This window comes from Trichosurus vulpecula, chromosome 2, assembly GCF_011100635.1.
Source record: "Trichosurus vulpecula isolate mTriVul1 chromosome 2, mTriVul1.pri, whole genome shotgun sequence".
NCBI classification, from domain to species: Eukaryota; Metazoa; Chordata; class Mammalia; order Diprotodontia; family Phalangeridae; genus Trichosurus; species Trichosurus vulpecula.
Window position 1 is genome coordinate 327,697,626 of NC_050574.1, and position 144,179 is coordinate 327,841,804.

Genomic DNA, 144,179 nt, shown 5'->3' on the forward strand with positions numbered 1-144,179 from the left:
CAAATATATAAATCAGAATATACCAGATAAATACAGAGCAGATGGAAAGTGTCCACATAGGGCAGTATCATAATGGAACATTGAAGTTATTACAATAGTTCAGGTGAGAGGTGATGATGGTCATGAGGTTGGTAGTTATGTGAGCAAAGAATAGAAAACCTGTCTGGGAGAGGTGTTGTACAGAAAGGAATTAAAAGATATGGTAACCACCCTACAAAAAAACAACAACAACAACAAAAGATGTGGTAACTAGTTGGATGTGTAGGGTAAGCAAGAGAGAAGAGTTGTTGTGGATGACTTTGAGGCTGCAAACCTGGGGGAATGGAAGGATGGTAAGTCAGCTCTACAGTAAAAGGGAAGTTGAGAAGAGGGAAGAGTTTTGGGGGCAAAGAACAAGTTTGGTTTTGAACATGTTGAGGTTGAGTTACAAATGGGGGATCCAGTTCAAAATGTCTAACAGATACTTGAGGATTTGGGAGTAAGGCTCAGGAGAGAGGCTAAGACTAGATCAATAAATCTAGGCATGGTTTGCATAGAGATGATAATTGGATGCCATGGAAGTTGATGAAGTGACCAAGTAAGAGCATAGGGAGAAAAGATGCCAACCAATGACAGAACCTTGAGAGCAATCACCACATGGGGGCATGACACAAATAAAGGTCCAGCAAAAGAGACTGAACAGCCAATCATGGGAATCAGAAAAGAACCTAAAGAGAGCAGAATCATGAAAACTCTGAAAAGGGAGCATCCAGAAGGAGAAGAAAAGGTGGTCAATACCAAAAATGGTGCAAGAAAGAGCATGAAGCATAAGGATGAAGAAGAAAGAGGTCATTAGATTTTGCAATTAAGAGGTTATTAGTAACTTTTGTTAAACCTGAAAGTTTGGTTGAAGGAAACAACAGGCTAGGTGATAGAAAAATTCATATTGCTTATTTATTTATTCATTCCCTTTAAACTTAGTGGATACACGCATGCATGGAGGCCAGACTAAGTGTGACTCCCCGAACAAAGAAATGAGTAAGCTTAAATACATTTTTTTTGGTCCCAACACAGCAGCCTGCATTACATCACTTTTATGACCCCCATGTATGTTAATTATGATGCAAGACAAGGATTTTCCTTAATGAAATAGATTGTAAATACAACAAATCAGATCGTTGACAAAGTGTCAATTGAAATTACAACCCAGAATCTCCATGTTTAATTTGCCATTAACATTCCATAACACAGTATATGCCCATAAAATAATAAGATAAGGAAAAGTCACATAATTCAAGATAGTGTCTGGGGTCACGGTTTTCACCTTTAATGACCATGGACAGAGAAAGGAATGCTCCATCTGAGTGTGTTGACATGAGAAGAGACATCTCTGAGCTTACTGAGAGAACAAAGAGACTGTTAGGATCAGGCTTTTCTTCTGGTTAATTAGTTCAGGCCCTGAGTCTTACTGAAATTACAAAAATGATATAAAATGGCAGAAAATGTTCCACACTTCCCATTTCAATTAGTGACATTCAATTAAATGATGAGGTGAGAAGCTAGATTGCACAGAGTTTCAAAGAGAGTAAATGGAGACATGTCAGTCAATAAACGTTTATTGGTTGTTTATTATGTGCCAAACACCATAATAAGCACTGGGGATACAAAGAAAGGCAAAAGACAAGTCACTGCACTTGAGGAGTTCCCAGTCCAAAGGGGTGACTAGATGCAAACAACTATGTACAAATAAGCTATGGACAAGAAAAATTGGAAATAACTAACAGAGAAGAGAAGGAACTAATATGGGGGGGTGGAAAAAGCTTTCTGTAGAAGGTAGAATTTTAGCTGGCACTTGAAAGAAGCCAGGAAAGCCAAGAAGCAGAGATGAGGATAGAGAGAATTATGGGTATTCAGAACAATCAGTAAAAATACACTGAGTCAGGAAGAAGAAGGAGGTCAATGTCATTGCATCTCAGAATACATAGGGGTAGAAGGCATAGGAAGATAGGAAATGTAGAGGTAAGCCAGGTTAGGAAGGGCTTTGAATGCCAAACAAAGGATTTTTTTTATTTGATTCTGGAGGTGATAGGGAGTCATACAGGAGTTTATTGAATCAGGGGAGGGTTGTGTGTATGTACGTGTGTATGCATTTTAGGAGGATCACTTTAACAGTGAGTAGAAGATGGACTGGAATGAGGAGAGGTTTGTGGCAGGCAAACCATCCAGCAGGCTGTAAGTAGACAGTTTTTTCCCTAGGAATTGGTAAGAGTAAGAGAAATAGGATTATAGATAGGATGATAGCTGACTGGTATGGTCAGATCTGGTGAGGGTTTTCTAAAGAAAGAGGAGGCATGGACATGTTTGTAGATAGAGGAGCCAGTAGAGAGAGTAGGAGAGTTTAGTTATTAGAGAGAAAATGGGGATGACAGAGGGCAATCTACTAGTGAATGTGGGAGGTGAGGGTTTCAAGGGTACATATAGTAGAAGGAGAGGTCTTAGCAAGCAGACGTGCCATGTCACAGATGTGCCCATGCGGTAGGCAGGTAGGGGGCATGGTGGATAGAATGCTGGGCCTGAAGTCAGGTAAACTCATCTTCCTGAGTTCAATTCCAGCCTCAGATACTTCCTGGCGGTATGACCCTGGGCAAGTCACTTAATCCTGCTTGCCTCAGTTTGCTCATCTGTCAGATGAGCTGGAGAAGGAAATGGCAAATGGTTCCATTATCTTTGCCAAGAAAACCCCAAATGGGGTCATGGAGAGTCAGACATGACTGAACAAGAGTGCCACATCAGCATCAGAGACTGGAGTGAAGTAGTAGGAAACAGTGGGGGTTGGGGGTGATGTCAGAGGGATATGAGATGAAGAAAAGGGGAGAAGAGAAAACTCTTTCAGAATGGCCTAAATTTTTCCAGCTGAGAATGAAGCTACATTCTGAGGACAGGGGTGTGGGATGGAGAAGGTAGTGTCCAATTGCCACAAGAGGATAGGAAATCAGTTACAAAGAAGAGCAGTAGATTGCCTTGCTTGTAGTGAGTGCCCATTTGAAATTAACTTGAGTATTCACTTATAGTAGACCCAGTCAGCATGATTTCATGATTTCCTCCAATTCCATTCAGCAGCATGTGAGTAGGAATGAAGGTGGCAGAATCTCCTTTGGAGCATGAGTATGGGTTGCTCCACTCATTTGATCTTGACAGTTGTTAGTTCCCAGAGCAGTTTAGTCAATAATCATTTATTAAAATGCCTCCTACATGCCAGGCACTGTGCTAAGCACTAGGGAGACAAAGTAAGGTTCAAGATCTCAAGTAGTCCCTAATCTCAAGAAATTCACAATTTGATAGGGGATACAACATACAGATAATTATGTACAAAACAGGCTATATAGAAAGAAAGGACCACAATTAATGGGGAATGAAGAAAGGCTTCCTGTAGAAGTTGGGATTCTAGCAGGCATTTGAAGGAAACCAGAGAGGCCAGGAAGGAAGTTGAGATGAGGAGGGAGAGAATTCCAGGCATGAGGGACGGCCAGTGAAAATGCATAGATGTGGAAAAGGCAGTGTCTTGTCTGAAGAACAAGGAAGCCAGTGCCACTGAATCTCAGAGTATGCGGAGATGGGACAAAAAAATATGACAAAACTGGAAAGATTGGGGTGGGGGGTGGCAGCAGCAGGCTTTGGGCATTTTAGCTTCAGTAAAATCTGACAGATCGTGGTCTTGTTTCTGCCACTTATAAGACCAACACCAGTGGGAAGCACTAATGATGTGTACCGTTAAGGTCTAGGGGTGCTAGGAACCCCAAAATTCAAGGGCAAAAGACGCAGGTCCTGCCTCAAAAGAATTCAACTCAAGCCTTCTTCCAGTCAGAGACAAGGTTTATTGTTTCGCCAATAGAAGCAGGTGGGACTTTAAGAACCACCAGTGCATTTGGTAAAACAGACTGACTTCTTTTTTGTTTATTTTTTTTTATATTTTTTGGAGTGGGGAAGGCAGGGCAATTGGGGTTAAGTGACTTGCCCAAGGTCACATAGCTAGTGAATATGTCAAGTGTCTGAGGCCGGATTTGAACTCAGGTCCTCCTGACTTCAGGGCCGGTGCTGTACTCACCGCACCACCTAGCTGCCCCCCAAGACTGACTTCTTAGAAGGGAAAAAGATTTTGTGGGAAAATTTGAATGGGATCTAGGAGTGGCCAATATGCTAGGGTGACTGGGAGGTAACAGAGAAGGGGTCTAGATGTAAGTAAGGAGTGGAGGTCTAGGGTGGGGCCAGGTGCAGATGATGAGGAACACAATGAAAGGGCAGTTGAAAGGACTAGGAAGAACCCAGGCCAACACCAGGGACTTGGGCCACATGGGAAAGTCCAGGGCCTTTTAGGGGTCCATCATTAGCTCCCCATCATTGCCAAACCTTGCTTTCATAGGCTGGAGTCCTAGCAACCACCATTCACTACTAGCCCTATAGAGGCAGCCAGGTGGCACAACAGATAGAGTACTGGGCCTGGAGTTAAGAAGACCTGAATTTAAGTCCGGCCTTGAACACTTTCTAACTATGTGACCCTGGACAAGTCACTTAACCTCTGTGTGCCTCAGTTTCCTCACCTGTAAAAGGAGGAAAATAACAGCACTTGCCTCCCAGGGTTGTGGTAAAAATCATATGAGATACTATGTGTAAAGCACCTAAACCATATAAATGCTTATTCCCTTCTTTTCCCTGGTCCTTCAAGCAAGTCACGTAAAGTAATGTGCTTCCTCAGTCTGCTAAATGGCTGGGCCCTCACAGGGTAGTTGTCTGGAAAAGAAGCCTTTTTGTCAAGGTCACAGCTGTCCCTTGGGCTTCCTCTGAGGATGAAATGAGGCTCTTTGAAAATGGTTGGGTTCTAATCCAAATGCTGGTTATCACCCTGAGCAGATCTCTGCTCCTTTTTCTGTTGTTGTCTTTCTCACCCACCCTGTATGTCTACTTATTCCTTACCATTTATTCATATGTTTCCTTCTTCATCTGCAGACTTAGTCCAGTTCCCTCAGAAAAGCCACTGTCACCAGGCCAAGTCAGTGCTCTTACCATGTCCTCCTCACCGGATTTCACCATTGTGGGAAAAAGACCACCTGTCTAGCACTGAGCAGATGTCTCATCTCAACTGCCAGGCTGAAATCACCTCAAGACCAGTGCCCTGCACCTGCTACAGGAATAAGTTAGTGCCCCGCTCATGGCTCCAGCAGCACCTGGCCATAGCTGCACCACACCTGACTTTCCCTGATCCCAGAGCAATGGTTGTGCCATTACCTCACCTTGGGCACCACAATCATCAGGAAGCCACCCCGGCCTTGCCCTTACATCATAGGCATGATGCAAAGGGCAGGGTAACTTCTGTGGCTTTGAAATCGGTCAGCCAATGCCATATTCCTCCACTAAGCTCCAAACACCAGCCTGAGTCCTCTGTAGAGCCAAACTCCTACCAGGCAGGCAAGCCTTCAGGTCCTAACCACCTTCCCAAGATTTTCCCAAAACATGACCACTCAGTAGCTGAGGCTCTGATACACTCCAACCAACAGCCCCAATTTTCATCAGTTGCTGACCACCAGGCTGGTTTTCCCCAATTTCTGAATCAGACAACAATGATTGTAGCTAGACCCAGGACACGCCCTGACTACCAGGCCAAGGACTTGCGATCTATGCCAAGGAGCCCTGGTAAGCAGGTTCAAACTTCACCAAGGCCCTGGAGCCAGGCCAGGATGGCAACTGCTGCTGCAATAGAATTTTTCCACCTACAACATGAGAGCATGGTTACACCAGCAACACCTTGTTTTGAATGCTGGTCTAGGCCTTCAGCAATGAAAACATTGGACTTGGACCACTGGGTCCAGACAAAGGCTTCCAAGATGTCCTATCCTGACCTCCATCTCAAGGAAACAATATCACTATTAAGATGTATTGACCACCACTCCAGGACCCTGGCTAGATATCCAATATCTCTGAATCAGAGGACTAGGACTCCTAACCCCCCAAACTGGGTAAAAGGCACACTTTTACCATCACTAGATCCAAACTACCAGTCTAGGCTAAGGCCTACTCCACAGAGCAGTGGAATATCTGGTCCCTGGAGAAAGGCCACTTCAGTGCCCTTCTCATTACATCATCATACACCTGATGCTCTACCTCAACCTGACCATGATGACCAAGTCAAAGATGTACCAGCGCAACTAGACCAACAGGAAACAGTGCCACCTAAAGCAGATGTAGCCACAGCTCTAAATTGTCATGTTCACTGGACAAAACCCCTGGTCAGCATAGAACACCAAGAGACAATTCCTCTTGGTCCTCACCATCAGGCCACACCTCCTCACCACCATGACCAACAAGCTAAGGATATACCAGACCCAAATACCCAGATTGTGCTCCAAAAAGATCTAGACAAGTGGAAAGCAGGACTAGATCAGGAGGTGACAAATCCAATAATCCTAAAACACCAGGCAATGCTTCCACAGGGCTTACTAGACCTCCAGGATACAACTTCACCTAGTTCTAAAACCCAAACCACACCTCTAGCCATCAATGACCACCAGGCTGATGATACACCAAATTCTAGTGTTCTAGTCAAACTCCAAGGGGAAGAAGACAACTGGGAAATAGAACCAATTGGACAAGATCAACAGACCAGGACTCCAACAAGCCACGGTAATTGTATAGCTCTTCTTCCACTGGATGTAGTACACCACAACATGATTCTACCTACTGTCTCTGACAGCCAGCTCATATCTTCTCCCAATATTGACTTCCAGGCTGAGGATACATCAGGCAAAAATACCCAAAGCATCTGTCCAATTACAGAAGACCACTGGGAAACAAGGCTACCAGAAAGAGACCTCCAGACCATAGTTATCATAGATCGGGATCATAACGTAATTTCTTCACTGGGAAAAGACTGTCAGGACACAGGTCTCCTTGACTCTGACAACCCAGATACAATTCCACCCAGCTATGACTACCAGAGTCAGAATGCACCAGAACTCTTTGACTCAGTCATATACCAACAAAAATTGGAACCCTGGGAAATAATATCACCAGAGCTAGACCACCATGTGACAGCTACTATAAACCAGGATCACTGGGAAACACTCCCAGTGGACACAGAACATCAAGACATAGCCCTCCCTGACCCTGATGACCAGGATACATCTCCATCTAATTATGACTACCAGGATCAGGATGAACCAAACTCCTATGACTCAGTCACAGCCCAAGAAAAACTGGAATCCTCAGAAATAATGTTGTCAGAACTAAGCTACCACATGACAATTTCTGTAAGCCAGGATCACTGGGGAACACTACCACTGGACATAGAGCCTCAGGCCACAGCTCTCCCTTGCCCTGATGACCAAGTCATGCCTCTCTCCAGCTATGACTACCAGAGTCAGGATATAACAGATCCAAATGATCCCATCACATACCAACAAAAACTGGAACCCTGGGAAATATCACCAGAACTAGGCTACCAAATAACAGCTCCCACAAGCCAGGATCAGCGTGCAAAACATTCACTAGGCAAATTAGACCCTGATTATGTAACACCATCAGGTTACAAATACCAGGCTACACATCCACCTACCCCTGTCCAACAACTGGGTATATTAGAGGACACATTAGCTTGGAATGACCAGGTCCCACTCCAAGAAGAGCAAGATCAAAGGGAGGCAAGGCCACTGACACTAAACTACCAGGTCACAACTCCAGGCCAGGATCCCCAGGGAATACTCCCACTGAAGCTAGAACAGCAGGATACAACTCCGTCTGGCCTTGATCCCAGGGCCATGTCTTCACCCAGTCATGACAACCAAACTATGAATGTAATATACTCCCTGGCCCAACCCACAATCCAACCAGAACATGTACATAGGGAAATAACATCACCAGGAGTAGAAAATGGGGAGACAGTTCACACAAGTCAGGATCATCAGGAAATGGTTCCTCTACTGGGCACAGAATACCACAATATCATGCTGTCTCATCCTGACCTCTGGACGATGTTTCCACCCAATCCTAGCAACCAGAATGAGGATACATTAGACTCCAGTGCCCAGGTTACAGTCCAACAAAAACAAAATAATTGGGAAACAATCCCACCAGGACTAGACTACTGGGATGTACCTCCAAATAGCCCTGACTCTGAGGCTGAGGACAAACAGAACCCTACGAATATCCAGTTCACACTTCAAAGAGAACAAGATCACTGGGAAACAGTACAGCATAGTGAAGACTACCCCTGCAAAACTTCATCAGAACCTGAAAATCAAACCTTGACTCTACCATCCCCTGACCACCAAGATGCGGAAAGACCAGACTACAATGTCCAGACTACCATTGCCCTCCAGACAGGAGAGTACTACTGGGAAACAGTGCCATCCAGGGCACATCAACCAGCCATCATAATTCTCCCAGCCCAGGATCATGGTGAAATACATCCACTGAGCTTAGACCACAAGGACATGCCTCTATGTCCACCCAGCCCTGAAGACCTGACCTCTTCTCCACTGACTATTGACTACAAGACTAATAGCATTCCAGACACCAATGCCCAGATAGCAGTTCAACTCCACCTAGCCTCCTGGGAAACAACACCATCAGAAACCATCTACCAACCTGAAATTTCAATGACAACAAATCACGAAGCAATAGCTACACTGGTCATGAAACCTCAGGACACATCTTTCCCTGGACCCCAAAATCAGGCTATGCCTTTTCTTAGCTCTGACCAACACAGCAAAGAGAAACCAGATCTCAATGACCAAGTCACACTTCAATCAGAACAAGATCCCTGGAGAACAATGCTACCCAGAACAGACCACCAGACCACAACTTTCATAGGCCAAGTCTCTGAAACAGCACTCTCACTGGGCTTAGATTGCCATGAAGGAACTGTACCTGATCCTGAGCAGACCACAGTTCTGCCATGCCCTGACCACCAGGCCAAAGACCATATTCCAGATACCAGTACTCAGGACTTGGTTCAAACAGAACCAGACCACTGGGAAGCCATGCCACCAGAACAAGACTCTTGGGTCATCCTTGTGCCCCAAGACTCTCAGGCAATCACTTTCACAGGCCAGGATCATCCAGCTACTCTTCCTCCAGACTTAGACCCCCAAACTCCATTTGAACCTGAAGCTCAGAGCACAACCCCAAGTCCTTCCCGTCAGGTTGAAGATGGGCCAGACTACAATGCCAAGCTCTCATTTCCAACAGAACAAGGACCTTGGCAAATAATGCCAGTACTGGGAACAGATCAGCAGGCCACAACTCTCACAGGCCATGTTGAGGAGACAATATTTCCACCAGAGTTAGACAACCAAGACACAGTTTCACCTGGTCCTAAGCCTATGGCCACACTTCCACCCAACCCTGATCACTGGATCATTCCTCTACTGAACATTGACCATAAGGCCAGGGACATTCCAGACACCAATGCCCGGGGCTCAGTTCAACCAAAACTAGACCACTTGGAAACTATACCACTAGACACAGACCAACAGGTCTCAATACTAAAAGGTCAAGATCATAAGGCAAGATCTCTAATGGGCATTGACCCTAAGGACACAAGTTTCCTTGGCCCCAACTGTTGGATAACACCTCCACTCTACCCTAACCTGAAGTCAGAAGCTGCTCCAGAATCCCAAACTCAGATAATATCTCCATTAAATGTACCTCACTCAGGGAAAATGTCAATGAGACCATACCGTCAAGTCACACCTCCATACTTCCATACTTCTACACTTCCTGATCATCTATCCATTCCTGAATACCAACCTGAGACTAAATCAGATTTTACTACCACCTTTCTGGAAATAGCTCCCGTAAATCTGATGAATAATCAGGAAACCAACCCACCAACTCCAAAATATAGGACTATAATTGGACCTCCATCAGGTCCTAGGAATAAGACTGAAATTCTAACAGGTGGTGGTGACTACAAGCCTGGGGCTGGGCTGACCTCTGACCCTGGAGATGAAGTTGAATCTGAACTCCTATACCATACCCAGCTTGAGCAGAATAGGCAAGTTCCAAGACTTCTAAATTATATCAAACCATACATCATTGAAGGAGGGGAAAGCATCCCTATTATAACTGTTCACGCCATCATCGATTCCATCCCTCAGCAGACAATCAAAAATGACATCTGTAAGCAGATTCTCCTGCGGAGAATAAAGGAATTCTTCACCCGACGTCCTGGTGGACAGATCTCATGTAAATATATGGTCTGTCTAGCCTGTACCTCTTGGATTCCAAATGGCTGTCCTCATATTCACGGAATAATTAAATACCCATGTGGGGCACAATTGGTGGTCACACCAGTTGTATCCAGTTCTGAGAAAGAGATAGCTGTGAAGTTTGTCCTCAAATGTCCCCAGACATTGACATACCCCCTTTCTGATCCCTCAAACACTTTTTTATACAGGTCTTCACACAATCGCCCATCAACATTTTCAGCATCTTCCCATACATTTCCTGTGCCTCCTCAGCCTGAAAAGTCAAAAAGTCTTGGCAATTATTTCCAGCCTCAGGAGAGAGCCAGTAAAACTGAATGCCAACAGTCACTCAAAAAGAGTATCAGGAACAGAGAAGAGGAGGAATCAAGAAGAGGACCCAGGAGATTTTTCGGATCTCTGCTAGAGAGATTTCAAAGGAGACAAAGGAGAAATTAAGTTATTATATTTTTTTAAAGGAACTGATCCTTCATGTGATTTCAAAGCTTGAGTCTTATTTTGCATCTCATTTTTTTATTTTATGTAGAGAGATAGAGGCATATAAGGAAAAGACAAGTCTGGATTTTTTCCCTTTTAAATAGGTTTTTTATTGGAATTTGGGGGGGGTGTCTTTAAAATCACCTAGATTTCTTCCTTCAATTTCTTCCCCTTCCCCTCCTAGCAACCATTCCTTATAAAAAAACATTTTTTAAAAAAAAAAGAGGGAGAAAAATTCAGCAAAGCTAATCAACATATGGAAAAAAAATCATGTTTTATACCTGTGGACCTTCCATTTCTGCAAAGCAGCAGGGAGAGAGGTCTTCTCATATCTCATTCCTGGGGCCAACCTTTTTCTTTATAATATTAACGAAGAGGTTTGGGGTTGAGGGGTGCTCAACACCCCAAAGTACTGACACGCCGGATCCTGCCGAAAGAATTCGACTCCAGGCTTCTCAGCCAAGGGAAAAGACAAAGTTTATTAAGGGTTTGCTATATTGGGTTGTCTTAAGAAGTCCCACCCTTTGTGACACTTGTTTTCACAAGCGGGCCAGATTCAATCTACTGAGCTAGATTAAATCTGAGCGCCTTCATGGAGGCAAGATGGAGATTATATACACAAAGATTGTGGGAGGGATGGAGGGGTGGTCTGGGGTGACTAGGAGAGGGCTTTAGGGAGGGACTTGAGGAGAAATCTAAGGAGGAGCTTGATGGGACTGGGATGAGGTCAGACTCCAGGGTGGGAAATAGCTGAAGGCTACATGGAGATGACCGACCATAGAGGGCTAGAATAACAGAGCTAGGATATAGATATTTTGATCAGGATCAAGGGTGGGAAACAGCTGGACAATTGAGGGCTAGGCTAGGCAGAGACTTGGGCCTGATGATAATGCAAGGCCCATGGCCTTAGAGGAAGGCCAGATCCAGTTGGAAGACTCAAGGAGAGTTCAAGGGGGCTCCCTGAGACTGTACTCCAGGTTCAAGGGGGTTCCCAGAGACTGTACCCTCATCATTCCCCCCTCAAACAAATAGGACTCAAATTCTGTTGGAGTCCAAGGGGATTCCCACAGTGTAAACCCCACATTAAGATAGTTTTAATTGTTTGGTGGTTTTTCTTTTTAATTAGATTGTTTTAATCATTGTGTATATCATTTTCTTGGCTCTGCTTATTTCCATTTTGCATCAGACCAAGTAAACTTTTCCATGCTTCTCAAATTCCATCATGTTTGTCATTTTCTACAGCTGAATATTATTCTCTTACAGTGAATGTCTCCCTTACTTCAAGATTTAGTCAAATGTACCCATATTACCCATAAACCTCTTTATTCTGAGCTACTTCTCCAGGTTTTTAATTCTACACTTCATTATTTCAATGATTCAAAAGCCTTATGATTTCATCAGTGAACACATTATGAAGCTTCAAAAACTTAGTAGATGACCATTGTATGGGACAGAAAATTCGAATAATAGGAGAGACATCTTTAGGAGAAGCAAAGTGAATTTATTTTACAAACCTTGCAAGATTTGGGCATCAGTTCCACCAGTTTCCCGGTGGAGGGAAGCAAAGTACCAAGGAAGTGCCCCACTAGATATACTTTTGATACAAAGATTCCTGCCCACCTCTATCCCTTCTCACCATTGGCTGGAAGGTGGGCTTACAGTCTAGGCACAAAAATATAGAGCCAATCCATACATACTTCCCTTATTTGGCTACTAATGTGGCGATGATATGGGTAAAGAGAAAGAATGAGGAAGGAGAGGGGGACCTTCCTGGAGCAGAGAACAAACAGCTCACAGGTAGTCCATTATCTCCCTATTTGGTAAAATTCTTGTGCTAGCACAGAGAGAGGGAGAAGGGAAGGGGCAGCTGCAGCTTCAGGCCCTGACTTTCCAGAAGTTAGCTAAGTCACTACAAGGTTAAATTCCAAGCCTCTCCTACTCCCTCAGACATTCCCCATTCCAGAAATATGAGAAGAGAGTAGCCCCTATATTCTTACCCTGTGAAGTCTTCACAAATTATCCTTCTCACTCACCATCCATTCTTTCTGCTATTTCTTAAAAATTCTACCCTTTTAATGATGATGAAATCATCTATTAGCAGTCATATAGCATGGTTCATTGCTGGGACTTAAAAGTGGGGCTTCTCAGAAGAATTCAATTAGCTTATCAATGAGGAAAGCAGGAGAACCACATGTTATTTTGGAGGCCAAAAACTACCTCGTTAACTTGGGGTTTACTGGCTAGATTTCTTTCTCAAACACCAAGCCTTAAACCCAATTCACTCTGGATCTCATGAATTGAACAACAATAGGTCCCTGCACAAGCACCACTTAATGGTTATCTTTTGGGTCCTCCTGGCTCATAGTGAATATTCTCTTTTGGCCTGCAACCCTGGGGGTCTTCCCCTCCCAGTTTGATTTTTTTTTTAATTAAAGGAGCCATCCCTTGACTCACTTATTAAAGAGGCCTCTTCACTGAATGGGTGTTGCTTCACTCAAAATGAGAACCTGAAAAGACCTTAGCAAAAAAGAGTAGAGGTCTCCCTCAGCATCCTGGGCCATCTCTAGGCTTCCTGATGAATGTCTGGCCACTAAACCTAGATGGCTCTGATGGAGAAAGTGGGGCTGGTGACTTTGCACAACCCTCCTTCACTTAAATTAAAGTCAATTGCAGGTCATATCATCAACCTGATGTCATGGTCCTCTTTGAGAACAAAGAAAAACCCACAACCACAGTTTCATACAGAAAACTAAATGGAAAAATGGAGACACTGAAGTCTGGGAAGGAGGAAGAAAAGGGTGAGTGGAGACAAAGGCAACAAAGGAAATGAATTAGGGCTGCACTTGTATCATACTTAGGGCCTCTGCTGGCACCTCCAAAATTAAAGCAACATCCACCCATTCCTCATCCTAGGGACAAGAGATATAAAAAAAGGAGAGATCTCACTGGAATTTTTATAGATATGTCTTTCCTCTCTCTCTTCAGAGAATGGAGAAAAATTCAAAGACCCTTAATGAATAGCAACTAGTCTGTTTAAAGGTAGGGCAACTAGATGAGTGTCAGGCCTGGAGTCAGGAAGACTCATCTTCATGAGTTCAAATCTGGCCTCAGACACTTATTAGCTGTGTGACCCTGGGCAAGTCACTTAACCCGGTTTGCCTCAGTTTTCTCATCTGTCAAATGAGCTGGAGAAAAAAATGGCAAACCACCCTAGTATCTTTGCCAAGAAAACCCCAAATGCGGTCACAAAGTCAGAGGCAACTGAACAACAAAACAACCACTTAGAGACAGTAAGAGATTAATCTATACCAGAAGTGTCAAATATAAGAAATGCTCAGAAGCAGATTAAAATGTGATTAGGAAATATTTAACTAATTCATTTTAAAAATATATGGTTTTCTAAGTCAATATGATAGGGTGATGGACCCTGAATTTTCCCATACATTTCAGCAACCCAGTCCCTGGCATCTTGCCAGAGGCATCTGGCCCATCCGTGCCCACTTAGATATTGAATCATTTCACTGTGGCTCTCTGACCCAGCCCAGACCACTTAACTTCTTTCCACTGTCACCTGGACCACCCTAGGATATTTACCACTCTTTAATTCCCTCCAAATCTTCTCACAGTCTTTTTTTGTATATAAGTATCAGTCTTACCCCCATGAAGTGGCAGATTCTCTAGGAATCTAGTCCATTCTATTGGCATTACAATAAACCTCTTTACTTTGAAAGAAGACTTGCATGATTGAATTCTTTCAAGGCAGACTTGCCCTGTACCTTACATTTCAGGGTTCCCAGAGTCCCAAACCACATCCAATATAAGGCCTGAAGGGATCCTTATGTTTAGTGACTCCCATTTCTATTTAAGTTTGATAGCACTGATCTACATAAAACCTTAATTTAAAAAAAAAAAAGCTTAAAACTATGTATTGAAAAATATAAAATGTTCTGAGCCCCCAGTCAATCTGTTGATTGCCAAGCTGGGAGGTGATCTACCATCCAGTTAGTTTTAATCTAATCAATTGTCCTCTGATTTCCCTTCTCATCACAATTTAGCAAAAGCACAAACTCAGGATGCAAGTAAAATTATCTTTTATTTACTAAACGATTGTTTTTGTTTTCCTTTTAAATTAATTTATTTATTTTTAGTGTACAGCATTCAGTTCCACAAGGTTTGGAGTTCCAAATTTTCTCCCCTTCCCTCTCTTCCTCCCTCCCCTCCCCCAAGATGGCATGCAATCTGATACATATACATTCACATTAAACATATTTTCACATTAGTGATGTCATAAAGAAGGATTATAACCAATGAAACGAACCGTGTGAAAGAAGAAACAAAACAAGAAAGAGCAAATAGTTTGCTTCAATCAGAATTCAGACTCTGTAATTCTTTCTCTGGATGTGGATAGCATTTTCCATCATGAGTCTTTTGGAATTGTCTTAGAACCTTGCATTGCTGAGAAGAGCCAAGTCTATCAAAGTTAGTCATCGCACAATGTGTCTATAATTATGTACAATGTTCTTCTAGTTCTGCTCCCCTCCCTCAGCGTCAGTTCATATAAGTCTTTCCAGGTTTTTCTGAAGTCCATCTGCTCATCATTTCTTACAGCACAATAATACAACAATTCATTCAACCATTCCCCAATTGATGGGCATCCCCTCAATTTCTAATTCTTTGCCACCACAAAAAGATCTGTTATAAATATTTTTGTACATGTGAATCCTTTTCCCATTTGTATGATCTCTTTGGGATCCAGCCCTAGAAGTGGTATTGCTGGGTCAAAGGGTATGCACATTTTTATAGCCCTTTGGGTTATAGGCTGAAACTCTTTGCAGTCCCTTGAAAAGATCATCTGGAGCCAATCCAAAATTTGTAACTATACGGTATAAAAAAGTTTCAGCATTTTGAAACAAGAAGTATGATTGTCCTGGTGAACCAAATAACCAGCCTCTAGTACTGTTGAAATGGAAATAAAACAAATACACATTAATAGTACATGCAGTAGATATGGTCCTATACAGAACAATACTTGGGAAGATTCTAAAGTAACAATATGCCTAACAACACACAGGATACATAACATATATACATGTGCATAGACACAGTACATAGCACTCAATCTAAAGCAATAAACATGGCTAACTAACGAGCAAAGCTAACTAGCGGCACCAATCGCACTATCAATAGGCCTATATAAAAATACAACTTAACTAGAAGCAGCAGCATATACACAAAAGAATTAACAGACATTGCTGTAGCATGAACATAACACAAAGCATAACAAAATAAGAACGAGCATACTAAAACTTGGAAGAAACATAGGCAGTTACATGCAAGGCATGTATCCACATGGGAAATCTCTGATATTGCTGTCTACAGGTTTACCTGTAACATTAGAGTTAGGCTAGTCATTAGCCAAGTGACTAATCTAATAGGCTACAATTCTTTTGTCACTAACAGATCTCTCAGCTCCTATACCAGGGCTTGTAATCAATGTGGGCTGACCATCAGGACCATTACAGACTTAGGTGTCTATATCTGGACTTGCAAGCATTCTAAGTTGGCTAGTATTATTTTTGAGCCCTATGGGTTGAATCTGTACCCTATGGGTTTCTGTGGAAGTTTGGGCAGGATGAAAATTATCTTTGGGTTCAATTTGCCTGTTCTATAATAAATAATAAGCATAGTTATAATATATTATAATATATTATATTATATATAATTATAATAATGTTATTATTATAAACCTAGTTTCCTTTACTCAATACACCATGTTCCGTGCCCATATCTCCCTAAAATTCTGGCTCCAAGGTCACCAAGCTCAAACTCCCAGGTCCCATGGGGATTACCTTCCACACCTGAAGCTGAGGATGAACAGCACAAAACAGAAACAAACACCACCAGGCTCATTTCTTAGAGCCAGGGATAAAAGAGAACTAAGCAGGGAAGGATGTTCCTTTCCTTCTAACCAATTCATTTCATGCTATCTACACTGGGCACAGCTGAAAGAGGCAGAAAAGAGAGAGAACAACTCAGTCTCAGCAATTTTAGAGACACATAGACTAGCCCACTCCCATGGAAGGGTAGTCAGTGTGATCTTTCAGTCATTTTTTAGTCATGTCCAACTCTTTGTGACCTCATTTGGGGTTTTTGGCAAAGATACTAGAGTGTTTTGCTATTTCCTTCTCCAGCTCATTTCACAAATGAGGAAACTGAGACAAACAAGGTTAAGTCACTTGCCCAGGGCCATTCAGCTGGAAAGTATCTGAGGCCAGATTTGAACTCAGGAAGATGAGTCTTCCTGACTTCAGGCTCAGAATTCTTTCCACTGCACCACCTAGTTGCCCTTCAGCTACATCAGGCAAACTGAGCATGCTCAAAAGGTTCCTCAAAGGTGCCCCCATTCAGATGCCCTGAACCAGCCTTCAGGCTACACAAATATTACCTATCTCATTTGATCCTCACAATAACCCTGGAAGATGGGTGCTATCTATTATCCCCCATTTTATAGTTGAGGAAATTGAGGCAGGAAGGTTGAGTGACTTGCCCAGGATCACACAGCTGTAAGGGTCTGAGGTCATATTTGAATTCAAGTCTTCCTGACTCCAGGCCCAGGGCTCTATCCATTGTGACACTGGGCTGCCTATTCAGGCCACCAATGGGAAGATGGGAAGTCCAAAATCCTCCACACCCTTTAACACTTGCAAGGTCCTTCTCCAGCCAGAGACCTGGGCCAAAGCTGGAGTTGAGAAGACCTCTCCTTCACAACAAGCCCCCCGCCCCAAGCAGTTTCTTCTCAGAAGTTTTAGCCAAATGTCCAATCTGTTCCAACCTCTCAAATGAATCTAGTTCTAACCAGCTTGGCAAAGTTATAGGTGGCCTCTGAGACACAGCTGAGTTCCCAGACTATTGTGGCATATGGTAGACACAGGCCTTGTAGAACTTCCTCCCACTTAGTCTCATCATCCTGCAAGACCCCATCCACCTTACCATTCCACCTCACCGCTACCCTCTTCCTCTCTGACTGGAAAGTGGGGTCATGACCTCTAAACCTTCATTTAAGAAGAGACTCCACCTCATCTCTCTCCTGGCTACAGCACTTTGGGACTTCTCAAACTGACTTCTCCACCATATCCTACTTGTCAGGTAACTCCACCCCTTTCCCTCCTCCTCCCCTCTTTCAGCTTCCTTTGAGTTGTCTTCATCCCTCTTTAGACTGTAGCTGAAGGGCAGGGACTTTCTTTTCTCATATTTGTATTCCTAGCACTTAAAGGTACAGCACCTGGAATATAGTAGGTGCTTAATAAATGTTTATTGACTATTGGCCTAAAGCCTATAATTGATTGATAGTGCCACAGTCTCACCTAGTAATCCAAGCTAAAATGAGTTGGGGTGGTTTGGACCATACCCTTGGACTGGCAGAGAGAAGAGAGCAGAACCAGGTGAACAATTTATACTAGAACTACAACTCGGACCAATGCGATGACCTGCTATGTTTCCAGAGAACCTATGATGAAATATGTTACCTACTGACAGAAAGATCTGATAGACTCCAGGTGTAGAAAAAGATATATACTTTCAGACATGGCCACTGTGGGAATTCATTTTGCTTGACCATGCTTATTTATTACAAGGTTTGTTTCTTTTTCTTGGTTTCTATTGGGAAGAGGAGAGGGAGGGAGAGATGCATGCCCTCCAAAAGATTCCCTAAAACATTTTTCGAATGCACAGAAGAGAACAAAAGGAAATTTATAAGGATGCTCAGACAAGGAGGACAGTTTTGAAAATAACATGCAGAACTTACTGTTTATGAACTGCTTTTTTTTTTAAAATAAAGTGGTGCACACCAGCACAAAATGGAGGTTTGGAGTTTCGTATAGAATCCTCTTTTTGTGTTCTGCTATCTGTACAAAAGTGTTCTTTTTTGGTGTTTAAGTTCAGATTTTTTTTTAGAAAGGAAATTAAAAAAACAAGGAAAATTTGCATTTGATGTAATTTCAAGGCAAGTGGCTTAAATTCAAAATACTAAGCACAAACACAGGCACACATCACCATCTAAATGTCACTGACTACCCCCAGCCTTCAATGCCACTGGGTCCCTAGAGATGGGTGGGGCAACTCTGATGGAAGGCAAATGAAAGACCACTGGTGCTTTATGATGTCAGGGAGGCCTCTGACCCCCTACCTGTACTCAAGGACCAGAAGCGCAATCCTCCAAGCATCAGAGAATACACATCTAGTATTCCCTGCATCCCAGGACACAGTCCTCTCAGGAAAGGATGCTACTTTTCTGAACAGACTGGATTTTACTTTTTGTTTATTTTACTGGGGATGAACTTAGTGTCTTAGCCTCCTTCCTTTGGGGAAGCTTAGAGCTACCATCCAGAACCTCCAGTTCAAATTGTGCTAGGAGATTCCTGATCTTTGGGACATTGGAAATTCCCTGAGGTTTCCTGCTCTTCTAATAGTTCTGGCTGGTAAGAAATCTTAAAGTAACTATTCCGCGTGTGTTTGAAGTTGCCTTAGTTGGGGAGAGGGTGGGAGGCAAGGATTGCCTATAGAACCAAATTGTAATTTAGATTTTCTTAAGCCTTTTTGCATCCTGCACTCCTTTGGCAGTCGGATGAAGCCAGACTTTGTTAGCCTGTGAATTCTTTTTCAGAGTCATGTTTTTAGATTCATAAAATAAATAGATATATTTCTTGACTTCTCAATGGATGGAGGGAAAAGAGAGAATTTGGAACTGGAAATTTTTTTTAAAAGAACAAAAAAATTTAGACTTCAGAAAAAATTTCATGCATAAGATAAAGTACACAGGATTAGAAAGGAAACCAATTCTATTGAAATACAGAATGAGAGAATTTAAGAGTTCAAATGGACTTTGGTGGATTTCTAGTTCCAAAACACACATGGAAAGAATTCCCACTGGAACATGTCCAACATATAGTATCCAGTCTCCATTTGGAGTTTCATCTTACAGATTAGGAAATCTGAGGTACAGAGAGGGTTAAGTGATTTACCTAAGGTCATATAGCAAGTAGAAAAAAGTCTTAAACTCCAGATCCTCCAACTCCTGCATTAGTCCTCTTTACATTACATTGCTTTCAATAGAAACAACCTAAAAGTATGAGTATTGGTGGGAGGGAAGGGAGAAGGGGTTAGCACAGATCATTTCACTAAATGACAAAAATGTTCAGAAACTAAAGTTAAAAAAAAAGATTGTGTTCTTTATCTCCATTTACATAGTTATGACTGAAAATTGTCTTGTATTCTATGTATTTATGCATGGTTTATTAAGAGACTATAAACCAAAAGTCATAGGATGAAATTCTTGGAGGGCTGAAGATTTCCACAAGTGAGCAATGCTATCTTTCCCTTAAGTCTAAAACCCTAGGTAATATAAGCCAGAGTTTTAATTGATATTTCACCTACTTAAGAGGCTAGATTTCTCAATGTCATGTCAACCTTGTGTTGGAATTCTTTAGGCTATAGATGGTTGGTAGGATGCCTCTGCCAACCCAGGAGAACTCTTTTTATCATTGCCATTTATGGCTGGGGATCATTAAGGTAAATAGCTATTGGGATCTCCAAAGTAGAGTATTGCCTACCTAATATCTCCCAGGCATGTTTATGATTAGCCTGGAAGACTACTTCTCTGTCAGTTTATGATAATCCTAGATATTATCTATTGTTATTCAGGGATGCCAGGATATTACTTTTCTGGGCTTTTTAGAGACAGAGAAAGACAGAAACAGAGACACACAGAGAGACAGAGAGAGAATTTTTGCTATTTGGGACGCTAATTCTCCCCAAATCTTCCAAAGATGGAGATGTGGTTTCTATTTTCTAACCGGGAAGTATGGCTATAAATTCATTTATGTAAAAAACAAGGACTGATGCTTACTTACATGACATTGACTATTCAAAAATAAGAACAAGATTTCTCTTCAAAGGACATTAAAGGGAAATCCGTTGGCAGAAATGAACAAGAAATTCCTTTTTTAATTAAGTTACAAGGCTAATCCATCTTTATTTTGTCAGGAAGAACCAGTAGGAAAAGGGCCATGTCATAGATTCCCTCTTACATAAAATGTTCACCAGGTTGACAGTGGACATTGGTGCTATACTGTGATGTCAGTGATACCTCAGACAACCAGCTGGGTCAAGACCATAGTACTCTTGTTCTAGAAGCATCTGAAGGAGCACATCTAATTTCCTCTGTCTTTCAGAAGGAATTTTTTTTTTGGAAGAGACTAGGTTTTTTTTTCCTTAGTCTTTTTGGTTTTATTTCCTTACAATTACTAATACGTTCGCTTAGCTTTCACAAATTAGGGGGAGCTGAAGAAGGCCCTTTAAATTGGACTATCCCAGTGTCCTGATCTTAGGTCATTTGAAATACTCTGCCTCCTGCTCTTATAGTTCCTACCAGTTAGAGTCACTTTGGGATGGGGCTCCCTGTGCAGAGAGCAATGCAAGGGGGATCAATAGGACAAAAGTCTCTAAGACAAAAAGAAAATGAGGATTTTAGAAGACTGGGTGATCTAGCATAATAAATCTCCACAAAAGTTTTTGATGTGCAGCTCATTTCGAATTGACCATTTTCCATGATCTCAAAATAAAATGTTTTTAATCATCATGGAAAGAATATTAGAAAAATCTTTTGAAGAGGGTAGAGGGGGAAAGCAGACTTGGATTTTGAGACTATAGGATCATTTTGGAAAATCAAAGAATGTGAGAGTTGCTCTTAGGCAGCTGGTGATTCCAGGAGGCTAGGAAAAGAAACTTTTAAGTAAGAAAATGTTCTATGAAATCACAGTGTGATCAAGTGAGCTGTGTAGTGCTGGGGCACCATGCAGAGGACCTGGGGTTCACATCCTGGCTTATACTCTGGGTGAGTCATTTAAACCTCCCTATCCCTCAGCTGCCTCAATGGTCAAATGAAGACTGGGAAGATGACCTTGAAAAGTCTATTTCATTTTATAACATACACTGCCTACTTTTCCCGTCTTCTTATACCTTAGACCAGGGGTGGGGAACCTGTGGCCTTGAGGCCACCTGTAGCCTTCTAGGTCCTCAGGTATGGCTTTTTGAGTGAGTCCAAGTTTTACAGAATAAATCTTTTTGTTAAGGGGATTTGTTGTGTGAAGTTTGGATTCAGTCAAAGGGCTGCACTTGAGGACCTAGAGGGCCACATGTGGCCTCAAGGCGACAGGTTCCCCACCCCTGCCTTAGACCACAACCCTCCCACCATGTCCTCTGCAGTCCAGTGATGCTGACTTCCTTGCTGTGTTCCTCATACAAGACACTCCATCTCCAGATGCTGGACATTTTCACTGGCTGATCCGCATGCCTGGAATGCTCTGCTTCCTGGCTTCTTTCAAGTCTCAACTAAAATCCCACCTTTTCTAGGAGAACTTTTCTGATCCTGCTTAATTCTAGTACCTCAAAATGTGCCAAAAAAAAAAAACAAACAAGACCTGGATATAAATTGTGGTGTGGATTTATTCAAGCATGCGACTGTTCAGAGTAAAGACTCAAATCGAACAGCCCTGAGCAGGGGTAGGATCAGGTTATTTAAAGGGAAAAAACACAAACTGATTTCCGTGGAGATGGGAACACAAACAGTGGGACAAGCTGGGGCAGGATTATTTATGCAGAGATGGGACCACAAACAGTGGGGTCCAAGGAGATGGGAGCACAAACTGTGGGCAAGCTGGGGCAAGATGGAGGGTAAACTGGGGGGGGGGGGGAGGGGATAGGGCACAACATTCACCATTTCTTTTTCAAAGTGTGTCAATCCCTTGACACATTCTCAGGGGATCCATCACAAGAATCAGGGGGACTGGAATTTGCAAACCAGTGATGGAGATCTCTAACCAATAGCAGCTTAACAGAGTTTATGCGGGACTTGAGAAATTGCAGAAAATGATTAATGAGGCAGGGGCCCACAACCAGAGCTGTAATGAGGAGGAGGAGGGGACCAGCCAGGGCCAACATCAGGGTAGTAAGCCAAGGGGATGTATGGAACAGGGACTGATACCAGTTCTCAGAGTTTTCTAACTTCCTCTGTCTACTGGCAATATTTTGGCGTACCAACCTCAGGCTTTCCCACACCACCCCAGAGTCGTTAGCATAGAAACAACAAGCCTTGCAGAAGGCTGTGCATAGGCCACCTTGCTTGAGAAAAAGGTCAAGTCCTCTGCGGTTCTGGAGGACCACCTCTGCCAGAGAGTCCACTTGCTTTTCTAGGACTGAGATGGACTGCTCTATGTGGGAGACATCAATGTTTACCTGTGCACTTAATGCCTTGTAGTTGAGATCCCCTTTGACTAGGGCTGCCATCCCAGTGGCGGCAGAGCCCACAAGTCCCGGGCCCACTAAGATGGGGATGAAGAGTGATATTGCTCGCCTTTGACGGTAACTCGGTTGCCCTTCGGGGAAAAATAGTGTCAGCCTTCCTCACGGGGGGAGGAGGGAGACCCGGGGTATTATGGCCACCAAGATGCACAGGGTGCCCTCCGGGTGTTGTTGATGTCTGAGGAGCACAGTAGCAGAGACACACTGGGTAAGGCCATTGTGACACTCCCACCAGGCTCCTGGAGGGGCCAGGAAGTAGTCTGAGCCAGAGGCCTGAATCTCCTGAGTTTGTTTGCAAATGGAGCCATACTGAGAACTCGATAAAGTGGTGCTAGATGATGTGAGGCAAAGGCCTGTTCCCTGCACATCCCCAAGGGTGAGCCGTGGTTGGTCCCACTCGCAGTTCTCTGTTTTGGAGGTAGGGGTGACAGGGGCATTTAGTGCCACCCCTACATAGTAAGGAGGCTGGGGCTTAACACAGATCCAACAATTTCTGCCCAGCATGTGGTTAGAGTTGTTAGGTGTCTTATGAACAGCTGACAAAAGGGCAAGCAAGGGGACCTGATAGGTGTGGGGTTCTTGAGTAATAGGTATTAGGGCAGGGATGGCTAAGTTCCCTAATGGGGCAGGGATGGCCAGGTCCCCTATTGGGCCAATGGGATGGGGACCTGGTAAAGGCATCTTGGTCACAGTCAAGGCCACTCTCTCTCCCATGTGCGCCAACCCTATGCCATCCCAAGGGATAATGAGTCCCAGTACCCGAGAGACCGGGGCTCCCCAGGCAGGGTCGAAAGGGTCTTGGACTTTAAGATCAAGTTTGGAGTGCCAAGGGTCAGACTTGATTGTACAGATATGGAGTGATGGATTCGAGCCCCCAATACTGCTCGCCAGGATGCCCAGGGAGCCACTAGGGTCAGTAGAGGGGAGGTCGTAGGCCGTGACACAAGGGCAAGCACATGTGGTTGGGCATTCTGAAGTAGAACAGAGCAGGTAGCCTGCGTCTGCTGGTGGGCCCCCAAACAGGCCCAGCTAGGGAAAAAGGGTATTGAGGGGGAGATGTATGTCTCCGGGATTTTGGAAAGTCCAGGATGGTCCATTCCCTGTAGTAATTACCCAAGTAGAGCTTGGCTTGGGGGCATGGGGATTGCGAGGGGCCACGAAAGGGGGTAATAGGAGGATCAAGAAGAGGGTTGGGACAGTCTTAGCCTTTGGGGGTCCTCGAGGGGCTCTGCCTTTCATCGTGTGGATGCAGCTGCCTTCACACAGCTGTGGTAGAGCCAGACAGGAATGGATCAGAGGTTGCACGTTTCCGGATTAGGACAGAGTCCCCAGGCTGGAAGCGGTGGAGGTGGTCAGAAGTCGGAATAGGCAGGGCTTCCCGAACAGATTTATGAAGCTGAGACTGGATATGTTGCAGACCCTGTAGGAACTTAATGAGGGAGGCGTTAGTAAAATCAGCCTGAGTCTTCTCTCTAATGAGAGGGAGAATAGGAGGGGGCTGCCCAAAAAGAATTTCAAAGGGGTCAAACCAAGTTTATTAGGGGTGCATCAGCTGCGGAGTAAGGCCAGAGGGAGCAGAGTGACCCAAGCTCTCCTGGGTTTCCAGGATAAGTTTAGACAGAAACTCTTTAAGGGTGTGGTTTGCTCGTTCAACCTGACCCGACCTCTGGCACCTATAGGCACAATGCAATTTCCATTCTGTCCCTAAAGCTCTGGCAACACTCTGAGAAACTTTGGCAACAAAGCTAGGGCCATTATCTGAGCCAATGCTAAGGGGAAGGCCGAAACAGGGGATCAATTCATTCAAGAGTTTCTTTACAACCACCGGGGCTGTCTCTTTCTTCAACAAAGACCAAGAGACATTTAAAACCCGCTGCTGGTGATTTGACTTCAGTAAAATCTACTTCCCAATGTTTCCCAGGTTGAGTTCCCCACAGCCTTACCCCCAGCAGAGCTGTCTTTGCCTGTTTTGCATTCACTTGGGTGCAGGACACCTATCTGGTGACTGTGCTGGTAAGGATGTTGTCTAGGTGGGGATGTAATATCTGTCCCTGAGTAGCTCCCCAAACTCTAATGACTCCAGGTGTGTGATCTGATGGAGTTTTCCCACCCAATCCCTCCGCAAGACCTCAGGAACAAAAGTCCAACCATCTCCCAAAACCCACTACCCGGACTCCTTCTTCCCGCCGCCCCCTTATTTTTTTTTTTTTTTTTGGCCGCGAAGAAATCATCCGAGGGTGAATAGGAGGGAGGAGAGGTGGCAGAGGGGAGGAGATCTGAAACAGAAAGAAGGGGGACAGCACCCGAGAGGGACACCGCCCAGGTGCAGCATTGGCTGCCTAGTTGCCAGCTGCCTCAGGGGAGTTTCACATGACTATACAAGAGTACCAATTTACCCAATTATTTGACTAAAAATTTTTCCATTTCCCCCCATGAAACCTTCTAGGTCTTTGGGTATCACAACTTGACAATAATAGCATTTTCTGACAAATATCTTTCCTTTTTAAAGCTTTACCAAGACCTCACAATCAAATTTTAATTTTTAAAAGAATGTCCTAAAAGCCAATTATTAAAAAATTAGTCCTACTGACTTTAAAAGCCAGGTTCAGAAGTCAGCTAGTTTCTGACCCCACTGTTCTCTCTCTTTCAGTAAAACTTCTACTTCCAGGCTTTCCCAACTTATTGTACAAATAGGCATCCCAGTACTGCTACTACAAAACCTGGAAGTTTATAATTTCTTAAATTAAATTTCTTTAAAAGACATGGTCATATAAAATAACTTAACAGTTTCCTAATCCTTTCATTATTTTAACAGTACAATTGTCAATCTAACAACACTTAGAGAAATTGCCTCTCTAACAACACAGATGAACTTAACAGTTGTTTACCAAGCAATATAGCAAAATTTTTAGAAATACAACAATACCATAAACAGATGTCATGTATTTAAACTTTTTAAAACCGTAATTAATTAATTACCAATCTGGCTGGATGTATTTCCATCTTCATCTTATCACCATTGACATAAACGTCACATCTGAGAAAATTCACATATGAAGCAATTCTATTTAACTCAAATGTTTGTTTTTGCCAATCAATATACCAAATACTTTTTACAATTATGTGATTCCCATGTTATTTCTAGGAGTGAACCCCTCACTGAACAGTGAATTAACTTTCTTAGGGCCACACAATTCTAATACCCCTGGCCCTTAAAAAAATTATTATCCACAATTTCATATATTTCCTTAATTTTTCAGTTCCCCATTCATGTCCACATTTTGAAAGTTTTACAAACAATTTTGAATCACCTGTTACAACCAGGTCAATTTAAAGTGACATACTGGACCAATATTTGTATTAAATTTAATAGAACTCACTCACAGATCTAGTCCAAAGGGTGGGTGGACATAATCCCTTCCATCTCTCTATAACTTCATCTTTTGGGTTTTTAACTCAGGCTATCAAGCCTTTTAATCTAAGCTGCTTGCTCAAGATTTTAATTTACTAATCTTCCACTTTTATCACAGTCTCTCCTTTCCTTTTCCCATAAACTTTAGTGACAGGCAGTAAAATGAACTCTAATTTATCTTAAGCATTAAATTAGGAATGACATATCTTCACTTTTCACATTTAGTTCAATTCTTTTCTGGTTGGGTCCCATTACACAAAAACTTTTCTCCTTTATGTAGGCAGAAAAAGGGTTAAAATACTTGCCTAGCTGCCTCCCTTTGATCTGAGGGAAAAGTCCCTCCCCCCTCCCCTTCTTTCTTCCTTCTCTCTGTAACCCTCTCTTACCTTGAAACTTTTTTAGTGCAGAGAAGTTCAAAAAGAACTTTTCCCACGTACCTTTAAGTCTTCCTCCTGCTCAGATAACTCTGCCTTTTGAGCAGAGGTTATAATAAGCATCCAAAGGCCCTGAGAACTCTGTCTTAATACTTCTCAGGCTTTCTTTCTCACATACCCTGTTTTCTCCCCATTTGCAACATAAATCAATCCCCCTCAAATGGAACAGCCCCCAGCCGGGGTAGGGTCAGGTTATTTAAAGGGAAAAAACACAAACTGATTTCCGTGGAGATGGGAACACAAACAGTGGGACAAGCTGGGGCAGGATTATTTCCGTGGAGATGGGAACACAAACAGCGGAGTCCATGGAGATGGGAGCACAAACTGTGGGCAAGCTGGGGCAAGATGGAAGGTAAACTGGGGGATGGGGCACAACACTATCTGTTGATTAGCTCCAATTTATCTTGTCTATATCTTGTTTGTATATAGTTGTGTCCACCTCACCTCCCCTGTTAGACAGTGAGATCCCTGAAAGCAGGGATTTTGCCTTTCTTTGTAACGCCAGCTCTTAGCACAGTGCCCTGGCACACAGAAGTTAATTGACAAATGTTAATTGACTGACCAACACTTGGAGTTTCATCCTTTGTGCTTATGACTTCATTCCTAGTAGAATGCCCATGGAAGGATAGTAATTCTATTCTTTCCTTGGTCCTTTATCTCTTTAAATAAATGAATTTCTCAGTTCCTTTCTTTAGGGTAGTTTTTAAGGGCAGCATGGGAGAGAGAAAAGAATTGAGAAGGTGGGAGGTCCATCCTTGAAGCAATGATTAAATGTTTCATCTGTTTTCAATCGTATTGAAATTAATCCTGAGTTAAGGAAAGAACAATTCTACATCTAAAATTAATTACCTGGGATGGAGAAGAGGAATTCATTGGGTTTTAAAGTGCCTCAGACAGGCAAAGTAGGGCGAGTTCATAGGGAAGCCAGTCATTGGATAATGGGTAGGGAAGCTACCCATTGTGGGGGCTGGGGGGTGGGATATGTCAGTGAAACCAGTGTCCTTGGTACTTATTTGTTGAAAAATCATTTTTCTAGGAAATCCTTCAGTACCTGAATGGGAAGAAAACACAGGATATTTCCCAAGGGTGAGAAAACTTCAGTTTTCAGTCATCCCAAATCTACCAGTGGGGACCCCATTACATCACTCCTTCTGAACCATTTGATCCAGATGCTATGTTCCCAGAACCATCATAAAGTAGTGGTGAGAACACCAGTCTAAAAATAAGACCTGAGTTCCTGTTCATGTGCCCTTGGGAGGCACTCATGTGCACTAAATCCCCATGTCCTAAGATAGAGTCCTGGCTATCTACTATTTAATAGCCCTCTACCCATGGGCAAGTCACTTAACCCATCTGTCTTCCTCATCTGACTATACTTGTACTCTCTAACTCACAGAGCTGTTGTCAGGAAAAAAAGACCTCTCTAAAGATATCATAGCACCTACTATTTAAAAATCACCTCATTTGATCCTCATAACAAGCAAAGTAGGTGCTGTTATTATCCTCATTTTACAGTTGAGGAAACTGAGGCAACAGACATTAAGTGATTTGCTCAAAGTTTGTTGTTGTTCATCGTTCAGTCACATCCAACTGTTTGTGACCCTGTATGGGGTTTTTTGGCAAAGATACTGGAGTGTTTGCCATTTCTTTCTCCCATGGAATAAGGCAAACAGAGGTTAAGTGAATTCCCCAGGGTCACACAGCTAGTGAGTGTCTGAGGCCAGATTTGAAGTCAGGTCTTCCTGACTTCACTCCCAGGGCTCTATCCACTGTGCCACCTAGCTTTCACACAATATATATGAAAGCAGGAGGTACTAGTAAGATGACATCTTGCCCATCCAATTAACCATTGCTCCCTTTCCCACACACCTTGTATGTATATGATTTCCTTTCCGTTACTAATACATTCCCTTCATCTGCAGACTTGGTCCAATTCCCTCAGAGTAGCCACTGGAACCAGGCCAAATCAGTGCTGTTGCCATGTCCCCCTCATCGGATTTCACCATTGTGGGAAAAAGACCATCTGTCCCGGACTGAGCAAATGTCCCACTTTGACCACCAGGCCAGAATCACCCCCAGATCCCCACCACATTCTTATTACTATCGGAATGAACTTGGGTCCTCACCATGGCTGAAACATCTGGCCACAGCTGCAGAACTGTCCCAGTCTTTTGCCAGGGCTAAGGCTGCACCTTTACCTTACCTTTATCACCAGGATGTGGCTAAAGTCTCCCCGAGTCCCAAATACCAGAGAGTCACCTCAGCCTTGCCCTTACGTAGTAGGTATGACATCAAGGACAAAGTAACCTTGAAATCCTTCCACCAGGAAGTGACTCCTTCAGTCTCTGACCATCTGCCCAAGATTTTCCCAAGCTATGACCGTCCAACTGAGAATCTATTGTCCCTCAACCAACAACTCCCGTCTCCATCATTCTTTGACAATAAGGCTGAGTTTTCCTCATTCCTGGGCCATGGGTCCATGACTAAAGGAGGAACATATCTTGACTTCCAGGTCAAGGACAAGCCATCTCTTATCTCAGTGAGTTCTGGTAACCAGGCTAAAGTTGCAAGGAGGTCCCAGAGCCAAGTCAGGGCTGCAACTGCTACTACATTAGGAAGTTTTGACCTGAGACATACAGCTACCGCTACCTCATCATCACTTTGTTTTAGCCACTGGTCCAGGGCTACAGAATTGAAAACACCAGGCCTGGACCACTGGGTCCAGGCAAAAGCTTCTAAGATGTCATATCCTGACCTCCGCCTCAGGGAAACAGTATCACTATTAAGATGTGTTGACCACCACTCCAGACCCCTGGCTGCATATTCATTACAGCTGAACCAGAAACCTAGGGCAACCACTGCAAACTCATCCTTCCCCAAACACTGTGCTAAAAGCACAGCTTTACCATCATCAAGTTCAAACTTCCAGGCCAGGACAAGATCTGCCTCATCTCAAGATATTAAACCATGGGACAGGGGATCAGCTAGTCAATGGGTGACAGCTATCTCTGTGCCCTCCTCATTACATCATGAAATGACTGATGTTCCAGCCAAACAGGCCTCAACACAATCCACCCCTAATCATCTAACCATATGTCCACCTAGTCCTGAAGACTACCTGGCCAAGTACATGACAGACCCCAATACTCAGGTCTTGCTCCAAAAAGAAAAAGACCACTGTGAAGTCATGCCACAAGATCTGGACCACCAGTTCACAATGCTAACAGGTCAGGTTCTCTGGGCAACACCCCCACTGGACACAGAATACAATGCCACTGCTCCACCTCACTGTGACAAGAGGACCACAGCTCCATTCAGTCATGGATACCAGGCTGAGAATGAACTGGACTCCAAAGCCCAGGTCACACTTCAACCGGAACTAGATGACTGCGAAACAATATCTCTAGGACCAGATTATGAGGCAACACAGGGCACAGGCCAAGATCAGTGGGCTACACCTTCACAGAGTATAAAAGACCCTCTGAACACAACTCCATCTGGTCCTGAACAACAGACCACACCTCTACCCAGCAAGCACCACCAGGCTGAGGATATATTAGTAGCCTCCAGTGCCCAGGTCATATTCCAGCAAGAACTAGATGAATGGAAAACAAATGGGATGAAAGACCAAAAGTCTTCATCTCCACCCAGCATAGACCACCAGGTCCAAGATCCCCCAGAAGGTCCCAGGGACCAAATCACATTCCAACAAGAATTAGAAAACTGGGAAATACTTTGTACAAAGCAACTAGAGCATAAGTTGAGATTTCTATCTAGTGATGACCATCAGGCTAAGGCTACACTAGAATACCCCAGTGCCCAGGTCATATTCCATCAAGAACTAGAAGAATGGGAAACAATTTGGAAAAGAAGACTAAACCACCAGGCCACGCCTCCACCAAACAATGACCACCAAGCTCAGGATACACCAGAAGATTCCAGCATAGATATCACACTCAAAGAAGAACTATATGATTGGGATACATTTTGGACAACAAGACTAGACCACAAAGCCACACTTCCACCTGGAAATGATCACCAGGCACAGGATATACCAGCAGATCATAGTGTACAGGTCATATTGAGTCAAGAAGTAGATAAAGGGGAAACATTTTGGACACAAGGACTAAACCACCAGTCCACACTGCCACCAAATAATGACCACCAAGCCCAGGATGCCCCGGAAGACTCTAGTGCCCACACCACACTCAAACAAGAACCAGAAAACTTGGGCACATTTTGGACAAAGGGACCAGACCAACAGGCTACACCTTCACCTGGAAATAACCAAGAAGCCCAGAATCTACCATCCTCTAATTCTGAGGCCTCATTGAAACAAAAAATAGATGAATTGGAAACATTTTGGCCAATAGAACTACACAAGCAGAGCACAGTTCTAACTAAACAGGTTTACTTGGCAGCCTCCACATTGGACCTAAAATACCAGGATAGAACTTCACCCGATCCTCACCATGGAGCCACACCTCCACCTGGACATGAGGACCAGGCTTCAGACATATCAGATCTCAGTTCCCAGGCCACACTCCAACAAGAACTATGGAAAAGGGAAACATTTTGGCCAACAGAATTAGACGAACAGGCCACAACTCTAAAAGACAAGGTATATTGGGCAACATCCCAATGGGACATAAAACACCAAAACAGAACTTCAGTTGACCCTCATCATGGGGCCACACCTCCACCCAGCCATGATGACCAGGTTTCAGATATTTCAGACCACAGTGTCCAAACAATACTCCAGCAAGGAAAAGGTAAAAGGGAAATCTTCTGGCCAACAGAACAAGACAAGCAGGCCACAACTGTAGCAAACGAGGTTTACTGGGCAACATCCCCATGGGAAATAAAACACCAAGATAGGATGTCACCTGACTTTCACAATGGGGCTACACCTCCACCCAGCCATGAGGACCAGGATTCAGATGTATCAGACCTTGGTGCCCAGGTCACATTCCAACAAGAACTAGGCAAAAGGGAAACATCTCATCCAACAGAACAAGACAAGCAGACCACAGACAAGACATACTGGGCAACATCCCTATGGGACATAAAACACCAAGACAGAACTTCATCTGATCTTCACCGTGGGGCCACATCTCCACCCAGATATGGTGATAAGGATTCAGATGTATCAGACCTCAGTGCCCAGGCCACACTCCAACAAGAGCTAGGCAAAAGGGAAACATCATGTCCAACAGAACTAGACAAGCAGGCCACAACTCTAAAAGACAAGGTTTACTGGGCAATATCCCCATGGCATATAAAACACCCAGACAGAATCTCACCTGATCTTCATCATGGGACCACACTTCCACCCAGGAATGGTGACAAGGCTTCTGATGTATTAGACCTCAGTACCCAGGCCACACTCCAACAAGAACAAGGTAAAAGGGAAACATTCTGGCCAACAGAATTAGACAAGCAGGCTACGACTCTAACACACAAGGTTTATTGGGCAACGTCACCTTGGGATATAAAACACCAAGACAGAACATCACCTGACCTTCAGCAGGAGGCCACACCTCCACCCAGCCATAATGACCAGGATTCAGATATAACAGACCTCGGTGCTCAGGTCACACTCCAACAAGAAATAGACAAGTGCGAAATATTTTGGCCAATAAAACTGAACAAGCAGGACACAACTCTAATAGACCAGGTTTACTGGGCAACACCCACATTGGATCTAAAACACCAAAACAGAATTTCACCTGACATTCACCATGGGACCACATCTCCACCCAGACATGGTGACAAGGCTTCAGATGTATCAGAACTCAATGCCCAGGCTACGTACCAACAAGAATTAGTTGAAACGGAAACATCTTGTCAAACAGAACTAGATAAGCAGACTACAATTCTAAAAGACAACATTTACTGGGCAACATCCTCATGGGACATAAAACACCAAGACAGACCTTCACTTGACCTTCACCATGAGACTATACCTCCATATAGCCATAGTGACGAGGTTTCAGATGTATCAGAACTCAGTGCCCAGGTCACTCTCCAACAAGAACTAGGTGAAAGGGAAACATCTCATCCAACAGAACTAGACAAGCAGGCCACAACTCTAATGGACAAGGCCTACAGGGTGACATCCCCATGGGACATAAAACACCAAGAGAGAAGTTCACCTGGCCCTCATCATGGGGCCACACTTCCACCCAGACATGGTGACAAGGATTCAGATGTATCAGACCTCAGTGCCCAGGCCACACTCCAACAAGAGCTAGGCAAAAGGGAAACATCTTGTCCAATAGAACTAGACAAGCAGGCCACAACTCTAAAAGACAAGGTTTACTGGGCAACATCCCAACGGGATATAAAACACCCAGACAGAATCTCACCTGATCTTTGTCATGGCACCACACTTCCACCCAGCCATGGTGACAAGGCTTCTGATGTATCAGACCTCAGTGCCCAGGCCACACTCCAACAAGAACCAGGTGAAAGGGAAACATCTCATCCAACAGAACTAGACAAGCAGGCCACAACTCTAACGGACAAGGCCTACAGGGTGACATCCCCATGGGACATAAAACACCAAGAGAGAAGTTCACCTGGCCCTCATCATGGGGCCACACTTCCACCCAGACATGGTGACAAGGATTCAGATGTATCAGACCTCAGTGCCCAGGCCACACTCCAACAAGAGCTAGGCAAAAGGGAAACATCTTGTTCAATAGAACTAGACAAGCAGGCCACAACTCTAAAAGACAAGGTTTGCTGGGCAATATTCCTATGGGACATAAATTGCCAAGGCAAAAATTCACCTGACCTTCACCATGGGGCTGCATTTCCATTCAGCCATGGTGACAAGACTTCAGACCTCAGTACCCTGGCCACACTCCAACAAGAAACAGTTAAAAGGGAAACATTCTGGCCAACAGAACTAGACAAGAAGGTCTTAACTCTAACAGACAAGGCTTACTGGGCAACATCCCCACAGAACATAAAACACCAAGACAGAACTTCACCTGACCATGGGGCCACACCTCCATGCAGACATGAGAACCAGGCTTCAGATGTATCAGAGCTCAGTGCCCAGGCTACACTCCAAGAAGACCTAGGCAAAAGGGAAACATGTAGTCCAAAAGAACTAAACAAGCAGGTCACAACTCTAATAGAAAAGGCTTACTGGGTGGCATTACCATGGGACATAAAACACCAGGACAGAACTTCACCTGACCTGAACCACAAGGCCACACCTCCACTCAGACCTGAGTACCAGGTTTCAGATGTATCAGACCTCAGTGTCTGCACCACACTCCAACAACAACTAGGTGACAGGGAAACATCTTGTCCAAAACTAGATAAGCAAGCCATAGCTCTAACAGACAAGGCTTACTGGGCAGCATCCCCATGGGACATAAAACATCAAGACAGAACTTCACCTGACCCTTATCCTGTGGTCACATATCCATCCAGCCATGAGGACCAGGATTCAGATGTATCAGACCTCAGTACCCAGGCTGCTATTCAACAAGAACTAAATGAATGGGAAACATTTTGGCCAACAGAAGAAGACCAGCAGTCCACAACTCTAACACACAAGGTTTACTGGGCAATGCCCAAATCGGATCTAAAATACCAAGACAGAACTTCACCTGACCTTCACCATGGGGCCACACCTCCACCCAGACCTGAGGACCAGGCTTCAGATTTAACAGACTCCAACGCCCAGGCCATATTCCAACAAGAACTAGGCAAAAGGGAAACATCTTGTCCAAAACTAGATAAGCAGGCCACAACTCTAACAGATGAGGTTTACTGGGCAACATCCCCATGGGACATAAAATATCTAGACAGAACTTCACCTGACCCTCATCCTGTGGTCACATATCCATCCAGCCATGAGGACCAGGATTCAGATGTATCAGATCTCAGTTCCCAGGCCACTATTCAACAAGAACTAGATAAATGGGAAACATTTTGGCCAACAGAAGAAGACCAGCAGGCCACAACTCTAACAGATAAGGCTTATTGGGCAATACCCACATTGAATCTAAAACACCAAGACAGAACTTCACTAGACCTTCACCATGGGGCCACATCTCCACCCAGACATGAGGATCAGGCTTCAGATTTAACAGACCTCAGCACCCAAGCCATACTCCAAAAAAAACTAGATAAAAAAGAAACATCTTGGCCAACAGAACCAGATACAACTCTAATAGACAAGGCCACAACTCTAACAGACAAGGCTTACTGGGCAACACCCACACTGGATCTAAAACACCAAGACAGAACTTCGCCAGACCTTCACCATAGGGCTATACCTCCACCCAGACATGAGGATCAGGCTTCAGATTTAACAGACCTCAGCACCCAAGCCATACTCCAAAAAAAACTAGATAAAAAGGAAACATCTTGGGCAACAGAACCAGACACAACTCTAACAGACAAGGCTTACTGGGCAACACCCACACTAGATCTAAAACACCCTGTCAGAACTCCACCTGACCCTCATCATGAGGCCACACCCCTACCTAGACATGAGGACCAGAATTCAGATGTATCAGACCTCAGTGCCCAGGCTATACTCCAAGAAGACCTAGGCAAAAGGGAAACATATAGTCCAAAAGAACCAAACAAGCAGGTCACAACTCTAATAGAAAAGGCTCACTGGGGAGCATTACCATGGGACATAAAACACCAGGACAGAACTTCACCAGGCCTTCACCATGGGACCACACCACCACCCAGACATGGTGACGAGGCTTCAGATGTATCAGAACTCAGTGCCCAGGCCACATTCCAACAAGAACGAGGTAAAAGGGGAAAATCTCATCCAACAGAACTAGATAAACAGGCCACAATTCTGAATGACAATGTTTATTGGGGAACATCCCCATGGGACATAAAACAGCAAGACAGAACTTCACCTGACCCTCTTCATGAGGCCATACCTCCACCTAGACCTGAAGATCAGGCTTCAAATGTATTAGACCTCAGCACCCAGGCTACACTCCAACAAGAACTAGGAAAAAGGGAAACATTTTGGCCCATAGAAGTAGACCATCAGTCCGCAACTCTGAAAGACAAGATTTACTGGACAACACCCACATTAGATCTAAAACACCAAGAGAGAGCTTTTCCTGATCCTCACCATGGGAACACAACCCCACCCAGCCATGAAGACAATGGTTCAGATGCATCAGACCTCAGTGCTCAGGCCATATTCCAAGAAAAACTAGATGAATGGGAAACATCTTGTCTAACAGAACTAGACAAGCAGGCCACAACTCCAACAGACAAGGCTTACTGGGCAACATCTGCATGGGACATAAAACACCGAGACAGAACTTCACCTGACCTTCACTACAAGGCCACACATCTACCTACCCATGAGGACCAGGATTCATATGTGTCAGACCTCAGTGTCCATGTCACACTCCAACAGGAGCTAGGCAACAAGGAAACATCTGGACAGTGTCTAGAACTAGACAAGCAGGCCACAACTCTAGAAGACAAGGCTTCCAGGGCAACATCCCCATGGGAAATAAAACACCCAGACAGAAATTCACCTGATCTTCACCATGAGGCTACATTTCCACCCACTCATGATGACCAGGCTTCAGATTTGTCAGATCTAAGTGCTCAGGTCACACTCCAACTAGATATAGATGAATGGGAAAAATTTTGGCAAATAGAACTGGGCCAGCAGGGCACAACTCTACCAGCCCCCTGGAACATAAAACACCAAGACAGAACTTCGCCTGATACTGACCACACAGCCCCACCCTCATCCAGCCATAAAAACCAGGATGTGGATATGCCAGAGCCCAATGCCCAGATCATACTCCAACCAAAACTAGACCAGTGGGAACTAATGCCATCAGCACTAGACCAAGAAGGAACAAATCCCACAATTCAGCGCTCCCAGATAGTACCTTCAATGGGCATAATGGAGCCCCAGAATATAGCTCTATCTGATCCTGAGCATCAAACCGTACTTCCATCTAACAATGACCACCAGGTTGGGGATGTACCAAAGCCCAATTCCAAGGTCATACTCCAACAAAGACAAGATAACTGGGATGTACTTTGGACAAGACAAGATCACCAGGACACACCTTCCCTCAACAATGACTACCAGATCCAGGATATTCCAGGCCCTAAAGCTGACATAATTAAAAAAGAACAAGAAGACTGGGATATATTTTGTACAAGAACACTAGAATATCCGGTTATGACTCCAACAAATCAGGATCACTGGACTGCACTTCCTTTACTAGGCATAGAACATCACAACATGATGCAATCTGACCTTGACCACCAGGCCACATGTACAACCAGCCCTGACCATCAAGCTGAAAATATGACAGATCCTAATGCCCAGGACATACTTCAAACAGAAAAAGACCCACAGGAAATAATGCCACAAGAAATAGAACACCAGACCCTAATTCTCGCAGCCTATGACCAGAAAGCAATACTGCCACTGGGCAAAAACCACCAAGACACAACTCTACCTTACCCTAACAACCAAGATTTAGCTCTATCCATCCATGATTCTCAGGATGCTGATGTACCAGGTTTCAATCCTCCAGTCACAATCCACCCAGAAAAAAGACATTGGGAGTTGATGCCCCTTCAAACAGACCACATAGACGTAAAAAGTTTCACAGTCCAGCAACAAGAAGCAACACCGTCTCTGGCTCTAGACCATGAGAACACAACTCCATCTAACTCTATCCATTGGGCCACTTCTTCACTGGTCACTTGACCTGCAGCTAGACCAGCTTTTCTTAGTTGAACTATAAATAGACCCCTTGGAAACAATGCCACCAGCCCACAATCTCAATGACACAAGACTACGAGGCAACAACTATACTGAGCATTGACTCAGAGAACCAAACTTTGCTTAACTCTAACAATCATGATGTAACTCCACACAACTCCAAGAATCCATCAGATCCCAATCCCGAGGTCATACTTCAAAAAGAACAAAACACTGGGAAACGATACCCCTATGAACAGATAATCAGACCATAATTCCTATAGATCAGGTGTCTGAAGCAAGATCTCTCTTCAACTTAGACCCCAAGCACACAGCTCTATTGGACCTGATGACCAGACTCCAACTCCACCATGCCCTGACCACCAGGCTATGGATGCATCAGGCAGTAATACCCAAATCTGGTTTCATACACAAGTCCACTTAAAAGCAAGTCAACCAGGAACAAACTATAAAGCTGTAGCTCTCATCATCCAGGATCATGAAAGAACACATCTAGTGGGTTTAGACAACCAGGACAAAACCCCACCTTGATTTGGCCACCAGGTCACTCCTCCATAGAGTATTGACCACAAGGTGAGTGACATTCCAGCCACCAATGCCCAGGTCTCAGTTAAACCAGAATTAGATCACTGGGAAACTATGCCACTGGCAACAGACCACCAGTCCTTCCCACCAGGATCATGGGGCAACACCTCTAATGGGCATTGACCCTGAGGACACAAATCTCCCTAACTCTAACTGTCACGTCAGGCCGTACCCCCAGCCAAAGGTCAGAAGCTGCTCCAGACCCCCAAACTCAGAACACATCTCTTTCACACTTACCTCACTCAGCAAAAAAGTCACTGAGTACAGATCAAGAGATCATACCCCTGCTCAGTTCTGATCTGCCAGTCACCCTTCTACCCAGCTGTGGAAACCAGGCTGAAAATAAGTCAACCTCCACCACTTCCTTGGACACAGTTTCAACAGATATGAATGATTAGGAAAAACTTCCACCAAGACCAGGATGTAGTACCACACTTTTATAAGTCCTGGCCATCAGCCTGAGGATAAATTGAGCTCTGACCAAAGAGCTGTCAATCAATCTGAACTCCAACATCAGACCCAGATAAACAAACCTACATGAATTCCATGGCATTTAAATTACACCAAAACATACATGACTGAAGGAGGGGCAGAGTGTGCTACAACTGTTCATGCCATCCATCATCAATGCTATCCTTCAAGAGAAAATTAATAACGACATCTCTAAACAGACTCTCCTGCTGAGAATGACAGAAACCTCTGCTCTTCAACCTAGTCATGCACCACATGTGATTGTATGGTCTGTTTAATTTGTGCCTCCTGTATCCCAAATAGTTATTCCCATATTCAGGGAATAAATTATCCCTGCGAGGCACAATTGCTGATCATACTAAAACATCTGCCAGGCTCTGAGGAGGAGGTGGGTGTGACATTTGTCCTCAAGTACTGCAGTCAACACCTTTCTCCTTTTTTTAACCTTCAACCCTCCCGTTGTGGTTTGTCCAGGCCCTTATATCACTCACCAGCCTTTCTAATCCCTTCCCACTCAGACTCTGCACTCCCCATACCTGCAAGGGCAAATTGGCTTCATTTTATACTTAGTAATTATTTCCAGCCATCAAAGAGGGCCACATCTAGAAGTCAACAGCCATCTGCAAGGGAAGTGGCCATGAATAGCAACAGCGACAAAGAAGAGGGGGCAAGGACACATTGGACATTGTTCAGATCCCTGCTAAAAATATTTCAAGGGTGGCCAAGGAGAAATTAAATAAACATCCATTCCTCTTTAAAAAGGAATTAACACCATGTGTATCTTTCAAACTCGGGTCTGATCTTGTGTCCCTCTTGTAATTTTACATAGGTAACCAGGGAGACAAGGAGCCTATCTTTTCATTTCAGTTCATGGGACCCTCAGGAACTCACTTACACATATATGCTGATACGCTCTCCATGTTCCCTCTCGGGCCATATTCAAGTCAAACAGACTATATTCAGACTGAATGGCTCCCTATGCAGCAAGAAAGTTTCATTCTCTGCTTTCCCCCACACTCTACCTTATAGTAATTCAATGAAGGTATCCTTCTCCCTAAAACTTGATAAAATAGCCATTGCCCATAAAGTCGTCTGGTTCAAGTCTCATTCAGAAGTGGATTCCCCTTCAAGTCTCATCTCCACCTAGACTGAGCTGACTTTGCTCCTGTGCTGGTATATTGTGTGTAGAGCAAGGGATGGCAGGACAGATGTCCAGTTCCTGGGCATCTCCATCCACCCTACCCTCCTCTGCTTCAATCTCCGAGGAAAAAAGGTGTCTTCTCTTTGCCAAGACAGAAGCTCTTCAATCCTATCCTCTCTTACATCTTCCAGGAATTTGGCTACTCTGTTGTTCATTCTCTCATTCATCTTCCATCCTTTCCTATGTACTAGATCTTTCTTTATAACCTACAAGCATGCTTAGATTCATCCCCTTTTTAAAAAGAATTTTCACTTGACCCCACCATCTTCTCAAACTATCACTCTACATCTTTCCTTCCTTTCACTGCCCAAGAATCACGTACACACATTATTGTCACTTACCACCGAATCACATACACTCATTATCTTCACTTACCACCGGATCACGTACACTCATTATCTTCGTTTACCACCCACTAATTTCTCAGTCTCTTAGAATCTAGTTATCAATCCCAACACTCATCTGAGCTCATCAACAATCTCTTAATAAGTCTGATGGCTCTTTTTCAGTCATCAAATGTCCTCTTCGAAGGTTTTGTTACTGTCCACCATCTCCTATGAACACTCACTTGTCCCTGACTTCTGTGAAACAGCTCTCCCCTCACGTCTTCTCTTGCCTGACTACACCTTCTGTTTCTTCTGCTAAATTATCATCCATCTCCTGACTCTTTATCTTTGATTGGGAGCCCTATTATATTCTCTCTCTATACTCTTTCTTGGAGCTCAAAGAACAGAAATTTCCCAAATCTATCTAGGCAGTACTAATCTGTCTCCTAAAGTCCAGGCAAACATGATTAGAATCCTGTGAGCTGCCTGCTGGATATTTATTTTCTCTTGGACAGCCTTCAAGTTTCTTAAAATCATCATGTCCAAAATAGGATTCATTATCATATCTCTTAAATCTACCCTCCTCCAAATTTCTCTGTTTCTGTTGAGGGCACTACCGTCCTAACAGTCATCCTTTACTCTTCCCTCTCCCTAACTCCCTTTAGTTAATCAGTGGCCAAATCTTTCTTCTTCCACATCCACAATATCTTTTGCACCTCTCCTCTTCTATGTGCACAGCCATCAACTCCAGTTCAGGCGCTCATCACTTTTTTTTTTCTAGACTACTATAATAACTACCATCTTGGTTTCCCTACTTTAAATTTCTCCCTATCAGTAATCCAACCTCTATTCCACTACCAAAATAATCTTCCCTATCCTGGAATTTCTTGACCAAAAAATTTGTGGTTGCCCATTGCCTAAGAGAAAATACAAATTTATTTCTCACCAGCTGACTGCTTGGTTTTCACTCTACCCTCAGGAAAAACATCACCAGGAAATTCACCATTGTGGAGATTGCTTTAGCTTTCATACTCACACCCATCAGTACCTCTGCCCCTCTGATTGGAGGGCTAAAGGAAGGAGCAAAATATGCCCCTCAAAGCCTCCCTTTAAAATGGATCCAGAAGTTCAGCTAAGTCTTTATTTCCCACCTGTTGACAGCTTGGTTCAACTCTGCTTGGTTTCAACTCAAACTCATGCCCATATACCCTCAGCCCCCCTCCTCCATTTTTAGCTTCCATTTGTGTATTTTCCTCCCCCATTATATTATGAACACTTTGAAAGCAGACTGCCTTTATTTTTCCTTTTTTAGTAGTATTTTTCCAATTATATGTAAAGACAATTTTTAACATTCATTTTTTTTAAATTTTGAGTTCTAATTTTTCTCACCCTCCCTCCACCTTCCCTTTCTTTAAGATGACAAGCAATTTACTATCACTCATGTAAAACATATTTCCATATTAGTCATGTTGTGAAAGAAGAAACAGGCTAAAAGGAAAAAAAAACATTAAAAAAGTGAAAACAGTATGCTTCTTAGGTGGTCATTGCACAATGTTGCTGATACCATGTACAGTGTTCTCCTGATTCTGCTCACTTTACTTTGCATCAGACCATGTAAGTCTTTTTCATTTTTTTTTCTTTTTTGTATTGTCAGCACTTAGAAAATTTCCTGATACATATTAGGCACTTAATAAATGTGTGTCATGTCATATTGTCATACTCCATAGCTTAGTATTTAAGGTCCTATATATACAGTTAGGCTCCCACTTATCTTTCTATCCTCATATCACAAATTTTCCATTCCAGTCAAATTTAATTAACTGTCCCCCAAACTCTATGAGTTTATCCAAATGGTATGTGTGGGGAAGCTTTGATAGATATTTTGGGAGTGTTGCCCATTTATCTCTAAAATAGACTTGATTCCCCACTACAGAAGACCAGGAGAAAAGACCATGATGTTGGTCACTCTTTTCTATTCAGAGAGGGGATACTAGCCTAGATGTGTAAACATCTGCCCCCTCAAATGTGTGAGTCCAGGAAAAAATAATTTATTTAAGTTCAATCTGATTTCCTGGTTACTTTTGTGAAAATTAATTATTGATTCTGTATTTCATATTATATTTTAAAATTGGTTCTATTCTGTAACCTATTGTAATTGGTTCTATTCTGTATTTCTAGTCTGTATTCTATGTAACAAACCTACACCTTTTCTCTGTCTTTGAATGTAGAAACTCATGAGTTTAAATGTTCAGTCTCACTCTCTCAAGATATATGCAAAGATTTAAGTTTTCCCACAACCATTGCTAATTAAAGGAAAACTCTGAGCTATGTTTAGAGATTCAATGCCCTCATAAAATATTTTATCTCTTAGGGAATTATCTCAGCACCCCCTGCAAATTACTTTGTGCCAAGAAAATTAGTTACCCCTCATAACTTCAGTTCCTGAGAATCCCCATAACTGTTTGCTGTCCTTGAGATTATATAAACTGACCTGACCCCATCTTAAGCCCGATTAAAAGATGGTCTTATCTCATTCCCAGGTACCAGTGAATCTACTTCCCTGATCCACAATCAACGGTTCAGGATGCAGCTGGATCTCATAAATCCATAGAGCAATTCCTCTAAGACAGAGAGGGGTTGTCTGGGTCCCACGTGTGTGTAATTGCCCTTCTTTTAACGATCCCTTACTTCTGTGATGCTGCCAAACCCATAACCAATTGTGTGATTTCTATTCTGTTCTTTGTCCTGTGCTTATAAAAATAAATTGCATCTTCAATTCTTGGTCTTTTGGCTCACTGAGGCAGTCACTAGACCCATTCTATTTTCAGATTTGTTCCGTGTTAATAAAATGTTATATTGTTCAGAGACTACATGCCTCAGTTTACCTTTATTGAATTTCACTGCGACATTATTCTTCAAAAAGAAAGGCATGTCTCAAGCTTATATTTGAAGGCTTGATCCCTTCTGACTAAATGCTAGTTATATGCAACAGACTGACTATTGCAGTATGAGAATAGTGAGTAAACTAATTTATCCAAGCAGATAGTGAGCAAAAATCATAGAAGCTATATGGATTGGAATAGACCAGCTAATATACAAAGTTAATAATCTCTCCCACTGGAAAGGAGTTATCTCAATTCATCCAAGAGACTCTGATCTTACCCAAAGGGAAATTCTTCGAAGTCTCTAGGGAACCAAGCTAGAAATCAGAGATATGCCAAGTTAGGTCCTGGCTGTCACCTACATGGTTGCCTTCCAGAGTCCACTCTCTTTACCTCTGGATTTCTCCTCAAATAGAGTCTGGAGCCATGCATATTCTCTCTGGAATAAGGAAGCACATTTCTCTTCTCTCAGGCTCCTGTACCAACTTAGCCCCACACATAGGCATGCACCATCATCATCATTCTACCAACAAAGAAAGTTTTATACAAATGCTCTACACTTGAAGCCAAGGTTGCATCTATACTCCATTGTCACCTCTGTGCATTTTCCCAAGCACTCCCTATGGCTGGAATATATTCCCTTCTAATCTCTACCACTCAGAATCCTTGTCTTTTGCCAAAGCTTAATCCTGGTACCACTTCCTTGTTGAAGGCTCCCCTCCCTTCCTCCTCACCTATACTTGTTAATCCTTTCTCAGTCCTTACTTTTTCTTATACTAGACTTACTTGTATGTCTTATCCAACTATTAGAATCCAGTGAGTGCAGGGATCATTTCATTTATGTCATTCCACATAGAATATACTTAATAAATGTTTATTTAATTGAACCTTAGAAAGAGACTCAATAAAATGATGAATTCTCTAAGCAATAGAATAGTTCAGATGGAAGAGAAAATATCAAAGAGAACAGAATATTTCATTAAACAAGTATCACTTTTTCACTCAGAGCTCATATTTCTCAGAGTTGTCTCTTCTTTTGACTCACTGGCCCTCTCCCTGCTAGGTTCCATGTGTTCTATCAGGTACACGGTTCTGTTGTAAGAGGCTGTAGTAGCAATTTAGATTTGAAGATTTTTCCCACCCATTAATAGGCCTGCTTACATCACAGGAAGCCTAAGGTACATGTGGTAGGAGGAGCTTCCTGACAGGAAAAGGAAGTTATGTCACAGGAAATGCAGAGAGGGAGAGAAAGAGAGAGAGAGAGAGATGTTATGCCTGCTAATGGCTGCTAATGGCTGCCCTTGTGAATGTTAGAACTGAACAGGCTGACTTAGCTTTACTGTGAGTTTGTTTTGGGAAAGAACCCAGCAGGGGGTTGGAGACGTTTTGGGATGGCAAGGCTCCAGGCTGTTATGTGGTGTTTTAAGTTCCTTGCTGTTATGATGAAATGGACTGACTAGATAAATGGCTTATGGAATATGATTCTCTGGTATCTGAATAAATGGTTTACTTCTTTTACCTTCTACATGGAGAGCCTTGTATACTTTGCAATACAGAGCTACATAGGTATTTTGACAATTATCATCTATATTGTTATTACTGCCTTACTGTTACATCATTTGGCAACGAGAAGGATGGGATCACAAGGTATAAGATCTTCATTTAGAGGGAGAAGGGCTTTAGAAGAAGAAATGTTTGTCCCAGGATGGGAGGATGTAACTTATTGCTCCCTTGCAAGGGAATGGCCTAAGGGCACTGGTCTCTGTGAGAATTGGAAGCAGAAGCTACAGAGAGGAGGACTGAGAGATTTGGAGCAATGCCTCAGAGAGGTTATTGTTAAGCCAGGAATGGGGATCCCAAGAGCGATCTCTAGACGAGGCTGGATTTTACTCACAGCCTATTGTATTGTATGTGAAAGCAGAGACAGACTCGAGAGGAATCAGACAGTTGCTGAAAGGTCTGATAATTCAAGTCAAAGTGTTTCTGCTATACCACAGCAAGATGGAGAAACTCAGGTGGTAGAACAGCAGGAAGCTAACAGCCTTGTTGTAAATTCAGCTAGAAGGCAGAGGGAGGTCAAGAGTGCACCTCAGTTCAGCCGAAGTCGAACCTAGCGGTCAGTCTGGTTACCGTGGTAACAGGGACAGAGACTCTAGACAGGAGGATACACTATCAGAACCATAGGCATGAGGCAATACTTTGTCGCGTGGTACTTCTCACAGAGAGAGTGAGACAGTATCACACCAGACTTCTCAAAGAGAAGTATGCCCATAAAGCACAGGAGGCAGATAACAGAAGGTGATAATACTCAGTCTAGGTTGGTTTTAGAGGATTTTACACATCAGGAAATCACAGATATTTTGAGTAGGTTCACCCAGACAGTGGGAGAATCGTTAATATCTTGGATGGTGAGAATCAGTGATGAAGAGGCCGCAGGAGTGTTGGTAGACTCTGTGTATTGTATGAGATTCCTAAGTATTAGTCAGAATTCTTTTGTACAGCAAGCTTTTAGGGAGTGTCATTTGCAAAGAGGTAACCAAACAACCAATTTGTTGGCTTTGGCTGCAACAGGCTGTAAAGAGGAATATCCTGCTGATACTATGTGGTCTACTGCAGATAGACCCTGGTATTCAATTAGGGACTGTACAAGAAAGTTAAAGGAGGAGGTAATGAAGACTGCTATTATGTTGAGGAATGATGAAGTTTATCATGAAACTCCCTTGGGAGTCTCTCATAGGAATTTGATAGTTAAGATGGCACCCCCCACTTATAAACATGTGATTCTGACTCTGTCAATTGCATAAGTAGGGAACCCTCTTTCAGAGATGCTGGATAAGATTTCACAATGACTTTAAGTGACTTAGGAGACTGGGAAATTAATAAACTTCCTCAGGAGAGAAGGGTACATAGCCAACAAATTCATCATGGAATGACAAGGAAAAAGATGTCTACTGCTCTATTGAAAGCAAGGGTAGATTTTAGAAGAATAGATGGTATTCCAGCTAATGAGCTATACAAAATGTACCAAGATAAGGAGCTTAATAGCAAACAGAATAGAGAAGTAAGAAGTGCCCCTACAAATCCTACAGATATTGAACCCTTGTATCCAAGTGAGTCACACCTTCAAGGAGACTAGGGAATAGGCCGAGTCCCAGCTCAGATTAAAGAAACACAGAGACAGGATTACAGACCCCATATTAATCTGACTATATATTGGAAAAATGGATCAAATACTGTAATTAGGGCACCGATAGACACTGGGGCAGAGGCCAGCTTGATTTATGGAAACCCTGACAAATTTAAGCATGGAACTCCTATTACCATCAAAGGATTAAGAGGGGCTGAAATATCAGCCAAACAAGTTAAACTGATGATGAAAATTGGACAATTGCCTAAGAAAGAAAATACTTTGGTCATTATACCCATTCCTGAATACATCATTGGAATAGATATATTGAAAGGCATGACTCTGAATTTACCTGAAGGGAGATATCAACTTGCAGTAAGGAAGATAGGAATTAATATAGTTTTAGTGGAAAAAGTAAAGATGGACCCAACAACTTTACCTGAACCTTCTAAAATAATTACTTTGAAGCAGTATCATGTGCCAGGTGGGCAAAATGAAATTGCCAATACTATAAAGGAATATGTTGAAGCAGGAGTGTTAGTCCCTACAACCACTCAATCCTGTATGGCTAGTACAAAAGTCAGATGGAACTTGGAGAATGACAGTGGATTATAGACAATTGAATAAAGTGACTCCACCCTTGTATGCCATTGTTCCAGATACTGTTACCTTAATAGAAAGGATCCAGAAATATGATGGGACTTGGTACACAGTTATTGATTTGGCGAATGCTTTCTTTACAATCCCGATAGACTAAAAACAATGGGACAAGTTTGCTTTCACGTGGCAGGGCCGACAATATATTTTTACCCGATTGCCACAAGGAGATTTGCATAGCCCAACTATTTGTCATAGGATTGTGGCTGAACATTTGGATAAATTGAAGTTAGCTGGTATACAGCTTACCCACTATGTAGACGATATTTTGATACAGGGAGAAAATGTAGAAGAAGTGGTGAAGACTTTTAATTGAGCATATAAAAAGCAAAGGATGCGAAATTAATCCTGCAAAGATCCAAGGACCAGCTCAAACTGTAAAGTTTTTGGGTATACAATGGAATAAAGGACTGCAAGAAATTCTCCCACAAGCTCAACAGAAGATTCAAGACTTTCCTATTCCCACCAATAAGAAAGAGGCACAAAATTTCATAGCACTGTTTGGATATTGGAGGAATCACATTCCACATCTTGGACAAATTTTGAAACCCTTAGATAAAGTTACCAGGAAAAAATATGAATTTGACTGGAGACTTGAACAGAGTAAAGCTTTTGAAGAAGCTAAAGCTGCTATACAACTGGTTCTGGATTTATGGCCTATGCAAAGTGGACCAGTGGAATTACAGTTAACTGTACAAGGTGACTATGTGAATTGGAGTTTATGGCAGAAACAACAAAGCTGAAATGTGCCCTTAGGATTTTGGTCAAGGAAACTACCTTCATCTGGATTACAATATGTACCTTTTGAAAAGTAGTTGTTAGCTGCATTTTGGGCTTTGGCAGAGACTGAACAACTGACTCTGGGACATGAAGTGATACTGAGGCCTGGAACCCTGATTATGACTTGAGTAATGAGTACCCCAGCATCTCACAGAATTGGACATGCACAAGAGGCTAGCATAATTAAATGGAAATGGTATATTCAGAATAGATCAAAAACAGGAAAAAGTGGAGTTTCTGCTCTACATGAATCTATTGATGGAAATGATAAACCCTCTGAACCAAGGTGACAGTTGGTACAATCCTTGGTAAAATGGAAAGACGGATATAATGGACGAACTGAAGAACAGAAGAAACATGCATGGTGTACTAATGGGACAGCAAAATATTTGGGCCATAAAAGACATTGGAAAGTAGTAGCCTATAACCCCATGTACTTAGAGAACTTTGGAAAGTACTGGGATAGGTGGAAGTAGTCAATATGCTGAACTTATGGCAGTATATCAAGCTATTAAAACAGAGGAAGGAGGACAGTGTCATATATTCACAGATTCGTGGGCAGTAGCTAATGGGTTAGCTACCTGAATGCCAATGTGGAAAAATCAAAATTGGGAAATTCATGGTAAATAAATTTGGGGCAAAGAACTATGGAAAGACATTTGGGACATGTCTTTGGTTACTAACTTGTCAGTTTTTCATGTAGACACTCACGTGCCCCTCACTATGCCAGAACGTGAGTACAATACACATGTTGATTGACTAGCAAAGATTGCTACTGAACATATTGTCCCTACTCTGACACCAGCTGATGATCTGGTACTAGCAAAATGGGTCCACCAAATGGCTGGCCATTTAAGGGTCCAGGCCACATACCGGTGGGCACAAGATCGAGGTATTCATCTTATCTCTTAGTCATTGTTAGAGCAAGTAACAGAGGAATGTCATGTATGTCAACTGGAAAAAGGAACAAACTGTTCCTCGGGTTGTAACTGGAGAAATAGCAAGGGGAAAAGTTCCAGCCCAGATTTGGCAGATAGATTATATTGGACCACTACCCCAAGATAAAGGATGTAAATTTATATGTACTTGTGTTGATACCTATTCAGGTGTACCAGTGGCTTGTCCTTATAAGAATGCAACCCAGAAAAAATACCTGTAAAACTTTAGATATTATAAGTCTATATTATGGAACCCCAATGCAGATTCAAAGTGACAATGGGTCATATTTCAAAGGTAATGAGATGAAGAGATATTATGTACTGAACAATATAGAGTGGATATATCATATTCCACATTATCCACAGGCATCTGGATTGATAGAAAGAATGAATGAATTGTTGAAAGAACAGTTAAGAAAGCTAAGTTCTAATAATTCATATCAACATTGGAAGGATAATTTGTTCACTGCTTTATGTAATTTGAGTAATAGACCGTTAGGAAGAAGTATACCTCCAGCCAGAATGATGACCCTGAATCTACAAATTAGAAAACAGCAAACACACAAGATCCAAAATACTGAGTATTGGTCTGTGAGGGAAGATGTCCCAGCACCATATCCAGGAATACCTGGTTCGGTAAGATATGATTTACATTGTTTAGAGGACTCTTGGTTGGATAGAAAAGAGATAAGAAAATCTCTACTGGGATATGTATGAGAATCCCTAAGAATCATTTTGGACAGATGTTACCTAAACCAGGATTAATAGCCCAAGGAATACATGTATTGACTAGAGTGATAGATTCTAGTTATCAAGGAGAAATTATTGAGACACTCCAGAATTTAGGTGAAGAATATATACAGTTGTGTAAATATGATAGAATAGTTCAATTGATTATTGTTCCTTGTGAAACAATACCTCTTGTGAAAGTTGACCCTCCTTCCAAAAAACTGTCAGAGGAAAGGAAAGATTTGGGTCTACTAATAGAATAAAATTGGGAGCTAAAGTATGTGTAAAACAGAAGCTTGACGATATTCCAAAGGCTGCAGAAATTATAGCACATGGTAAAGACAACACTGTAATAGTAGTTTACCCAGGAGAAAATAATTATGAAATTGTACCCTTGACTCATGTATTCTATTGTGAATGAGGCTATGATAAACTGTTTCTTTTTGGCTTTTGTCTCTTAAATTTGTTTGTGAGATTTGTTTCCTGGAGGCTTAGTACCATCAACCTGCAGATGCCTGATCACTTAGGCCAGATGTCACCTTCTTATGTGTTTGGATGTCATCTCTGGACTGGTCCATCACTGTGATGTATCACCCTGGACCTGGCATCAACTGAGTTCTAGATGCCAGCTTGCTAAAGAATTGACTTCTAGCTTTCTAGAATTGAAGTTCTCTTGGGGCAGGGACAGCTCTACATCCAGTTGCAGCAGGAAGAAGCTTTGGAGGATGAGACCTTCACCCCTTACCCCAAGATTTTGAGCCCCATTCATTCAAGGGGGGAATGATGACATTGTTTTATATACTTATCTTATGTTATCCCTTGTATATTGTTGTGTAAAGTTCTGTTGATGCCAGGTATCCCAGAATTCCCATTGCCCTATGTAATGGATATGAAAGATTTTGGGGCAAAAAGTAATAGCAATTTAGATTTGAAGATCTTTCCTGCCCATTAATAGGCCATGTGACCTGCTTACATCACAGAAAACCTAAGTTACATGTGGTGGGAGGAGCTTGCTGACAGGAAAAGGAAGTTATGTCACAGGAAATGCAGAGAGATGTTATGCCTGCTAATGGCTGTTAATGGCCACCCTCGTGAATGTTAGAACTGAACAGGCTGACTTAGCTTTACTGTGAGTTTGTTTTGGGAAAGAACCCAGCAGGGGGTTGGAGACGTTTTGGGATGGCAAGGCTCCAGGCTGTTATGTGGTGTTTTAAGTTCCTTGCTGTTATGATGAAATGGACTGACTAGATAAATGGCTTGTGGGATATGGTTCTCCAGTGTCTGAATAAATGTTTTACTTCTTCTACCTTCTATGTGGAGAGTCTTGTATACTTTGCAATACAGAGCTACATAGGTATTTTGACAATTATCATCTATATTGTTATTATTGCCTTACTGTTACAGAGGCTTTGGCCTGTGGGGAAGGGGAGAAGAGAGAAATCCCCTCACCTACTCCCAGAGTTGAGGATCAATCCCCTCTCAAAAGCTAGGTTCTTTCACAGCTGCCTCTCTCCTCTTTAGCCAGAGCTCACACTTCTCAGGGCTGTCCCCTGCCTTCGTCATTCACCATAGTGTCTCCTTCCTTTTGAAGGGCCACCAGGGGTAAGACCAATCCTTCATTCAGCCAATAGCTAAGCTGCCTACTAATCCCACCAAGCTTGACTGAAGATCTTCACAACTCATACACGGGTAAAAATGTAGGCAATTAACCACTTTAAGAACCTAGCAGTTAAGAACTTATTGTCTATTATCTATCTCTTACTTTCTGTAATTTCATCGACTAGGTGGGAAATCACTTGATCATTTCTATTCTAATTAATTTTACACACACACACACACACACACACAACATTACACATTTCCCACAATTAAATATTTGCTGTCCCCATCCATTATACCAATTTTGGACAGTTCTCTAATCATGTAAGGGTGTTCAGCATTGTTGACCTAGTGGCTTGGATCAAAGAGCCTTACCAAAATATATGTGAAATGTGAAATATTACAAAAATATTTGGAAATTAAATATCTTCTTTAACGTTTTTTAAAAAGCTGTGTGTAATGGAAATTCAAGGTTTCTTGTACAATTCTCTTTTTTCATTCTTTTTACATAGAATTGATCATTTTTATTGGTGTTTCTCAGATTCATAATCACAAGAAAAAGTATTTTTTTAAAATGAACAATCTTTAATGAGGGTCCATACCTACCATAGTTGGCAGAACTGGAGATTCTTTCACCATAAAATCATTGTTATACAATTCAACAAAGAATCACCAATCTATAAAATTTTCAGAGGTTATTGCCCATGTTGGTGCTTGTAAGGCCTATTGCAATCCAAAGCCAATAAAGGAAAGAAAAAAAGAAAATTGAGCTCTCCCATCTCAGAGGAAAAGTCTAGTTCCAAATGAACTCCCAGTAGGGATAAAGTACCTGAAGTTAATTGGAAGTCATTCTCTTACCTCCCAATGAGAAACCAAACTACCTGAGTGAAAATTATTCTGGGTCTCAGCAACACATAGAAACACCTGTAGTTTTTCTAATGGACCCTGAAACCAATAAGGCATTCCAACTGAAGATATAAATTCACTCCTCATTAGGGCAGTTGGGCTAGCTTAAAATCAAACAAACTCGGAAAAGTCCCAATGATGTGTATGGGTGCTCCCAAAACAATTCAGCACTGTTTCTTCCTGTTTCATTTTAATGCATTCTGTTTCTGTTCCTTTTTTCAGTTTAATGTATTTCTACTCTAAACTCTCTCTCTCTCTCTCTCTGTCTTTCTCTCTGTGTGTCTGTCTCTCCCTCCTTCCTTCTTTGTCTCTGTCTCCCTCTCTCTTGTTGTGGGATGAAGAGAGAAAACTAGATATGCTTTCTCTGAGACACAGAGCAGGACTGATCTGGCTTCTAGTCTTTTATCCTACTAAGGGGATTTGAGGTGGCCCTGACATCACAAGGCCCACTTGTCCTTTGTCTACCAGCAGTCAGAGTTCCCCCCTCTCATCATCATTGCAGGCCAGAGTATTGAGAGTCAGTCAGATGATGTGTAAGATGGCTACTACCCTGAACACAAACCACCCTACCTTGAATGGGTTTCCAATTAAATTTCCTATTGATTCTCACCAAATAGTTTTATCACTCTTCCACCTACACAGTACCTTAACAGAAGACTAAAAAAAACCCCTCAAAACTCTTGTAATGCATTCTGTTTCTGTTCCTTTTTTCAGTTTAATGTATTTCTACTCTAAACTCTCTCTCTCTCTCTCTCTCTCTCTCTCTCTCTCTCTCTCCATATATATACATATATATGCATATATATGTATACACACACACACACATATGTGCATGTGTGTCCTGTTCCATTTTGATCAGTTCAAGTGAATGTGAGGTTCAAGTGACACCTGTTCTTCCATCTCTTCTTTGTAGACTTCTACTTGTGTACCTTGGTTATGTGAGATAAGTTCCTGTGCCCTTAATTCCCTTTTTTCTCCTAGTGTATCCTTCTCCTTTCCTTTCTTCTTTCTAAGACCATCACAAACCCTTCCAGGACCTCTCTATCTTATTTAGCTCGTTCTATGACTCCTGATGATATTAGGGTTGATACTTGTTACATCTCCTCCCTTCATCCTTATAGAATCACTTTGGATTACTCACTTGTGTTTACCTTTACAGCTGAAGGGGTCTTAGACATCATCTAGTCAGCAGCATAGTGACAGAAACCTGGGATTAAAGTACAATTCTACTAAGTACTATCTGTTATTGAATTTTAAGATGTATCACTTTTTTAAAAAATATGTTATTTTTTTAAATGATGCAAATTAAAAAAAAACATTAAAGTGTTAAAGAAAGTAGATTTCAGGGAGGGCACTAAGTATTTTTTTTTTTTGAAAAAGGGATGGTAGGGCTTGGGAACCTCTGGCCTGGACCCTCTCAGCAGAAACTACTGATTGGCACTCACTTAGGTGATTTGACTAGGGTGCTGCCCCTGGCACTGTCAGAGAACAAGAAGAGCCAGGGATGCACTGAAGTCAGCTTTTACTGAGCCGATTGTTAAATTTTCACTGTGAGTATTTATGTCTCTCAGAAATCAGTAAGTGCTAGAGATCAGGACTTGATTTATTATTTTGTTGACTTCTAAACTTAAGGAGGTGATGGTAAGAATGTTAATGATACAGATGAAATTTAAAAGTATGTTCTTTGTTTTCAGGGAGTTAAACATTGACTAGAATACGCCCATATCTGTGGAAACTTAAGGAGGGATCTAGCTGTAAAAAATATTTCATTCCAGATCTGGTGTTGCTGAGAACAGCAATGTATAATGAATAAAAGCTGGCCTCAGCCTGAAAGAGCTAGTTTTACTTCTGCTCCTTGCTGAGGAGCAAGCCAAGCTCTCAGTGTCTCTGGGCCACTTAAGACTGAAAAGTGAATGTTGAAAACTAAAAATAAATCAATATTTAAAAAAAAAAAAAGACTGTAGCTGACCAAGCAGGAGCTGATCTCTACTGGTAGAGTTAGTTTCCTCAGTGAGAGTTCCTTGTACCAATGAAATCACTTTGTGTAGTCTAAAACAAAAATGGGATTGACATATGGAAGAGCAGGCTAGACATAGGAAAAACCATGAGGTGTGAAGGAAGGTTAAAATGAAGATACAGAATCAGTGACATTCTTCCACTTTATTTATTGTTCAGATGACAGCAGGGAAGTGTGAAGGTTGAAGACGTTATTCCCCTCTAGCATCATCTGTTAAAAGGAAGTGAGAAGGAGGTCCCCACCACACTCACTAGGTGATCAGGAAAGAGCAGCAAAGAGCGGTACAGCCACCTGGCAGCTAGCCCCTCGTGGGAGGATGTTTCACCTTCCTGGCTTTCTAGAATTTGTGAAATTCACACACAGGCAGGAGAGCTGCAGGGAAAGAAGGGACAGACAGTTATTCGGACTCTGCCAGCTATTTGCCAAAAAGGTTTCTGCCCCCACCCTCCTGCAACATGGAAAATAGCAGAACAGAGGAAATTATAGTCAAGGAAGAAAGAGCCTAGAAACAATTCTCCCTCACCCATCTCTTAATGGGATAAGGTACCTGCCATGGCCACGCACTCCTACCTTTCCACTTAAGTGCCACAAATGCCCTTATCCAACCTCACATACCATGAAAGCAGAGCCTTCCAAAGGGCTGTTTAGTAACTTCCTATTATGATATCTTCCTGTGTCTGGTTCTTATTTATTCTGCTGTCACTCACATGCTCTCTCTCTCTCTCTCTCTCTCTCTCTCTCTCTCTCCCTCCCTCTCTCCCTCTCTCTCTCTCTCTCTCTCTCTCATTCGCACCTACATGCTCATGAACACACACACACACACACACACACACACACATTTTTATGGCTGGGTGAGACCCAGAAAGGTCATCTAGTCCAGCTTTTGCTTTGTGCAGAGCTCTCTTTAAGCTCCAAGCCACTGGAGCTGCCTCCTGTGAGCCAGGGCCAGTGATTTCAGCCTGAGCAGAGGTTGTAGAGCATCTGAGAAGAGTTGGGGTGCAAAGGCTATGGGGTTCCAGAGCTTCTTGCAAGTGGAAACTTGCAGGGACACTTCTTCCCACATCCATTGGTCTTTCTTGGCAAACATCCCTTTTTCTCTTGGGTGCCCCAAAAACGAGCCAGGCCACTTTCCTTTCTCTTCTGAATCAAACTACCTTTCTTTCCCTGGTCAACTATATTGCAGCACATAGCTCTCTTGAAATTTCTAAGGATTATTTTTTTCCCATTGACAAAAGTGGTGAGGAGCAGAGCAGAAAAGAAGAGGAAGCTTCCCTCTTGGCCCCTCCACCCTTCTTCCTTTTCTTTTTCTCTACAGAGGGAAGGGAACAAGCATTTATTAAGTGCTTACTATGTACCAGGCCCTTTACAAATACTACCTCATTTGATCCTCACAGGAGACAGATGCTATTACGATTAAGAGGTTAAATGAATTGCCCAGGGTCATACAGCTAGTAAGTGTTTGAGGCCAGATTTGAACTCAGGTCTTCCTGAGTTGCCCGGCAATCTGTCCACTGCATAATCTAGACTGTTTTTTTTCTATAAGGAAAGATAGTCTCACACTTAGGTATAAATGCTAGTTCTTTGAGGAGAGTCATCTGAATTTTAAAGTAAAACCATTCTCAGACTTTCCCTTTTCTACTTTTCTGGGGAGGAGTAGTCAGAGGAGTTAAGGAGTAGGATCTTGGATGAGCCTAAGGGTTGTGATGAGTAAGGGGATGGATTTTTTTGGTTGGTTTTTGACTTTATTTGTATCCATTGCTCATAGTAAAGAGCCTGACATATAATTATAAGCGTTTAATAAATAGTTGTTGACATGCCTGAAGTTATTTTCTTCTACCCTCCTCCTCACCACCAGCCCTGTTGCCACAGATTACATCCAGGACTAACCTAAGGCTGAAAAGGGAAGAAAAGGGCCAACAGCAAGCTGGAGGGAAATCTCTGCGGTCACCAGCCACTCCCCTCCATGGCTGTTTATTAGAGATAGAAGTTGAGGACTATTTGATTATTTTTTGTCTCTTCCTCAGCACCTTGGACAGTGCTGAACCCATAACAGTTACTCAATATTTGTCAGACTTTATGATTCCTGTGTTCCTAAGGAATCCATTTGGTTGTTTTCTCCCTGTTTCCCAACGAGATTTCCTTCTACTTACAGGAAATTGAGCATTTCTTGAGAGAGCCAACAGCTGTGACATACTCTTGTCCTAAGAATTGTTCATAGGTGATGCGTTCTGGGAGTTTCGCCAAGCACTCAGTGTTGTCCTTGAATAGGAGGTTTTTGGTATTGGGAAGGAGAGTAAAAGTTTTTCGATCATTCCCATAAGTTCCATATTTGCTCTGGGTTAAAGAGAAGGATACATTATCAGCAGGCATCCATGGAGAAATGAGAAAAAAAATGGTCTGCTCAGGATCAGCTTTAGAGGAAGCTTCAAAGCAATCCAAAGTGACCTCTGGTGTCTTTCTTTTTACCTTGTCAACATTCTCCCTTCCAAATATTACCAACACCACCTCTACCACCCATCAAAACTTACTTGTTCTCTATCTGTTCTCCATAGAGTCATGTTTTGATAACTATGTTACTGTCTCTTCAGCTGCTGAAGGATTTCCACTTAATGCATTACCCTACTGAACAGAAATTTAAAATGACATTCCTAGAGATAATATACCTTTATCTAAAGGAATGATTGGTAGAATCTAAGGCAGTGGAAGAGCAGAGGGTTTTCAGGATCCTCCTTCAGTCATCCAATTAGGCAGCAGCTACCTGTTCTACCAATATACAAGTAAAGACCTTCCCTGGTATGCTCATTTAGGTTGTCATTCTTACGATATCTTGGATTCAGAGATGATGTCTTTTTCACAGTGCCCAGTGCTGTGCTAAGTTCTACCAGGGCTATTTCTGACTATCTTCATTTTAACTTTAAAAAGCAGATCAGCAAGGACAAAACTGAATCTATTTATCACAACCTATACCCAGGTCATCTAACAAGCCAGTTAAATATACCATCACTCTCACCTCTATAAAGGAATGAACTAAGTGAAATAGGGTAAACACAAGTAATCTTCACAAAATCTCCCAATGAGCTCAAGAAAAAAAACAGGTTGAAAAACTTCATGCCCTTCTGTTCTTGAGTCAGAAAGCTCACTCACAGAGGGTTCCTGTATGTTCTTCTTTTCTTTCTACACAGAGACTCATGACAGAGCAATAGCATTAACATATGACTACAACCAACGACCTGCTTTCAGTTTTAAGTAGAAGCGACTGGGTTCTAGACCCTAGGCAAGTCAAATTGAGTAAGGAAAAGGGATGGCAGGCCCTGAATTATACAGACCTGTTGATCCAATAGCACCTGGCGAACTAAGTCTGCCTTATCTCTCCGTGAGATTACGGCATGGTTTGGTGCCTTAGCCAGGTGGCATTCTGAGGCTCTGGTCACTTCCTTCTGGCTTCCATCTAAACATAGGAGCCTAAAGTCTTCGGTTTTCAGGTTTGCTGCCCAAGGTTCTGTATTCTTTCCTGAAAAGAGAATAAAAGTGACTATTGACAGCAACCATTTTGACTTTGGCTAGCTGTTAATCCACGCACTATCACCCATATAATTATGAGTACCTACGGATTTAATTTACAGCTTTATAAAAATCTATACATCTGTGCCATGGTGATGTAGGAAAAGAAGATCTACTGCCCCCCAGGAGGAGAGTTCAACTTCACATTTCATGACCAGTCATTCAGCCTCTCCTGACCACCTCCACTCATCACACTTTTTCTTGAGGCTCAGACCAAACTTCTGGTTTCATGACCAAGGAGAGTGTAATTTGGTCATCTGTTTCCAAATATCTCTTAGTATTAATGAAGACAGGAAAAAAAAAACTTGAACCTTCTGACTGCTTCCCAGACATTTAGCACTAGTTCTATACTTCATTTGCCAGGATCCCCTTGGGGATGAAATTCTTTGAGGAGTCACTTTTGAAAGCTGCTTCACAGACTCTCAATGAATACCATATGTCTGTGTACATTAGCACACTTGTGTGAATACGGATTTCATTGTCAGCTTTTTCATTTTTTTAATCTATCCCTTATCATACTTCTAGAGGAGAAGTGATGGATAGTGAAAAGGGTGCTCTCGACTTGGAGTCTGAGAACTTGGACTCAAATCCTGCCTGGTATCTGTAATAACCTCTGTGGTCTTAAGCATGATGTGGGACTCCTCTGGGCTTGTTTTTCATCAGTAAAAGGAAAGAGTTTGACTAGATAACCTCTGAGGTCACTTCTATCTCTAGTTCTATGTTCCTTTGTTTCCTGAGAGAATTCATTCATTCAAATGGTTTTGACTACCAAGTAAATGGTTGGCTACCTCTGTGTAGAAGACTAGCAAGTCCTCATGTCAGGCAAGGACTGCTGTTGTCTTCTACTACCCCTTTGTGTGAGTCCAGGCTCCAGTCAAAATCAACCTGTCATTGTCTCTTCCATACATTTTGTGTTTTTATACCCCCCTCATTCTACTCTGATGGAGGGGATGAGTCCTAGGGAGACCTAGAGCTGGAAGTGGTATCAGGCTGTCTAGTTCAACTTCCTCACTTCACAGATGAGGGAACTGAGACCCAGGGAAGCAGAACACAAAGAGTACAAAGTCCAAAAAGTGGTAATCATGAGAGTTGGGATGTAAACCCAGGACTTGTGAATCCAGGGCCATGCTCGCCCCACCTTCCATGACGACTCTTCTTTGCCCCATTTCCTTCCTCCTTCCCCATTCAATTCTTAACCATCACTCAAGGGTCAGCTCTGTTCTCAAAATCCTCTGAGAAAGTGTCTGAATCCCAACTGAACTCTGAATTTTGTGTTTGAAGGGAAAGTAGGTGGCCCAATGGACAGAGAGCCAGGCAGCAGTCAAAAAGACTCCTCTTCCTGTGTTCCATTCTGGCCTCAGATGCTTACTAGCTGTGTGACCCTGGGCAAGTCACTTAACCTTGTCTGCCTCAGTTTCCTCATCTGTGAAGTGAACTAGAGAAAGAAATGGCAAACCACTCCAGTACCTTTGTCAAGAAACTCTAAATGGGTCAGGAAGAGTCAGACATGACTGAAACAGCTCAACAACAACCACAACAAACGTCTACACTAGACATTTGGCAGTTAGTTATGGATCCTCTACATTAACCTTAAGCCCTCTCCTATATTTGACTGGGTTCAGTAAATCTAAAATTGTGAGCATCTAAGATGTGTGAAATCAATCTAAAAATACATTAACTGGAAATTAACAGTTTTCGAGAGGCATTATAGAGTAGGGGATAGTGAGCTGGCCTAGGAAGCAGCTAGGAAGTTCAGTGGATAGAATGCTAGGCCTAGAGTTAAGAAGACCTGGGTTCAAATTCAGTGTCAGACACTTTCCTATTAGACTGTGATATCCCTGAGAGCAGGGTCTGTTTTTGTATGCCCATGACTCAGCACAGTGCCTAGCACCTAGTAGGCATTTAATAGATGTTTATTGACTAACACTACTTCTTAAGGTAAGTAGTAGAGATAGTGTCAGCTGTTTGAATTCCTAGGTGATGCTACCGATTGCATCACAGTCTGTGCCATGATTGTCAAATGCTTCACATTAAACTATCATACTGTAAACTCCAAGAGATCTGGGCCCAAATCTCATCTATGCTTTATACATAATTGAATACTAGAACTCAAAGGGACCTAAGAAAGCAACTAATATCCAGCCCTTTCATTTTACAATTTAGGGAACTAAGACCTTGAGGGGAGAGATTATTTGCCAAGTGTTACATAAGTAACACCAAGATTTGAACTCAGGTCGACTAACTCAAAATCCAGTGTTCTTTTCATTACAATCCACTGCTTCCCTTAGCACCTGGCACAGTGCTCTGAATAACTTATATACTCAATCATTCTTTGTTGAACTGAATTGTCCAAGTTTGGTATAAAGGTCCATTGCCACCCTTGCTCCAGACTTCATGGTTCACTGGAACAGAGTTGTATCTGGAGCCCAGAGGAGGTCATGGATTTCCCCCACGTATCTAACTCACTTTCAGCAAAGTGCTGACCCATCGGAAAGCATGATTATACGAGCAGTCAAAACTAGAGGTAATCGCATACCTTCTACATTCTCCAGGACAGTGGTATGTTTCACAAAGGCAACATCTCCTTTATTCTCAACCAGGCATCTACAAAAGATGAGAGACAGACAATCAGATGAAAAGCAGGTCAGCACCAAGATCCTCTTTCATGAGGAGTATCTTTTTCACAGTCATATACCTTTCTTTTATGAGACTGGGGGCTTTAGAGCTAGAAGAGACTTCAGAGGCCATTGAGTCTAATCTCCCTATTTTCCAGATAAGGAAACTGAGGCCCAGGAAAGGTGCAAATCCTCTGATTCCAGAACCAGTGCTCTTCTTACTATGCCATGTTGAAACCACTATATTCATGTAATTCTTCCCATGTTCTCATAAAGAATACATTTCCATTCATTTTGTTGGTGTAAGATAGCTATCCTCATATTATTTTAGCAATGATAGAAGCCCTTACTTCCTACAAAATTTTAATGGTGTCTATATAATAGAATCTCTAAAACAAAATTTTAATACCTACTACTGATAACAGCAAATAACAGAAGGCAAATTAAAATTCTGTAATTTCTATTATCAGAGCACTTCCCCCCCAACCCCCCAAACCTAACAGCATTATAGACTATTTAATGATAAGGGTGGAATTGTTTGCCATCAACAAGTGTTTAAACATTGGGAAAGATTTGAATGCAATAGCTCTCTTTGTGAAATACAGCAATGTCCACTTTTTCATCTTATATAAGCTAGTATGGGGTGGGGGAGGAAGAGGTGGGGGAGAAAACAAGTGGGGAGAGGGTGAATAAGTTTCTGTTCATCACATTTTGGCTTTCAGATTTAGAGTCTTGTTTAAAATTTAAAAATTTTACTTATGAATCATTCATAAAATTGTCATAACTATGGAATTATATTTTAAAATGTAGTAACAGAATACTCACAGAACATCAGGATCACTAAAAGCAAACACAAATTGGAGATAGCTATCCCCATATTTGTGTGTCTTCTCTACTTGGGATTTGAAACCAGAACTAGATTGGTGGATTTGTTTCATCACCAAAGTATTGTTTATTAATAGTTTTATTTTCTTGTCTCTTCAGACATCTTAGTGTTATCCAATCATCCATAATGGGCCTTGGTGTATAATATTAATATTGACAACCTACTCTAATACCATTCACAGCTGTGGTCAAGGGGAGGATTCTAAACCAAAGAATAGAGGCAATCACAAAAAGTAAAACAGATATTCTCAGTTAAATGAGTTTGGAAATCTTTTTCCTGAACACAATCAGTATAATTAGGATAAGGGAAGAGATCAACTGGATAAAAAAAATCTTTGCATTTAATATCTCTGATATGGTTCTGATATCCATGATATAGAGGGAACTAACACAAATATATAAAACCAGAAAGCTATATTCCCCAATGAATTAGTGATCAAAGAATATGAACAAATAGCCCTCAGAAGAATTTGCAAATCATTAATAACTACATCAGATTGCTCTAAATCAACATGCAGAGAACTGAAAACAAATCAAAGCAAAACAAAACAAAAAACCTCTGAGGTTTCACTTCTCGTCCAGGATATTGGCAAAGATAACCAAAAATGAGAATATTGAATATTCAATGTTGGAAGAGTTGTGGGGAAATGGACATGCTGGTTCATTGTCAATAGAGTTGTAGATTTATTCCATTCTAGGAAATAATTTAGAATTCTGCAAAGAAAATTTCTAAAATGTTCTTGTCCTTTGACCTAAACCTCCCACTCTTAGGCTTGTACCTTAAGGAGATAAAGAATAAAATGAAAGTTCCCGAAGACCTATATGTAACAAAATACCATAGTGGCTCTTTTGTTAGGGACTAAAAATTAGAAAGGGGCTGCCCTCCTATTGGATAATGGCTAAACAAATTATAGTGTATGAATGTGATGGAATGTTCCTGTTCTATAAGAAATTACAAAATAGTTTCAGAGGCAACTGGAAAGGTATTTTTGAACTTATGCAAGGCAAAGTGAACAGAACTAGGAAGACAAGCTATATAATGTCAATATTATAAAGAAATTTAACTTCAAAAGACTTTAGAACTCTGATCAACGTGGTGATAAACCTCAACTAAGGAGATTGTAGATGAAATATGCCACTCACTTCTTGCCAGAGAGGTGAGAAACTTAAAATACAGAGAGAGAAAGAGAGAGAAGAATTATTTTGCTGAACTATTAATGTTTATCATGTGGCTTTGATTTATTTATTTTGCTCAGTAGGAGCGGGGCAGTGAGAGGAACAGATTATAAATGCATGTAAAAACAAATACTTTTTTTAAAAGAAAGTTTCTTTATATAAATAAAATATTCTATAATAAAACAAAGTATTTGCAAAATATTTTATTTTTAGCCTGGTCAAGATTGATCAACAATCAAGTCATTGCGCACCATACGTGATTGAGCGTGGTCAAACTGGTCAGTGATTCTTTATAGACCAAAAAGAAGCCAATGCTTCAGTCCCATAACCCATTTTTGACCAATCACAATTTATCCAACAGGTCAGCTGACCATACATTACATGAAACAAACAAAAAAATCTGATAGGTTTATAGTATCGAATCTCTCCCCTGAAACTACCTGTATAACCTTTGGCAAGTCACAACCTCCTTGTGCCTCAGTCTTCTATAAGATGAGGAGAGTAGACTATGTGACCTCTGAGGTTTCTTCTCCTCCCATAGCTATGATCCAAAGATCCTATAGACTTCTCTGACATTACAACTTTTTTTTCCAATGAACCCCCAAAGCAGGATGCCATAGAAAGTATGATGGATTAGGAGTTGGAAAACCTCGATTCAAATCCTAGATTTGTCACTTATAGCCTGTATGGCAAGTCACATGACTCTCAGTCCCTCAGTTTCCTTATTTGTGAAATAAGGGGTTGACCTTCAGTCTATGATTCTATGATCCCTTTGAAAGGCATCCAGGTAAAGTGGGGAGAGAGCTAGCCTTCCAGTCAGAATGAAGACCCCACGTCAAGTCCTTCCTCTGATATGTTCTAGCTCACTAACTGTGGGATCCTGGCCAAATCACCTCACCTCTGTGCTCCAGGCAACTATCAAGACTATAAATTATAAATCAGAGACCTGTCTGTGCTTGGTAGAAGGAATTTCCTACCTGGAAGTTTCAAACTCATGAAATCATGGGTCTGTCAGTAATTTATTTTATGATAATAAAAGAGGCAAAGCGACCATAGCCCTAGAATGAGCTCTAGAATGACCCCAGAACACTTTTGGACCCATAATTATTTTTTACAGGTGAGCAAACTGAGGCCCAATGTGCCCAACATCACACAAGTAAATAAGCATCAGAAGAGGGATGTGCTCTTGGGTTCTCTGACTCCAGAACCACCATTCTTTCCAGTGTAACATGCCCCCTTTCCCCTTAGCCATTCAGCTTCTAATCTTTACTGTCTTCACTCCAACCAAGAGGCAACAAAAGACCACATTGCTCATAACTCATGGTGTTACATCAGTCTGTTAGGAAAAAAAACCAACAACCCAACAAATCTATCAGTGCTGGCAGGACCCACAAATGACCCAAGGTCAGAGCCACCTATCTGGTCTACATCCTATCGACCTGTTCTAAAGCCTTCGATGATAGTTAGGAGACTTCATTACTAGCTGAGGCCCTGCCCCCCAACAAGCTGCCCAATCCTGAGCAAGTCACAGCTTTCTGAGCTTTGACTGCCCCATCTATAAGATGATGGGGTTGGACTAAGTGATCTATGATGTTACATTTCAACGTTAATCCTGTGCCAGTACCATTTTCAATTCTACATTATAGGGTAAGAGTGTACAAGCCATAATAATGAAGTCAGTGACAAAAGAACTAGGTTCAAGAAAATAGGAAGAAAAGCAGTAGGAAAGCAAAGCATCTTGGGGGTCTATGGAGAAAGAGTGCTTTCCTCAGGTGTCAGGGATGCTTGGGTCCCTGACCATGCCATTGTGTGCGTCTTTCTGTCTCTTCGAGGGCCTGTTTTGTAAGGGTGGTACCTTCTAAGTACAGCCCCAAGCTCCTAGGGAGAAGGATGAGTTAATGTATTGGAAAGGTAACAAGAAAAAAGGGGGAAGAGGGCAGCTAGGTGGCGCAGTAAGTAGAGCACCGGCCCTGGAGTCAGGAGGACCTGAGTTCAAATCTGGCCTCAGACACTTGACACACTTACTAGCTGTGTGACCTGGGCCAAGTCACTTAACCCCAATTGCCCTGCCTTCCTCCCCCCTCAAAAACAAAGAAAAGAAAAAAATGGGGGAAGAGGCTGAGGCTGATGGTGGTATTCTTAATAGGGCTAGATCTAATACCCTTACCTCAAAGCCCCATTATAACCATAGTAGGTTTCTTTGGTGCTAGAAGCACATTTATCCGAAGCTGGTGAGCCTGGTTTGCCAATGCATAAGGCACAGAGACTGGAAGCAGGATCAGCACCAGGAGCACAGGATTCACTGAAATATTTATCTGCATACAAGAAAGACAGCTGTTTCTACTTGAATCAATACAAAAGCACTTCTCTTTACTTTCCATGTTAAAAGCTTCTATTTTAAACTATATAACTGCCTCAGTGAAGTGAAGATATCTGATCATAAGCCCAGAACCTGAAACAAATTCAGATGTTCAGGTAGGTGTGCTGCCCATTGCATGGAGAGAAAGTGACCCCACCAGATGGTGATTAAAAAAATATACTCCCACCATCACCCAGGTCCTTTAGTGACCACTGTTCTCTTTCACATCTGCCCTCAATATCTGTTTTAACCTGATTCTAACCATATAGAAATGTTTAACACTCCCTGCCCCCAAGGGAAAGGAAGGATTTCACAATTTAATTTTCCTGAAGTCTCTAACCACTAGAAAAAGTCAGACAAATAATTTCCTCAAAGAATCAGCTTACCAAATTCACAGGACTGGGTTTTGTTGTATATCAAGCCCATGGGGATGTTCCAGCCAGCCGTTCTGCCAACCGCTGTGTGGCAGGATTTCTTGCCTTTTAGTGAATCCCATGTGAGATCAGTACCTGTTTTAACAACAGCCACACCATAATAGCCTTGAAAAAAAAAGATGCAAAAAAGCAAAAATTAGTATTATGAGACATTCCAGAAGGTGCCACTTGGTGCCACTAGACCACTTGGTCTACTTCATGTCTTGGGGGAAACAGACATATAAATGCCCCCAAAATTATGGAACTGGAGAGCTGGAAGGACCTCAGCAGCCAACTACTTCATTTATCATGGCTAGAAAGGTATCTCCACTATAACATACGCAGGAAATAGTTATCCTGGATGTACTCAAAAAACTTCCAATGAAAAAATCCATTATTTCTTAAGGAAACCTTTTCCATTTAATTGTTTGTATCCAGTCATTTTTCAGTTGTATGTGACTCTTCATGACCCCATTTTGGGGTTTTCTTGTCAGAGATACTGGAGTGGTTTGTTATTTCCTTCTCCAGTTCATTTTATAGAAGAGGAACTGAGGCAAGAAGGGTTAAGGGACTTGCCCAGGGTGACACAGGTGGTAAGTGTCTGAGGCCAGATTTGAACTCATGAAGATGAGTCTGCCTGAGTCCAAGCCTAGTGCTTCATCTACTGTGCTACCTAGCTAACCCAATACACATACATACACACACGTTTATATGTATATATGTAGTTACATGTATGTGTAAAATAATCTATGTACATACAATATAACATGCATCTCCATTCAGCTAACGTATATTATATTCTCTCATATACATATATATATATACACATATATCTATAATATGCACATACATGCATACATATATATGGGAGGGGAGAGAAAGAGAGAGAGAGAGTGTGTGTGTGTGTGTGTGTGTGTGTGTGTGTGTGTGTGTGATCAGAAATTTGTCTCCTCCCTACCTCCAGGAGAATCATCTGTCTTAGAGGTGGGAGATGAGAGAGTCACTTGGCATTTAATCCTGGCTGCTTGAAAGTGTACAGATTGGTTTTTACCATTTTCTAAGCAAAAAATACCTAAATGAGTCTGATCCCCTTCTCAGTCTGCCACAGGGCTAATAAGAATGAACCCAACCAGGGACTGTTCTACATCTTGAAATCTGTAGGAACAAATGCAATCCCCCAATGACTCTTTGCAACTGAACTTAAGAGTTTTTCTTTTCTTTTTAGTGGGAGAATAAGTGAATTTTTGTTAATTCAAAAAATCTTAATTTAAAAAAAAAACCTGACCTTGGTTTTCTACCATTTCATCTGCTGGGGCTCCTTTGTAGTTTTGCTTTTTATCACAACAGAAATTTTCCTTCCACCTCTGGAATTACCAATTCAAGTTTTAAGTGACATGTATAAGCGACACCAATTCAGACTCACCCTCAGCAGGTTTATTCTCACAATCAGGTCCATGACTGCCTGGTGCATCCTTAGGTGCTGAAATAATAAAGAAGATGGAGGAGTGAGTCATTTTCCATCTGCATTCACTAAATATCAAGTCTCCTTAAGCATAAATATTTATGCCATTACAATGTTATCCTATTAAGGAGAATTTTTCATTCTCCACAGTTCATAACACGAAAAGTGACAATGCATTCCCATTTTGGTTCCACCCTTAGAATGTGTGGACGATTCAGGCCCATGTTTTCTCTTTCCGCTTTCCTTTTCACCATTTCAGGGCTTATTAGAGTCTCTCTCCACCAGAAGCATAACAAGAAGACATAGTATTTGACCTTGGTGTATATATAGGTAGGAGCTAACCCAAGTTGTCTCAATTATCTCAGAGCTTTAAATGTTTAAATGATTATTAGTCATACTGTTTTAGCCCTTTGATATTTCCCACCCTTCTGCCTAAAAAAAAAAATCCCTAGTGAGAGCTACATGCAAAATCTTTTGTCCACAGTCCAGAGAGAGTCAAGCACAAGGAGAAATCTTCCCTCTACTCACCATAATTCTCTACCAGGACAGGCACCAGCCCACATTTGCCAGCGATATAGACGTATCCTCCATCAGTGCTCATGGCATCAGCTTCCCCTTTCTGTGGGGGCAAAGCAAATCATTACCAAAACATCTGGACTGGTCCCTGTTCCATGCAGCCTAGTAGCCCTCCATCAGGACTGCTTCAGTATGTGCTCGGTGGCAGCATTGACTGACCAGGGAGGCAGAAGGAGGGAGAAGGATGGGAAGTCCAGAACTTAGGAGGAGTGAACTGAATATCAATCTAATATAGCACACAATTGTCGGGGGGGAATAATAGCTCACATTTTATGTAGCACTTTATGGTTCACAAGGCATTTTCCTGATGACAATCCCCTGCACTAGGCAATTTTTAAATCATTATCCCCATCTTGTAGATGAGATAACTAAGGACCAGAGGAGCTAGCCGATCACAAAGCTATTAGAGACAGGTCTCAAACCAAGGTCCTCTGTCTCCCCACCATATCAATTTTTCTGGTTGTTTGACACCTCATAACTTTCTTTCACTTACCAATATTATTAAGTTACTTGTTCTCTCTGAATATCTCATCCAATCTTCCTATGACCACCCATACTTATTCATGAACTTCGGGATTAAGGGATGCAGTCTTTGGTTATGGAATATTTCTCTCTCATATAAATTATAATATTATTAAATTATAATGAAGCCAACTGGCCAGTATGGGGATGAAATCCATGATGACCTTAGCCTGAAGTCAAGAAGCCCTGAGTTCAAGTCTTTCTGACAGCCGAGTGACCCACTAATGGTGAATCTGAAGTGGTCATTTCAGAGGTGGAAGGAAATTTTATGTTGCTGTAAGTCACAACCTCTCTCAGCCTCAGTTTCCTCATCTGTAAAATGGGGGGTGATAATACCTGTGGCACCTATGACACAGAATTGTTGTGAAGCTCACTTGAGACAACATATGTACAATGCTTTGCATACTTTAAGGCATTGTATGTCAATCACTGTTAGCTTCTCTAGCACTGTGCTTTTCCCTAGTCACTGATCCCCTCACTTGCCCTCTGCAGACATCCACAGAGAGATGGAGACTACAATCTTTCCCCCATCAGCAGAATTGACCTTGGCTGTCTGCAGGCTCAGATGCCATCACTACCGGCTTGTGCTGTTCCCCATGTTGAAAGTCACTTCTAAGGCTCCTGGCATCACAGAGGTAAAGCTGGAAGGAACCTCCAAGGTCATTTAATCCAACCCCTTCATTTTATAGAGGAGTAAGAAAGTAGACAGTCTAGGATACAACACAGGAGCCCCAGCACATGACAGTTTAGAATGTTACTTTTTTCTAAAAACAAATGTTAAAAACTGTTTTTACATGCAACTGGGAAATAAGATATACAGGTAGTGGGGTATAGAAATCTATCTTGCCCTACAAGAAAGTAAGGGGAAAGGGGATGGTGGGGGGAATGGGGTGACAGAAGGGAGGGCTGACTGGGGAACAGGGCAATCAGAATACATGCCATCTTTGGGTGCGGGGAAGGGGAGAGATGGGGAGAAATTTTGGAACTCAAAATATTGTGGAAATAAATGTTAAAACTAAAAATAAATAAATTCATCTTAAAAAATAAAATAAAATGTTACTTTTTATAAATTCACATCTTTTATTGCAAGAAAATCCCACTCTCCTTGGCATGGTGAGGTGTGGGGATGGGAAGGGATTTGTTTATGTAAGTCAAGTCGCACGTGTTGCAGGGAAGGCTATGACTCTCTGGTGAGCAATAACACACCTTTGTGGACACACAACGATGAAAGAAAACATACTTTCATTGAGGCAAGGAGTAAAGATTTCAGATACTACCTACAAAGTACAAGTTCTTTGGCTCATTTCTGTCCATGTCACAAGGCTAACAGTGAACCAGGGGTGCCTAAAGAGACCCAGGCTTTCTTCTCAAGCACAGATTCCCACAAGCACTAAGAGGCATTCATTTATTAGTCTGGCACCACTGCGTTCCTGTGCATGGAGGAAGAGACTCAGTTGAGTGACAGTATAGAATGGATTGTCTGAATCGTGGCAGCCATACACTTGGCTCCTGGAAAGTTGGTGTTCAATGTAATTCCCTAACAGACTAGCCCAGACTCAGCAGAAATATTGTTATTATTCATATTCATCATCTTCTTTCTCTGTTAGGAATTTCCTACTTTTAATGATAGGAGTTTAGAGTTAGACAATACTTTCAATATCACCTATGCCAAGCCCTTCATTTTACAAGCAAGGAAACTGAGTCCCAGTGTGCCAAGCAGCTTGTTCAGGGTCACACAACTGGTAAGTGGTAGAGCCATACCTAGAACCAAGATCCTCTAGGCTGAAGAACCCTAAAACACCGATGCTGTACCAAAATGGGAGCTACTTACCATTATCTTGACAATGCAATCTTCAGAGTTTTCTCCCACCTCACACGCAATGACTCCATTACTAAACACGCTCCATTCGTCACATACTTTCTTTTCGTCGTGGTTTACTGTGCACCACTTCACCTTCTTGTCCCCTAAGGAATGGAGCTTGTCTAGGGCATGACCTGGGAAGAGAAGTCAGAGTTTGTGCTGCGAATCAATCCTTAAAATGCACTATGAAAATGCTTGAGCTGCGGTCAGTGAAAGATGAAACGACTAAGAAAACAAAAGTTTGATCTTCTGAGCTTTCTGATTTATTGAACGATGTGTGGCAATTGCCCAATAAACCAAGACTAGACTCCTCAGCTTAGGCCTGGACCCCAAATACCAGGAGAGACAGACTTTTCTATATTAAAAACAATTATTCCAATAAGGCCAATTAATTAAAAAGAAATTATGTCATCTGGTTCCTAATTAGATGAAAGAATAAGGATTTTCCAAATTGGGAAGGAAAGAGCCAACAGGTACAATTGCTTGAAATCAGAAAAAGAGGTGTCCCACTCCTCCCAAGTGTAAACAATCAAAGGAATGTGGAAACAATAACTGATTGATCAGGATGGGGCCAGCTTTCAGAAAAGAGATGAGTTGTGTGAGTTTGTAATTGTAAGAAAACTCCTTGCATCAGTTTTGGTGTCTAACGGGGTTTCTGGTCTGCATGACCTATGCAGGTTAAGGGTCTCTAGGAGTCAAGGAGAGGTGGTCCAGCTTCCCAGTCACACAGAGATAGGTTCAAACAAAACAATTAAGTTTTCTCCCATTTCCCACAGTCGCGTAAACTTTTCTCACGAGATAGAAGTTGTTCTAGACTCATAACTGAATAGGAAGGGAACTGAACTAATTCTTGAACTGAGTCACAATTGAGTCAATGTGGTTCACTCAATTCCCACAATTAACCATTTGCTGTCCTCATCCCTTCAGTGCCCTCAATTTCCTTAGAGTTGGGGTTTCTGGCACTAAAAGGAGGTTATCACCCATCCAGTAACCAGAATAATGCTTTCATTTCCTTTAACACCCAGAACTCATGATCCTTTGCATACTGATCTCATTACCTCCTCCTCATTCCCATTACACTCCAGGAAGAATCCTCCTGGCCTCCATCTTCTCCTCTTTAAAACTAGATCAAATGATCTCCAAGGTCCCTCCTGGCCCAAATCATACGGTCCTATAATCTTTAGAAAGAAGAAATGATTCTCTTAATCTCTAAGGGAGGCTGGGAGGGAAGAGAGGCAAAATAGGATCCCTGTAGATCTCTCCTAGGCCAACAGTAAGAACAAATTTAAACTTCTGGATTTTCAGCTTGCGGCTCACCCCATTAGAAGGCCATGCTCTCATGGTGTGGTAGCAGCAGCATATTACTACCAGAGAGGCTCCTTCCCTTTTTTTGTGTCTTGGTCAGCTCTGGAGGTTGGGTGAAGCCTATGGATCACTAAATGCACAAGTTAAGCCATCACTTTGTGGTGTTATTGGTCCTCTTCAAGAGCAAAGGACGAACAACAACTTCTCAGAGTAATGATTTTAAATAATTGAATGAAATGTTGGATTTCAGATAGATGGTAGTTAAAATAAAGATGTAATTTTTTTCCTATCCAAGACCACAGGCCCCTGAAATTTATCCCTGAAAGATCCCTTAGGAGTGCATGAACGCTAGATTAAGAAACTTTGCACAATGTCTTCAAGGATGCAGCTTAATTCACCTGTGTGACTTGTTCAAGTTAATAAGTTAATAAGAGAACCAGAATACAAACCACACCATAGAATCACAGATCTAGACCTGAAAGAGGCCTCAGAGGCCATCTACTCTGACTCCTTCACTTTGCAGATGGAGAAACAGAGGCAGAGAGAGGTTATGTGACTTGGCCTAAGGTTGTGCAGGTAGTAAGTATCAGTCTTAACCTAGCTCCTCTAACTTCTAGAACAGACCATTTTCCATTTCATTTCCACTCTGGCATACTTTCCTCAGGTGTAATTAATAATTACTAAGTGCCTACTATGTGCCAGGTATTGTGCTAGAGACTGTGGATAATTAAAAAACAAGACCAAAATATGCAAGGAGCTTACTTTCTAAATATTTCCTAATTAACTGATTTGACCTGGCCTTTTGAGGACCTCCCTATATGACTTCGGGAGAGTCATTTTCCTTTGTTGGCCTCCACATCTTTTAAAGGAGGGAAACAAACATATGATCTCTAAGATCCCTTCTACCCTTGAAATTCTCTGATATATGATCAGATTCTCAAATATATGATCTCTCAAATATGTGAATATATATTCTTAAATATATATGACCAAGTATATGAACTCTCAAATACATGATATGTATTCATATGTGATATGTATTCGTATATCACATATATTCATCATATATCATATATTCATGTATATATGTTATTTCTAAGGTCTCTATCACTGAAATTCTCTGATATGTAATCAGATTCTCAAATGTATGATCTCTGGAATAGATGAATATATATTCTCAAATATATATGATCAAGTATATGATCTCTCCAATATATGATATATTCACATATATTCATCATATATCATATATTCATATATATTATTTCTAAAGTCCCTTCCACCACTGAAATTCTCTGATACATGATCAGATTCTCAAATAGATGATATATATGGTCTCTCAAATATGTGAATGTATATTCTCAAATATATGACCTCTCAGCTCCCTTCTATCCCTGACATTCTCTAATTCTGTACTTCCCTAGTGTGTCAGCTTGGAACTGCGAGGGGTAGCAAGATTTCCTGGGAAGTTGATTGGGGAGGGGTGTTCTGAAAATTTCCTCTGTGACAAGCAAAATAGCCTCAGGGTTTAGTTCTGGAAACATTTGCCATCATCCTTCATCAGAACAAAATCCTCTAAAAGGCTACCAGATTCAGGTGACAAATACTGAGAACCATCTGGTCTAACAGCCAGCCTGTGGGAGACTGGCAGAAGAAAGCCATTTAAGCCCTCCAAGTCTCTGCTTCTCCATCTTATCAATTGCCACAAATTTTTAGAAAGTTCTTTGGAATTCTCAAAGGGCCAAATGCCTAGAAGTGTTATGATGTCTTACAATTCCCTCAATTGAGTTAGAATCGTGGCCTGCCCTATATGCTGACATCGCACTGCTTGGGCCCCCCTGGTGCTGACCAGAGTCTCTGCTTACCTTTAATAGGCTTAATGGCCTGGATGTATTGGTAGCCCAGGTACAGTTCATAGTCCATCTTTGGAGGGACCCTCAAAAGCCTGTTGGCAGTGTCCTTAAAGAGCAAGTCTTTTCCATGATCAGAAGCAAATAGCCTGAATTTGCCTGCTTTGCCTTTGCCAAAGTTTTCCTATTCAAGAAAAAAGAGAACCATGAATGAAAACTGCTAACAAGGGAGAGGTAACCCAGCATTTGGGTCTTTTTCTCGACATTCTCTCACTTAGTGACCTAATCTGATCCCATGCATTTGATGATCACCTCTATGCCATTGGTTCACCAACCTCTATATCCAGCCCTAATGTCTCTTGAGCTCCAGTCTGTTTCTTTCATCACCACCTGCCTACTGGACACTTCCATAAGCATTTCAGACTCAGAACTCGTGGTTTTATCCCACACACCCCTTTCTCAGCTATATTTCCCTATTTTGGTCCAGGGATCCAGCATCCTTTCAGTCACCCAGGTTCACAGCTTTGGAGTTTTCCTCAGCTCGTCACTTTCTCCACCCTCAACTTTTATAATCCCTGCTTAATCTTGTGATCTTCATAGCCTCTCCCATACGCACCCCCTTCTTTCCTCTTCACTTAGACCACCTTATTTCAGTCTCTCATAACTTCTCCCCTGTATTATTGCAAAGCCTCTGAATTGGTCTCCTTGTCCCATTTCTCTCTCCTCTCTATCTAACATATCGATCTCATAGCTGCCAATGTGATATTCCTAAAGCCCAATGTTGACAATGTTATTCCTCCCTACTCCATAAACTCCAATGACTGTCTATACCTACTAGGATTGAAATATAAACTCTATTACTTAAAGGCCTTCATATGCTGGCCCCAGTCTACCTTTCCAGTCCAATTACACATTTCTCCTTTTTGCCCACTCCAGGGTCCAAACCGGTTTACTTGCCACTCCTAAGACAGAAGATGCCATCTTCCATCGCCATGTCCACTTGCCTAGAATATACTCTCTCTCCACCTCTGCCTCTTAGAATCCCTTGTTTCCTTCCAGATTCAGCTCAAGTGCACCTTCTACATGAAATCTCTCCCCCTCAGCTGTTATTCAACTCTCCCATATATTGTTATTGTTCAGTTGGTTTCAGTTTTGTCTGACTCTTCATGACCCCAGTTGGCGTTTTTTTAACAAAGATACTGGAGTGGTTTGTCATTTTCCTCTCTAGCTCATTTTACAGATGAGGAAACTGAGACAAATAGGGTTAAGTGACTTGACCAGAGTTACACTAGCAGTAAGTGTTTGAGGCCAGAACTTAGGAAAATGAGTGCTCCTGACTTTAGGCCCAATGCTTTATCCACTGTGCCACCTAGCTGCCCCTGTCTCCCACATGACCTTGTATCTATTTTATATATGTTTTATGTAAACCTTTGTATATATGTGTTTTGTCTTTATGTCCCCATCACTTAGCATGGTGCCTGGCACAAAGCAGGCACACTATAAATGATTGTTGATTGGCAGATGGATTAAAAAGACAAAAAAAATCAGCCTACAAAAAATGAATAGAAACCACAAGGCAAAAATAACAGGTCAAGAGGGAGAAGGAATTTCTAACTAAAATCTGTTAGGCAATTAGGATTCAAGACCAAAAAGACCCCAGACCTACTATTGTATTTTACTTCTAGAAGATTGTGCAGAGGCCTAATGGCAAAGTAGATATAGCTATTGGGCCACTGGAAAGGGCAATGGGGAACCTTACATTCATCTAGTGAATGAAAGTGCTCGAAGAAATTATGTTCCTTAGAGGAACTGATTACATCCTGTAATTTATTTATATCTTAGCTCTTTTTCAGAACATCCCAGTCACCTCTCCCAAACCCAGGACTGTTAAACATCAGTGATTCCCTCTTATGTACTTCATAGTTTTGTCTACATTGTAGGCCTCCATTAATCTCCCAGTTCTATCTCCATTTATCTTATCCAAGACTTTCACTTGATTGTGTTTCTTCTAAAGCACCTAAGAATGTTCACCCTAGAGCAGTTGGATGAGAAGTATTTTCCCAGTTCTTTTCTCTTTGAAAAATGCTCTCCCTTACACTGTCAACAACTTTGATCATGTTGAGAATCATCCGCTCTTGATCAATTCTTACAAAATGTTCATGAAGGGAACATAGTGGCTATACTGGACTTGGTGTCAGGAAGAACAGAGTTCAAATCTGGCCTCAGATATCTAGTCATTGTATGACCTTGGGCAACTCATTTAAGCTCTGTTCACCTCAGTTTCCTTATCTGTAAAATGAGGATGGTTTCTAGGAGGTGCAGTAGATACAGTAGATATGGGCCTGGAGTCAGGAAGACTTATCTTCATGAGTTCAAATCTGGCCTTTGACACTTACTAGCTGTGTGACCTTTGCACAAGTCACTTCACTCGGTTTGCCTCAGTTTCCTCATCTGTAAAATGAGCCAGAGAAGGAAATGGCCTACCACTCCAATATCTCTGCCTAGAAAACCCCAAATGGGGTCACGAAGAGTCAGACATGACTGAAACGACTGAACGATGACAACAACTTAAGTCTCCACCTCAAAGGGCTATTGTGAGGACCAAATGAAGTAATAGCTGTAAAGCATTTTTCAAATCTTTAGGTGCCACGTGAAATGCTAGCTCTTCTTTCTATCACACGGAACATCAGTGGTGAATTTGTCTGTGGCATGTTAGCACAGACTGACAGATTCATAGGCTTACGGGATCCTAGCCTAGCCAGTGCATCAGCAATGCAGGAAGTGAATTTCTCTCTGTAGAGTACGGATGGCCTATGGGAAGGTACAGAGTGCAGGGGACAAAGTCAGAAGACCCACATTGAGGCCCAGCCTCTGTTAAACCTCTCTGAGCATCAGGATTCCTCAGTCTATAAACCAGAGACAGTAATGCCTGCCTAGACCGTCTCACAGGGTTATTATGAGAGTTAAAAGAACTGATAATAGCCAAAACTCGGATACCCCTTTGTGAGGCACAAAAAAAATTTCTACGTGATTTCTTATATGAACCTCAAAACCCCCATGTAGGGCAGACCTGCACAACCTGCAGCGCACAGGTTGCTTTCAGCATGCCAAAGGATGTTTTTTTTAGGGCTGCCTGAAATCCTTTAGTGGGCCACAGGTTGCGCAGGCCTGCTGTAGTGGATAAAGAATGCCAGTGTTATGTCTGTTTTACAGACAAAGAAATTGAGGCTCATGAAGTTTCAGCAACTTGCCTAGGGTCATCCTGCTGGTTAGTGACAGAGACAGGAAACGGCTTCTGAATCCAAGCTGAGTTAATTTTCCATCATACTGTGCTTTCTTAAGAATTAGGAGATAATGGACATAAACATGTTTTGTAAACTGTAATGTGCTGTGCCAGGTCATGTGTTTATAATGTTGAAGATCTAATGTGCTGGGAGCAACCTCAGGGCCACCCAATCCAATACCCCCAATGTACAAATGGGAAAACCGAGGACTAAACAGATGTCCATGGGTGAATGAGAAGACAGAGTATGAACACGGGCCCTCTAAGCCCAGAACCAATACTCTTTGTACATACCATAGCGTCATGATGCTTATTTTTCTGACAGACTTTGGGGGAAGGAAAGAAATCACCAGAATTCAAAAGGATTTAAAGAGGAACAGCAAATAGAAACATAGCGAAAACTTAGCAGAAGGAAACAAGTCATATGAAAAAATTCTCTAAATCATTAATAATTAGAGAGATGAACTCAGAGGTATCGCCTTACACCCAAAAAGGCAAATGCTGCAGGGGCCATGGGAAAACAGGCACACTACTGCAATGCTGGGGAGATGGGAACTGGCCCACTCATTCTACAAAGCAATTTGGAACAGTCCAGAACTGCGTACATTAAAATCTGTGTGCCCTTTCACCCAGCAATGCCAGCCACTACTACACCCCAAGGAGATCAAAGAAAAAGGACTCATGGGTACACAAATATTTATAGCATCTCTCTTTGTCATGGCAAAGAGTTGGACTCTGAGGGGATGCCCATCAATTGGGAGATGGCCTGACAAGTTAGGGTATATGAATGTGATGGAATACTATTGTACTACAAGAAATGTACAAAAGGGATTGTTTCAGAAAAACCTGAAAAGATTTGTATGAACTGCTACAAAGTGAAAAGAGCAGAAGCAGGAGAACTCTCTATACAGTCACAGCAACATGATAAAGATGATCAAATGTGAAAGACTTGGTAAATCTGACCAATGCAATGGCCTGCCACAGTTCCACAGGACTCGTGATGAAAAATGCTATCCACCTCCAGATAGAGAGCTGATAGACTCAGTGCAGATTGAAGCATATTTTTTTTCCTCTTCCTTTCTTTTTCTGTTTTTATATGGCTAGTGCAGAAATGAGTTTTGTATGACTTCATATTTGCAGTGAGTTTTATATTTCTCACTTTCTCAATAGGTGGGGGAGGGGATGGGCAGAGGGACAGAATTTAGAACTGAAAATAAAATAAAATTGAATTATTTAAAAAAGAGGGAAAAAAAGATGGCCAATACCTGTGCAGTGGAGAGGAGATTCCAGATCAGATCCTCCTTGCCATTCACACTTCGGGCCACCACAGCATGAGCTGGGATCTTGGCCAGGTTGCAGTCCCTGAACTGATCCACAGGTCTCCTTGTGTTATCAGGGCACAGTAGCTCATAATTTTCTTTATCAGACTCAGTTTGAAGGTTTTCTGCAAGAAGAAGCAAAAATTCCAAATGAACAAGGCTCCAAGGATGCATCCATGCCCCATGAACTCTATTTTCTTGAATCAGTATCTCAGCATCTCCTCTTGGAAGGTTGAATCTGACAAGACTGAGGCCAGATCTACTACAGGACAAACTCAAACAGAACAAGCATCTATTAAGCTTCTACTGTGTGCAAAGCACTATGATGAGCATTAAATGAGAAACATATTTTGAATACAAACAAAAGATCAAGAGGAAGAAGAAATCTCTGACTAAAATCCATAGTGGAATCAGAATTCTAGGCCAAAGAGATGCTAGGCTAACTATTTTGTCATGCTTCTAGAATCTTGGTGATACTACAGAGGCCTAAGGGCAAATTAGGTATCGCCTTCCCAAAGGACCAGACTTTCCTAGGAGAAATCTTGCATGTACTACTTGGCTATAATCAATTATCCACTAACATCACAATAATCTTCCTCCCGCCCCCTCTAGCCCTCACCTCCCTTGGCTATTGAGTCTCAGTGATTCCACCTTTCATGTTGCATATTTTTGTCTCCTTTGTATGGTTCTCACTCTGAAGGGCATTACAATCTAGCAGGGTGACCAGGCACCAAGGTGGGTAACTTTAATCTACAAATATCAGGGTGTGGGTAAGGATGTAGATGGAAAGGTTAATAATCAATGGAAGAGAGACCCGGAAAAGCCCAGGGCAGAAAATTCCACCTATCTTCCAACAGATGGTAAATGGCATAACCATAAGACCACTACTAACTTTTTAAAATTCTCTTCAGAAAAGAGTTGTAAGAAAGAACACAAAGGCAGGAAATAGAATAAGACTCAGGTTAGGCTGTGAATAGTGCTCGGGGTGGTGGGGAGCTGGGTTTCTCTACCCTGGTACTTACCCAACACAGTTGTGTGTTTAACAAAAGACACATCACCAACATCATCCTTCAGGCATCTAGGGAAAAGAGGAAATTACAAGAATGGGCATAGCCCATCATTAATAGCTTATCCTATGCTTCCCTATAGCCCTCACAGACATAGAAGCATACGGAGGACTTCCAAAGCAAGAGGACCCAAAGAACACCTAGTCCACCTGAGGCCCATAAGGTCACACAGGTAGGAAGGGTTACAGCCAAGATTCAAACCTAGGTCACCGTCCCTCCAACCACAACTCCTCTAGCACCCATTACCCAATTCAGCACTTAATAACACTGATGAATTCTGTCGACATGTGAAGTTTAACTGCAGTGAAGAGGAGAATCCTACTTACTTGCAGGTCTAGAATCGCCAAGGACTTTAGAAATGATTGACTCCAACCCCCTCATCCTGAAGATTTAGAGCCTGAGGCCTAAAGTGACTTGTGAGAAGTGACTCGACTCAGGTCTCATAGGCAGTAAAAGTGGGAGAGTCAAGATTCAGACTGGAGTCTTCTGACTCCAAATTCAGTTGTCTTTCCACTGGGCCAATGAGAGTTCTCATGTCCTGCCATGATTGGCTGGCTATTGTTTTATAGGCATCAGTCTAGTCTTCCCAGAGTAGCTAGGTGGTGCCATAGTGCACAGAGCACTCATCTTCTTGAGTTTAAATCTGGCCTCAGACACTTACTAGCTGTGTGACCCTGGGCAAGTCATTTAACCCCATATGCCTCAGTTTTCTCATCTGTAAAATGAGCTGGAGAAGGAAATGCAAACTACTCCAATATCTCTGCCAAGTAAACCCCAAATGGGGTCACAAAGAGTCAGACATGACTGAAATGACTGAACAACTAGTTTTCCTTCCCATCCCAATTCAATGTTCCTTCTGGGAGATTCTTGAGGGCAGTTGTTACTTCTGTTACTTCTGTATCCTCACAGTCCCTAATTCAGAGCTGGACATTCAGCACGTAACTAACGTCCAGGAGTGTATCAATTGTTGAGGGGGTTCAGGCACTGACCCAGGATTCTTCCATCCCTCACCTTTTGCATTCGTGTGTGTGTGTGCGCGCGTGCGCGTGTGTGTGTGTGTGTGTGTGTGTGTGTGTGTGTGTGTGTGTGTGTTTTAAAGTAAAACAATTTAAGAGACTCTAACATGAAAGAGAAATACTTCACATCTTCTTGGGGCCCCAGGCTGTCTGGCTAGAATTAAAAATCCATTTTTTTGTTCCTTTTTGGTAAGCATAGGTAATTTGGCCCTCGTTGACATGGAGAAGCTCTACTTTAGAGCTCTGCTGAACTATTGTGAGGCAAAACATCAGGAGAGGGAACTATTTAGAGGGAAACATCTATTTCAGAAATCTAGTAGAGTTAGACAGTCAGGAGGGGTAGGTGGAAGGGCCCTAGAGGGCCAGCTCGCATTGGCCTATAGGGAAAAGAGAGCCTTTTTTTTTTCCAATAGGCCAGAATGTGAGCCAGGGGGTGAGGGCCTTTTTTTCATAAGTAGTCAGCCTATCTCTAATAATCCAGGGGCTATCTTAGTTGGATTGCTGAATACTAGAGAACTTTCTCAGTAAGGCCCTTCCTTTATCTTCCTCCAGTTTAGGCCTAGACTAGGCCCAAGAAACTGAAAGAACCAGCAATAATAATAATAATAATAGCCCTCCTGCATATAATGCTGTAAGTTCTGCAAAGTGTTTTACATAAATTAACCACATTTTAATAAAAGTAGAGGTGACTATGGAAGGAGGGGACCAATGGACAGGCTACTTGCTGTCCTGCCCGACTTCTTTGGGAAACCAGGGGTCAGGATGGTTAAAGCTAAGGTGTGGCTGTTGATGGGACCCAAGAAAATCAGAGGGGTTGGGGAAAATGTTCACAGACCTATTGAAGCTTGAAGTTTCACTGGAGTTATGGGGAGGGTTCAACTTACTGGAAAGCTCCTGAGTAGCCAAAATAAGGTTCTCTGTCTGAGCAAGCACACTTGTCGCCACCTTTTCCAGCACACAAGGAACATAATTTAGGATTCTTCCCCAAAGCACAGGGAACACAGCTGCCAGAGAAGAATCTAGCCACAGCTAAGGAGAGAAAGAACAGCAGGTGTAAACAGTGTGAAGGGCATGTAGGGGAACACACAGAAACAATGCACTCATTAGTCCATCAAAGAGTGCTTTCTGGGCCTGCCCTCCTCCCAGAAGACATCTGTGTGAACATAGTGATCTCAACCACTCGCTTTTCCCTTTGGATGAATGAGTCCACAAGAAGGTCAATAATCTACTTCCAAGCACAATAATTATCCACTTGTCTTCCTAACAATCAGGCCTAGGCCCATCCTTCAAGTGTTGATTCTGAGTGAATACCCTGACCCAACCCTACACCTATGTCCTGGTTCCTGGGAAAGTCCCAAAACCAAGGAGATAAATTAGTTCTAATAGCTACTAGTTCAGTGGTTCTTAACCTGAGCATCCACAAACTGGCTTTTAAAAAATATATTTTGTTAGCTGTAGTCCAATAAAGTTAGCTCCCTTTATGATTCTATATATTTCATTTCATGCATTTAAAAACACTGTTCGGAGAAGAGATCTATGGTTTCACCAGACTGCTGAAGGGGTCCATCACACACAAAAAGGAGAAGAACCCCTGGGCTGGAAGAAGTTTCTGTAGGGCACTGTAGTATCCTTAGAGTACTACAAGGCAGCACACAGCCATCCAAGTCTGGGCAGGCATTAAAGGACACAGACCTCAGGCAAGAAGTTGAAATATGAATAAAAAGCCAAAGGTTCAGACAACATTTTTACAAAGCAAAATTTTCTTTCTTTTTTTCTTTCTTTTGTAAGCAATCAGGATTAAGTACCTTGCTCAGGGTCACATAATCAGTAAGTGTCTGAGGTCGGATTTGAATCCAGATCCTTTGGATTCCAGGGCTGGTGGTCCCACCAATGTACCACCTAACTGCCCCACAAAGCACAATTTTCAATCACAGAAAGAAATACCCACACCTTTACTCATTCCTATTTGTCCAAATAACCTTTTCTGTAAATTTTACATAAAATTGACCTTTCATTTGACACATAAATCCAAAGTTTGCATGCTAAATAAAATAAGGATTGCTGATGACTGATGACAATGGTAAATAATATTTCCTACTGTTGCCACTGTTAAATGATCATCCTTGTTGTGGTTGGTATCATTTGCCTTAGTGTGCCGGTTTCCAATGCGTGTAGTGAATATATGTGTATAATGAACACAGAATGTGGGAAAGTAGATCTAAAACTGGCCTCCGATATTTTACATGATTACACATGTACAAACTATATCAGATTGCTTACTGTCTCAGAGAGGGAGAAGGGGAGGGAGGGAGAAAGGGAGGAATAGAATTTGGAAATCAAAATGTTTTTTAAAATTTTTTTAATTTAAATTTAAATTTTTTAATTAATTTTTAATTGCTTTAACATGTAATGGGGAAGGGGAATAATTTTTTTTTTAAAAGAAAGAAAAAAATTGAAAATTGGCCTCTGAGTCAGGAAGACCTCTGTTCAAGGTCTTGCCATGTACAGTCAAGTCCCTTAAACTCTCAATGCCCCAGGCACCTGAGTCTAAGCTGATAAGCTACAGTTTCCTCTGCATTCAGTAAAAAAAGTTCCCCTCAGACCTCACTTGGCTGCTGAGATCACAGATCTGGTGAAGGGCAGGACGGAAGAGAAGGGGAGGGGGACCTAATCATAATAATACTACAGCTACAAGCAACTATATTCAGAGTCCTCATTGTGCTTGCCAGCTTACCGTCCTCTATAGGTTCCGGTGGTCCTTCCCAGTCCAACAAGTTAAGTTCATATAATGTCCCCACAGGCACGACCCACCCAGCTGACCTGCCCAGGCCAGTGTGGCAGGACTTCTTGCCTTTGAGGTCCTTGATTTGGAAATCAGTTCCTTTTTTCCCAACAGCTACGGCAAAGTACTGAGACAGAGGCTCTATAAGAGATGGAAGAAACAGGAAGATTGTCAGCTAGGAGCCAAAGACACTCTGCTGATCTCCTAAGGGTTGGGGAGATCCCAGGAAATCTCTGATCTTGGTGGTGAGGAGAAGGAAGAATTTGAAAACTCTTATAAAACTTACATTCTCACACACAAACACACACACACACACACACACACACACACACACACATAGTATATAAGCATATATAAAAATCTTTTAAAACACAAAATAATGAAGAGTGAAATGAGCAGAACCAAGAGAACATGGTATACAGTAACAGCAATATTATTTTAAGAAAGACTTTGAGCAAATAAATTATTTTGACTGTGATCAATATCTAAATTAACTATAAGGGACATAAGAAGAAAGACATTATCTGCATCCAGAGAAAGAAGTGATAAATAGAAGTATGTATAGAATAATTTTACATATATGTACATGTGTATATGGATGTGTATATATATATATATATATATATATATATATATATATATATATATGCCTATTTGTGTCTAATAGTAGCCATCTTGGGGGGAACGGAAGAAAAAAATCGAAATTTACATGATAACTTTGTGGTATATATATAAAGAATAGCAAGCTGTACATAGTAGATTTAAAGTTTCATACGCAATCATTTTTTTTTATTATACTATGTTACGGAAATGTTTGTTTTATTCCACAAATTAAAAATAAGAGAATTTTTTTTAAAAAGAGAAAACTCTTCCTTGACCGTCATAAGAGAAAATAATCAAAGCTCCCTTTTCAAATCATTAAATGCTGGGAATTTTTCCAATGGTTTCATTCAGGCAAATGAGTGACTAAGAAAAATCCCTAGTTCACATTTGCCAGCTCCACAGTCTCTTCTCAGGCAATTTCCCAGCTAAAATCCCCATATTGTTTTGGTGACCAGAATAATGTCCATCGCTGATTTGTTTTCCTCTCTGCTCCTTACACCATGGATTTGAATTCTTCAGAGCCAGAAGCATATAGAAAAAATAAGTTCAAGGGGCAGAAATGTATGACAAAGAGGGAGAGTTATTTCTATAAGGGCCTCTGCTATAATCAGGAAATTTCTGGAAGTTTTTTTGTCCCACAGACAAAGCCCAATCTCTCACTCTCATCAATGGCCTCTCTTGAGAATAACACAAACCTCACTCTCTGGACTTTGAGGTTTGGTCCTGTTAGCGCCCCGAGAGTTGTCAGAATCCTCTGTCCTGGCTTGGGAGCCAACCTGTGCAAGTCAAGGAGAACTCACCATTTTCAGTACCATAGTCTTCAGCAACAACAGGTTTCAGATTGTAGGGGACCAGACCTGCTTCATAGATCAACCCACCATCGATAGTCACAGCATCAGCTTCATTTTCCTAAAATAGATAAGTGTAAACAGCCCTGAAGTTCCTCATCTCTCAATAAGAATAGTATGATCGCATGTAAGGGATAGTTCTGGCAGGAAATCATAGAAAAACTATGACCGGAAAAACTTTTGCAAAGCTACATTGTCCTTTACCTGCCGTGCAGACAGCTGGTGGCTCAGTGGACAGAGTTCCAGGCCTGGAGTCGGAAAGACTTGATTTCAAATCTGGCTTTAGATACTTACTAGCTGCGTGACCCCAGAGCAAGTCACTTAACCCTTGTCTACCTCAGTTTACTCAACTGTAAAATAGGGATAATATCGGCACCTACTTCTCAGGGTTGTTTGGAGGATCAAAAGTACTTATCACAACAGGGATTTAATGACTGCTTAGTTCCTACCTTCCTTGGAACATAATATGGATAAACATGCCAAAAGTTCTCTTTCTCATTAAATGAAAAAAAATGCCTCTCATTCCCCCTCCCTGCCTGCAATTACCCTGCCTTCCATTCAGACAGCATTTACCAAGACCTTCCTAATGAAAAACCCTCAAGAAGTCTACAGAAAGCAAGCTGGATATGGAATCAGAAGCCAAAATTGTGTTCAAATCCTGGCTCTTCCACTTACTATGGGATCTTAAGCAAGGCACTTGGCCTCTCTGGGCCTCAGTTTCCTCACTGGTAAAATGAGGGGTTTGGATTAGTAACCTCTAAGGTTCCTTCTTACCCTAAATCTATAAGCTATGAAAATTGGTAAGCATGTAGGAATGGGGCAGAGTCCCTTTCATTTGTACTTCCGTTGAATAGCTAATTATTCACCAGCCACACTCTCTGAAGTCAAAGGGCCCAGGTTCAGATCCCAGCCCTGCTACAAGCTACCTGGACGACATTGAGCAATCTTGCTTAATCTCTCTAGGGTTTTCTCATCTGCAAAAAAAGGGTGGGGAGCTAAACTAGGGTGACCTCAGAGGTCCCTTTCAGATCCAAATCTATGAATCTATGATCTTTTCCCATTTGTACTTGAAATCTTCATTCACCTAGGTTCTCCTACACCCCTAGAAGATTGTCTTGAAGAATGACTTCAGGAAGGAAGAAAGGAAGGAAGAAGGGATGAATGAATGAATGTATGAATGATCACCTGGTAGCTAAGTTCCAGGTAATGAGCATCACTGTGCTGATCTGGGCTGAGTCTCAGCTGGCAGGCACCCAGTCAAAGGACCCTCACTCAGCTGAAGCCTTCCCAGCTTGGCAGGCCTTGTCAAAGCTTGCCCTTTGCTGGCATAGCCTTAAAGAAGCAAGGGTCCCTTAGATGCCAACACAAGGCAGCGACAGAGATGGTATGTTTTTTATTTTTAAAAATAATTGAGAATCCAATGCAGTTATAATTTCTGGATTTTATTTTTCTTTCCTCCTTTTTTCCCCATAGAGCTGCTTTCTCAGCATTGCAAGTAGTCCTGTCTCCCTTCCAGGCTCCCTTTTGGGGAAAGCACTTTTCCAGAATTACTGAGCTCTAAGAATATCTTTGGAGCAGGTAGGTGGCGCCATAGTGCTAGGCCTAGAGTCAGGACAACTCATCCGGAGTTCAAATTTGGCTTCAGACACTTACTAGCTATGTGACCCTGGGCAAGTCACTTCACTCTGTTTGCCTCAGTTTCCTTGTCTGTAAAATGATCTGAGAAGAAAATGGCAAACCACTCTAGTATCTCTGCCAAGAAAACCCCACATGGGGTCATGAAGAGTCAGATCCATAACAAGAATTTCTTAGAGACCCTCTTGGAAGGAGGTAGCAGTGCAATGAAACAAAGTAAAAGTGTTGGCAGAGAGCAGAGAGGACATTCTTCCACTCTCCCTCAGGCAGACAATCACACACCCTCCACCACATCACTAAGAAGGGCTGGTGACCTACCGCGATCGCCTTGACACAGTCCAAGTGGGAAGTTTTCTTTATACAGGCCAGACCGGGATGGTTGATAGAGTTCATGGCCTCTTTAAATTCATTGCATTTCTTCAACTCATTCTCTGATATGACACACCATCTTACTTGTTCTGTAGAAGCCAGGCACAGCCCTGGAGGAGAAAAGCCACAGGGGAAGTGAGCTCAACCGGGAACAGAGAAGGTGACCCTGTCCCGGGTGCTGATCCCCTGCTGCAGGAGGGAGCCCTGAGGAACAAGCCCTCCAGTGCCTGCGTGCAAGGTTGGAAGCTGTCCCCACCAAATGGAAACTGAAGCTAGCAGCCTGTCCCAGGCTAGTCACCAGCTTTCAATTATCCAGGGCATAAGCGTTCATTCCGGAGATGTCTCCCCTTTCCTTCCCACACACCTCAGAATGGCAGGGAAGGATGAAGGACAGAAAAAAAAAAAAAGACAATTCACCTTCCCTCTCCCAGGTATTTTACTCCTCATCAGTGGCTCTTTGGGGGGAGGGGGTTGTGTTTTGTTACTGCTGATGTTGCTACTATTTTTCACAAAGTCTTTCAGCATGATGCACAAAATAAAATGTATAGGATTACAAGGGAAACCAATGGTATTGAATACAGATTAAAAAATAAAATTTGCAAACCCTAGTTTAAGAATCCCTGACTTAGGGGCCAGCAGGTGGTACAGTGAATAGAGCACTGGCCCTGGGGTCAAATCCAGCCCCCAACACTTACTAGCTGTGTGACCTTGGACAAGTCATTGAACCCTAATTGCCTTAATAAAAAAACTTGACTTACAGAGAGATTCAAATCAGCTTTGTTGATGTGTAAGTCAGCACTTCCAAGATCCATGGTTTCCTGGGCATTGGTCCTTCATTTTCTTTTCTTTCTTTTTTTTGAGGTAATTGGGTTTAATTGACTTGCCCAGGGTCACACAGCTACCTTACTTTATTTTGAAAATCCGTTTTATATCTCCCTATCCTTCTAGACTCTCCATGCTTAGCTGGCCTGTGGTTTAGGTTTTACTAATGGTTTAATTTAAAAAGAAAAAAGAACACTTGATTTACAGCTGGAAGACTGGGTTCAGCCTCTGCTACTTATGACCTATGTGTCTCTGGGCAAGTCATTTAACTTCCCTAAAGTTCTGTGTCTGTAAAATAAGGGAGTTGGACTAGATGCTTCTAACACTGAAACTAAAATATGTGTCAGTTATTCTTAGTATTATCTAAGTTCCCTTCCACCTCTAAAGTCATGAATCTGTGGTCTTAGGACAGCACTGAAACCATATTTGAAGACTTCCCAGCTTAGTAAGACCTGCCAGGTTTTGAACTCACCTCACATTGTCTTTGAGAAGCCAGGGTCACCTTCATAGCAAGATGCAGCATCAGAGGAGGATGTTAGTGAAGGGACTAGCCTGTGCATTACAGCCACTGAAGGCAGTGGATAGAACACCAAGCCTGTAGTCTAAGAAGACCTGAGTTTGAATCTGGCCTCCTACATTTACTATGTGACCCTGTTTGCCTCAGTTTCCTCATCTGTAAAATGAGCTGGAGAAGGAAATGGCAAACCACTCCAGTATCTTTGCCAAGAAAACCCCAAATGGAGTCACGAAGAGTTAGACATGATGGAAGAACACCAAGGGAACACAAGCACAGCAGCTTGCAGGAAATATATTCAAAGTACATTTTACAAACATTCAGAAAACCAAAACACTAAGTCTGGGAATTCATTAGATATGGATTAAAATGTCCCATGAAATATCCTAAAATATCTTTGCCCTCATGAGAAGTATCCTCGCACAGTTCTTCCAGAATGAGTACAGTTTTTTTTGGCAGATAAAGTGTCTTCATCTGCAAAATGTGAGGGGTTGGGCCAGATCTCCAAGGTATCTTAGAGGATCTAAAGGGGCTGTACCATTTCAGCTCCTTTGCTGAGCATTAAATGCCTTCCCAGTCTAGCTCTCTCTCCCTCACATTTCCAGACTTACTAAATATTACTTCCCTCCAAGCACGCTACCTTCCAGCCAACCTTGCCTTCTTGCCATTCTCATATATAATGTTCCCTCTCCTATGTCTGCACAGGCTGTCCCTCCTGCCTGGAATGCCCCCCCCATCTGTCTCTTACAACCTCTTGTTCACCTCAAAGCTAGGCTCAAATGCCACGTTCTACATTAGGCATTTCCTTACCCCCCCCCCACCCCACCCCCAACATAATCGAATGTGTCCTGTGTTTCACATAGATTTAGACCTGGGAGAGACTTTGAATGCAATTAACTCCAACAGCTTCACTTTATAGGGAGGGAACTGAAGCCCAGAGAAATGAAGTAACCTTCCCTCCTTCCCCAGGGTCACACAGGAAGTAAGTGCCAGGGAGCCAGGGGGAACCCAGGTCCTCTGATTTTTATTCCAACGGCCTTTCCTCTATGTTGCAGTCAGTCCTTCAATGCTAGAATTTAGAACTTAGTTATCTAGAATTATTAGTTAAAATGGGAAGCTACTTTGATGTCTGGGGTGAGCTCCTCCCCTGCTTTGCCCTCCTCCTCTCTACAGGAGCCCCTGGCTTCCCTGAAAGCATCCAGGAGGGGATCTGCTGGGATCTATGCTTCATCCCTCAATGGGGCATCTCGGCCCCATTCTCTCCACTCAACTAAGGCACAAAACTTCCTACTTAAGGATTTGCCAAGAGGCAGTGTGACTCTGCTGTCATTTGTCTTTCATTCTCCAAGAGGACCATGACTTAGAGAGCTGGCCTCAGAAATCAAGACCCAGGTTCAACTGCTGAGCTTTTCCCCTCCTCCTAGATGGTTATATCCTCTTCTCTGAGAGGTGGCCTATCTCTATTCTATACCTGTCTTGTATTTGCAGTATCACATTTGGAACTAAAGATCCAAAACTTCCATTTGGCTGATTGGCAAAAGCAATGCAGGGGAAAGAGGAGTATTTTTGTACCCTGTAAGAAACAAAGAGTTATTTGGAAAAACTGTCCCAATAACTTCCCAAATAAAATCAATCACTCGACAAACACTCATTGAGCACTTGCTGTGTGCCAGTCATTGTCTAAGTCAGCTCTGGGGATTTTAAAAAAGGCAAAAATATTCCCCAATCTCAAGGGGCCCTCGGTGGCAGCCACTCACTCCCATTAGCCTGTTGTCTCTCCCCTAGAACGTAAGCTCCTTGAGGGCAAGAGCTGCCTCAGCTCTTATATTTCTATCCCCAGTGCCTGGCACAGAGTAGGCACTTAATAAATGCTTATTGAGTGGTCACTATGAAATCTCAGCAATAGGACATCGACAAGGAAAGAAGGCAGTGGTGTCCATCAGAAAGAATTTGGAGGAGCAAACTGGAATGGCAACTCCTGGGGCTTTATTATGAAAAATGATAAAGCACCATCAGCCCTTTATTGCTCCTAAACACCTGCTTCCAGCCCCCTAGGGAGTCCCTGTAACAAGAATTCAAGCAGCTGTTTTCATCTGGCCTCTGCTACTAAGCAGCCTGGTGACTGTAGGCTGAGCCCTTAGCTTTCCTCCATCTCAGTCTCTCCCTCTGAGCCTGTTTCCTCACAGCCACAAAATGAAGGGATCCAACTAAATCTGTAGCTCTTAATCTGGGGCCAGGGAACTTGGGTTTTTTTTTTTAATGTTTGGATGATTCTATTTCAACATAACCAGCTTCCTTTGTCATTGCATGAATTTTATTTTATGCATTTAAAACATTATTCTCAGAAAGGATCCATAGACTTCCCCAGACTGCCAAAGGGGTCCCTGTCCCAAAAAACGGTTAGGAACCCCTGTACCAGATGGTCTCTAAGGTACCTCCTAGCTCTAAAGTCATGGTTCTATGATTCTTTTTACCTCAGGATCTGCATTTGGGATGAGAGTTCCACATCCTCCTAAGGCAAGTTAGGTCTATTATTGACTGCTGCAGCATTGATCCGGAAACCTCAAATAACCTCTGCATTTCTATCAGGTCCTCCTCTTATAACATAACCTTGTGAAGTATGTCTCCCATCCCCTGCAAACAAGCTGTGTATTCCTGGGCAAATTATTTAACCCCTCTGGGCCTCAGTTTCTTTATCTGTAAGATGAGGGAGGGGGTTTTGATGACCTCATAGGTCACTTGCAACTTTCTTTTGGGGGCGGGAGGGGGCCGGGAAAGTTCTTATTTTATTTTACATTCATTGTGAATGGGTGCAACTTTCTAAATGTCCAGGTGGCTCAGTGTTAGAGTAAGGAAAACCTGAGATGAAACTCTGTCTCAGACACTTACTAGATGTGTGTCTATTAGTAAGCCCCTTACCCCTCTCTGGGCCTCAATTTTCCTCATCTATGAGATGGAGATCGTAATAGCACCCATCTCACAGGGTTGCTCTGAGGATCAAACCTTAAGGTACTACGTAAATGATGGCTTTTATTATTATTAAATGTACGAGGGAAGCAGATCAGGTTCTCAAGACTGCAGTCATCAACAGGATTGATCTCTCTTCCATGCCAGGTATGGGTCTGCCTCATTCACATTTCTGTTGTGAAGACAGGGATGGGAATCCAATTCCTGACACCCTCCAAAGTGCTAGTGGCCTCAGAGAAAGCTCATACTAGGTGACACGCAGAGGGCTACCATGGACCCTGTTCTTGCTCACAAAGACTGGTCAGGGAAGATTGTGTAATAGACAATTATACCTACTCCCACCTCCACCCCAAAAAAGAACCTGGCAACTCCCCTCTAAATCAACAGCCATTCACTAGTCACTTACCTATTATCCCGAAGGATAATAAGGCGGAGAAAGTGAGTCTCATTTCTTTGTTGGTTCTGGGTCTGGCAGCAAGGGGGTGGTGGTGGGGCTTCTATCACAGAATGACCCCCTGGATTCTGTGATGGCTTCTTAGCTGCTCTCCTGGTCCTTTTATAGAGAAACAGGAGCTGTGTTAGCAGAATCAGTGACCTAACAGTATTTGTCCTTCCTTGTTGCCCAATAGTCACTCAGCCACCTTCTGTTCCCTCTTCCCTTTTCCCTCCCCCTGCCCCCTCCTCCTCCTCCTCTCCTCCTCCTCTTTCCCTCCCCCTTCCCTCCTCTGATCATTGCATTTTCAGGAAGACTTGGGCTCTGTTACAGCACTGGAGGGCAGTAGCCAGAGGAAGGAATGCTGATTAATGGGGACGGGGCTGGAGGAGAAAGAATAAGGAAAAGCAGTAGATATTTTGTGAGGGCCTCTGGTGGTTAAGCACCTCAGGGGTTCATACACAATGGCTGCTGGAGAAAAACCCACACTGGAGGTCAACTTGGTCAGAATCAAAGTGGGAGAAGCTCTTTCCTGGTCCAACAACTGCTCTTTAAGGAGAATGGATGAGAAGCAGATTGTGTGTTTCACTGATTAAACCCTGAACTTGGGATCTTTTCTCCTTCACTACTGCTTTTATCTTGAAAATCATCTGGTCCAATGCCTTTATTTCATAAATGAGGAAACTTGGGCCCATATAGACTTGCCCTAAAATATTGTTTTATACAAGGAATCAGACAAACAGCCAATAAGACATGTTGCCCAATAGAGGTCCTTCAGAGACCTGCTTTAATGTGCTGTAATAGGCATTTAAAGAGAGATATCAATGGGCTGGTTGTAAACAGGGATTTCCGCTTAAAATGAGTGCATCCTCTTATGTTGATATTCCCCTCTGATCTTGCCCTCTGGTGCTGAATAGATAGAAACTGATCCAGCCCTAGTTCAGACTCTAAGAGATTCTGAAATAATCAGAGCAGAATCAGTGAGGTGTAGCTGTATTATCAGAAAGACAAGTCCTGCAGTAGCCCTCTTCTTCTCCTATGGGCCAAAGGAAACCTCGCCTGATCCCATCCTGAAGACATGTACAGAAAACAATTCAATGGAATCAAAAAGGCCAGAAGAGGGGGTTAGGAATGGTGGAAATTTTCATGCTTAGCACATTGTAAGCTCCATATTCAATAAATGCCTGTTATTCTTTGTTACCTCCAGGATTAAATAGAAAATCCTCCAACTTTTAAAACCTTTCATAACTCTTCCTACTGATGAGGGCACAGTCTCTGGGATCCCCTTGAACCCATGAACTCTCCTCGAATCTTCCCACTTGATCTGGCCTTGGCCTGAGGCTATAACCATTAGGCCCAAATGCCTACCTTGCCCAACCCTCTATTGTCCAGCTGTTTCCCACCCTTAATCCTGTTTCCCATCTTTAATCCTGATCAAAATATCTATACCCTAGCTCTGATACCCTATTGTCTGTCATTTCCATGTAGCCTTCAGCTATTTCCCATCCTGAAGTCTGACCTCATTTTGGTCCCATCAAGCTCCTCCTTAGACTCCTCCTCAAGTCCTCCCTAGACCCCTCCTCTGATCACCCCAGACCACCCCTCAATCCCTCCCACAATCTTTGTGTATATAATCTCCATCTTGCCTCCATGAAGGGGGTCAGATCCAATCTAGCTCAGATTGATCTGGCCCGCTTTCCTTACAGGCGTCACAAGGGGTGGGATCTCTTGGGGCAGGCCTATTTCACTAACTCTTAGTAAACTTTATCTTTTCCCTTGGCTGAGAAAGCTTGAGTCGAATTCTTTCGGCAGGACCCCGTGTGTCGGTACTTTGAGGTGCCGAGCACCCCTCACCCCAAACCCTCTTCACTACCATTCCAGTCTTCTTATACCTTCTTCTCCTGTGTGTACTCTGTTAGCCAGAGACACTGGCTTCCTTGATGCTCCTTAAACACAGAAAACTACCTTTTCACTGACTGTGACTGATGCCTGGGGGCCATTTCCAATCATCCTGATCTATAATCTTGCCACTGGCCCCAGATGGCTCCAGAGGAGAAAGTGAGGCTGGTGACCTTGCACAGACTTCCCTCACTCAAATCCAATTAGCTTGCAGGTCCTAGAATTATCTTCCTGATGCCATGGTCCTCTTTAAGAGCAAAGGACAAACCACAATCTGTGAGAAGTAGGAGAGCTGTCCCACTGGGGACCCAACTGGCCAGTTCCAGCTGGACAACTCAACTCCTTCCTTCCTTCCATCCTCCCTCCTTCCCTCCTTCCTCCCTCCTCCCTTCCCCTTCCCCTTCTTTTCCCTTCCCTTCTCTCCTTCCTCTCCCTCTGTCCACATAGGGTACCATACCCTTACCTTCTGAATGTGATGAGGTGATTGTGCTTGGACCCTAATTCTAATATCACATTTCTCCTTAGCCTCTGCTTGGGTGCCTGTGCCTGGACCCCAGTTCTAAAATCACATCTCTCCCTAGCTTCAAAGCATTGGCCCTAGCAGTCCCTCTCCAGTTCAAGGGCAGCATGCCTTAGCAGAACACTTATCTCTTCCCCTGATACTGTGGCCAGCTGCACATATAGAATTTATTGGTCCAACTCCTTGTGTATTGTTATTGGCTGTGCACTGGGACATAACAATATTTACTACTTACTGATCTTCCTGATATGTATCCTAGACATAGTCAACTATATACTCCCTTACATTCATCTTGTCTAACAAGACATTTGATGGAAGCCATCTGGATATTTCTAGTCAGCCCTGACCTTTGGTTGACTTACTGACCTTTCATCATCAAAACCACACCCCCAGGTAGCCCCACCTTGGGCTATTTCCCAGTGAACTCTGGGTAAGATACCTGTGCAGTAGACACAAAAAGTGCATGTTCCTTTAAGAACTGACCACCCCTTAACCACATCCTAATCTCACCCCAAGACACCTAATTAACAGGTTTCACCTCCAAATCTCATATTTAAACTTTCCCTGCACCCGTGTAAGGTTGTAGGTTCCCTAAGAACTCTTGCCCACTCTAAAGTGTAATAAACCTTTGCCACCTTGACTTAAAGAATGTTTGAGATCGTGAATTCATTCTGGATGGCCCCAACCCTCTCCAGTACTCAGGAGACCTTAAACAGTTAGCATCTGTAAAGGTGATCAACCCCCCAGGATCCCTTCCTAAGCATTTAGAGTCCCTAAGGATGGGTAAAACCAATTTGATTCCTGAATCACTGGGTTTTTCCCCCTCAACAAACGTACATTTTGATGGCCAAAACCTAGCAAGATATCTTGGGGTTTGCTGGCTAGATTTCTTTCTTAAGATCATGCCTTAACTCCAATTGCTCTGGCTCTCATTAATTGGCCAACAATAAATCTCAGCCCAAGCACCACTTATTGGTCATTGTTTAGTCCCTGGGTTCAGAGTAAATGTAAATAGTAATTGTTTCTGTTTGCCCCAAAACCCTGGGGCCTTCTCCTCCTGGACTGAGTTTTTTTAATTAGGTAAAAGGGATCATTCTTTGGCTCATTTCTTAATTAGCCTTAATCACTGAATGGGCATTGCTTCAGTCAAAGAACTCAGAAAGACCTTAGCTTAAAAAGGCCAATGTCCCCTACTACATCTGGGACCATCTCTTGTCTTCCTCACCTATATCTGGCCACCAGACCCAGATGGCTCTGGAGGAGAAAGTGAGGCTAGTGACTCTGCACAGCCCTCCCTTACTCAAATCTAATTCACTTGCATGTCATGGCATCACTTCCTTGATGTGGTCCTCTTCAAGAACACAGGACAATCCTGATGCTTGGAATGCTGCTCTCCCTCCTCATCTCCACCTCCTAGCTTCCCTGGCTTCCTTCAAGTCCCAGCTAAAATCCTATCTTCTGCAAGAAGCCTTTCCCAGTGCCCTTTAATGCTAATGTCTTCCCCCTGTCATTATCTCTGATTTATCGCATATATGTTTTGTTTATACATAAGTGTCCCCATATTGTCCCCGCATTAGACTATGGGCTCCTTGAGAGCACAGACTGTCTTTTGCTTTTCTTTGTATTCTCAGTGACTGGCACAGTGCTTAGCACATAGTAGGCCCTTAAAAGATGCTCATTGACTTAAGTGTTGTGATTGTTGGGACTTTTAGTCTTTGTATACATGTTATTTTACACACATAATAAGGGGCTCTTAATAAATATTTGCTGAATCTAATTGAAAGAGACCTGAGAGAGAACATCTGATCCAGGGGTTCTCAACTTTTTTATGTGTCTGGTGACAGCCTTTGGATTCTTCTCAGAATACTGGGGGGTGACGGGGGGAGGAGTTAATAATATTTCATTTTTTCATTAGTTTCATGTAAACACAATTTTTAACATTCATTTTAAAGCAAGTTGAGTTCCAAATTTTCTCTCTCCCTTACCTTCCTGCTCCCTGAGACAGTAAGCAATTTGATATAGGTTATATGTGTTCAATCATGCAAAACATATTACCATATTTGTCATGTTGTGAAAGAAGACATAGACCCAAAGGAAAAAAACACACAAAAAAATACAGACAGTGAAAAATAGTCTGCTTCCATCTGAACTCAGACTCCATCAGTTCTTCCTCTAGAGGCAAATAGCATTTTTCACCATGAATGCTTTGGAATTGTCTTGGATCATTGTATCACTGAGAAAAGCTAAGTCATTCACACTTGATCATCACACAATATTGCTGTTACTGTGCACAATGTTCTCTTGGTTCTGCTCATTTCACTTTGCATCCGTTCATGTATAATAATCTTTAAATAAAGATAGTACATATAGGGGTGTAGTGGCCAAGAAATGTAAAGCCCCAGAGATGGTAAGGGGAATCACAGGGTAATTGGTGGTTGATGGGCCCTTTCCAGAAGCAATGATAGTCTTGATTTGACCACTCCTTCTAAAGCAGCTAGTGGCACAGTGGGGGCAACTAGGTGACTCAGTGGATAGACTGCAGGGCCTAGAGTCAGGAATACTCCTCTTCCTGAGTTCAAATCTGGCCTCAGACACACTTACTAGATGTGTGACCCTAAGCAAGTCATTTAACCCTATTTGTCTCAGTTTCCTCATCTGTAAATGAGCCAGAGAAGGAAATGGCAAACTACTCCAGCATCTTTGCCAAGAAAACCTCAAATGGGTTCATGAAGAGTTGGATGTAACTGAATAGCAATGACAACAATCTAAAGCAAGAGGGGGGGAAATGTGTGTTTATTTGAAGTGGGGGGGGGTGTCGAGCTCTCACCAACCAACATGGCCCCAGGTGCAGTAGCTGGAAGAGGAGGGTGTGGCAGCAAGGTGTCAATGTCAAGAAGATGGCAGGCCCAGACATCTGTGTTGTAATTATAAAGTCTTTCAATCAGTAAGCATTTATTAAGCACCTACTGTGCGTGTCAGCCACTGGGGCCACAAAGACAAAAGAGAAACGGTTCCTGCTCCCAAAGAACTTATATTCTAATGGGGAAGGTGACATGAACATATACAGATGTCCCAAAAGCCTTAGTGCAGTTTTAAGCTACAGACTATATACAAAATGAATACAAGCTAGTTTTAGGTGGGAAGCATTAGCAGATTGGGGGTGGGCTGGGGTGGGGCAAGGGAACCCAAAAAGCTTCAGGCAGAAGCAAAGTTTTAAATGAAACCAAAGATTCCGAAGAGATGGAGATGAGGAGGGCAAAGATTCAGATATAGAGGACAGCCAGCATAGAGACAGGTGATGGAGTGTCATGTGTGAAGAAAAGCAAGTAGATATGAAGAGGTTAAAAGGTTGAGGGGTGCTCGGCACCCCGAAATGTTGACGCACCGGGTCCTGCTGAAAGAATTCGACTCAAGCCTTCTCAGCCAAGGGAAAAGATAAGGTTTATTAGAGATTCACCACAATGGGCTGTCTTAAGAAATCCCCCCACCTTGTGACGCCTGTTTCCACAAGCGGGCCAGATTCAACCTACTGAATTAGATTGAATCTGAGCACCTTCATGGAGGCAAGATGGAGATTATATACACAAAGACTGTAGGAGGGATTGAGGGGTGGTCTGGGGTGACTAGAGGAGGGGTTTAGGGAGGGTCTTGAGGGGAAGTCCAAGGAGGGCAAGGTGAGGTAATGGGATTAAGGGTGGGAAGTAGCTGAACAACAAAGGGCGAGGCTAGGTAGAGATTTGGGCCTAATGATAATGTGAGGCTTGTGGCCTTAGGGGAAGGCCATATCCAGTTGGAAGATTCAAGGACAGTTCAAGGGGGCTCCCAGAGACTGTATTCCAGATTCAAGGGGGTTCCCAGAGACTGTGCCCTCATCAGATACAATCAGTATTTCACAAGACCTAGCAGCTTCTACACTAAAAGACTAGTCTTGGAACATTATGTTTCAAAGATCAAAAGAGCTGGAGTTGCGACCAAGAATAACTTACCAGAAAAGTTGAGTGTAATCTTGAATGGGAAAAAAAAAATGGATGTTTAACAAACTGAAATACTTTCAGGTATTTGTGACAAAAAGACCAAAACTAAATGAAAAATTTGATAAGAAAGACCCAGAAGACTTATAAGGAAAACATTAAAGACCAATTATAAGAGACTTTTTAAGGTCAAACTGTTTACTTCTTATATATGAAAATGTTACCAATATTCATAAGACTGTCATCATTACTAGAACAGTTTGAAAAAATGGTAGGGGTTGAGCTGAGTATGATGGAGTGATTCTAAAAAATAAAATTGGGAAGGAAAATGTAAAAGGGGACAATTGTCTCATAGAAATTGGGGCATGAAAGGCAGAACTAATACAGAGGAAGCGGGTGTGGGTAGAGGACTGGTAGTGCTGGTAGTGCTCTCATGGGATCTGGGTTAAAGAGGAAATAACATATACCTCTAAAAGGGAATAAAAGTCTTCTAAACTTACTTAAAAAGATAAGAGGACAAGGGGACCAGATAAGAGAGGGACTTTTAAATGAATATGTAGATTAAGATTTAGGAGGGTGGAGGGAGAAGATAAGTGAAGGAATCTTAGAGGGGTTGGTAGAATAAGAAATAGGAGGGTAAGGGGAGAGGATATGGTAGCAGGGATAGGGTAGAAATAGAGGCTGAGAAGGACAATGGTGAGCAAAAATAGGATGGAGGGAAATTCAGAAATAGTAATTATAACCTTGAATGGTAATAGAATGAACTCATCCATAAAATGGAAAATGACAGCAGAATGGATTAAAATTAAGAATCCAACAACATATTGTTTACAAGGAACACATTTAAGAATGAGAGATACACACAGAGTTAAAATGGAGGATAAGAGTTGAATTTATTGTGCTTCAGCTAATGCAAAAAAGGCAAGAGTAGCAATCATGATCTCAGATAAAGTTATGGCTAAAATAGACTTAATTAAGAGGTGAACAGAGTAATTGTACTTTGATAAAGAGCACTATAGACAATGAAGCAATTTCAATATTGAACCTATATGCACCAAATTCTATAGCATCTAAATTTTTTAAAATAAAAGTTAAATTAATTATATGTGGAGATAGATAGTAGAACCATAATAATGGGGGACTATAATCTTCCTGTAAGAACTAGATAAATAAAACTATGAACTGGTTTTATGAAAGAAAATAAATAAAAAGGAAGTAAATAGAATTTTAGACAATCTAGATATGATAGCTATCTAGAGAGAACTGAATGGAAATAAAAAGGAATACACCTTTTTCTCAGTGGTTCATGGAACCTTTACAAAAACTGACCTTACATTAGGACATTGAAATTTTATAGTTAAAAGCAGAAATATTTAAAAAAATATCCTTTTCAGATCACAATGTAACAAAAATTATATTTCATAAGGGACTACAAAAACTAATTAAAAACTAATTAAAGATTTAAAAACCCAGTCTTAAAGAATGTGTGGGTTAAAGAATAAATCATAGAAACAATAATTTCATTAACTAGAAGGACAATAATGGGACAACATATCAAAACCTATGGGATACAGCAAAAGCAATAATCAGAGGAAAATTTATATCTCTAAATGCTTATGCCAATAACATAGAGGAAGAACAGGCCAATGAATTGGATATGCAATTTTTAAAAACTTGAAAAAGAACAAACTAAAAATCTCTGATTAAACACTAAATTGGAAATCTTGAAAATCAAAGGTGAGCTTAATAAAATTGAGTGTAAAAAATTCAGCAAATTAATAAATAAAACTATGAACTGGTTTTATGAAAAAAAAACCAATAAAATAGATTAACCATTGGTTAATTTGACTTAAGAAAAAAAAGAAAATCAAATCACTAGTACTAAAAATGAAAAGGGAGAATATACCACTAATGAAGATGAAATGAAAGCAACTACAAGGAGTTATTTTGCCCAATTATATGCCAATAAACTTAACAATATAAATGAAATGAAAGAACATTTGCAAAAATGTAAATTGCTTATATTAGCAGAAGAGGAAATAGAATATCTAAATAGATCTATTTTAGAAAAAGAAATTGAACAGGTCATAAATGAGCATCCTAAGACCAGGACCAGACAGATCTACAAGTGAATTTTATCAAACATTTAAAGATCAAGTAATTTCAATATTAAATAAATTATTCAGAATAATAGGCAAAGAAGAGATACTACCAAATTCCTTTCATGAGATAAATTTGATATTGATACCTAAACCAGGAAGAGTTAAAACAAAAAGAAAACTATAGACCAATTTCATTAAAGCATATGGATATAAAAATCCTAAATAAAATACTAGCTAAAAGATAGCACCACTATATTACAAAGATTATACATTATGACCAAGTGGGATGGTTTAACATAAGGAAGGAAAACTATTAACATAATTCATTGTATCAATAATAAAAGGTTTTTTAATCATATGATTGTATTAAGATGTGCAGAAAAAGCTTTTGATAAAGTACAATACTCATTTCTATAAAAAAAAAACACTTGAAAGTATAGGGATAAATGTATTTTTCCTTAAATTGATAAACAGTATTCAGCTAAAACCATGAGCAAACATGATTTGGTTTGGAAATAAGCTAGAAGCCTGCCCAATAAAATCAGGTATGAAACAAGGATGCCTACTGTCACCAATATTATTCAATATTGCATTGGAAATCCTAGCAATAGCAGTAAAAGAAGAAAAAGAAATAGTAGGAATCAGAATATGGAAGAATGTAATAAAACTATCTCCCTTTGCAAAGCAATATGATGCTATACTTGGAAAATCCCAAAGACTCAACTAAAAAGTTAATTGAAACAATAAATTTAGCAAAGTAGCAGGATATAAAGTAAATCCACATAAATCTTCATCATTCCTATATGTCATAAACAAAACCCTTCAAGAAGAGATAGTAAGAGATACCCCTTTTAAAATAACTCTAGACAGTAAAAAATGCCTGGGAGTACACCTGCCAAAACAAACCCAGGAATTATATAAATAAAATTTTAAAAAATCTTTTTTTTACAAATAAAATCAGGTTTAAATAATTGGAGAAATATTAATTGTTCACAGTTATTAGGCCAGGCCAATATAACAAAAATGACAATTTTACATGAAGTAATTTATACAGTCAATGCCATTTCAATTAAATTACCAAAAATTAGTTTACTGAATTAGAAAAAATAATAACAAAGTCCATTTGAGAGGGAAAAAAAAGTCAAGAATATAAAGGAACTAATGGGAGAAAAAACTGCAAAGGAAGGAGGTTTAGTAGTACCAAATCTTAAACTATATTATAAGGCAGTAATTACAAAACTATCTGGTACTGGCCAAGAAATAGAAAGATAGAAACAGAGTAGACTTATAATTTACAGCAGCAAATAAATATAGTAACCTTGTATTTGACAAGTATAAGGACTTAAGATCTGGGGATAAGAATTCATTATTTGGTAAAAATTATTGGAAGAACAGGAAAGCAGTCTGGCAGAAACTGAGCATAATATCTTACACCATATACCAAGATGGATACATGACCTAGACATAGAGAGATAGTACAAGAAAATTTGAAGAACATGGAACATCTTACTTATCATACTTATAAATAGATGAACAATTTATGAATAAATAAGAGATAAAGAGCAGAGTAATGTGTAAGGTGGGTGATTTCGATAACATTAAGTTTAAAAAGTTTTGTACAAATAAAACAAATGTAGCCAAGATCAGAAGGAAAGAGGAAAATTGAGGGGGAGGGGAGGAATTTATAGACAGTTTCTCAGATAAAGGTCTTGTATCTCAAACATATAAAAAATTTTGTAAATCTATAAGAATAAGAGTCATTCCCCAATTGATAAATGGTCAGAAGATATGAACAGACAGTTTTCCAATAAAAAATTAAAAAAACAATTTATAGTCATATGAAAAAAATGCTCTAAATCATTATTGATTAGAGAAATGCAAATTTAAACAACCTTGAGAAATCATTTTATACCTATCAGATTGGCTAAAATGATTGCAAGGGAGAATGATAAATATTGGAAGGTATGTGGAAAAAATGGGACACTAATCCACTGTTAGTGGAACTGCGAACTGATCCAACCATTTTGGAGAGCAGTCTGGAATTATGCCCAAAGAGTTATTAAATTGCCTATGCCCTTTGACCCAGTAATACTACTACTAGGTCTATTTCCAAAGGTGCTTAGGGAAAAAGGAAAAGAGTCTGTATGTACTAAAATGTTTCTAGCAGCTCTCTTAGTGGTGGCAAAGAACTGTAAATTGCTGAGATGCCCATCAATTGGGGAATGCCTGAACAAGTTGTGCTATATGATTTTGATGGAATGCTACTGTGCTATAAGAAACGATGAGCTCAAAGATCTTAGAAAAAATGTATAGATTTGCATGAAATAATGAAGAGTGAAAAGAGCAGAACCAAGAGAACATTGTATGCAGTAACAGCAATATTGTTTTAAGAACAATTTTGAGCAAATAAGTCATTTTGACTATTATTAATACCCAAATTAACCACAAAGGACATATGAAAGATGATGTTATCTGCATCCATAGAAAGAACTGATGAATAGAAGTATGTTTAGAATGATTTTACATGTGTGTATTCACACATATACATACATACATACATATATACACATATGTCTAATGGTAGCTATCTCTAGGGCAAGGTGGAGGGAAGGGGAAAAAAAGAAATTTACATGATAACTTTACTACATATTTAAAAGGAACCACAAGTCATACATAGCAGATTTGCAATCTTGTGTAATTATCTTTTTTTATTCTACTGTGTCATGAAAATGCTTGTTTTATTTCATAAATTAAAAATAAATGATTTTTTCTTAAAAAAAGGCAGGTACACCAGCATGATTAGATGACAAAATGTAGAGAGGCAGGTAATGTGTTTAAAAAAAAAAACCAACAACCTGGAAAGGTATCAAGGGAGGGGCTGGATTATAAAGAGATTTAAATGCTATAGAGGGGACTTTATAACTGATCTTAGAGGTAATTAGGAGTCATTGGAGTTTATTTGGTAGAAGGGAGAGGGGGTAAGATGATCAGACCTGAGCTTTAGGAAAGTCACTTTGTTGTCTTTGTGGAGGATGGATTCAAGCGGGGAGAGATTTTAAGGCAGGGAGACCAAGGGACAGTCCAAGTGAGAAGAAAAGAGGACCTGAGCCAGGGTGGTGATTGTGTCTCCCTAACATCTGTAGGCCATCCAGAACCAGAAAGATGTCTGAACCATCCTGGTTGCCTGGGGCTTGGCCATCTATGCACGGAGCTTCATTTCCCTAGACTGAACTAAATTGATGAGCCAGGAATGGCAAAGAAGGGAGGTCATGCACATGTCTTCTATCTCTTTTGGGTTTGTAAAGCCACTAACTCAGTTACTCTGTAGTTAGAGTCTAACATAAAATAACATAAAGTTATTTAAACATGAAGGTTTTTGCCTCTGTTCCTTGAACTTCCTAAACCTGTCCCATTTCCCATGAAGGCTCCCTACCCAAAATACATAGCAGAATCGACTTTAGGGAACTCCCTTATGATGACCTTCGAGGTGGTAGAAACAAACCAGGAACTCCCTGCTGCTGCTGATGCCAGGAGGTTACTTAGTATTCTTTGGACACTTTGTGCCAGGCTCCAGATGGCCTATTTTTCAGACAGAGTCCTTATTTTGTTCATTTTTAGTTTGGGAAAAACAGCCTCTCTCTCATGAGCCAATATTCGGACTGCCTCTTCCTGTAAAAGTCCTGAATATTGCTTAAGAGAAGTTAAATTGTATGGGAAATGGCTATAATGTTCCTTTCGTTTTATTCTAATTTATATCCTTAGAGTAGTTGAGTCATTTCAGTCATGTCCAACTCTTCGGTGACCCCATTCAGGTTTTTCTTGGTAAAGATACTGGAGTGGTTTGCCATTTCCTTCTCCAGCTCATTTTACAGATGAGAAAACTGAGGTAAATAGGGTTAAGTGACTTGCCCAGGATCTCACAGCTAGTCAATGTCTGAGGTCACATTTGAACTCAGGTTTTCTGGCAACAGGCCCAGCACTCTATTCACTAAGGTCTTTTTAATGTCATATGGAAAGAACAGGATGCACATTTACCATAATAATAACAAGATGCATTGGATCAGAAGAGCTGAGCTCTAGTCTTGACTCCATCATTATTTAGTGTGTGACTTTGGGCTCTTCTGGGCCTCACCTCAGTATAATGAAAAAAGCATTGGAGATGGAATCAGAGGATTTATACTGAATAATCCTGGTTTTGCTACTTGCCGTGAGATCTTAGCAACTCCCTTACCTTCTCTGGGACATAGTTTTCTCAACATAAAATGAGTGCTTGGTCTAAATGATCTCCCAGATCCCTTCCAGCCCTACAGGATGGGAATGAACTATAGGACCTATAGGGACCATTTCAGCTTGAAAATTTGTTGAGCCGGATTATAATAAGCACTTTTAACTTACATATATTATCTCCTTCAAACCTCACAACCTAGTGAGATGGGTCATGAGATGATTATCACCTCTGTTTTACCAGACAATTGTGATTTAGAGGATCAAATGATCTGCCCAAGGTCACACAGCTAGTAAGTATCAGAATCAAGACTAAATCCTAGACCTTAGGACCTTAAGATCGTAGGGATGAAAGAGACTTTATTAATCATCCGCTGAGGACTGGCCAATAAACCTAGTCCTTATTAACATGCATTGCGTGCCACTAAAACAATCCCCACATGAACTTTGGGTCACACACAGGCATCTTTGAAATTAGTTCCAGTCTGTTTGCCATCTGGTGAACAGGAGCCTCCTTGAGGGGCTGCAGCTGAGTAGCTAGAACCGAGGGAAGGACGACATTCAAATGGTGTTGTGGTTGTGGTTGTGGTGGTTGTGGTGGTTGTGGTTGTGGTTGCTGCTGCTGTTGTTGTATCCTGTCCTGTGACCCTGTGGTTGTATCCTGTCCTATGACCCTGTGGACCATAGCCCATCAATACTGTCCATGGGATTTTCTTGGCGAAGATACTGGAGTGGTTTGCCAGTTCCTTCTCTGGTGGATTAAGGCTTAACTGACTTGCCCAGGGTCACACAACTAGTAAGTGTTTGAGGCCACATTTGAACTCAGGTCTTCCTGACTCCAGACCCAGCGCTTCATCCACTGAGCCATCTAACTGCTTCTCCAAACATTAGTCATGCCAGCATCATCCACTGCATCCTGGGTCATTGACAGTCATCTTGACTTTTGTCCCACCACTGGACTTCCATGAATCAGGAAGACAGAGTGAGCCTGGTAACTCTGTGCAATTCTGCCTCACTTAAATCCAATTCGCCTGTGAATCACCTATGACGTCTTGAGGGATGCCTGTCAATTGGGGAACGGTTAAACAAATTGTGGTATACATTTATGATGGAATATTGCTCTGCTATAAGAAATGATGAGCTCAATGATTTTAGGAAAGTATAGAGATCTCAAGAAATAATGAGTGAAATGAGCAGAACCAAGAGAACATTGTGTACAGTAACAGCAATATTGTTTAAAGAAGAATTCTGAGCAACCGAGTCATTCTATTATAAATACCCAAATTAACCTCAAAGGTCCTGTGAAGGAAGATGTTACTTGAATTCAAAAAGGAATACTGATGTGGTGTAGGACTGATGGATTTAGAAAAACACAGAAAGACTTGGACTTATGAAGGCTGACTGAAGTTCGATGAATCCACACACATTTATAAGGGCCTGGTATTTGTAGGCACTGTACTGTGTGCTCAGGAAATGGAAACCTTAATTATGTATCTTCTCTCTAATCCCTCATACTGTCAAGTATGGTGATGGTGCTTTTTTTTTCTATCCTTCCCAAGATTTCATTGGTGTAGGAAACTCCCCCTACCAATGCAGATCAGCAATTGCTGTACAACTCACAACTTTAGTTGTCTAGGGGCCCTTTATGGGTAAATGACCTGCCCAGGGATGCACAGCCAGTATGTGTGTGTTGGAGGATGAGGAGAGGGGAGAAGGCAGGGAAGAGGTGACATTTGAAGTGGGTAGAAGTTCACCAGGGGAAAGAGGGGAAGAGATGACGTCTGAAGGCACAGAGGAAGTCCAGGCATAGCAGTGGGAAAGCAAGGGAAGCATAGAACAAGAAGTAGTCTACTGTGGCCAGGCTTCATGGAGTTTGTAGTTGCTGGGTATCTGTCTCGATGGCACATCAAAGAGCAGCTTAGCTTACTGGACCTGCCTGGGCTCCCAATCTTCTTCAAGCTATTCTGACCAATGGAAGGGGAAAGAGATTACTGCCTTGGTATTTCCGGCCTTGAGAGCAGACCCCAGATGCTGCTGTCGCAGGGGAGATGCACATTCAACATCAGATCCCCTTGCTTGTAACAACCTTTGGTGTCTTGCTTTTACTGACAAAGTATATTTCCAAAGGCAAATAAAAGCATCTAGAGGAAAAAAAAAGGGGGGTGGGAGGGTGCAGCTAGGCTATGCAGTGGATAGAGCACTGGGTTTGGAATAAGAAGATTCATTTTCCTGAGTTCAAATCTGGCCTCAGACACTTACTAGCTATGCGACCCTGGGCAAGTCACTTAACCCTGTCTGCCTCAGTTTCCTCATTGTAAAATGAGTCAGAGAAGGAAATGGCAAACCACTCCGGTGTCTTTACCAACAAAACACCCAAATGGGGAAAGATCTCTCGCCAGAGGCTGGTTTTAAGGTGAACCTCAAAAGCAGCCAGGGAAACCAAGAGGCAGAGAGGAAGAAGGAGAACATTCCAGATGTGGGGAACAGTCCATGAAAATGCACAGAAATAAGAGAAAGAGTTTCTTATGCTAGGAACAGCCAGGAGGCCGATATATAAGGGGCAGTTTTCAAGATCCCCATGCCAAGACCACTCCTCTCTTTTTACTATTAGGAGACACTGTATTTTCCAAAGCTAAGACCCAGTAAGAAAGCTGTGCTCTGAGCTTGGCATAACAACAATCCTTTGTGCTCATCCTCTGGATGAACTCAATTGTAGCAAAATACCAGAATTGTTTCACACCAGCACAAGGGGGTCACCAAGCTGGGACAAACACCTGCAGGACCCACATTCTGATCATGAAGCCCCTCCATGAATCAAATGTGTCTCACCGTTGCTGTTACCCCTCATTGTCAGGGCTACAGCTCACTGCGTAACCATTGCTATGAGATTCCACCACAATAAAGGGGGTCTTCTTCTAGAGGAGGTCCCGACTAGTTTCCCTCTTCCAGAAGAGTTAAGAAAGTGTTTTGCTTATGCCCACTGTTGGCCCTATTTTTATTTTGTTTTCATTTTATTTCTTAGAGTTAACTGTGGTTGTGATAACCTGTATGAGCTCTTTGGCATTTTTAGAGTTAACAGCAATTATGTCACCTCTGTGACTTTTTGGACATTTGTTTTCTCATTTGACATAGTAAAATGTAAGAAGACTGTTGTTTGTCCTTCATTTAGAAGAAGACCAATGGCATCACAAGGTGAGTTGGATATAAGTGAGGAAGAATTGCCCAAAGTTGATAAAAGTCAAGACGACTGGCCATGGATGGCCCCGAATACAATGGATGACTGGCATCTTTGATGTCTGACCAAACACTTCACCTTTAGTGCCTACTTGAGCAGCCTTCCTGGTCACTGGAATGAATTGGCCCATTCCACCAGAGGAAATCTTCATAAGCCTGGGGCAGACACCCACCTAACTCACTGACGGGTTCGAGGCCTGTTGGTTAACTGGTTTAACTCATCTGCCAAGATGGTGTTCCTGGGGTATGGCCACTGGGGATGCTACAGCTTCTTGGAGCCAAAGGTGAGAGTTGGGGGACAGGCGGACATCAAGGATGGATGAACATCCCTGAAAAGAGGTCAGCAGCCCTCACACCAGAGGTTCTGGTCCTCCTCCATTACCCCATACACCCCTGACTAGAAGATTAGAAAGGCAGGAAGGGGGCAAATTGTGAAAGGCTTTAATACCCAAAAAGAATGTTTTGCGTTTGATCTTAGAGAGAGGTTAGAATGGCTGTTCTTTCATAGGTTAGAGTGTTGCTGTCTTTGTATTCCCAGTCTTGGGTACATAACAGTCCCTTAACAAACGCCTGTCGAAGGACTGATTAAAATGAATTGAATTCAGTTATAGAACCAGCTCTTTTACCTTATCCTAGGGAAGGTATTTTGAGACAGGTGTGTGGCAAACACACAGATTGCTAGGCCCTTCTTGCAACATCAAGCACTGTTATTGATTTCATAAAGAAGTTACCCAAAACAAAACCTATTTCAAAGACAATGAAGAAATACAAAATTAACCAATCCTCAGGAACTTGAAACTTTTTGTTTGGAGGCAACTTGGTCTCCATCCTGCCAGGTTTAGCAAGACTGAAGTATCATTGTGACCCAGGTTTTCCTTCATCTTTGAGAAAGAAAAGTGTTTCCCGATCAGTCGGAGAATATTATTCTCTCTCTCTCTCTCTCTCTCTCTCTCTCTCTCTCTCTCTCTCTCTCTCTCTCTCCCTCTCTCTGTCTCTGTTTGTCTGTCCGTCTCTCTCTCTCTCTCTCTCTCTCTCTGTGTCCGTCTCTCTCTCTCTCTGTCTTTGTCTGTCTGTCTGTCCGTCTCTCTCTGTCTCTGTCTGTCTGTCCGTCTCTCTCTCTGTCTGTCTGTCCGTCTCTCTCTCTCTCTCTCTCTCTCTCTCTCTCTCTCTCTCTCTCTCTCTCTCTCTCTCTCTCTGTCTGTCCGTCTCTCTCTCTCTCTCTCTTTCTCTCTCTCTCTCTCTCTCCCCCTCCCTCCCTCTCTGTCTCTCTCTCTCTCTCTCTCTCTCTCTCTCTCTCTCTCTCTCTCTGTCTCTCTCTGTCTGTCTCTCTCTCTCTCTCTCTCTCTCTCTCTCTCTCTCTGTGTGATTTCAAGATAGGAGATGATCAATAACGCCTCACATTGCTGTGTGACGAGCACTCCAAACCACTTCTACAAACATTGTCTAACCTGACCCTCACACCCACCCTGTGCAGTTATTGGGGCAGGTGCTATTATGCTCATTTTATAGACAAGGAAGGTAAGATGTGAAAACTTTTGATGACTTGCTTATGTGACGGTGAGAGGCAAAGGTAGGTGGGCCTAGGGTCATCAAGACCTGAGTTCAAATCCGGCCTCAGACACTTATTGGCTATGGGACCCTGGGCAAGTCACTGAATCCTGTTTGCCTCAGTTTCCTCATTTGCAAAATGAGCTGGAGAAAGAAATGCAAATCACTCCAGAATCTTTGCCAAGAAAACCCCAAAAGGGGTCAGGAAGAGTCCGACGTGACTAAGCAGCAAAACCAGATGGCTGCAGTCATCCCTATGCCAAAGCCTTCTCCTATCCAGAGTAGTCACTATGTCTGTTTGAGATTAGAAGATATTTGCCTCAAGGGCAGCCTTTCTTAAAAAATCTATATCCTCAGCACCCAACACCATTCCTTGCGCATAATAGGCATTTTATAAGTATTCTTTGGACGTGTGAGAGGCCCAGATGAACTGAATAAAATCAGCTGAAATAAAAGGGAGTTAGTGTGTCTGCATGAAATCCAGCAGCATAAACCAAATGGGAGTTCATCCTCCCAGAATATGCACACAGGTACTTTCCCCAAAAGCTGATGCAGGACAAAGCCCTCAGCTGATGCCTCAGAGGGGCTGGATCATGCACTGCCCTTCCCCTCTCCAGAGCTAACAGAGAAAACTCAAGTGCGTTGGAAGGAATGTCAGAAGCCCCCCCCCCCGCCCCCCCCCATCCAACCCTTTCATTTTGTAAATGAGGAAATGAGCCCAGGAAGACTAAGTCACTTGCCCAAGGAGGAAGCATCACTGATGAAATATGAACCCAAGCCGTCTGACTCTAGAAGAGAACTTTCCACTGGACTGCGAACATGGCCATGAAGCGACAGAGTCCTCCACACTGGCGGGCCTGAGGTAAAAGACTGAATTCCTGATATAACCTGGAAAATAACTATAAAAAGTTCACCAGTTTCCCAGGAATGTGTCCCCACTCTTCCCTCTATCAGGAACCAAAGTGACCAATCACTGGACAAGTATTTATTAAGCACCTATTTATGTGCCAGGCACTATGCTAGATGCCGGGAATACAAAATTGTAAGTGAAGAAGTCCCTGTCCTCAAAGGTGCTTACATTCTCTTGCGCTAAACTCACTATTATAATAGCTGGCAATCATGTAATGGTTTACGTGCATCATCAAAACCCATGTGAGACTTAGAACCAAAATTCTACCAATATTATTTATCCCACTTTACAGATAAGGAAACTGGGGCTATGATTTTTTTTCTCATTCCCATCTCATTTCCCCTATCCTCCAATAAAAAGAAAAGAAACCCCTTGTAACACAATTCTTCCTAAGGAGAGTTAGGATTCAAAGCCAGGTCTCCAGTATTTTATCCAAGGGCTATTCTCATCTCACCAAGGCACCTCCTCTTCTTTATGGAGTTATTCTTTTCACTCACCCAGAAGCTGAAAGAAAAAGAGAGAAAGAGACAAACAGATTGACAGATAGACAGAGGGGAGAGAGAGGACAGAGAGAGAGCTTTAGAGAACGGTTTGAACATATTTGCATGACTTTTCATCATCTCCTGTTACTGGACAGGGCTTAGATTTGACCAAAATCTCCTTCCAGAAAAATAATAATTTTCTGAAAAATTTGAGGGAAAAACTAAAGCCAGTCCAAGGGCTGCCCCTCTTAAAAATAAAAATAAATGAACGAGCTGGAAGGGCCTGGAAGTAGAGGATTAGAAAGGAGGGACCTGGTGGAGGAGGGGCTGCTCTGAGCCAATATTTGTTGCCAAATATTGCTCAATTTATAAGTGACATAATGACAAACAAAGGACCTCTGTCTGCCTAAATCAGCTCGTTCCTGCTGCCCTCCTACTCTCTGCCCCGTGCTTCCTGCCCTCTGGTCTAAAATGAATCCACCGGGCAGCACTGCAGAGTGGCTGTGATTCTGGACCCCCTTCGCTAACCATGCATGGTGAGGAGAAGGCAGCTTGCTCCTGGCTGAATTCTCCTGCCTTCCTGTGTCTGATGAGGGGGAAGAAGGGTGGGGGAGAAGGAGATGCTCGTCAGTCAGCATTCATTAATTACTCCCTCTATGGGCAAGCCATCGTGCTAGGCACTAGGGATACAAAGAAATGCAAAAAATAAAAATAAAAATGGTCCTTGACCTCAAGGAGTATAATAATAGCTGGCAAGCAGACAGCAGTGTATAATACTACTCCCATCCCATAAATAACTAGGTACATATAAGATACATACAAACTGTTCCATTATGTCTGACTCTTTGTGACCCTATTTGGGATTTTCTTTTTTTTTTTTTTTTTTTGCAAAGGGGAAGGCAGGGCAACTGGGGTTAAGTGACTTCCTGAGGTCACACAGCTAGCAAGTATATCAAGTATCTCAGGTTGGATTTGAACTCAGGTCCTCCTGACTCCAGGGCTGGTGCTCTGCTCACTGCCACCTAGCTGCCCCCATTTGGGGTAGAGTGGTTTGCCATTTCCTTTTCCATTTCATTTTACAGATGAGGAAACTGAGGCAAATAGGGTTAAGTGACTTGCCCAGGGTCACATAGCTAGTAAGTGTCTGAGGCCAGATTTGAACGCAGGGAGATGAGTCTTCCTGATTCCAAGCCTGGCACTTTACCCACTGTCCTACCTAGCTGCCTGTGTAATACAGTAGATGGAAGGTAACCTCAGAGGGAAAGACACTAGCAGCTGAGAGAACCAGGAAAGACCTCCTGAAGAAGGTGGGATTTGAGGTGTCTTGAATGAAACCAGGAAATAAAGAAGTATAGATGAGGGCTCAGACCACCCCAGGTGTGGAGGGAGGCCAGTACACAAGCTGAGCTGGAGTATCATGTAGGAAAAGCAGCCAGTGTGCCAGTGTGATTGAATCATAGGGCCCCTGGAAAGGGCTGGATTATGAAACGCTTTACATGGCAAACAGAAGACTTTATATTTGATCCTGGAGGTGATAGGGAGTCACTGGAGTTTATTGAGTGAGGGCAGGGGGCAGGAGAAGAGGATAAGGGAAGGTGACATAGTCAGATCTATATGGGGAGGGGATCACCTTGGTAACTGAGCGGAGTATGAATTGGAATGGGGAGAGACTTGAGACAGGGATACCATTTACAAGTTGAACGACTCAGTCATTTTGACTGTTATAAATACCCAAATTAGCTGGAAAGGATATATGAAGGAAGATGCTATCTACATCCAGAGAAAGAACATGAGATTTAACAACAGATTGGATATGGGGGTAAGTGTGAGTGAGGAACTGAGAACAACACCAAGGTTGTGAGTATGGGGGACCAGAAAGATGGGATTTGGGGGGAAAGAAGGAGTTTTGTTTTGGACATGATGACTTTGAGATCTCAACAGGACATCCAGTTCAACGTATCCAAAAAGCAATTCAGTCTTTAGCTCAGGAGACCAATAAGAGCTGGATATGTCTGATTTTGGAATAATCTGGGTAGAGATGATAATCAAGCCTATGGAAGCTCATGTGATCCCCAAGTAAGATAAGATAGAAGAAAAAGAGAAAAGAGCCCAAGACAATGCTCTAGGAGACACCCTTAGTGAGTGGATATGACATGGATAGACATAGTCAGTGGTGGAGGGGATGTGGCATGATAGGCATACAATGTTGGTCTAGCTGTAAAATGGTTCCTTCTGGAACCATTCTGGATAGCAAAGTGGAATCACGTCTTTTTTTTAAGTGCCTGAAAGGTCTATACCCCTCAATCTGGACATCCTGCTATAAGGCGTATAACCCAAGGAAGTCAGCAACAGAAAAAAAGATCACATATACACCAAAATATTCATAGCAACACTTTTTATAGTAGCAAAGAGTTGAAAACAAAATAGATGACTGTCTTATGGGGCATGGCTAAACAAATTGTGGCCCATGGATATAATGGAATATTATTGTAGCATAATAAATGAAGAATCAAGAAGTCAAAGAAATAGGAAGGCTTCTACTGCATTGATGCAGAGTGAGTCAAGAAGGACCAGAAAAATAGCAAATATCAAAACTTCAGCAAGGTAAATGGAAAGAACAAAAAAACCAAAAAACTGAACACTATGTAATCTTGGCCGTGGGAAATAAGTGTCTATGACCTTTCTATGGAGGGAAGGGAAGCAGATTTTCACATTCAGTTCTCTGGTTAAGATTCAACTGGCTCCTTTCCTCATGTCTCTCCTCACTTTTTTGGAATCCGGGAATCAAGCCTCTTCTTGCATTAAATCATAATAAACTTATTCACTTGAAAGACAATTTGAAATTCAGTATGCAGATGAGTCCTTGGGGTCCCTTTACTCTCATAGTTGTAACTCCATCACTAGCTAGCTGTTTGACCTTGGGCTAGCCCCTTAACCTCATCCAGACTCATTTTCTTCATTTGTAAACTTAGTAAATTGAATGAGATGATCATCTCTGAGGCACCTTTCAAATCTTAGGTACTAGGATTCCATAAGACTCTGAGTAAATCAGATAATCCGATTGCATTTTCCAGGCGGATTCTGTTGTCTGGAGGCACTCACTCCCACATGGTTCCAGGGATTAAGAATAGGGTATGAATATGGCCCATCTGTGTAGCAGTGAGGACACACTACCCTAACTGAGAAGCATGTAAGGGAGTTATGGGAAACAAGTCTATCTGGTTAGGGTAAGGACCAGTTATGCAGAGTTCGGATTTTATGTCAGAAGGAAATGGGGACCCATCAAAAGTATTTGAGTGGGGGAGGGGAGGAAGGAATGAATACAATATTTTCTTCAGTTTCTTTTCCATCTATTATGGAAAAAAAAAACTATCTCCTTTCTCAATTATTTTCTATTGGGAGCAAACAGGGGCCGGCAAAGTAGCTGCTTAAACCACAATGGGACAAATCAGCGATTCCCTTTCCAAAGCTGTTGAGGACAAACTCTGGCTTAGAAGACAACAGGTAAGGATAGAAGAAGGTTCCAAAGGTTAACATTTGCTCCAGAAGTTAATGATCAGCCCTAGGCTTACCATACCCAAAGCCAACAGGAAACTGGGGGAGAAGTTTGTGACCCTAGTAATGGAGTTGACCCTGGAAAGTTTTCCAAGTAAAAGAATAGAAGTCACTTTTCATAGTAAGCCTTCCTAGAGAATGCCAGTAATATGTAGTGGCTTGTTTGCAGCTTGTAGTGGCCTGATACAATATGAGGAGGGTTGCTGGGGTTCAAGACAAGCAATGGCATAAAGGTTGAAAGACAATACCTGGACCATAGTTCAGGGACTTCTTAGGAGGGACAGACCCAGGCAAAATTGTGAAATAGACTTCCACTGTTAGAGTTGGAAAGGACTTTAGATCATCTGATGTGGTCCCTCCTCCTAGTTTTGTTTTTTACACATTCAGCTTTACTTTATATTTCATTCAACAAATATTTCATCTTTTTGTGCTTTATTTTTTTAATTTAATTTTTTTTAACTAACAAAAATCTATTTTCCCTCCCTCCTACCTCCCCACTGGAAAAGAAAAAAACAAAGCCCTTGTAAAAATATGCATAATCAAACAAAATAGATTCCCATAGTGGCCATGGAAAAAAAGTCTCTTTCTGTACTCTGTCAGAAGGTGGGCAGCATGTTTCATCATCAGTCCTTTGGAATCCTAGCTGGTCATTGTGTTGGTCTGAGTTCTCAAATCTTCCAAAGTTATTTATCTTTATGACATTGTTAATTGTATAAATTGTTTTCCTGATTCTCATCACTTCACTCTGTATCTATATATCTATATCTATATACATATGTCTCCTCAGGTTACTCTAAAACTATCCCTTTCATCATTTCTTAAAGCATAATTGTATTCTGTTACATACCACCACCATTATTTGTTCAACCATTGGTAATCATTGGTTACTTCTTTAATTTCCTGGATATCTTTTTAACCACAAAAAAAAAGCTGATACATGGTACATATGCAACCTTTCCCCCTTTCCTTGGTCATCCCTCTTATTTTATAGAAGAAAAGCCCCATGGAGGTAAAGTGACTTGTATACATACATATTGTATATTGTATACATAGCATTCAGCTAGGCATATTGAAGACTAAAACTCCAAAGTCTTCTGACTTGTAGCCTAGGACTAAAATATAACTCCTTTCCTTTCCAGCCTCCCACTTCCTGCTTGGGACAAGCCATGCTGCCCCCTTCAAAGTCCCACTTCCTGAGTGCCCTATAACTTAGATATTTCCTGATACCCTGCTCCCATCAAACTATTCTCTCAATGCCCTAGTAGGTAGCTGCTGGACTAAGGATGAATGGGCTTTAAGAGTTAATACTGCATTTTGTAGTCCAAGAGAATGACAAGTGTAGAAATTTGGCATCCCAGAGAAGAGCCCACGGTGAAATTATTTGGAGGCAGATAGACATTTTTACACCTCTCAAAAAATGCCACAAAGTCAATCTTATCACCAGGATGTAATGATCTCACCGTGTATTGTACGTCATGCGACTGACTTCTTTGTACAACAAGGTACAATGAAAGACCCCTGGATTGAGGGGACTGAACTGGGAGTCAAGAGAATTTTATTCACAGCTCTACTGCTAACTCAACGTGTGACCCTGGTCAAGTCACTTGTCTTGAGAGTAAAGACAGGTTTCCTCACTTATAAAATAAGGAAGGTTGGCCTAGGCAATCCAAGATCCCTTCTATGATTTCTCCATGACTCAGTGAACATCACCTGTGCTTCCATCATGAGGAAACTGATGGAATTTTTCCTGCTCTGGAGATCAGGAGATAAAAGCTAACCCTTGTGTCCTCTGACATTGCCCTACCCTGAAGCAAGCCCTCATGCCTGGACTATTGCAGTCTGCCTGCCTCAAGGCAGTCTAGTTCATCATCCGGACCATCAATGGAAAGCACATGTCTGACCACATCATCCCCACACCCCATTCAATACATTCTAGTGGCTCCCAGTTACCTCTAGGATCCAATCTAAAGTCCTCTGCTTGGGATTTAAAGTCCTTCACAATCTGGCTTTTCCTTACCTTTCTAGTCTTCTTACATTTTACTCCCCTCTACAGAGTGTACAATCCAGATACTACAAAGCTTAATTGCTGGTCCTTGCACATAACACTCCACACTTTTGCACTGGCTATTGTTGCTCATGAGAACAAACCCCAAATTCTCAAATGGTTTTAGGAAGAAATTTATTAGTTTATTTGGTAGAGGACAGCGGGCCAGAAAGGAGGCATGGCTCCCTCTATCCAGGTCCTGGAAAGTTAAGCAAATTCACCCAGAGGGCAAGCGGAAAGCAAAGTAAATTGAGATGAATATGAGTAGATGTACAAAATAAATAAAATTTGGGCAAAGCCAAAATAGAAAGGGAACACAAAACACAAGCTCAGAGAGACCTGAAACAAGTCCTGGATGTGATAACTCAAAAAAACAAGAATGTTTGGGTTATATCAATTGGGGAATTGCTAAACAAGCTGTGGTATATGATTGTGATGGAATATGATTGTGCTACAAGAAATGACAAGCAGGATGACTTCAGAAAAACCTGGAAAAACTTACATGAACTGATGCAAAATGAAGTGAGCAGAACCAAGAGAACATAGTACATAGTAACAGCAATACTGCACAATAAAGAATTGGGAATGACTTAGCTATTCTCAGCTATACAATGATCCAAGATAATCCCAAAGGACTAATGATGAAGCATACTATCAACCTCCGGAGAAAGAATTGATATTGTCTGAATGCAGACTAAAGCATGCTATTTTTCACTTTCTTTCTTTCTTTTTTTTTTATCCGAGTCTTCTTATACAAAATGACTAACATGGAAATGTTTTACATTATTGCAAATGTATAACCTATATTGGATTGCTTACTGACTCAGGGAGGAGGGAGAAGAGGGAGGAAGGGGAAAAGGGATAGAATTTGGAATTCAAAACTTAAAAATCAAATGTTAAAAAATTGTTTTAACATGTAACTGGGGAAATGACAATATATATACACACATATATTTGTTGTTTTATTTTTTAAATTAATTAATTTAATTCTTCCTTTCCTACCCCTAACCCCACTAAATAAACAGAAATAGAAAAAGAATTCCTTTTAACAAATATGCAAAGGCAAGCAAAATAAATTCCCTCATTAGCTATGTTCAAAAAATAGATTTCATTCTGCACCCTTAATCATCATCTCTGTGTTAGGAAGTGAATAGCTTGCTTCATCATTAGTCCTTTGGAATCATGGATTGTCACTGTATTAATCATAGTTCTTACAACAAAGATGCTTGTCTTTACAATATTTTTGCTTGTTTTTCCTGGTTTTATTCATTTCACTCTCCGCAGTTTATAGAAGTCTCTAAGGATTTCTGTTTTTATAATATTGAGGTTATAATATAAATTATTCTTCTGGCTCTACTTACTTCACTCTAAATCAGTTCATAAATGTTTTTCCATGTCTCCTTGAAATCATCTATTTCCTCATTTTGCTTTTTTATTTTTTAATAGTATTTTACTTTTTTTCCCAATTACACGTTGTCAAACTCCAGAGTTCAGTCTAAAAAAGACAAACAGGATTAGGTTGCATCAGTGTTTATTTCTCTCAAAGCCGGCAGTATGCATGCCTCTATGCATGGGAGCTGAAGTTTGGAACTGAGCTCATTTTGGGGTTAGGGTGTGTGTTTTTTTAAAGAATGTTTGGGTTGGATTCAGAACCTAAGGGAACCCAAAATACCTTGTAGCCATCTCCAGCATTCCTAGAGAGTTAGAGGTCAGGCAACATTCTGGGTGCAAACAACCTCTAATCACATATTGTAGCTGTCCTTGTCATTGGTCCTTCATTCAGGGACTGATGACATCACAATGCAATGGATGATGTCTTGATTTGCACGTGATTTGGATTTAAGTGAGGCACAGACACTGGAATCACATAAAGTTGGATTTAAACAGTATAATAAGTAGGAAGTTTTCCAAATGATATAATAAAGTATTCTTGCCACACAGTCCTCTCTGCCTGGAATATTCTACCTTCTGACTTCCCTTTTTTTTACCTTTCTCAGTTTGCTTCAAGATTCATCTCAAATCCCACCTTCTGCTGGGTTTTCTTGGTTCCCCCAGTCCCAGCTGCTCATGCCTTCTTTCTGGGATTATCATCCATCTGCTTTGGGTTTAAACTACATTTAAGCTGTGAAAGGGTAAGACCAGGAGATTCCCTAAAGTTCCCTCAGCTCTAATATAGATATGTGTGTGTGTGTGTGTGTGTGTGTGTGTGTGTGTGTATGTATGTGTGTATGTATGTGTGTATGTATGCATATATACATACATATGAATATATATATTTTTAATTGATTGATTGAGACAGGCTTTGGGTCAGTAAATACTTAAGCTTGCGTATCAGTTATTTATGTGTGGTCTCCCTCATTAGAATGTGAGTTTCTTGAGAGAAGGGGATGGGTTGTTTTTGTTTTGTTTTGTTTTTGCTTATTGTCTCCAGTGCCTAGGACAGTGCCTGGAGACTAGTTAGAGCTTAATAAATGCTTATTGACTATTGATTGAATTCACCCTGAACCCTAGGATTGACTGTGCTCCAGGAAAAAAAAAAAGAACTTATATCCTTAGTAGTGAGGACATGAGATTGAGAGTTTTTGATTTGGATTTGGAGTGAAGATATAGAGGAACTAGGAAGGGAACTCACTTTATAAGGGAGCGAGGCAAAAGGAAGACCTGGATTGCTAAAGGATTGCTGTTTTCTAAATATAGCATGTACATGCAATTTCCTTTCCTGAGTAATTTGGGGGGAAAAATGGAATCCTTATGAGAGTAAGGTAATGTCATGCTTTCTTCATAGCTGTATATTTGTGGTGTTGCTGAGCCCTTGATAAATGAGGAAAAAACCAGCAAGGGCTAATGGCTGTGCAGCCCTTGGTCACAGAATAAAGAGGAGATTCCTTGTTCCAATCCCCACTCCCAACTACAACCTCCATCCCAAGTCCCCACTCCCTCTTTAAAGCTTTCTATGGCAGCAGCAGTAGTGACCATCAGGATACCTGTTGTTGTTGCTGTGTTTGTCCTTCGTTTTCGAAGAGGACCATGACATCAGGGAAAGGATGATGTGACTTGCAGTTGACTTTGATTTGAGTGAGGGAGGGCTGTGCAAGGTCACCAGCCTCACTTTCTCCTCCAGAGCCATCTGGATCTAGTGATCAGATATTCATCAGGATGACTGGAGATGACCCAGGATACATTGGGAGACCCTGGCTCTTTTAAGCTAAGGTCTTTTCAGGTTCAGGGTACCTATCATAATGCCAAAAGCTGGGACCAGACCTTTTTGTGGGAACTGGGAATGGGAACATCTAGGCTAAGGCTTTCTATGCTTTTATTTCTACCTACTCACATGGACAGACCTAGAAAGGCCTTCAAAGCCTGGAGGGGCAGCTGATGTGAAACAGAATGAGAACTCAGGAACTCGGTCCTACATCTAGCTTGACTGATAACTAACTACACAAAGCTCAAGACCTTTCCCCTCTCTGGGCCTCAGCTCTCCTCTGGCCTGTGAGGGGGTGGGACCAGCTGATTCCTAAAGTCCCCTCTTCTCTAATGCAAATATTTGTCCATTGATTGAGATAGGCTTTGGGTCAGTAAGAGCTTGACAGGCTTTGACATGCAGCATCAGCATAATGTATTCTGCTTCCGCATCTCAAATTGGAAAATAAGCCCATTCCTGTGGCTTCTGTTGGGGCTGTGCCCTACTTGCAGACACATAATGGCTTCTTGTTTTAACTTTTCTCCTCTCAAAGGGAGGAGTCCACCTATATCTCTTCTCCAGGATTTCCAGGGATTCCATGATTCCAAAATCAGAGATGAATTGAGTTGCCTCAGAGTTATATGGTTAGTCAGAGGCAGAGCAAGTGACCAAGGCTGAGGATTACTTGTGGACCACCTAGCAGTGTCTCTCCACTAGACCCTTGGAGGGTAGAGGGGTTGTTACTGTTCAGTCATATCTGACTACTCATGACCTCATTTGGGATTTTCTTGGCATAGGTACTGGAGTGGTTTGCTATTTCCTTCTCTGGCTCATTTTATAGATAAGGAAACTGAGGAAAACAGGCTTAAGTGTCTTGCCTTGGGTCACACAGGTAGGCAGTGTCTGAGGCCAGATTGGAAATCAGGAAGATGAGTCTTTCTGATGCTAGGTCTTGTGCTGTATCCATTGAGTCACCTAGCTGCCCCTTGGGCGTTAGAATAACTAGGTTTTGTAGAAGGCATTGGGGAAAAGCAGAGTCAACATAATGAGCTCTTCTGTTTCCCCCATCTGTTTGGGGAAAATGAAGAGGGTGGGGCATGGAGAAGGCATCCCTCTTCTCTTTGGAAAAAAGGAAGCTCCTAGAAGGCAAGAATGATTTGTGGGTTTTGTCTTCATATCCCCAGCACCTAGCAGGACAGTGTCTTTTACAGAATATGTAGATGTTTAAGAAATGTTTGCTGAAAGCTATAAAAGACAAGCAACACCCCCAAAAAAGATGTGAGGAAACACCTGCCTTCACTCCTTTGTAGAGGGGGAGAGGTCCACAAGCATGGACTAAATAACATTAAATTTGGGGATATACTGATTCATTTGGCTGATTTCTTTTTACTCTTTTTAAAAAAATTCTTCATTATAAAGTATGGCTCATACGTTGTTTTTGCTGTTCAGTCATTTCAGGCATGTCCTATTCTTCCTGAATCATTTTGGGGTTTTCTTGGCAAAGATACCAGAATGTTTTGCCATTTCCTTCTTCAGCTCACTTTACAGATGAGGAAACTGAGGTAAACAGGGTTAAGTGAATGTCCAGGGTCACTCAGCTAGTAAGTGTCTAAGCTTGAATTTGAACTCAGGTTTTCCTGACTCGAGGCCCAGCACTCTATCTGTTGTGCCCCCTAGCTGCCTAGAATGAACCATACGTTATAGCCAAGGTGAGAATTTGTTTTGCTTGACTATGCATATTTGCTACAAGGATTTTGCTTTTTTTCAGTTTGGCATAGGGTAGGGGGGAAGAAAAGAGAGAAAATAAATGTCCATTAATTGAAAAATAATTAAAACTAAAAAAATAAAATGTGGCTTTCTGGGAGGAAGGGGGAAGGATACAAGGGGATATCTAAGTGACATGAAAACAAAAGACTTCAATAAAAATTCATTTAAAATAGAAAATAGATCAGTAATTATTTTCTGAGAGGGACTGAATTTGGAAGAGTTGAGGAGAAATTCTTCATGTTCTAATAGAAGGGCGCCCAGACTGGGATTCAGCTAGACCTGGGCTCTAACTCTGGCTCTGTCGCTCGCAGGCTGAATGGCCTTAAGGATGCACGTCACTTCAGCTCTCTGAGAGACCCCTTCCTCATGTGTACAGTGAGAGGCTTGGATCCAATGATCTCTAGGCTCCTTTCCAGGTCTGACATTAGAGTAGTCTCTGATCCAAAGGATCCTAGATCTAGAACTGGAAGGAAACTTACAGGTCACATAATCCAACCCTCTTCACCCTCCCAACCCCACCCTCACAATTTACAGATGAGGAAACTGAGGCCAAGCCACATTAAGTAACTTGCCTATGATCACACAAACAGAAGCAGCAGAGCCTGATTGTAAGCCTGTTCCTCTAACTGCAGAACCACTCTGTCTTTGGTCAGTTTGCTCAAGAGGGATAACCTCTTTCCAAATTCCACAGAAATTGCTTGGCCATCCTGCTTCCTGTTTCCTTCCTGCTATTTCCAAAGAGCTCTGTTTCATCTCCCAACTCCTCCACGCAATGCTATCCTTGTTCCTCATTCTGATCTTCCTGTATTGTTTTGGTTTTTGTCTCTATATGACAGGTACCAGGTACAGTAGGCTCTTAATAAATATTTTTAATCAAATTCGTGGACCATAATATGCCTTTTCTCCTTGGCATCTGTAATGGCAAGCCAAGTGGGACTTTTTGTTGTCTTTTGTTTTGGAGTGCTTCTCAGCACTAAAGCGATCAAGTGCCTTTGATGAGCTTTGCCTTTGTTTGAATCCAGAGTCATTGTTTGGAAACAATATATATGATGTGGTCCTAGTCATGATTAAAGATCTTTCCCAAACCCTTTTGCCTCAGGCCTACACCCTTTTGCTAAGTAGGTGCTAAGCATCAAGGCCCTAAACAAGGTATATATGCTCTGAGGTTAGCACTTTGCTTTTGGGGAGCAGCAGCAGCCTGAGGGAAAACAGGCAAGTAACAGTGACAGAAATGGTTTCCCGGGTGCCCAGAGCAGGGTCCCTGGGAGATAACCTCTCCTTCCCCCTCCCTACCCCACTAGCACCCTGGAGGAGACAAGCTCGAACACGGGCTCTGGGAGGAAAACAAGCAGAGGCTTGGGGGAGGTGGGGAGAGCCAGGGCTTAAGTGGATTAGCCTGGCTCCAGACTGTGTGGAGTTCCACAGAACCATAGCCACCACAGGTATAAAGAGCTACCCAATAACTGGGAAACATCCAACCACTATTCCAGTCTGTCAAAACCCCATACTTTCTTTCTAGTTGGCAGATCCTGCCTGACTATGCCATTTTGTAACAACAATGTTGCTAGCAGCTGCTGTGAGGGTGTAAAACCAATAATACTAGCACATAGGATGGCCGCTAACATAGGTTCTTTGATCTGCTTTTCTAAGGAAAACAACTTTAAGGGGTTTGCAATCTCACTTTAATTAAGCATACATATATCATTCACTTAGTTCAAGGGGAGAAGTCAGCACCCTGAACTTCAGAGAAAATACAAACAGAAATTACAAGCAGAAATTATATAAACAGAGCAAATAAACACAAATAAACAGACAGGCTTCTGTCTGACCATAGCAATACATACATAGTCACCAGAGAGAGAAGCACCAACATCTGGATTTGGGAGAGGGGCGGGAGAGGGGGGACCCGCCCTTAATGGCTACTTAATGGAGACTCAGAGTCTCCACATGAACACTGTTCCAATCAGTGAGGCCCAAAAGCAAAATGCTAACCTCAGAGCATATATATACCCTGTTTAGGGCCTTCAGCTTTAGCACCTACTTAGCAAAAGGGTGTAGGCCTGAGGCTTAGCATGTACTTAGCAAAAGGGTATGAGAAAGATTTTAATCACAACTAGTATTGCATCATATATATTGTTTCCAATCAATGACTCTTGATTCAAACAAAGGCAAGGCTCATCAAAGGCATTTGATTGCCTCAGTGCTGAGAAGCACTCTAAAACAAAAGACAACAAAAAAATCCCTCATCATTGGCCATATGGTATTGATTAAGTTTACCTGGGCAAAACCAAGATGGCAGAGTATAGGCAGCAATCATACTGAACTCTCCCAACATTCCCCTCCAAACAACTTTAAAATAATAAGTCAAATCAAATTTTGTAGTGGCCACATCAAGAGAAAATCAGTGAGACATTTTCCCTACCTAAAACAACTTAGGAGGTCCAAAATAGAGGTCCATAACACCAGGGTGGGTGCAGTGCCCTGTGGGTGGCAGGAATATCTGTAGTGGGCCTGAAAGGCAGCTGTAACACCAGCAGTAACAGCAGCAGCAGCTTCGGGAGCTCTCAGCCTATTCAGACAACTCATCAGAAAGAGATTACAGGGGAATATTTGCTGGCATTGGGTGCAGCTGGCTCTGATTGGCAACTCTATTGCCTCTAAGCAGTTCTAGATTGCAGCTCCAGGACAGAAGGAAGCATTTGTGATCAGTCACAGGGCAGTAGGAACCCTGGTCACAGCTCCAAGGCAGAGAGGAGAGCTAATGCTTACAGCTGTAGGTGAACAGGAAATCTAGGCACAGTAACAGGGCTGAGAGGAGCACTAGTACTTGTGGCTGTAGGGGACCAATGTCCCTTCCTGAGTAAAGATCAGAACACAGACTGGGAGAACAGTGACCACACCTCTCCCTAGATCACATCATTTTGGAAGGACTGAAAACTTGCAGACTTCCAGAACTAGCTCCAAGAACAGCAGCACAAAAAAGTCTGAAGGTTGAGACAATGCCTCTTCATCTCAAGGCAAGTGGAGCCCAACTTTAACATAAAGTTTGAAATCAAGAAATAGACTGGGAAAAATGATCAAGCAAACAAACAAAGAATTAGACCATAAAAAGCTACAATGGTATCAGGGAAGACCAAGAAAAAAACTTAGAAGAAGACAACAATATGAAAACAGCTACAACCAATTCAACAAAAAATGCTGATTGGATCCAAGCCCAACAAGAATTCCTGAAAGAATTAAAGAAAGAGATAAGAGTGGTAGGGGGAAAGTTGGGAAAAGAAATGAGAGTGATGCAAGAAAATTATGAAAAGAAAATTATCTGCTTGATAAAAGAGACACAAAAATATACTGAAAAAAAAATAATACCTTAAAAAACAGAATTGGCCAATTGTAAAAGAGGCACAAAAATCCACTGAAGGGAACACCTTAAAAAACAGAATAGGCCAAATGGAGAAAGGGTACAAAAATTCACTGAAGATAATAATTCCTTAAAAATTAGAATTGGGCAAGGGGAAGCTAATGACTCCACAAAACATCATGAAACAAAGTCAAAAGAATGAAAAAATAGAAGAAAATATGAAATATCTCATTGGAAAAACAACTGACCTAGAAAATAGACTGAGGAGAGATACTTTAAGAATGTTGGACTACCTGAAAGCTATAACTTAAAAAAGCCTAGACATCATATTTCAAGAAATCATCCAGGAAAACTGTCCCCCATCTCAGATTCAGAGGATGAAATAGAAATTGAAAGAATCCATTGATCACCTCCTAAAAGAGATCCCAAAATGAAAACTCTCAGGAATATTATAACCAAATACAACAGCTCCCAGGTCAAGGAGAAAATATTGCAAGAAGCCAGAAAGAAACCATTCAAATATTGTGGAGCCATAATCAGGCTCATACAAGATTTAGCAGCATATTAAAGGAGTGAAGTACTTCAAATATGATATTCTGGAAGGCAAAGGAGCTAGATTACAACCAAGAACAAGCTACCTAGCAAAACTGAGTATAATCCTTCAGAGAGAAAAAATTGCTATTTAATGAAGTAGAGGACTTCCAAGCATTCCTGATGAAAAGACCAGAGCTGAATAGAAAATATGACATGCAAACATAATACTCAAAAGAAGTATAAAAAGGTAGACATTAAAGAAAAATCATAAAGAACTTAATATGTTTCAACTGTTTACATTTCTATGAGGGAAGATAATAACTTGCAACTTCTAAGAACTTTATCATTATTATAGATCTACATGGACAGAGTCATGAGTGTGAGTCAATTATGTTGAGAAGAGCTCAAAAAAATAAAAGAAAAAGAGAGATGCACTGGAAAAAGAAGGAAGGGAGAGGTATAATGGGTAAATATATATAATATATTTATATATATATATATATTATATATATTATTATATATAATAATATATATATTATATATATATATATAATATATATAATATAATGGGTACCATAAAAGAGGTATTCAAGGAAGAACTTTTACAATGGAGGGGGAAATGAGGGAGTGGCAGCCAATGCTTAAACCTCACTCTCATCAGCATTGGTTAAAAGAGGGAATAATATATACACATACACACATATTGGGTATAGAAATCTATCTGACTCAATTAAAAAATACAAGAAGGGGATAAAAGACATGGGGTGGGGCAATTAAAAGGAAGGCAGAGTAAGGGAGGCAGTGGTTAGAAGCAAAACAGATTTTTGAGAAGGGATAGGGCAAAAAGAGAAAAAGATAAACAGAAGAAAATAGGATGTAAGGAAATACATAGTAATCATAATTGTGGACAGCTAGGTGGCACAATGGATAGAGTGCCAGGCCTGCAGTCAGGAAGACTCATCTTCCTCAGATATTTACTAGCTGTGTAACTTTGGACAAGTCATTTTACCATTTACCTCAATTTCCTCATCTGTAAAATGAGCTGGAGAAAGAAATGGTAAATCACTCCAGTATCTCTTCCAAGAAAACCCCAAATGGGATCACAAAGAGTTGGACACAACTGAAAACAACTAAACAAAAAATTATAACTCTGAATGTGAATGGGGTGAGCTCACCCATAAAACAGAAGTGGCCCACAGAATTCACTAGAAACCAGAATCCAAAATATGTTGTTTACAAGAAAAAACACTTGAAATAAACTGACACACAGAATCCAAATAAAGGACTAGAGCAGAATCTATTATGCTTCAACTAAAGTAAAAAAGGCAGGGTAGCGATCATGATCTCAGACAAACCAAAAGCAAAAATAGACCTGATTAAAAGAGATAATCAGGGAAAATACATTTTGCTAAAAGATACCAGAGACAATGAAGCAATACTAAAAATTTTACACCAAGTTTCTCTGATTAAGGCCTCATTTCTCAAATATAGAGAAAACTAAGTCAAATTTCTGAAAATAAGAGTCATTTACCAAATGATAAATGGTCAAAGGATATGAACAGGCAGCTTTCAGAAGAAAAAATCAAAGTTATCTATAGTCAAATTTAAAAATGCCCTATGTTTAGAGAAATAAAAATTAAAACAGCGCCAAGTCACCACTTCACACCTATCAGAAATGACAAATTCTGCAGGGTTTGAGGGAAATTAGGTATACTAATAAACTGGTGGTGGAGTTAGGAACTTGTCCGATGACTTTCTAGAACAATTTGGAACCATGCCCATAGGAGTATTAAACTGTGCATACCATTTGACCCACCAATACCACTAGTAGGTCTGTATCCCAAAGAGATCAAAGAAAATGGAAAAGGTCCTATATGTATAAAAATATTTGTAGCAGCTCTTTTTGTGGTGGTAAAGAATTAGAAATTGAGGGGATCTTCATCAATTGGAGAAGAGCTAAACAAGTTGTGGCATAAGATGTTAATGGAGTACCATTGTGCTATGAGAAACGATGAGGTAGGTGGTTTTGGAAAAACATGGAAAGACCTATGTGAACTGATGCAAAGTGAAGCAAGAAGAACTGGAAGATCATTGTGCACAGTAGCAGCAATGTTGTGATGTTAATCAGCTGTGAAAGACTTAGCTACTCTCATCAATACAATGATCCAAGACAATTGCAAAGGACTCTTGGTGGAAAAAAAGTTATCCACCTCCAGAGAGAGAACTGATGAACTCTGAATGCAAATTGAGGTACAACGTCCTTGCTTTACTTTTTTTGTTGTTGCTTTGTATGTGATATGGCTAATATGGAAATATGTTTTGCATGATTTCACATAGGTAATTGATTTCATTTTGCTTGCCTTCTCAGTGGCTGGGGGAAGGAGTGGGAGGGAGAGAATTTGGAACTCCAAATGTCAAAAAGAATGTTAAAAATAAATGCATAATAAATTTGGATTTGGGGTATCTTTTTGTTTTTAAGTTCATTCGCCCTTTTCTGGCCTGGGCTATGCAACTCCAAAATGCACATTTTTGAACCTGGCACTTATTTATTAGCATTGAATATCACCCTTCCCAACCCTTCCCCAAATGCTAGTGCCTCTCCCTCTAAAGTTCCCTTTTATCTTCCCTGCATTTCTTTTATATATACTGACTTCTGTGTTGTCTCTTCCATTAGAACGTAAGTTCCTTGGGGGTAGGGATTATTTTTGTTTTTTCTTCATTTTCCCAAACTTAATTAGCACAGTGCCTGGCCCACAGTAAGTGTTTAATAAATGATTGTTGGTTGATTATTTGATTCATACTTCTCTCTGCCAGTTATACAAAAAGGCAGGAATAGCCTTTCACCTCCCCCTTCTGGGCAAAACGCTAGACTCCTCCTTCGTAATGATAAGTAGATAAATTCTTCGAGGATTAAGACTGTGTCATATTCATATTTCTACCTATCCCAACACCAAGTATAACACTTTGCACTTAATAGATGCTTAATAAATGTCAGGTGGGTGGACATAAGCAGTTATATCCTAAAATTAGAAGGCTGCCAGGTTCAGATAGAGAGGATTTACTTCTTGGTGGACTGGACCTGATGGTTTCTAAGGTCCCTTCCAGATCTAACATTCTGTGATTCTCTTTCTGTCTCTCTCCCCTCCCCTCTCCTTTTTACTCTCATTCCCCTCTACACTATCTTCTCCCACTATCTCTGTAGCTGAAGGAAAGGCTTGATGTAAGCTAAACAGAATGATGTTCAAGCTCTCTCTCTCCCCCTCCTCTCTCTGTCTCTCTCTCTGTCTCTGTGTCTGTCTCTGACCCTCTCCGTCTCTCTCTCTCTCTCTGTCTCTCTCTCTCTGTCTCTCTCTCTCTGTCTGTCTCTCCCCCTCTGTCTGTCTCTCCCCGTCTCTCTGTCTTTCTCTGTCTCTCTTTTTCTGTCTCTCTGTTGATCTGTCTGTCTCTGTCTCTCTCTCTCTCCCCTTTCCCTCTCTTTTTCTCTTCCTCCTCTCCTTTTCACTCTCTCATTCCCCCTACATCCTCCCCTTCCCCCACCTCCGCAACTGAGGTTGCTTTGGAGAAAAAATAAGACCTTGAATTTCTGTAAAATTTGGAACTAGGAAGTATAATTGTAAATGACCATCAAGAGCTGGGTCAGATTAAGCAGTGTCCAGAGGCCTAAACTTCACTTAGAGTATGCAGTCTAGGAAAGTCAACATGGCATAGTAGACAGAGAACCAGCCTTACCTGAGTTCAGGTCCCGCCTCTGCCATAGTCTGGCCACATAACCCTGGGCAAGTCAGCTAACCTCTCAGTGACCAAGGTCACTCTCTGTAAGTTGTATAGGAGGTGCTGCCCAGCATTAGGAGAGGGAGTTTCCTATACCAGTAAAACCACAGGCCCACTGCCTGTCCTTACAGAGTTCATAGCCAGGATTTCCACAGCCCAAAGGAAAAGAGGTTTGGATTCATGTTGGCTGAGAGTGGGTTGTGTAAAGAAGGCACTGGAAGATGGAGGGGTAAGGAAAAAAAATTCAAGAGGACACAGCCTGATTTGATCGATGTAACTTTTGCAAGCAAAGAGTTAACACACACACACACACACACACACACACACACACACACACACACAAGTCACCCTTCCTCTTTGGGTGGTGACAGCTTAAAATCAGCCAGCCTTAGAATACCATGAACCTATCTGCTTGGGAGTTTCCCGGGATTCATTTTATCAGGACTTCCGAGAACTGCTGGCTGAATTTGCATGATGCATTGTATAGCCTTACTATTCTCTTCTGCACCAAAGGTGGGGTCCCAGAGAAGCAGAAACCTTTCTAGTTGTGATAGAAGATAACTGAACTTTTGTATGGTGCTTTCACATCTTCTATCCCATTTGATCATTGTTTAGTCTCTGGGCATACTTCCTGCCTCAGATTCCTCATCATAATAATGGCTTTAACTAAAGGCTCATGCTCTGGTTACAAGATAACAGACATCTTGGGTTTTAACGCTCTCAAATTACGGCGGGTGTGGAACTGGCCTAAGAAAGAAAAGCAAATTCTTTCTGGAACATCCATGAAATACGGTGGGGTACCCAGACCTGACTGACAGGTGGCTCTCTTTTTTTGTTAATAATAAGTCGTGGCTTAATCAGTCGACAATCATTCAACAGGTATTTATTAAGCACTTACTATGTTCCAAGCTAAGTGATGGAGATACAAATATGATTTTTAAAAAAAGAAATACAATCTTTGCCCTCAAATAGCTTACTGGGAAAGGCTACCCATGAAAGGAGAGCTGAAAGGGAGGGGGAAAGAGACACCCACAGGGGAGGGAGGGGTGGTTGGTTCCTTCCCTAAAATGGAGGTTCCCAGAAGCACTCACCAATGGGAGAAAGGGCCCGAATATACAGAGAGAAGTGGCTGAGACATGGTGGTAAAATCTAGACTGAGTAGTGAGTGGATAGAGAACCAGCCTCAGAACCAGGAAGACCTGAGCTCAAGGCCTACCTTTGATACATATTGGGCATCCAGTCCTGGGAAAATCACAATCTCTCAGGGCTCTAAACACCTCTCCTAGACTAGGAAGTTGCAGAGACAGTCCTGACCTGCATCAGTGGAGGGAGTTTCCTCACTGGGAGTTCCTTGTACCAACAAAATCACAAATCCAGTCCCTTTCCCTAATCATATAATTAACCAATAATTTTTCAGTTATTAAACAATTGTTTATAAAGTATTTTATAAAATAAATATGTAAAATAATTTAATACAATAATTATTAGCTACTAATTTATTCGGGGCAGCTAGGTGGGGCAGTATATGTCATTGGTCCTCTTAAAAAACAAAGGACAAATGACAACAATAATGGCGCCCAAGATGGCATTAGTCTTTTCAACTACTCTATCACACTGTGCTTCTAGTGCATTAGGAAACAGTCGTAGGCCTCAGATATTTTTCAGATGAACTGCTATCTGGCCATCCATTTCCATTTTATATTTGTGATTTTGAATTTTTTGTACCTAAATGGAATGCTTTACATTTATCCCTATGCAATTTCATCTTATTAAATTCAGTTCAATGTTCTAAACTTTCAAAATCTTTAAGATCCTGACTCTGACAGTCATTGTTTAAGTATCCTCAGGGGTGTGCTGAAGCCAACTCAAACTGGTCCAGAGAGAACCAATGGAGAAATTCATAAACCTAACAAAAAAGGGTGTGATTTGTCATTTTTTGTCTAGAGTCTTAAGTCTAGTCTTAAGCCTAAACTTAAGAAAATGTTTATCAATAATGCAGATTAAATTTAAAGGTGTATTCTTTCTACTTTTTTTCCTGCCAGAAAAACTGTTATTATATATTTACCAATGCACCCCTGGCCATACTGAAGAGATCTAAGCAAAAATGATGATGGTAGGGAACCATAGGTTTCTAGGGGTGCTCGAGACCCCAAAATACCTACATGCCGGGTCCTGCCCAAAGAATTTGACTCAAGCCTTCTCTGCCAAGGGAAAAGACAAAGTTTATTAGGGATTCACCATAATGGGTTGCCTTAAGAAATCCCACCCTTTGTGACACCTGTTTTCACAAGCAGGCCAGATTCAATCTACTGAGCTAGATCGAATCTGAGCACCTTCATGGAGGCAAGATGGAGATTATATACACAAAGATTGTAGGAGGGATTGAGGGGTGGTCTGGGGTGACTAGAGGAGGGGTTTAGGGAGGGTCTTGAGGAGGAGTCTAAGGAGGACAAGATGAGGTCAGAGTCCAGGAACCAAGACAATGGGATTAAGCGTGGGAAGTAGCTGAAGGCATGGATATTGATAATATCAGGGTTGGGAAGTAACTGAAGGCATGCAGATAGTAACAATAGAGTGCAAGGCTTAGGTAGAGATTTGGGCCTAATGATAATGTAAGGCTATAGTCTCAGGGGAAGGCCAGATCTAGTTGGAAGATTCAAGGAGAATTCAAGGAGGCTCCCAGAGACTGTATTCCAGATTCAAGGGGGTTCCCAGAGACTGTGTCCTCATCAAAACCTTCTAGGTAACTTGATAAGCATAATTTCTCTGTCTTTAATTCAAGTTATTGACAAAAAATATTAAACAGCACACGTTCAAACTCTGGTCTCTGCAGCACTCCACTGGAGCCTGTCTTCCAAGGTGGCAGGCAGCAAACCAGTAATGACTATTAGTTGGATCCTGCCATCCAACCAATTTTTAATCAACCTAATGATACCTGACTATTCTATCATTTCACCCAAATCTCTCTCCATATTCCCATAAGAGTAGCTTGAGAAATTGCCCAATGTTTTTACGTCACATCATTCCCCTCATCTAATAATAATTCTATCAAAATGTAGCCAGATTATCTTTTTGCTACTACTGCTTCCTTTTTGGATAATTCACTAACCATCCCTTTAATACTGCTTTCCATAACGCCAGGAATTAAAGTCAAGCTCCCTGGTATATAGTTTGCAGATTTTTATATTCTCTTCCCTTCTTTGAAAATTGACACATTTGCCCTTCTTTCATCCTTCGGTATCTATCCTATTCTCCATGACCTTTCACAGATCACTGATGGTAACTCAGTTCTCTTCATAGCTTAGGATTGTTCCTCTGGTCTTGGTGACAAAGCCATCAGGGACAGCTAGGTACCTTCTAACCTTCTCCTTATTCCTCTTGATTCTCAGTGCTTTAGCAGTCCCGAATAATGCAGAATAATGATTCTTACTATACCAGGCTTTTGTATTCATCCTTTGTTTCCCTGTATTTACTTCCCTCCTCTTAATGTGTCTTTTAAAAATCTAAGTTGGTTGACAACAATGATCCCTATGGATCACATATTGATCTCTTCACCCTTACACTTGCTCATCAGTATTCTTTCTTTTTGTGTCTTTAAGATATCATTTCTAAGAGCTCAAGGCCTGGCAACTTAGCCATGGGATCCTACTTGTTCTTCCATTTAAACCTTTGAAATCTACTTTCCTAAACTCTAGGATGCCTGTCAAACTCTCCTCTCCTTCTGTGTCACTGATCCTAAAGTAAAGTCACCAAAGTTCCCGTTGTTTGTACCCAAGCAACCAATTTTTCCTGGTTTCCTGATCAAAAATAACATTTCCTCCTGTTGGTTCCCTCACTCGTGGGAGGATGAAATTATTATTAAGGCAAGTCTAGAGACCATTAGCTGCTCTGCTTTGGCCGAGAACTGATATCTGAATAAATAAAGTCATGTTGCTGTTGTTGAGACATTTCAGTCATGTCTGACTTTTCATGACCCCATTTGGGGTTTGCTTGGCAAAGATACTGTAATGGTTTGTCATTTCCTTCTCCAGCTCATTTTACCGATGAGGAAACTGAGGCAAACAGCATAAAGTGACTTGTCAAAGACCACACAGCTAAGAAGCATTTCAGATTGGAACTCAAGAAGATAAGTATTGCTGACTGAAGGTCTGTCATTCTATTTACTGTGCCACCTAACTGCCCAAAGGAAGTCCTAGATCATGGCCATTTCATGCCACTGTACCAAGCTTTTGATCTGCCCTCCAAATTCATCAGCATTTCTTCCCTCTGCCCAAGTGTTCTGTAGCATACGCCTATGTTGCAATGACAATATTGCTTTTATTTCTGCTTCTGCTGATCTTTACCTAAATGTGTACCAAAATGCTTCCCTCTCCTGCTTCCTGGATTTCTTCATGGGAATGTATCTTCTTTATACATGGTGACATCCCCCCTCTTATCCACCTCAACTTATCTATCCTGTTCTTTTTACATAAGGTGTCCCTCTCCTGAGCCACAGGTCAGTCACGGGTCTAATCCTACCAGTCCTTAGTGATACCTTCAAAGTCAAATTTTCCTGTTTGCGTAGAATCTCTAATTCATTGAACCTGTTACCCTTGATCATGCATTTGTATACAGACATAGAAAGTCACGGGCTCCTGTGGATTTCTGAATATCCTTCCTGCTATTCTTCTTAAAATAGTATAGCTGTTTTCTCTGACATATACTTTGGTAGATAAATTTAAGCAGTTTCTCCCCACTTTCTTTCTCTTCAGTTTAGATTAGCCGCTTGGATTAGATTTGCAAGACTCCAGACAAGTACCTGCTTATCAGGCTTCTTTAGGTCCACCACATCCCTGGCCAGGAATGTTAGCATTCCTATATTTTTCAGCTGTGGCCTAGAAATCCAAATCCTATTCTCAGACATTCTCTATTAAACCAGCAGCTTACTTCCTATGTCTGCCACCATGGGACCTATTTCATGGGGGATTTGGAATTACTCCTCCAGTCAGGGAGGTAGATGCGCAAGACAGCTGGGGCAATTCGAGTAAAAGAAGGACCTCATTTAACTGCAGAAGCCAGTAGATAAAAATAGGAGCCATTCTTTACACTAGAATAGAGCCTAAGTTTGTTCCACAGTGAATTCAAGATCCAGATTTCTGGGATTCACAGCTTACTTATAGTAGGAAGAGAATTTAAAAGTGAGTGAATGGATGGATGGATGGATGAAAAAGTATTTATTAAGCACTTACTGTATGCAATGCTAAGCACTGGAGATAGAAAAGTAAGGCATCCCCTGCTCTCAAGGAGCTCACATTCTAATGGAGGAGATAATAAGTATGGAAGGTTTTAGCTCCAAGTCAAATGGAAAGGTCCTATCATCTTTCAGGGCAGCAGCAAAGCAGAGGGTAATGGCTCTTCTTGAATGTCATTTCCATTTCACAAGAACATTCTTTCCTGGGTCTTCAGTAGCTGTGGCTGTAGCACTGGCAGGAGCAGCTGCCAGGCTGCATCTTCTCAGGGACAGCTTCCCAGGCTGATGGCCAAGGGCACTGGGCTGGAAGCAGGATCAGTGGAGCAAGGCAGTGGTGGCTGACTTGTCTGTCAGTGGCCATTCGGAATCAAGACCACTGAATCTACCTTGCTCATCTTGCAGATAGGGACTCAGAGACCCAGAGAGGGCAAATAATTTGGCCAACACGACCCAGGTCATTATTCCACTTTTAGCTTTGTACCCCTAGCACTAGGTGACACAGTGGATAGAGTGCCAGGCCTGGAGTGGGGAAGACTCAACTTCCTGAGTTCAAATCTGGCCTCAAACACTTACTAGCTGTATGACCCTGGGCAAGTCACTTAACCCTGTTTGCCTCAGTTTCCTCGTCCATAAAGTGAGCTGGAGAAGGAAATGGCAAACCACTCCAGTATCTTTGCCAAGAAAACCCCAAATAGGGTCACAAAGAGACAGACACAACTGAAAAACAACAAACATGCTTATAGATTGATGGATTGATATAACAAAAAGAAATGCATCTCATATACACATAGTTGGAGAGAGAGTCGTTGTGTCCATCCTTATCAGCTCAGAAGATGACCTATTTATAGGTCACAGATTTGTAGAATGATCACAGGATGTCAGAAGAGGAAGGAACATCACAGATCACTTATTATAATCCCTTTGTTTCACAGATGAGGAAACTGAGGCCCAGAGAGGCGTAATGATTTGCCCAAAGGTAGTGAGAAACTGTAGCAGAGGGCTGCTTGTCAACTTTCTTAACCTCAACTATCAAGATGATATAAATGATTGATCAAACACAAACCAGGGTTTTGTTTTGTTGTTTTTTTTTAAATGTAAGACGCACTTCGGCAAGGACTCAAAAACATTTGCAATCAATAGGCAGCCTTATGCCTCTGTCTGTCCCTCAACATGAGGCTCATCGGAGGTCCTGATGACAGCCAGCATGAGGGGAGGGTCTCTCCAGGTCAGAGGAGCAGAGACCTGGCTTCCTGTGACTGCTTTTCTCCCCAAATGCTGGATGCATTTTGGCAATTGTCAAAAAAGGGTCTCTGTGACACCTGCCTATTTTATATTTGACAACCTTGTGGTTTTTTTTAACTCTTTCCCCTGCCCCAATCTATTTTACAACCTTGTTTTTCCACTCTCACCTAGTTAAATTCTCACCATGCCCACCCTCCTTAGGTTACTTATCTATGTAGAGCAATCCGGCTTAGTTGGGGTTGTAGCAGGGCTTGCCCCACCACAGCAGCAAAGGGGAGATTCAAACTCAGTTCTTCCGACTCCAGATCCAGTGCCCTTCACACTATTCCACGGGGATCTTGTGAACTGAAGGTCTGAATTATACCTTTTGTTCCCAGTAAGAGTCCTGGGAGGTTGCTTGGGGCTTTGGGGTGCTCATTAGCCTCCCACTGATTAGATAGTGTGCGTGTTATTGTTGTTGTTTTCAGTTGTGTTGGACTCTTCATGAACCCATGGGGGTGGGGGGGTCTTGACCAAGACACTGCAGTGGTTTGCCATTTCCTTCTTCAGTTTATTTTACAAACGAGGAAACTGAGGCAAACAGGGTTAAGTGACTTGACTTGCCCAGGGTCACACACCTAGGAAGTGTCTGAGGCTGGATTTGAACTCAGGAAAATGAGTCTTCCTGATTTCAGATCCAGCACTCTATCCACTTCACCACCTAGCTACCTGAATGTAGGTGACATAATGGTTTAAAAAAAAGAAGTCGTCAACTAGGTGCCAGAAAACCTGAAGCAAAGCCCTGATTCCTCCACTTATTAGTCTTATGACTTCAGACAGACTAACCTCTGGACTTCCAATATGAGGTCTTTCCTGCTCCCCTTGGATGCTGTGCTTCCTTCTGAAATTGATTTTATTTTCTTTGTATATTTTTATATTTATTTTTATGTTTGTGTGCTGTTTCCTCCTATAGAATATAAATTCCTTGAAGGCAAGGACTGCTTCTTTTTTGTCTCTATTCCTATTTATTGCCTCAAATCCCAATTTTGCCTCAATTCCCAATATTTATTACAAAGCTTGGCATATAATGAGTATCTAATGAATGTTCGTTGAATGAATGAATGGCACTCTTCTATAAAACAGTGATATTATAAAACAGCTAGGTGATGCAGTGGAATGCTAGGTGTGAACTCAAAAAGATTTCTCTTCCTGCGTTCAAATTCAGCCTTAGGCACTTACTAGCTGTGTAACCCTGGTCAGGTCACTTAACCCTATTTACCTCAGTTTCCTCATCTGTGAAATGATCTGGAAAAGGAAATAGCAAACCACTACAGTATCTTTGCCAAGGAAACCCCAAATAGGGTCACAAAGAGTCAGATACAACTAAAATGACCCAATAACAGCTACAAGATAATAAAACAGGGATATCTATAAAACTGGAATATTACTACCTGCCCTGCCCTACCTCACAGGGGTATTATAAGAATTCAGTACTAATTGAATATGTGGAATTCAATGTGTAGAAGTGTTTTGCAACAGTTAAGACTTAATCCAAATATAAATGATTTTTTTTTTACTTGCTTCTCCTATGTAAATCACCAGAAGTTTCTCAAAAGACTTAGGTGACTTTTTAAACATAGTCTTAAATTACTTTCAGAATTGTCCAGTTGTGTCTGACTCTTCATGACCCTATTTGGGGTTTTCTTAGCAAAGATACTAGAGTGGTTTGCCATTTCCCTTCTCCAGCTCATTTTACAGATGAAGAAACTGAGGTAAACATGGTTAAGTGACTTGACCAAGGGATCATACCACTAGTCAGTGCTTGAGACTGCACTGGAACTCAATCTTCCTGATTCCAAGCCCAGTGCTCTATCCACTGCCCCACCTAGCTCCCTCTGCTTTCTAGAATAGCTACAATTCACTTCTCCACCAACAATGCATTAACACGCCTGTTTTCCCACAGCCCCTCTAACATTTGTCATTTTCCTTTTTTGTCTACTTTACCTATCTGATACATATAAGATAGAATCTCTAAATTGCTTTAATTTGCATTTTCCTAATTATTAGTGATTTGGAGTATTTTCTTCATATACCTCTTAATAACTTGGATTTATTCCTTTGAAAACTGCCTGTTCATACGCTTTGACCTTTTATCCATTAGGGAATGGTTCTTAATCTAATATATGTAAATCAGTCCTTTATAAATCTTAGAAATGAGAGAGCAACTTGCTTCAAAGATTTTCCTCCAGCTCCCTGCTTCTCTTCTAATTGTAACTGCATTGGTCTTGTTTTTACAAAACTTCTTAATATTATGTAATCAAAATTGTGAAATGGTATCACTCATTGCCAAGACACAGGCTAGTTGGATCTGTCCCCTTCATACAAGGAAGACAGAGAGATTGCTAGAATGACTGATGAATATTCAAGAGCTCCTGACTCTGAATAGACTTTTAAGTACCCCTATGTTTAGACCTACTTGAGATTGCTTCATTTATAAGAAGTCCCAGTTTCTTTTATCTACTTCAGGATAAAACTGCACATCCCCTAACATCTGCAGACCAGGCAGTGGTCAAGCTTTTGTCTGGAAGAGCAGACCTAGAATGATTACTTGTTCATTTCCTTGGGTCAAATAAAAACTGAGACCTAATGTGAGACCTAGTTCAGCCTAGAGGTGGAACAGAATACATATGTCTTGTTGTATTCTTTCTGTTTAAGTGACTATGCCCATAGTGGCTTTCATATCGCTCAGTAAACCTTGTAATTAGTTCAAGGGTGATTTGTTTATCTATGTTTCTGTTCCTTGAATTCTTAACCTGATTGACATACCCACTTTCTCACACCTCAGGTCCCAAAGTTTAGAAAGGAAAGTGAACTGCAGAATAACAATGGTGGTTTGTGTGCTAGGACTAGGAAGTGGTGGTGATATTCTAATAAGGCACCATAGGCAGCATACTCCAAGTCCCAACCTTACTCATCCCTTTGCTGAACCTGTGCAGTACCTCACCTTCTCTAGGCTTCTAGATGCTGGGTATCCAGACCATTCTCCCTGTACCCACTTACTGCCACTCCTCTCCCCTTGTCTTTGGCTTGGGTCTAAGTTCATGCCTCAGGTTTTTGTTTTTCCAAGGCTTTGTGGATTTATGACACCTTGGGCTAGCATGTTGTATTAGGAGGGCAGAGTTTATAATCTCAAAGAGGATCATAAACATGTCTGAAACGTTCGGAACCGCCGGATATAAGAAACTCTCAAAGTAGAAGGCAGAAGAATCAAAACATTTATTTAGGCTCCACAGTAACCAACCCATGAACCAGCAACCCCATTTTGATATATTGATCAAAAGCTTCCAGGCCCAATAAGTACGCCTTGAAAGAGTAACCAGGAGGCTACAGAGAAGCATGATTGCGTAAAGCAAAATCATGTTTCCCCCTCTATGGTAATAAGATTACCCACTGGCCTGAAGTCTTTGTTCAGCTTTCTCCCGTAGGTCAGCTCTGCTACTGGCAGCTCCTGCTTCAGCTGTGGCTGTGGCTGTAACTGTAGCTGTAACTGTCGCTGTAACTGTCGCTGTAACTGTCGCTGTAACTGTCGCTGTAACTGTCTCTGGCTCCAACCGGAAAAGGAAAAGAGGATCTTCAAGCTGTCCTCTCCCCTCTTATAGAGTTTTTGACATCATCAAGCACCGCCTGAACGACCAGGGCCGATTGGTTCTTGACTTGGCCCCTCCCCCTAGCGTAGCCGTTAACACCTCCCCTCAGCCAGCCCCATGACTCATCACACAGGAAGTTGTCTGCTTCCTGGAATGCTCTTTGGGCTTCCTGCCCCGGAAGAGCAAGCCACAGTGTCCAGAGGCTCAATGAGGTAAGCTGAGTCATTCAAAGAAAACAAAGGCCATTCTGGCTACACTCCACCCCTTGTTATAGGATACATGGCTGATTAGACATGTCCAGATCAGGGGCAAGAACATGCTACTGAAAACCTCCCCAAGTGAAGAGCACAAGATAAGGAGGAAGGCACCCTGTAAGCCTAAGCTCTGTACCATAGTGGTTATAAATAGTGAGGATGTGGGAAGGAGAGAACATGGGGATCCTAGATGTGGTGGGAAAAGCACCAGATTTGAAGTTAGAGGACAGATGACCTTGAAGTTCCCTTCCAGCCCTAAAGCTATGGTCTTATAATGGGGGACATATCCCAGCGAGAATTTAACAGAGTTTTCCTGGAAACTCCCAGGAATGGGTGTGACGAAATGCTGAAGGGCCTTGAGCTTTGAGTTGACAAAGTGAATCTCCTTATCGATCACTGATCAGAGATGGCTGATGACTCTGTATCTTTAAAAGGATGTGACCTGCTGCTCTCTTCTCTTCCCCTCTGCCTATCATGGTAGGAATCCTTGAGCTTCTCCCTAGAATAGTGTCAGGGCTAGTGCCCTTCCCCAGTCTGGTGGAAACGTCCAACTTTGAACACATAGCTGGTAACACGCATGTGTAGGCTTGGGCTCATCTAAGCCATGGCCTTGGGATTCTGACTGCTTCTTTGTTTTAGTTCTTTCTTGACCATAGGTGATCTCACAGTGGAATCTCACAGTGATCTCACATCTGGAAAATTCCAGATGTGGAGGCAACTTTGTGAATTAGAGAAGACTAAAAATCCAAGATCCTTTGTTCAGAACTGATTGGTTTCTGGGAGAGAGCTTCTTGGAACAGAGAGAATTTCTTTATTGAAGAGGATGATCACTGATGAGAAGGAGTTCAGCCCCTAGACCATTTTGTCAAAAGACAAAGACCTAGAGGAAATTGTTTAGACTAGAGGTTCCCAAACTTATTTGGCCTACTGCCCCTTTTTCAAAAACTATATATTATTCAGCACCTCCTTGAAAATCTACTTTCTTTAACCTTTTAATGTTTTTTTTATTCGCATCATTAAAAATATATATAATATTTTTGAAAGAATGATGCATCTTAAATTCAATAATTTACTGTATATTTGTTGTTTTTTCCTGCATTGATATTTTGATGATACAACATTGTGTCAAGTAACTGTATAGTATTATATCGTAAACAAATCATTACATGCACACATTGCTGCTGATATATGCTGGACTTGCCTACAATACATGACATGTTTGCCTGCCGACATTTGCTTGTTAAGACCTGTTGGTGGACTTGACCACTGATGGGTTATCTCTTGCATTTTGTATGTTTATTTGGAAAATGATGTAATCACTATGACTTTAATTCTGTTACATAACAAATGAAACATGTATGAATGGTTTTTCAAAAATTTCTTTTTTTGTTTCCTTATGCTTCCACACACACCCCTATTTTTATTCAACACCCCCCAACACACCCACAGGTCTTGGGACACTGTATATCAAAGAGCAAAAGAACTGAAGTTCTGTCTGAAAATATGATACCCAGCTAAGCATAATACCAACAGGGAAAAAAAATGGACATTTAATGAACTATCAGACTTTCAGGATTTTGTTAAAAAAAAAACCTGAACTTAATAGAAGATTTGATATACAAGAACCAAGAGAAATATAAGGTACATACCAAAGACTAATTACAAGGAACCCAATAAGGACAGATTGTTTACCTTTTATGTATGTAAAATGTAAAATGCATGTCTAAAATGGCTATTAGTAATTGGGTAGTTTCTCAGAAAGATTGGGATAGACCTGAGTATGACATGACTTTAAAAATTAAAACTATTTAGAAACAACTAAAATGAGTAATTATCTTATACAAATGGGTACAAGAGGAAGAACTGACCACAAAGAAATTAGATGGGGGGATGAGGGCTGTTAGTTCTGAAAACCTACTTTCATCAGAAATGCATTCAAGAGGGAACAATACATACATATCCAGAAGAATATAAAAGTCTTCTAAATTCAGAAAGAAATAAAACACTAAGGGGATAAGAAGGGGGAAGAGGACAAGGGAAGAATCTCTAGAGGGGAGGGGGAGGGAATAGATTAAGGTGAGATATAAAAGGGTGTCTAGATTAATGGAAATGGAAGGATAAAGGGGGGAATCCTTGGGAAGATAAGGGAGGAATCTTTTGAGGACAGGGTGAAGGAATAGATGAAAGAGGGGCATAGAAGAGCGTTTAGGTTTATAGGAATGGGAGAATAAGGGAGGGATTCTTGGAGGAGGGGTAGGCTAAGTAATAGGAGGGCAAGGTAGCATGTAGAAGCGAAGCGGAGGAGTCAGGAAGGATAGGAAATAAGACATATGCACAAACATAAAATAAAGATCAGGAGTAGAATTTGTTAGGGAAAGTATATGTTTATATGTGTATGTATGTGCATATATGTGTTTGGGTAAATATGTATATGTGTATGGACATATCTATATCTCTATATAAATATATCCAGTCTTAATTATAGCCTTCTGGGGGTCGGGGCAAGAAGGGGGAAAAAAGAACAAAGCAAAAACTACACTGCAGAGAACAAAAGAAAACCTACAAGGAAGCAAAAATAAAAATGGACAGCTCTCAACACAACACATAGTATTTATTACATAGGCTTTCTTGAAATGGAAATTTATTGCTATATATTTTGAATCCTCTCTTACATTCTGCTGTGCACATGACTTTTTTTCTTTTCTTATTTTGTGTTTGTTTTGATATTTAAGTTTGATATTTATGTTTCTTTTTCTTTTCTTCTTGTATATTTAAGTTTTAGAAAAATAATTTTTTTTTAAAAAAGAGTACACTGGGGTACCCTGAAGGCAAACTTTCTCTTCTCTGTGGGGATGGCCTTAAGACAAAGTTCCTACAACAGGAACTGTGAGGCCAACATTTTCTATAAAAGATAGAAACCAAGAGAAACTCAGAGAATCCCCAGGGAGAAAAACAAATCTCTGTGTTTAGCTGACTAGGTTATTGCATGAACCAACACAGTTCAGAGAAATGTACCCTTCAGCTGGCCACTAAGTGCTGTTTTTGTAGCAAAGGAAAACCCACAGGCAGTGAGTTAATGTAAGCAAAGAATTACTAGTCCCAGAGCAGCCTTAAACTATTCTCAGGGAGAGTACATCCTAAAAGCCTCTCATTTCCCTTCCCATCTCTCCCTTTCAGGCCACTGGACAGTTGCCACTCGAGGGATGAATAAGGAGAAACAAAAGGAGTTTTCAGAGAGATGGGGCAGGAGGCCAGAATCCTGGGTGGGGGGGGGGGGTGAGTTTCAGGGGAAGGAGAGGGAGAGAGAAGTAGGTGATGTTATGGAGGAGAGATGGGAAATCAACATTTGCTTCCAGTGGAGTATGAAATTCCTATAGAACTTAACGTACAATTTAGCACTTAGCCATATACTGTCTTATTTCCACTAACCCTCTTTACTGTTGTTTCATGGGTGTTGATCTTGTCTTCCCATCTAAGTAGACAATTACTTGGGGGCTAAAACTGTGTGTACTTCTATTCCCCAGGTCCTGCCCCCTCCCCCACCCCACCCACAAAGTGCCTAGAAAATGCTAAGTATAAATTGGTTCATGAAAAATATCTTGACTGACCGATTTTTAAAATTATGATTTAAATGACAAAAATTATCTATGTATCAATCAACAAGGATTTATTAAGTGCTTACTATGTGCCAGGCACTCTACTAAGTTGTGGGAAGACAAAGTTAGAAATCCCTGCTCCCCAGGAGCTTACGTAGCTCAGGAGAAAGGTTAAGCCTGGTTCTACAGTTCTGGGAGTCATCGGCCATCAGATGGTGATTGAACCCATGGGAGTTTATACTGTTACTAAGAGAGAGAGTATGGAGAAAAAAAAGGAGACCCCAAAACAGAATCTTGGGGTATACCTACCATTAGTGGGGGTGACATGGAGAATGAATCAGCAAGGTAAAAAGAGGAGTGATTGGACACATGTGGGTAAAGACAGGGACAAGAAGAATTAGTAAATGTATGAGTCAGTGTCTGCTTTACCTTTTCTTATGAATAATAACAACAATAATCATAGCTAGCATTTATGTAGTACTTTAAAGGTGTGCGAAGCATTTACACAAGTTAACTCATTTAACCCTCACAATAACCCTACCAAGTAGGTATTATTACAATTCTCATTTGGTAGAGGAGAAACTGAGACAGAGAGAGGTGAAGTGACTTGCCCAGGGTCACACAGTTAGGAAGTATCTGAGGCAGGATCTGAACTCTGGTATTTCTGACTTTTAGGAAGGATGATCATTTGCCAGTTTAGTAATAATTTCATTCTTCAAAACATAATGGAAACAACAAAAGGAACTGCTACTATGAACACAATCCTGACCAACAATGAGGAACTCTGACAAGTTAAAATGGTGAAAACCTTGCAAAGGAAGTAGGCACACTATCACAGAGTTTTGGGATAGATAGAAGGGGGAGGTGGCCATAGTCTAACATTCAATTTCGATTTAGAAAAAGCAGATTTTTAAGAGTTGCGAGGAAGCATTAGTAGGATCTGATGGCCTAAAATACTGCAAGAACAGTCAATCCAAGAGGGATGGGATGCTGTCAGAAATGAAATTATGACAAGACAAAAAACACAAAGCAGATCCTAATAGAAATAGACCTATGTGCCTGCACATGGAGCTCATTAATCAGCCTAAAGACGTGATCAGGAGACAACTCAGGAGTACAAAAAGCCAGAGAAGGCAGAAGATTGCTGCGTGGTTTAGACCGGATGAGGAAAACCAGTGACAGAAAAAGCAGAATTACATAATTCTTTTTTCTCTGCTTTCTCTAATAAGGAGAATCTCCAGAGTAAGGAGGTAGAACAAAAATGATTAGCAGGGACTTGAACTCCAACATAATTAAAAGGTTAAAAGAGAAACTAGGTGCCCTCAATGAGTTTAAGTCCCCGGGCTCAGACTAATTGTAGACTCACTAGAGTATTAAAAGAAGTGATGGATATCATTGCTAGGCCACAGTCACTCATCTCTGAAATGTTGAGGAGAACAAAAAAATGCCAAAGGTAAAGATGGCCAAATGTTATCCTGATTTTCAAAGAGGGGAAGATAACTTATTCAAACTATATATTAATGAACTTGACTTTGAGTCTTGCCAAATTCTGCCATGTCATCAAAGAGACGATTTGTAGGCATTTATAAAGGAACCTAGAGTCACTAAGAGCCAGCAATGGTTTCATCAAGAACAGATCATAGCTTTCTAATATATTTTTCTTTTGAGAACAGGGTTTTAGATTGTTAAATCGAGAAATGTCATAGACAAAGCAAATTTGGATTTCAGCAAGGTACGAGATAAGGTTTTATAATATAAGTACAGACAATTTTCCTATGTTTGTGGGACTAACTCCTAGGGATGGAAAGGTGCTCTGTCTCTCCCATTCACTCCCCAACATTTAGCAACAAATGTTCTCTAATGAGAATAGTTATGCGTTAAACATTACCCCTATGTCACTAAAGGGGGCAGGTAGGTGGCACAGTAGGTAGAGCATCAGGCCTGGAGACAGGAAGACTCATCTTCCTGAGTTCAAATCCGGCCTCAGACACTTACTAGCTATGTGAACCTGGGCAAGGCACTTAACCCCAATTGCCCTGTCTTCCCCCCTCCAAAAAAGAAAAAGAAAAAAAGAAGTCCAGTGATCCTCCTCCCACATAATAACCTTGAACATACTTGGAGATATTATTCATACCCCCATTATAGCCTTTCTCCTCCTGGCTACACATCTTCCACTCTGGGTTTTGAATCATGAGTATAAGTCTCTCCACACTCCTATATAGTACTAGGATGAAATTCTAGAACGACAGAATCTCAGAAATGGAAAGGATGCTCAGGTCCGATGTGAGATCTCAGAGTCCAACACATACTTGAATAAGAATATGCTCTACAGCATCCCTCCCATGAGAACAGCCACTACGACCCTAGGAAATGTACTCCACTTTTTAGTAGTTACAGCCATTTAGAAATTGAACCCAAGTCTACCTTTCTGAAACTACCACCTTTAGCACTTAGTTTTGTCCTCTGAGGACAGACAGAAAAAGTCTAGTGCCTCTTCTGCTCTGAGATCCTGTACTGGACCTGGACATCCCTTCCAATTCTGAGATTTGTAGCCTTACAAATACTTGAAAACAGCAATCTTGTTCTCCCTAAGACTTCTGTTCTACAGGACAGATTTCCCCAGTGTTTTCAGACTCTCTTCATTTGGCATGATCTTAAAGCTTTCCACTGTCCTGGTTGCCCTTCTTGGCATTCTTCAGCTAATTATAGTCATCCCTTCCACATCATGGGGGCTAGGGGAATAGTGCCTTCGAACTCTGGGAAATCCATGTAAAATTTTTGGCCCTCCCTTCATATCAGAGAAGAAGCCTGAATTTTTTCTTTTTCTTTTATGGGGTATTTACAGTACCTTATTGTAAAATTTGGGTTAAGTATTTGGTTATAGACTCTGTTGGTCTTTGCATGTTGTCTGCAGCTTCCACAAAACTCCCCCCAAAATCTCATTTAATTTCTTATGCTGAGCCGTGATATATCCAAACCATGAAGGG

At 41.6% G+C, this 144,179-nt stretch overlaps 1 protein-coding gene across 1 annotated transcript; it reads right to left on the reverse strand.

Moving 5' to 3' along the window:
- Nucleotides 1–54,025: 54,025 nt before the first annotated feature.
- On the reverse strand, nt 54,026–90,381 carry LOC118836121 (lactotransferrin-like). The gene is made up of 17 exons (XM_036743473.1): nt 90,118–90,381; nt 85,358–85,518; nt 83,357–83,465; nt 81,906–82,094; nt 80,056–80,200; nt 78,111–78,166; nt 77,035–77,213; nt 72,502–72,670; nt 69,302–69,465; nt 66,901–66,991; nt 66,334–66,390; nt 64,884–65,036; nt 64,306–64,453; nt 59,999–60,066; nt 57,228–57,412; nt 56,052–56,235; nt 54,026–54,273 (listed from the first exon to the last, which is right to left on the reverse strand). The coding sequence occupies exons 1-17, from the start codon at nt 90,158–90,160 to the stop codon at nt 54,239–54,241; spliced, it is 2,136 nt and encodes a 711-aa protein (XP_036599368.1). The 5' UTR covers nt 90,161–90,381; the 3' UTR covers nt 54,026–54,238.
- Nucleotides 90,382–144,179: the final 53,798 nt, after the last annotated feature.

Excerpts from the sequence above, each read along its gene's own strand:
- LOC118836121 (XM_036743473.1), bottom strand. The coding sequence starts at position 90,160 with ATGAGACTCACTTTCTCCGCCTTATTATCCTTCGGGATAATAG. Across the intron at positions 85,519-90,117 it reads ATTATCCTTCGGGATAATAG|GGCTGTGCCTGGCTTCTACA; the intron begins GTAAGTGACTAG and ends TTTCTCCTCCAG. Across the intron at positions 56,236-57,227 it reads AGGTGCTATTGGATCAACAG|AGCAAATATGGAACTTATGG; the intron begins GTCTGTATAATT and ends TCTTTAACCCAG.